At 40.1% G+C, this 134,128-nt stretch overlaps 1 protein-coding gene across 3 annotated transcripts; it reads right to left on the minus strand.

The window, feature by feature from the left end:
- Positions 1-547: 547 nt before the first annotated feature.
- On the minus strand, positions 548-119,679 carry tmem245 (transmembrane protein 245). Of its 3 annotated transcripts, none has more exons than XM_060824822.1 (18): positions 119,085-119,679; positions 96,974-97,091; positions 92,632-92,727; positions 90,893-91,009; positions 88,178-88,387; positions 82,832-83,001; positions 77,524-77,547; positions 73,068-73,172; positions 69,565-69,647; positions 62,399-62,489; positions 59,510-59,608; positions 58,864-58,995; positions 48,393-48,515; positions 46,882-47,027; positions 28,312-28,412; positions 26,686-26,860; positions 17,659-17,853; positions 548-2,503 (listed from the first exon to the last, which is right to left on the minus strand). In XM_060824822.1, the coding sequence occupies exons 1-18, from the start codon at positions 119,670-119,672 to the stop codon at positions 2,458-2,460; spliced, it is 2,619 nt and encodes an 872-aa protein (XP_060680805.1). In that variant the 5' UTR covers positions 119,673-119,679; the 3' UTR covers positions 548-2,457. The 3 variants fall into 3 exon arrangements, with proteins under 3 accessions (XP_060680805.1, XP_060680806.1, XP_060680807.1); XM_060824823.1 differs by having other exon boundaries at positions 17,659-17,869; XM_060824824.1 differs by lacking the exon at positions 77,524-77,547.
- Positions 119,680-134,128: the final 14,449 nt, after the last annotated feature.

The raw sequence follows: 134,128 nt of genomic DNA on the forward strand, positions 1-134,128 counted from the left end.
TGTGTATTCTCCATTGCAAAGCTTTGGCAACAAGTATTGCTGAGAATGTACATAAGTTCTGGACTACCAAATGATTATATTTTCTAAGGTTTAAGGCCATGAATAATTTTCCAAGTATAATCCCTGAAGATTAAAGATGAGGAAGAAACAAATAAGCACACTGATATACTGTACATTGCACAAATATTCATCTGTTAGTATTTGAAAACAAAAAGAAATTAAAAAGTCACCAATCTTTGCCATTTGATTTTTCATCTCAACCTTAGATCACCTCTTTGAAATAAGGCACTCTTCAGTCCTCTGAAAAAGATTTTTCTCTACAAACATTTTGTGGTCGGTCTCTACTAAAATGTGGCATTGTGGTAAAAAGATTTAGAATTTACCTATGTATAATCACAGTACTTTTTGTTTTAAAAATGGACTGTAATGTGTTTGTTGGTACTTCACAATATTTATGGAAGAAATCTTTTATAGACTTTTACAGAAGGATCAAAGTTTCAATGTACATCTTTCCAAACGTTTAATAAAACTTAAAATTAGTAACCGTTTCAAGGCAGATCTAGAACTAACAATTTTTTTCATATTTTTACAATAGAATTGGGTTTCAGTTTAATATATTTGATCAGCTTTAAAAAATATGTATTAATGCTACATGTCTTGTAATTTACTCAAGGGTATGCACCCAAATATTTCACACTGGTTTTACATGAAATCAATGCCAGTGACCTTTTGCGAAGCGAAGAATTTCAGGCAAATCTGCTTTCCAACAGTAGTCTCTCCTCTTAGAATTTCTACAAGGGTAGATGCCAAATGGTTATTCTACCATATGCTAACACCTGCCCCTCCATTACTGCAATGCCAATCTTAGAAAAAACATTGGTGGAATTCTGGGCTTGCCTAGGAAGCTTGGAGGTGCTGTCCAGTGTACAGGATGTAGGACAGATTATGAACAATGCATACTTGTAAACAAATGCTCGATGGAGATGTTATGTATCACATCCAAGTGGTTGTAGATTTAACAGACTGATTGTTGTTATTTAGAAAGTAGCAGAATGAAGAAAATGCCAGAATATTTTTTGTATTGATTGGCATTAATGGCTGGGTCCCAGCCTCTCCCTATACCTTACCCCCCTTCAGCAGCAAAGAAAACATGCTGAAATCCTCCTGGCTCTGTAGAGTCAGGACCCAAGTAGTTCCTACTGTTCACATGAGCCCTCCTGGAATTTGGGTTACATTTTAGGAACCTGTCCTAACATACTTCTGGAGGTGGACAACTTCTAGAATTTCTAATCTCAGTCTCTATTGACTAATTCAGTTTTTTTTTGAGAGTTTACTTTATGGTGCTGCCACTGCCTGAAGTCTTCGCTTTGAACACAAAAGCTGGCACCAGACTGTTAAATTCACAATCCTGCTTTGAAAAGTCTGGACATAGTCCAATTTATTATAGACATCTGCATGAATTTGCTTTTCTGCCAAACACAGAAATAAGAAAGCAAAGACTCTCTATGCTATACAATTTTAACAACATTCAATTAGCATATATAATAGTAGTTTTAATTGAGCCACAAGCCTGAAATGTATGGCAATATTATGCAATAATAAAAATAAGATTTACATCCATATTGAATTGATCATAAATACAGTGATTTCAAATATATAGTAAGTGACCTCAGATAAAATTGAAAAAGATAATGCATGTTCAGGTGTAGATCTGGTTGATTTTCTGCTACCAAGTCAAGAACAGCATCCTATGGCACCTACAAAAACCTCACAATGACAGGACACTTGGGACTCAGGAGGGAATACCAAGGTGAGAAAACTATAACCTCAAAAAAAAACAAAAAAGCTTTTGTAAATTCCATGCTCAAAGGGGTAGTTAGGGTTACAGTTGCATCTCAAATGCACCTAGCCCAATATGGGAATTTTCTGATTTCCAAATGGGGACAGGGGAGATTAAAGAGTTTAACTGTGCAATTTTAAAGACCCAGTTAGATCATCTGGAAATACACTAACTCCTTCTTGTGCCTCACAATTTAAAACTGCAAAAACAAAGCCATACAACTTTTTATTTTACTATTTTAGCAGCTGCACAATTCTGTTTCAGATCAGCCCATGAGAATGAAAGTCATCTGAAATATCCTTAGAACATACATTAAAAGATTAGAAAAACATCACTTCAAACTTTATTGCAGTCAAATGTGGAACTGCAGTTGTTGATCATTTATAATTTATCTTACGTCCAGGAATAATGAATCTTCTACCTCCCAAAAGCTAGGCTGTATCCTTGGGAGTTACATTAACCGCCCAAATAAGTGAGGAGTAATTTTCCAACATAGTATGAGCTAATGCAATATTCATCTTTGGAGTGTACAGGAAGGCCACAACTGTGAAATTCAGTGCAGGAAGCAGCAGATTCATCAGCCAACAAGCTCTGACTAATGTGGGAAGTGTATTTAGTCATTCAGTACCAGGTTTCGCTTCCTCAGGATTATCCTCAAAAGGCCTGAAACAAAAAAACAAGAAACAATAGCTATCAACAGGTCAACTGCATTAACAAATATTTTTCAGCTATTATTTTGCACACAGTTTCTTTAAGATTCCTGTGGAAAGAGAAACCTTTTAAGAAAAAAAATTGTTTATGTACTTCAATCTCTTTTATAGAACAGTGTGCGCAAAACGTGGGATCAGTGTGTTACAGGAACTCTATATACGAAGTTACTCTGGCAAGTAACTCATCTCCTGGCTCCCCAAAGCCTGTCCACCATCTACAAGGCACAATGTGATGGAATAACCTCACTTGCCTGGATGAATGCAGCTCCAACAACACTCAAGCAGATTGACACTGTCCTAGACAAAGCAGCTCACTTAATTGGCACTACACCCACTCCCTCCATCATGGATGCTCAGTAGCAGCAGGTGCACTGCAGAAATACACTGAAATTCTTACACAGCATCTTCCAAACCCACAACCATTTCCATCTAGACGGACAAGAACAACTAATATTTGGGAGCTCCTCCAATCCACTCATCATCTTGACTTGGAAATATATTGCTGTTCCTTCACCGAAGCTGGGTCAAAATCCCCAAGGTTCAACCCACATAATATGGTCTGCAGTGGTTCAGGAAGGCAGCTCACCACCACCTTCAAGGGCAATTAGGGACAGTCAAGAAATGCAGACCAACCAGTAATGCTCACATTCCACAAGTGAATTTTTCAAAAAGTCTAATAACTGCAACCATCATTGGATCAAGTCAGTTACAATGGAATCACAAATGGACTCTGGAAATGTTCTATTTGGTGCAATTAGTGGTTTTTGAAATGTTCTAAAACATAATGGAATCATTGTATAACCCCTACATTGTGGAAACAGGCCATTTGGCCCAATAAGTCCACACTGACCCATTCACCTACCCTACTGCACTGCATTTCCCCTGACTAATGCATCTAGCTTACACATCCCTGAACACCATGGGCAATTTAACATGGCCAATTCACCTAACCTGCACATCTTTGGACTGTGGGAGGAAATCCATGCAGACACTGGAAGAGTGTGCAAACTCCACATAGTCGCCTGAGGCTGGAATCAAACTCAGATCCATGGTACTGTGAGGCAGCAGTGCTAATCACTGAGCCATCATGCTGCTCTCATTAACTCAGGCTAGCTCAATTTTACGTCTTGCCTAGATTTAATTATTTAACTCTGAGCACTTGTTTGGAGACAATGCAAAAAATGGAATTGAATGAAGGAACTGCGTGAAAAGCAGGTTATCAGTAGGAGCACTTCTGGAAAACAAAGTATTTAATCAAGAGTACAGTCAACCATGAACCAATATCTGATGATCCAGGAGTCCAGCAAAGGAGAGTGGTAGCATCAAGATTAGCAATATACAGAAGCAGGTTCAACATCTGCACACAGGATAGAAATAGCGTGAAACACAAGGACCAGGACAAGTGAAGTGCAGGAGTCTAGGCAATGGTTAAACACGTCAAAAAATGTGGTGCTGGAAAAGTAAAGCAGGTCAGGCAGCATCTCTGAGGTGGGTCAATATTTCGGGCATAAGCTCTTCATTAGGAATGGGGGGTTAATTGGGACTGACAGATAAATAGGAGGGGCTGGGGAGGAGGAAGGTAACTTGGAAAGCAATAGGTGGATGAAGGTGGTGGGTGATGGTGATAGATTGGAGGGTGGAGCAGATTGATGGGAAGGAAGATGGACAGGTAGGACAGTTCAAGACGGCGGTATTGAGTTGGAGGGTTGGATCTGTGGATAAGGTTGCGGGGGTGGGAGGGGAGATAAGGAAGATGACGAAATCAAAATAGATCCGTGTGGTTGGAGGGTCCCAAGGCAGAAGATGAGACGTTCTTCCCCCAGGCAATGTCACCAGTTTCATCATCTCCCCTCCCAGACCACCAAATTCAAGCCACCTGACGCCTGGAGGAAGAACACCTCATCTTCTGCCTTGGGACCCTCCAACCACACAGCATCAATAACAATTGCACCAGTTTCCTCATCTCTCCTCCCCCTACCTCATCCCAGATCCAACACTCCAACTCAGCACTGCCAATTTGAATTGCCTTATCTGTCCATCTTCCTTCCCACCTATCTGCTCCATAATTATAAGCATCCTTTCCTATTTTCATTCATCCCTATTATTCAAATAAAACTTTAAAATTATTTGTGCATCTTTATTTTACCCAAAATGAAAAAGGTAACAACTTTCTTGCTTTGGCCAAATTCAGTAATTATGATCAGATGATTGAGGCTTACAGTACACTGAAAATCTCTGTTTAATTCAATAGAACAATTCCTTCCTTTTTATTACTGTAAACAAGTCTTATCCTGGAACTGTAAATATCAAACAAACTGTTTCTTTTTCAGGACAGAAGTTTCTGTATAATCCTCATATCTGGCAAATACCATGACTGACAGCATGACATGCTCAACATATTTGGAGAACAGGTTTATAGTATTTACGAAGTGATTTGTTACAGACTCTCAGAATTGTCCTGATGCAGCAAGAGGTCATTTGACCCATCACATCTGCACCAACTCTCTAACCAGCATTATGAAGTAATGCCATTAAACTGCATTTTCTCTCATACTGTTGCACATTGTTTCTATCTAAATAATTATATATTCTCTTGAATGCAGTAATTTAACCTGCTTCCATCATACTTCCAGGCAGTGCATTTCAGACTCAAACCATTTTATCAATACGCTTCTTCCCACATCACATTTGAAATCACTTAAAAGTTTGTGTCCTGGTGTTCTTGGTCCCTTTACAAGTAGAAACAGTTCCTCTCTATTTACTCTATCCAAATCTCTCAATTTTAAAAGTTTTCTTCAGATCTCTTCACCTCCAAGAAGAACCAAAAAGGTAATAATCTCTGGATTACTACCTGAGCCAAGAGTTAATTGACACAGAGTCAATAAGATTTAACAGGTAAATGCACCGCTCAGAGATTGGTGCAGGAGAAATGGGTTTGAATTCGTGGGAATTTGGCACCAGTACTGGGAAAGAAGGGACCTGTTCCAATGAGAATGTCTTCATCTGAACTGTGCTGGGACTAAAGTCCTAGCAAATTGCATAATAGGTTTCTGGACAGGGCTTTAAACTAAATAAGGTTTGGGGGGGTGGAGAGGAGAGGGGAGAAGGGTGCAGAAAAGAGAGGGCTCATTTAACAGTACATGCCCTTCGGCCTTTGATGTTGTGCCGACCTTTCATCCTACTCTAAGATCAGACTAACCTACATACTTTTCATTGTACCTACCATCTTCCATGCACCTATCCAAGAGTCACTAAATGTCCCTAATGTATTTTATTTTACCATCACTATTGGCATTGCATTCCATCCACCCACTACTCGCTGGGTAAAGAATCTACCTCTGACATCTCTAAACCTTCCTCCAATCATCTTAAAATTATGCTCTCTCGTGATAGCCATTTCTGCCCTGGGAAAAACTCTCTGGCTATTCACTCTATCTATGCCTCTCATCATCTTATACACCTCAAGCAAGTCACCTCTCATCTTTCTTTGCTCCAAAGAGACAAGTCTGAGCTCCCTCAACCTTTCTTCATGAGACATGGGCTCCAGTCCAGGCAGAATCCTGGTAAATCTCCTCTGCACCCTCTCTAAAGCTTCCACATCCTCCTTATAATGAGGCACACAGAACAGAACACAATAATCCAAGTGTGATCCATCCCGGGCTCTATAGAGCTACAGCATAACCTAACAGCTCTTAATCTTAATCTCCTGCTAACAAAAACCAATACACCATATGCCTTCTTGACAACTCTATCAACTTGGATGCAACTTTGAAGGATCTATGGACATGGGAACCAAGATCCCTCTGTTCCTTCCCACTGCCAAGAATCCTGCCTTTAACCCTGTATTCTGCATTCAAATTAAATCTTCCAAAGTAGATGACATCACACTTTTCCACTTATTAGCTCAGTTCTGCATCCTGTCAATGGCCCATTGCAACCTGCAACAGGCCTCCACACTATCTACCACTCCACCAACCTTTGTGTCATCGGCAAACTTACCAACCCACCCTTCCACTTCCTCATTCAAGCCATTTATAAAAGTTGTAACAGCAGAGGTCCCAGAACAGATCCCTGCGGAACACCACGGGTCACCAAGTTCCAGGCTGAATACTTTTCATCTACCACCATCCACTGTCTTCTATGGGCTCGTCAATTCTGTATCCAGACAGCCACATTTCCTTGTATCCCATACCTCTTACTTTGAATGAGCCTACCATGAGGAACCTTATCAAATGCCTTGCTAAAAGCCATGTACACCTTATCCATTACTCTACCTTCAATGTGTTTTGTCACATCCTCAAATAATTCAATAATGTTTGTGAGGCATAGCCTGTTCATTAAAAAGCCATGCTGACTATCTCTAGTCAAACTATGGCTTTCCAAGCAATCATAACTCCTGTCTCTCAGAATCCTCTCCAAATGTTAACCACCACAGATGTGAGACTGACTGGTCTGTAATTCCCAGGATTATCACTATTCCCTTTCTTGAACAAGAAAATAACATTTGCCATCCTCCAATCATCTGGTACTACTCTGGTGGACAATGAGATGTAAAAATAATCACCAAAGGCGCAGCAATCTCTCCCCTCGCTTCCTGAAGTAATATAGGCTATATCCTGTCTGGCCCAGAAGATTTATCTACCCTTACGATTTTCAAAATTTTCAGCATATCCTCCTTCTTAACATCAACCTGTCCAAGCATACCATCTTGTTTCACGCTGTCCTCAAAAGTTAAGGTCCTTCTTGGTAGTGAATACTGAAGAAAAGTATTCATTAAGGACCTCGCCAATCTCCTCAGACTCCTGGTGAGAGTTCCCTCCACTATCTCTGATAGGCCCTATCTTCACTCTGGCCATCCTCTTGTTCTTTACATAAGTGCAGAACACCTTAGGGTTTTCCTTAACCCAACCTGCTAAAGCTTTTTCATGCCCTCTTCTAACTCTCCTAAGTCATTCTTCAGTTGCTTACTGGCTGCCTTGTAACTCTCTAGAGCCCTGTCCCATCCTTGCCTCCTCAACCTTAAGCAAGCTTCATTCTTCCTCTGGACTGGATATTCCACATCACTTGTCACACCTTTCAACTTACCATCCCTTCCTTGCCTCAGTGGGACAAACCTGTCCAGCATTATCAGGAAGTGCTTCCAAAATAACCTCCACATCTCCCTTATAACTTTATGAAAGAAATCAGAAAACCCGAAATACAGGAGGTAAGAGTACAGAGCTCAGGTGGTTATTACAATTTTTTAGATTAGATTACTTACTGTGTGGAAACAGGCCCTTCGGCCCAACAAGTCCACACTGACCCGCTGAAGCGCAACCCACCCAGACCTAGTCCCCTACATTTACCCCTGCCCCTAATACTATGGGCAATTTAGCATGGCCAATTCACCTAACCTGCACATCTTTTGGATTGTGGGAGGAAACCAGAGCACCCGGAGGAAACCCATGCAGACACAGGGAAAATGTGCAAACTCCACACAGTCAGTCACCTGAGGCGGGAATTGAACTCAGGTCTCTGGCACTGTGAGGCAGCAGTGCTAACCACTGTGCCACCCTGCTGCAAATCTCTAGCACAGACTCAAATAGGGCAGAGTGTATGGAAAGGGCCAAGCGCACTGGACAAATGAGTGACAATGAGAAGAGGGATGATTAATAAAGGACTGAAGGTATTATATCTGAATGCACACAGTATGAGGAATTAAGTAAATGAGCTTGTGGTACAGATCAAAATTGGCAGGTATGACATGGTGGGCATTATGGAGACATGGCTGAAGGCGATCAGGATTCAGAGCTGAATATTCAAGGATATATATCCTATTGAAAAGATTGGCAGGTGGTCAGAGGGGTTCAGGTCACCTTATTAGTACGAAATGAAATTAAATCAATAGTAAGAAACTAAGTAGGGTTAAATGGTATAGAATCTGTGTGTAGAATTGAGGAACTGCAAAGACTGAAAAATAACAGTTGGAGTTATGCACAGGCCTCCAAACATAGTCAAGAGCCGGGGCACAAGATACATCAGGAGACAGAAAAGGTGTGTAGGAAAGGCAAAGTTACAGTTATCATGGGTGATTTCAATATGCCGGTGGATCAGGAAAATCAGGTTGGTAGTAGACTGCAAGAAAATGAATTTGTGCAATGTCTATGAGATGGCTTTTTGGAGCAGTTTGTGGTGGAGCCCACTAGGGAACAGGCAATACTGGATTGAGTGTTGTATAATGAGGCAGACTTGATAAGATGAAGGAATCCTTCGGAGGCAGTGATCATAATATGATTAAATTTACTCTGCAATTTGAGAGGGACAAGATAGAATCAGAGGTAATGGTATTACAGCTGAATAAGGCAACCACAGAGGCATGAGGGACGAGCTGGGTAGAATTGATTGGGAGATGAGCCTCTCAGGAAAGACACTAGAACAGCAATGGCAGAACTTTCTGGGAGTAATTTGGGAGACACAGCAGAGAATCATCCTAAGGAAAAAGCAATATGGTACAGGGAAGATAAGGCAACCATGGCTGACGAGGGAAATCAGGGATAGCATAAAAGCAAAACAGAAAGCATATCATGTGGCAGTGGGAACCGGAGAATTGAGAAGCTCACAAAGACCAACAGAGGGCAACAAAAAAGAAATAAGAAGGGAAAAGATTAAATATGAAGGTGAGCTAGCTAGTAATATAAAAGAAGACTGTAAGACTTTCTTTAGATATAAAGGACAAAGATAAAAAAAAGGTAAAATTGGACATTGGGATGCTGGAAAATGTTACTGGAAAAGTAGTTGTGGGGAACAAAGAGATAGCTGAGGAACTGCATAATTACTTTGCATCAGTCTTCATGGTGGAAGACATGAGTAATAGGCCAAAAATTCAAGAGAGTGAGGGGGGCAGAACTAACTATGGTGGCCATCACTAAGGAGCTGGTGCTGGAAAACTGAATGGCCTGAAGGTGGATAAATTAGCCGGACCAGATGAACTACGCCCCAGAGTTCTAAGGGAGAGAACTGAAGAAGTAGAAGGGTTAATGGTGACCTTTCAGGAATCGCTAGAATGAGGAAAGGGTCTAGAGGACTGGGAAAAAAAAAAATCGCTAAAATGACATCTCTGCTTAAAAAGGGTGCAAGGGAAAAGACAAAAATTACAGACTAATTAGCATGACCTCAGTCTTGGGGAAGATCCTAGAATCCATTGTGAAGGATGAGATTTCTGAAAACTTGGAAGTGTTTGGTAAAATAGAGCAAAGTCAGCATGGTTTCACAAAGACAGAGTCATGCCTGATGCATCTGCTAGAATTCTTTGAAGAATTAATGGGCAAGTTAGACCAAGGAGAGCCAATGCATGTTATCTACTTGGACTTCAAGAAGGCCTTTGACAATGTGCCACACAGGAGGCTACTGAGTAAGATGAGAGGCCGTGGTGTTAGAGGCAAGGTGCGAGCATAGATAGAAGCTTGGCTGTCTGGCAGAAAGCAGAGTGTGGGGCTAAAAGGGTTCTTTTCAGGATGGCAGCTGGCGGCCAGTATTATTCTACAAGGATCCATGTTGGGATCACAAATTTTCACTTTATACATTAAATATCTAGATGAAGGAACTGAGGGCATTCTGGTTAAGTTTGCAGATGAGCTGGATAAGCACAGCAGGTCAGGCAGCATCCAAGGAGCAGGAGAATCGACATTTCGGGCATAAGCCCTTCTTCAGGAAGTTTGCAGATGATACAAAGATAGGAAGAGGGACAGGTAGCAGAGAGGAGACGGGGAGGCTGCAGAATGATCTGGACAGGTTAGAAGAGTGGGCAAAGAAATGGCAAATGGAGTACAACGTGGAAAAGTGCGAGTCATGCACATTGGTAGGAGAAATAGAGGCATGGACTATTTTCTAAATGGGGAGAAAAATCAGAAGTCTGAAGTGTAAAGATACTTGAGAGTTTCAGTCCAGGATTCTCTCAAGTTGAGGTCGAGTCAACAGGTAGGAAGGCAAATACAACACTGTCATTCATCTCAATAGTCTTAAATATACTTCTGAGAGTCTATGAGGCTCTGGTGAGACCACATTTTGAGTAATGAGTGCAGTTTTGGGCCCCATATCTCAGGAAGGATGTACTGGCCCTGGAGTGTGTTCAGAGGAGGTTCACAGGTCCCAGGAATGAAAAGCTTAACATATATGAGGAACATTTGAGGACTCTGCCTTTACACTCAATGCAGTTTAGAAGAATGTGGGGGAGGGAAGGAGAGATCTAATTGAAACATACAGAATACTGAATGACCTGGGCAGAGTTGACGTTAGTAGCCATTTGTAGCACAGACTAGGACCTGAGGGCACAGCCTTACAATAAAGGGCAGACGTTTTAGAATGAGGTAAAGAGAAACTTATTCAGCCAGAGCCTGGTAAGTCTATAGAATTCATTGCCACAGGAGGCTGTGGAGGCCAGGTCGTTCAGTATATTTAAGATTGAGATAGATAGATTCCTGAGTATCAAGGTAATCAAGGGTTACGGGGAGAAAGCGGGAGAATGAGGTTGAGAAACATATCAGTCATGATTGAATGGCAGAGCAAACTCGGTAGGCCTGGCCTAATTTCTTCTCCTACGCCTTATGGTCTTAAGAAGAACAGTCTCCACTTCTCCAATTTATCCTCATAACTGAAGTTTCTAATTTATGGTCTTGTGAGCAGGTTTAGGGAGGATAGGAGAAAGTGAGGATGGAGATGCTGGAGATCAGAGTCGAAGAGGACTCTCTGCTAGAAAAGCATAGCCGGTGCATTTCATACACATCAAACACTTCTTCAGCCTCCTTCATGCTTACTTTCTCCATCAGGACTCTTGTCCACCATCTGAAGACCCCTTCTCCCAACCTCCAACACACCCCATCCACCCAGACACCCTGTGCTGATCTCTTCATTTCCAACTGTCACTGTGACACTGACCACCTCAACGTGCCCACCCCCTTCATCCACTCCAACCTTTCACCCTTCACTCCAACCCCAAACTCACCATCAAATTGCAGACAAAAGGGGGTGCAATGGTATTTGGCACACCAACCTCTACACTCATGGACATCTCTTCCTCCTGTCCCCTCGACTATGGGACCATCACCAAATTATCATCTCCTAGACCATCCACAACCTCATCACTTCAGGAGATCTCCCATCCACAGTCTGTATCTGGGAACCCTGAGCTGGTCCAGTTCTACCAAATCGCTAAGCATGCGAGAGGTAGTTAGAGGGGAATAAGCTCAAAATGTTAGAGCACTTGTTTAGCATTCGACAAGTAGTGGGATTAGGGAAAATCCAAAGATATTTTATAAATATATTAAAATGAAGAGGTTAACCAGGGAAAAGGGTAGGGACCAAGACCCAACCTGTGTGTGAAGCTGCGGGACATTGGAAGGGGGGTTGAATGAATATATCTCTTTGGTCTTCACTTTGGAAAAGGGGAACATTGCTATGGAATTCAGGAAAAGGGACTGTGAGGAACTTGTACATTTTGTCAGAGGAAATGGGGAGATACTGGGGACTCTAGCAGGCTTAAAAACAGACAAATCCCATGGCCCGGATAATCCCAGACTACACTGAATGGCAGGGACTCTAACATAAATTTTTGATTCTTGTCTGACGACAGGGGACTGGAGGATGGCTAATGCGTTTCCACTTTTCTAAAAGAGGTGATAGAGATGAACCAGGAAATTACAGACCGGCAAATCTCACATCAGTGGTAGAAAAATTACTGGATAAAATTCTGAAGGAGCAAATTAATACCCACTTGGAATGGCACGTGTTAATTAAGGACAGTCAGCATCGCTTTATCAGAGGGAGGTCATGCCGAATAAATTTGTTAGAATTTTTTTGAAAATGTGATCAAATGCGGCAATCAGGAAAGTTCAGTTGATGTAGTTTATGTGGAATTGATGTAGTTTATGTGGAATTTAGCAAAGCTTTTGACAAGGTTCCATATGGGAGACTGATTGAGAAGATTAAAGCACATGGAATTGAGGGAAACATGGCGTGATGAATCAGAAACTTGCCTAGTGATAGGATACAAATGATCATGGTGGTGCCCAGCAGTGTACCACAAAGATCTGTAAAGGGGGACCCTTATTATTTGTTATATAACCAGTACATAACAATTGAAAACATAGGGGAATTTTAAACAAATATTCTAACAACACCAAGGTTGTTTGAGTGAAGATGAATCGTGAAGATGACTACCAGTGCGCTAAAGTGGTGGTAGTTCGGTACACTGACCACAACACTGCTGAAACCAGGCACCAACTTGAAGACACCTCCTCCTACCGCACCTCGAACATGACCTTACCACCGCATCACCAAACCATCATCTCCCAGACCATATACAACCTCATCATCGCAGGGGATCTCCTACCCACAGCTTCCAACCTCAGTTCAAGAACCCCGCACCGCCCAATTCTACCTTCTACCTAAGATCCACTAGCGTGACTACACCCTTCCACTGACACACATTCGTTTGGCTGAACTGGTTCTCACCCTCAACAATTTCTCCTATCAATCCTCCCATATCCTCCAGCTGAAAGGGGTAGTCATGGGCACCTGCATGGGCCCCAGCTATGCCTGTCTCTTTGTCAGCAACGTGGAATAGTCCATCTTCTATAGTTACACCGACACCACTCCCTACCTTTTCCTCCACTACATTGATGAGTGCATCAGCACCACCCCATGCTCCCACGAGGAGGCTGAACAGTTCATCAACTTCACCACCACAATCCACCCTGACCTTAAATTCACCTGGACCGTCTCTGACATCTCCACTTCCTGGGCCTCTCCATCAGTAACAATGATGATCGACTCAACACTGACATTTTTTTAGAAACCCACCTACTCCCACAGATATGATTACACCTCCTCCCACCTTACCTCTTGCAAAAAATGCTATCCTGTATTCCCAACTCATCTGCCTCCATTGCATCTGCTCCCAGGAGGACCAGTTCCACCACAAAATGCACTAGATGTCCTCCTTCTTTAAAGACTGAAATTTCCCCCTCTCACGTGGTTGATGATGCCCTCCAACGCATCTCTTTCACGTCCTGCACCTCTGCTCTCGAACCCTACCCTTCCAACCACAAGGACAGAACCCCCAATACTCACCTTCCATCTCACCAATCTCTGCATAAATTGCGCCATCCGCCAATATTTCCACCACCTTCAAACGGACCCCACCACCAAGATGATATTTCCCTCCCCACCCCATCCGCTTTCCACAGAGACTGTTCCCTCTGTGACTATCTGGTCAGGTCCACATCCCCCAACAACCCACCTTCCCATCCTGGCACCTCCCCTGCCACTGCAGGAATTGCAAAACCTGCGCCCATTCCTACCCCCTCCCTTTACCTCCGCCTAAGACCCGAAAGGAGTCTTTCACATCCATCAAAGTTTCACCACACTTCCAGAAATGTCATTTATTGTATCCATTGCTCCTGATGTGGTCTCCTGCACATTGGGGAGACTGGATGCCTTCTCGCAGAGCACTTCAGAGATTACTCTGGGACACCTGCACCAATCAACCCCACCGCTCGGTGGCTGAACATTTCAACACCCCCTCCCACTCTGTCAAGGACATGTAGGTCCTGGATCTCCTCCATCACCACTCCATCACTACCTGATGCCTGGAGGAAGAACACCTCACCTTCTGCCTTGGGACCCTCCAACACCATGGCATCAATGTGGAGTTCACCAGTTTCTCATTTCCCCTCCCCCCACCTTACCACAGTTCCAACCTTCCAGCTCAGCACCATCCTCATGACTTGTCCCACCTGTCAATCTTCTTTCCCACCTATCCACTCCACCCTCCTTTCTGACCTTTCACCTTTACCCCCAACTCTATCCACCTCTTGCACTCAACTGCCTTCTCCCCAACCCCTCCCATTTATCTCTCCACCCCCGAGGCTCCCAGCCTCATTCCTGATGAAGCGCTTTTGCCCGAAACATTTATTTCCTGCTCCCCGGATGCTGCCTGGCCTGCTGTGCTTTTCCAGCACCACTCTAATCTTGACAATACTGTGCACATTCTTCCTACCAAAACAGATTAGATCACTTCTCCACACTGAATTCATCTTATTGCCAAGTCCACTAACTTGCTTATGTCCTTTTGGAGCTTTACACTGTCCTTCTCAGGTTACAATGCTTCAAATTTTCATATTATCCAAATCTTAGAAATTGTCCCCTGCAAACCAAAGTTTGGATCGTTAATGTACGTTAGCAAGGTTCTGAATAATGACCATTGGGCAACTCCATGGCAAATCCTCAAGGTTGAAAAACATACATTTATCATGACTTTGTTTCTCATTACTGAGCCAATTTTGTATACACATTGCTACTGTCCCTTTTATTTCATGAGCTTTTTCTTGTGGCGTTTTATACAGTGCCAGACAAATTATTGAGAATTGACTGCAAAGGGGTTATGAAACTGCAGTGGTACCTATTTAAACCCTGAAATTTTAATCTGATCAATGTACCTGGTAAGACCTAATTCACTTTATTCAGTGCTGTTCTTTTGTTATCTAGCAAAAAGTCAGCTTTCAACAAAGGGTGGAATTCAACGTTCACTTTTCTTCCATTGAATTAATTCCTCATCATACCCATCTTGAATTTGCTCTCTCCTGATGCAATTTCACTTTCAATTTAAAACACACATTGAACATTTATAGAAATACTTCAGATTTTTCAGTCAGCAACCAAGTGAAACTGCATGCCACTTACAATGATTGAACAAACCCCACCTCTCATTAGTGCTGGAGCCTTTGTACTTTTCAGTCCTGGGTCAAGCTTCAATCTAGCTATGAACAGACTCGGCAGGCCTAGTATCAAAGCTCCGAGTGTTAAAGCACAGTTACGGTGAGGCCATGTACTTTATTTGCTGTGAAGTTAAGACACACCCTGAGGCATGGTTTCAATTTGCTGACTTTTGTTTTTAAGTGACCCATCACCTCAACACTGCTTAGCTTCCCCGTCAACAATGTTCAGTCACAGCCTGCAATCCCACACAACTCACAATTCCATCATTGTTAAGAGTTAGGTGTGAAAGGTCAGCCTTATTGGGGTGCAGGAGGGAGGATGCTCTGTTAGGGAGAGGATGAGTACCATTACGGGTGCAGAGGAGAAACAAAGATGCTGGTGGTATGCAGAAAGGACATGAGCAATGTGAGGGTACAGATGTATGGAAAGAGATCAGTATCTTCCTAGTGCTTACATAGAATTGATAACTATTTAACAATGTAAGTACCGAAAACTGCAGGCGAAGGGGGAAGATACTAAATGGTTATTTTGTATCACTGTTTACAGTTGAGAAGGAGGATATAGAAAATAGAAGACATGAGGAAATTAATAGTGACATCTTGAAAAATGGCCATAATACAGAGGTGATGGTGCTGGACATCTTAAAAAGCATAAAGGTGAAAAAATCCTTGGGACCTGATCAGGTTTATTCTAGAACTTCGTATAAAGCGGGTAAGTCATCGATGGACAACTTGCTGAGAGATTTGTATCTTTGATAGCCACAGGTGAGGTGTCGAAAGACTGGAGGTTGACTAACATGGTGCCATTATTTTAAGAAAAGTGTTGAGAAAAAGCCAGGGAACTACACATCAGTGAGCCTGACATCAGCGGTGGGCAAGTTGTTGAAGGGAATCCTGAGGGACAGGATTGACACGTATTGGGAAAGGCAAGGACTCATTAGGGATAGTCAACATGACTTTGTGCGTGGGAAATCATGTCTCACTAACTTGACAAGAGTTTTTTGAAGGAGTGACAAAGAGGACTGATGAAGGCAAAGCGGTGGACATGATCTATATGGACTTCAGTCAGGCGTTTAAGAAGTTCCTCATGGTAAACTGGTTAGCAAGGTTAGACCACATGGAATAAAGGAAGAACTAGCCATTTGGACACAGAGCTGGCTCAAAGGTTGCCCTTCAGACTGGAGTCATGTGTTCAGCAGGGTGTCACAAGGTGCTGGGTCCACTGTTTTTTGTCATTTATATAAATAATTTGGATGGGAATACAGAAGGTATGGTTGGGAAGTTTCCATATAACACCAAAACTGAGGGGCAGCGGACAGTGAAGAAGATTACCTCGGAGTACAAAGGGACCTTGATCAGATGGGCCAATGGGCTGAGAAGGGGCAGATGGAGTTTAATTTAGATAAATATGAGGTGCTGCATTTTGGGAAGGCAAATCAAGTCAGGATTTATACACTTAATGGTAAGCTCTTGGGTAATGTTGCTGAACAAAAGAGACATTAGAGTGCAGGTTCATAGTTCCTTGAAAGTGGAGTCGCAGATAGATTGGATACTAAAGGCAGCATTTGATATGCTTGCCTTGATTGGTCAGTGGATTGAGTATAGGAGTTGGGAGGTCATGTTGCAGCTCTACAGGATATTGGTTAGGTGACTACTGGAATGCTGCATGCAATTCTGGTCTCCCTGCCCTTATGATGCTATGAAACTTGAAAGGATTCAGAAAAGATTTACAAGCATGTTGCCAGGGTTAAAAGGTTTGAGCTACAGTGAGCGGCTGAATAGACTGGACACTGATCTTAGAGGTTTATAAAATTATGAGGGGCATGGATAGGGTGAATAGCCAAGGTCTTTTCCCTGGAATAGGGGAGTCGAAAACTAAAGGTCATAGGTTTAAGGTGAGTGGGGTAAGATTTAAAGGGGACTTAAGGGGCAACATTTTAATTCAGAGGGTGGAACATGTATGGAATGAGCTGCCAGAGGAAGTAGTTGAGTCTGGTACAATTAGAACATTTAAAAACATGCCTTTTAAATGATTTGGAAGGGATTAGAGGGAATTGGGTCATATTCTGGCAAATAGGACTAGATCAATTTAGTACATCAGCATGGACGAGTTAGACCGAAGAGTGTGTTTCCATGCTGTATAGCTCTATGACTAAGTTGAAATCTCACAGATGCTGCCAGACCTGCTGAGTTTCTCCAGCAATTTGATTTTTTGTTTCAGATTTCTATCATATGCAGTTTTATCTTATATCAATTTGAAGTAATATACTTCAATAAACATTTCTATATTGTCCAAGTTCTACCAATGCAGGAAAATTAACAGACTGATTTGGTGAAAATTTTTGCAAAAACTTACCGACGTATTTGCAAAGGCCAAGGAGACTGTGAAGGAGTTGGCAATGCAGTTGAAGGACTCATCAACATAGCACTGTATATGTTCGAGGCAACTACAAGTATGCATAATAGGATGGGTCCAATGATTGCACCTTCTAGCCCAAGGTAGTAAGCTCCTCCAGCCACTGCTAAACCAGTGAGATATGGATGACCACCCCTGTGAAAAGAAAAAGCTGCCTTAGGATACTTAATATGTTTGAAAAAGAAAATCAATGCCAATTATTGCATTCATTTAGTTGACTAATTGGGGCAGTGCTTTTATAATGTCATGGACCTTTGTTTTTTGTGAAGGCAAACATCATCTATTTAGGACTATATACCTGCATTACACTGACTTACAAAAGGTCTGCAGCACAGAAATGAGCCATTCTGTCCGACTAGCCTATGTTAGGTTTGTCTGGAGAATGAATGCTATCAGATTTTAAGCTCCTCCTCAGTCCACATCTCAACATTATTCATTCAACTTTTCATCTTGCTGTATACACTCAGTTTCTCCTTCAATTATTGCCAGGAAAAAACAGTCAGGTTTTCATTTCTACTGTCTATATTAGGCTATTTTTTTTCTCTAACTATATGTAACAATGCATCTATTTATGGAGCCAGTGTCCAAGCAGATTGAGGTTTCAATGCCTGCAGATACTCTGTAGGCATGAACCTCTCCATACACTAACTGCAAAAGAGGACTTGGGAACAGGGTTTAGCCCCTTACATTACAATTGTAGATCTCAGTATGCAATTCAACATCAGAAAAGCAATGTTTTACAAGACACTGGGTGATAACATGCATTGCACTCTACAGTCTTATAATTCAAATTCTCTCAGTTTCAGTATGAATAAAGTATTGAAAAAGGGCGGTGTCATAGCCCCTAATATTTGGTATCTTTACGGAGGACATAGATCAAGAACATACAGAAATAAACGAGTTTACTTGCATGCTAGTTGGTACAGCTCATATTCTGACCTATCAAAACTGAAAGAGAAGACAAAAACACATTGCATCTCGATCAGGGAACTCCTTGCTCTTGCCCACCCCTGTGAGAGTGTTAGGTACCCACATGGAAACTTGGATACCAAGACTCCAGAACTGGTTCTTCCACACTTTAACTTGTTTTCCCTCATTCTAAGCCCCAACATATCTCACAGATGAAATGGATACAAGCTTATGTGAAATGTTCCCCAAATTTAACGAATAAAACTAAATGTAGTCTGCATGCATTTGGTAATAGCCGTAACGTCAGCAGCAACAAATTAACTACCATCAGGGCACTGCATTTGTTTGGTTGAGTAATCCAAAGATGAAGATCATAACCCAGAGATGAAGAATATGAATTCCAGCATTCAGTTGAGAATCTTATTCTAGTAGAAAAGATCTGGTTTCAGTGAAAGTAAATGCAAATCTGTTAATTACTATAAAATTCTAATTAGATCATGAGTAACCTTTTGGTGAAGGAAATCTGTCATTCTTACCTGGTCTGGTTTAAATGTTTGTCCATTCTCAAAGCAATGTCACTGACAGGCTATAATGGTACTGAATCGCTGCACACAGAAATTTAAGTGGGCAGCCCATCAACACCACCTTCAGAAAACTAATGATGCAATATAAGAAACAGCCTTCTTCAAAAGCTTCCATAATCTCAAGACAAATAGAAAATATTAAAGGCGCCCAAAGGATGGAATAAAGATTTTTCACAAGTTGTACAACAGAGTTCCACTTATGAGAATTCAATAAGGCATTCATTAATTATTTGTTACTCATGGCACTGAGAAACGATCTTAGTGGATTTGAAAGCTGCTTTACCTTATCTAAAATTTTGAGAAGCATTCACTGCTATTTCACCAGGTAGCAAAGAGAAACTGGACAGCTTCTTCTCTGGGCCACCATCTTAGCCAGCATTCCTCAACATCTCAGGACATGCTTCATTGGCGGTGAACACCAGCAACTCTGCACAGAGGTTGACATCTGACAAGTGCCAGCCTCACTACATCATCACAGCCCACATTTCAGACTCACCTATTATAAAGTTCATCACTTCAACACTGCAATTTGGAACTCACTGCCACCAGTGTTGCAATGCTGCTTTGCACAGCTGTGTGTGCAAGGACAGGAACCAATTTCACACAATGGAACAAAGTATATTTTTGATTCCTAGATTGCTTTCTTAGCCTTCACTCATTTTGCACCTACTTGGATGTTTCCAGCATCTATCTTGCCTTTTACTGTACTGCTGCTTCATTCAGAACTTACTTTTTAGTGTAGACAAAGTCAGGCTGTTTGTTATGTTTGCCAGCAATAAACAGTCAAGGAGATTAATTTAGTGGTGTATAATGTTGTGCTACAATGTCACACCAACAACACATGGCAGCAGCTTACATAGCAAACAAACCACATGTGCTTCATTCAAATGGCTATGCCTCAAAACCTAAGGGGAGTAAGTCCTTAGTTCAGTCAAGGTGGGTGGCGGGGGGAAGACGATCCGTCAGGATACTCTGCCACAGTCAGTCAAGGACAGCACCTGTAGTGATTAGAACCTGGTGGATCTCGACTACAAAAGGTCCTTAGTTGGGGAGGTTAACCTGGGCCAAATTAGGAAAGCCCTGGCTGACCAATATAACCAAAAGGTCACTTGGTGACAGGATACTGGCCTCTGTGCAGTTATTTCAGTGGTGACGGGAGTGAGAAAATATGTGCCTGAAGAGCATTTGCTTGTAACAGCCATCATGCAATTGGGGGGTAAGTATTTTTGGCACCATGCCTTTATTTGGAAAGCATGACTCATTTGGACCCAATATGTGGAAAGAATGGGATTTTTTTCCCAGGCAAATGACATTGACCCACTAATTTTCCCAGAAGCACCAGACACTAAAACCTTCCAAGAGTGGACACAGCTGATTAAGGAATATTACAACCCCAAACCTCCTAACTCTGAGACATAATCAGTTTTATTCAGCTATTAGAGAACCAGGGTGTGAAGGGGCCGGTATTGGACTGGGGTGGATAAAGTCAGAAGTCACATGACACCAGGCTACAGTCCAACAGGTTCACTCGAAATCACAAGCCTTGGGAGCGCTATTCCTTCATCAGATGAAGGACACTGACAAAGGAGCACCGCTCCAAAGGATTATGATCTCAAACAACTCTGCTGGACTACAACCTGACATCACATGACCTCTGACCTGGTGGAATCCATACTGGGATTTTTAACAAGGTTGAGACAACTGGCAGAGGCATGTGATTTTGGGTCAACCCTGAATGAGATGCTAAGACACCATTTAGTGTGTGGGATTAATGACATAACCATGCAAAAGCACTCAGGAGCTGAAGTCCAACTGGACTTCAATCAGGCACTACAATTGGCTTCATCATTAGAGAATGTGGCAAGTTGAACACAGGAGCTACAGGGCATCCCGGGGAAGTGGACTTCCTCACTTGCCCGACTGAGCTTGGAGAACACCATTTGAGTGTAGGCAATCACAGAGCCTCACACAGGGCATACCCTGAGCAGTGGGGCCCTTGGCCAGCCCACAGCAGAACGCCACAACAAAGCAGAGCCTTGGCCAAGTAACTAAACAGCTCTTCAGGATCTGGGCAAACAAGCCAAAGTATCTGCTGCCGGTATGCGGACTTGAGACAGCAAAGGAGTCCTATAAGGTCTGACTCGAATAAGAAAACTCATTGGCTGGTACTCAGGAGAGTTCACAACCTGGAAAGTCCCTCTACATGTAGATTGGGACAATTAAATTGCTTAGCGAAATCCAAATCAGAACTGATTAAAATTAATTTGTTATATGGCCACCCAATTCCCTTGGAGCTCAATACTGATGCAGCTGTATCTGCATTTTCAGAATTGGTCTTTAACAAGATCCACTCAGGACTCTAACCCTTGGTTTGCTCAAGGCCTCAACCAGACTGAGAACACACACTGGAGAACTGTTGCAGATTAAGGATATGACTTTGGTTCTGGTCTCCTACAAGGAGCAGTTGGTGCCATTAACACTGATGATAGTAAAAGGCTCTGGCTCACATTTAATGGGGTGGAATTGGTTGAGAAAGATTCACCAAGATTGGCTCAACACTTTTCAATTTGAAGATGGCCGACTCAGTGAAGTCCTTGTGAAATACTCAGGTGGTTTTCCAGGAAGGGCTAGGGATTATCAAAGGGGCCAAAGCCACTTCACTTGTTGACCAGGAAGCAATTTTGCAAGGCCTGCCTGGTGCCGTTTCCCTTGCAGGCAAAAGTAGATGTGGAAATCAGGAGACTGGAGAGCAAAGGAATCAAGCCAGTTTGCAGAACGGGCAGCACCGGTCGTACCGATTATGGAGCCTGACAACTGTTTGCCTTTGTGGGGATTTTAAGCAAACGGTAAACCGCTTCTCGCAGCTGGATAAATACGCAATTCCTTGCATAGAGGACTTGTATGCAATGTTGGTAGTGAGGAGAGCTGTCCTTTACAAAGCTGGGCATGACCCAAGTCTACCTGTAATTACGACTGGATGAGGAGTCCCAGACATATGATATATGTAAGACTCATAAGGCTTTACAGAGGAACCTCGATTATCTGTAGGACATGGGCAAAGGGTATTTCGCTTGGCTAATTGAATGCTGGATAACATAGTTATCTTGTTCGGATAATCTGGAATTTGGTTAATCGAATGCCAGATAATCGACGTTTCTCTGTATATCAATATCTGTATCATCAGCCTGCGCCCTTTTCAGCAGACCAAGGAGAACATTTTACAAAGGGCTACCCCAAGTTGTCATTTATCTAGATGATGTGCTGATAACAGAGAAAACCATAGTGCTTAAACATTTCTCCCAGGCAGGTGTATGCCTTAGAATGGAAAAATGTGTAGCCCATGTATCCAAGTTACCTCCTTGTGTTACAGAGGAGACAAAAATCAGGTTACACTTGTTGGAAGAGCAAGTGAGGGTGATCAAAGGAGCCCTGGTTCCCAGACCTGCACCAGAGCTTAGGTCGTTCTTTGAGATAATGAATTATTACAGAAAATTCATACATAACCTGGCCTCCAACTTGGCACCCTTACACTGGCTACTGAAAAAGGGACAGCCTTGGAAATGGTCGTGTAGCCAAGAACTACCCTTTAGGAAAATGAAAGAGCATCGCGTCATTTAAGGTGTTAGCTCACTACAATCTGGAGTGAGTAGTAGTGCTGACACGCGATGTCTTCCTGTACAGTATTGGAGTATTGTTGACTCACTGGTGATCCAATGGAGAGGGTATAGTGTATGCTTCCCAGACTTTGGCTGATGCCGAACGCAAACATGCCCAGATAGAGAAGGAAGGTTTGGCAGTCATCTTTGGTGTGAGGAGGTTCCACCAGCACATTTGTAGATGGGAATTTGTGATAATCATAGATCACAAACTCTTGCTAGGGCTACTGAAAAAAAGACAAGGCGGTGCCACCCACAGCTTCCAGTGCAATTGCACACTGAGCCCTTATTCTCAGTTTGAACATGTTAGAACATTGTCCAGGAAGCCAAGTGGCTAATGTGAATGTCTTGATTCACCTCCCATTGGCACATACTCCACTGGTGATGCCAACCTCAGAAGAGAGCATTTTGGTTTTAAACTTCCTGGATGCCACTGCAGTCACTAGAAACAAAACCTGTCCTAGCTAAACTAAAAAAGCTTGTGGTAATTGGTAGGCAGGGTGAAAGAGAACAGAAAGGCCATCACAACCAGGAATGGAACATTTCTAGAGCCAGTGACACCAGATCACCTTAAAAGATGGCATATTACTATGAGGGAGCAAGGATGATTATCCCAAGTAAAGGATGCCGCCACATACTGGCTGACCTCCACCAGGGTCATCCAGAGGTTTCCATGAAGAAGATGCTAGCAAAAAGATATGTCTGGTGGCCAGAATTTAATGTTGACATAGCTGTGTTGGTGGGGCAGTACTCAGTGCCAACAAGGACAAAAACTGCTACCCCCCCCGCCCCCCAAACCATACACACAATTGCTGAAATGGCTAGAAAAATCCTGGATTCAGCCATGTTGACTATGCCAGTCCTCTCATGGACTGAATGGTCCTGGTCATTGTGGAAGCCCATTTAAACTGGTTGGACATGTTTCAAGTTCATTCGATAACATTGCTCATGATACAGAGATTCTACTCAGACCCCTTGGCATCATGGTAGCCCAAACACACCAACACACTAAAACAGCACTGCTGCCTCACAGCATCAGGGTCCCAGGTTCAATTCCAGCCTCGGGCGACTGTGTGCGCGGAGTTTGCACATTCTCCCCACGTCTGTGTGGGTTTCCTCCGAGTGCTCTGGTTTCCTCCCATAGTCCAAAGATGTGCATGTCAGGTGAATTGGCCATGCTAAATCGCTCATAGTATTAGGTGCATTAGTCATAGGGAAAATGAGTCTGGGTGGGTTACTCTTCAGAGGGTCAGTTTGAACTGGTTGGGCTGACGGGCCTGTTTCCACACTGTAGTGAATCTAATCTAATCTAATCATAAACTAATGACCTTGAAAGCCCTATCCAGACAACAAGCAAAACCAAATGTCATTTACAAAATACCTTGCAAGAACTGCAACAAACATTACATTGGACAAATAGGCAGAAAACTAGCCACCATGATAAATGAACATCGACTAGCCACAAAAAGACATGACCCACTCTCACTAGTATCTTTACATACAGATGAGGAAAGACACCACTTCGACTGTGACAAACATCCATCTTAGGACAAGCCAAACAGAGACACGCATGAAAATTCCTAGAAACATGGCATTCCAACTGGAACTTTAACAACAAACACGTCATCTTGGATCCAGTTTACCACACCCTGAAAAAAAAGAATAGTAAACTACTTCACCACAGAAAATCACATTGCCAGCCCTAGGAAACCTAAACCCGTAAATAAAAAGCAGGCCATACCACCAATTCTTCACCAGAGGGTCACTGGTGATGCTACCTAGTATGGTGACAAAATTTCTGAAAACAAATCTTCCAGCTCAGCAAGCAGACTTTCTTCCAGCATCTAGTCTTGATACAATTTTATAGGTTTCTTTGAGATCACTCTTCAAACTTTAGTGTCTACAATTCTAACCAATCTAGGCTCCCTTTCTAAGTCAGTCCTACCATCCCATGAACTGGTCTGATAAACCTTTGCTGTACTCTCCTTCCCATAGCCAGAATATCCTTCCTTAAACAAGAGGCCAAAACTGTATGAACACCCCAGGTGTGGTTTCACCAAGGGCCTGTACAATTGCAGTACGACACCCCTGCTTCTGCATGCAAATCCTCTTGCTCTGAAGGTCAACATACTATTTGCCTTTCTCACTACCTGCAGCACCTTCATGCTTATTCATGTAAAAGGACACCCAGCTCTCATTTCACCTCCCTCTTTGCCATTCTATCACCATTCAGTCTACTTTCCTGGTTTTTTTGCCACCAATCTAATTATAAACAATATGATTACTTTAGATTTAGAAAATAATTGCCTATTTAGAAACATAGAAACTAGGAACAGGATTGGGCCATTCGTACATGTGAATAACCTCACATTTAGCCACATTGCATTTCATCTGCCATGCACTTGCTCACTCACTCAATTTGCGCAAATCACACTGAAGCAACTCTACACCCTCTTCACAGTTCATCCAGCTTTGTGTTCTTTGAAAATGAGATTTGTTTGGACAGAACTAAAAATGAATGAATGAAGAGGAAGTAATATTTGACAAACCTGATAGTTTTTTTTGAGTTGTCACTAGCAGTGTTAGTAAAGGGATCAGGTGGATGCTGAGTATTTGGATTTGCAGAAGGCTTTTGATATGTCTCACACAGGAAATTAGTAAACAAAATTGAAGCACATGGATTTCAGGGTATTTTACTAATATGGATTGATGTTTGGTTTGCAGGCAGAAACAAAGTGCGGGACTAAATGGGGTATCCCAGGTTGGCAGGCTACGACCAGTGTGGCACTGCAAGGATCAACGCGAGAGTACCAGCTGTTCAAATTCCAGATCAACTGTTTGAATGTGGGAGTCAATTTTATATTGCCAAGTTTGCAGATAATACAAAACTTGGTGGGAAAGAGTTTTAATGAGTATTCAAGGAGGCTCAGGCTGAGAGATTAAAAAGAGATTCGTAGATTGAATATAATGTGGATAAGTATGATGTTATCCACTTTGGTAGGAGAAAAAAAGCAGTGAAGGGTATTTCTTAAATAGTGAGAGACTGGAAAGTGTTCATATCCAAAAGACCCTAGGTCTCCCTGTTCAGAAGTCACTGAAAGTTAACACACAGGTGCAGCAAGCAATTCAGTAGGCAAACCCAGTATGGTAGCTTATATCACAAGAGGAGTTCAGTACAGGAGTCTTGCTTCATATGTGTACAACATCGGTGGGAAGACATCTCGAGCATTATGAGCCTTAGTCTGGTTCTGGCCCCTAACAAATGATAATCTATCCATTTCAAACCCATTGACTCCCACAGCTATCTCGACTACACCTTCTCTCACCCACCTTTCTTCAAAAATACTATTCCATACTCCCAATTCCTCCCCCTCTACTGCATCTGGTCCCAGGAGGAGTCATTTGACTTCAGGACATCCCAGATAACCCCCTATCTTAGGGACCATAGTTTCCCCTCCTCAGTAAATTAAGGATGTCCTCAATTGCAACTCCTCCATCTCCTGCACTTCTGCCATCAAATCCCCCCTCCTCCCAATAAGGATAGAGTCCCCTTAGTCCTCACATACCACCTCAACCTCAGAATCCAATGCATCACCCTCCGACATTTCTGCCATCTACAATCGGACCCCACCATCAAAAAGATATTTCCTTCCCAACCCGTCCGCTTCACTTTGTGATGCCCTAGTCAACCAACTTGGTACCTTTCTGCAAGAGGTGCAACACCAGCCCCACACCTCCCCTCTCACCTCTGATAAAGGGTTTAAAGTCAATTTCAAAAGTTCAAAGATAAAAACAGTCAAAATTACTGTGACACTCACCCAGAAATATCAGAATAAATAGCAGTATCCACAAAGTAGGTTGGTAGTAAATGGCAAACTAGGAGGAGGATTGCCATAAAGTTCTCTCCTTGTGTCAACCAGAGGTCTATCACTGCTGGCATAGCAGCCCAATAGGTTCCCAGAAAAGGGACAGCTCCAAGTGTGGCTGCTAGAGCTGAGAAAGAAAACGACAAATAATGTTTACAGCAAGGATCACTATACCACTTCTAAGTTGTAACCTAAATGAATGTTCATCTTTCGTTTAGCCGTGACAGCTGGTTGTTTTAAGTCAATTTCTTGCCCCTAAACACATGCTCCTTTTGAAAAAGCCAAACCAAATCTTAGTTTTGCCTTTAGCAAGACTTAAGACTACCTCATGATCTTAAAACTTTTTCTAGGTTTAACATCAGATATCAGGTCCTCACTGAGTGTCTCACTAAAATTTGGGGTTAGTTAGACCTCCATCAGGTGCAATCAACATCCCTAAGCCCACCTTCATAATGTTATCATTCTTGACAGTGGTTCGGCTATTTGTATAGCTATACAAGTCGCCAATAGGCGGACCATCAGTTTCAGTTTCAAAGCAACAGTTCAGTTATTTTCAATTTTGACATCATATCAGTGCTGACCTGAAGAGACAAATTAAAACCGTTAAAAGATCTTTCTTTGGATCAATGTTCCATCCTCCCCATCTATAAAATCTCATCTTAAATGGAAACCAAATGAACATTATTTGCCTAATTGGTCAAGATACTTTCGACTTGCAACAAATGATATCACAAAGCTGCACCAGCCATACAGCAGCCAGGATTGGGTTCATAAAGGCTTGGTTCTGTGATAAAACATTGCATACGTACTGCTATATCAAAAAAAAGGGATCATAAAAGGAAAACAAACAAGTGGTGTAAACAGGCAAGATTTAAAGTGAACACTGCTGGGAACACAAAAATAATGAGACAGTCAGAAATTAAATTTAATAAATCTGGTAATATGCAAGTTGGTACCAAGGAAAATAACTGTGACAACTGCTGCAAAGTATAAAAACCCAACTGATTTACTCATGGGGGCAGAGCACTCCAATCTAGTCAGAAGTACAAAGACTTAGGCCAGAATCCTTGCTGCAAATGTGTTGCTGGTCAAAGCACAGCAGGTTAGGCAGCATCTCAGGAATAGAGAATTCAACGTTTCGAGCATAAGCCCTTCATCAGGAATAATCCTTGCTGCTGATTTAGGAGTGCAGAGTCAGAATAAATCCCAGCACTACAGAGCCAACCTCAGGGAATGTGCCGTGAAGGTCAAAGTTTGTTTATCAGGGAGTGGGGTGAAAATGTGACTTGTACTAGGCAACTCTAGAAATAGTGAGGAGGCAGAGTCAGATGTACAGATGGCCTGCCTTGGCTGTTCGTCAAATATTTTCGTTAAAATGCAGAATAACAAAAAGCAGCTATTAAAAAGGCTGGGTACACTGAAAAGTCTCTTAATGATGCTGGGTTGTTAAATTCTAAAACAATGCATTGCTAAAGTCTGTACCAGATGGAAAAAAATATAATGGCTGAATTACAACATAACTAGTAATCTGTATTTGAAATTGTACCTTATATATGAAAAAATGTCTATAACCAGTACCTGAAGGAATGAAGACAATATTGATTCCAAATATAGTGTGTGTCAACCAGGTGTAAAGCCCATAGAAAGCAGCCATCTTCAGGGATGCATCAAACACACCACTTGAATGGAAACAGATAAATTGCAAGTCATTCTTTTTGAAGCAATTTACTTGTGTGTTAAGATATGCCACAACTGAAGCTAGACATACTAGTAATAGAATACAAGAGCCCCTAGGCAAAAATAATTGAAAGCTGTATTTCATATTTCTAAACCATTCTTGCAAACTAACTAAACTGCACAAAGTTTAAATTAACCAAACACAAATTATAACTTTCCCACTACGTAACCAAAATAAAGTGTTTCTTGGTTGAGTCACCCGAGTCAATAAATTTTCCATTTTCCTCATAGAAAGTGCAAAATACAGCCACAGCCAAAATGGCTTATATTTTTATTTGTATGTGAGATGTGAGCATCACTGGTTAGGTCAGCAATTATTACTCATTCCAAATTGCACTGGAAATGTTGTTAGGTAGCTCTAACATCGTGACCAAATAAAAATTGCAATATATTTCCAAGTCAGGATGGTGTGGGTTTTGGAAGAGAACTTGCAGGTGGTGGTGTTCCCATTTATCTGCAGTCCTTATCTTTCTTGATTAGGAGGATTTGAAAGGTACTGTCAAAGCAGACTTGGTGAGTTACTGCAGTGCATTTTGTCGAAGGTAGTCACTACCAGCACCGTGTATCAGTGATGAAAAGAGTAAATGTTGAAGGGTACCAAACAAGCAGGCTGCTTTGTTGTAGTTGGTACCAAGCTTAAGTATTGTTAGAGCTGCACTCACCCAGGCCAGAGAGAGTACTCTATCATACTTTGCCTTTTAGATTGTGGAAACACTTTTTAGAAGCAGGTGATGAGTTACATGCCACATAATTCATAGCCTCTGATCTGCTCTTGTAACCACAGTATTTTTACATCTGGTTCAGTTCAGTTTCTGGTCAATAGTAACCCCCAGAGTGTTCATAATGTGGCAGAATCAGTGGTGGTAATGTAGTTGAATTATCAAGGGATGATGATAAAATTCTCTTTTGGAGATGATCATTGTTTGATACTTGTGTGGTGTGAACATTGCTTGGCATTTATAAGCCTAAACCTAAATAGTGTTCAGGTCTTGCTGTGTATGGATAGGGATTGCTTCAGTATCTGAGGAGCTGCAAGTGATGTTGAACATTGTGCAATCATCAGCAAACGTCCTCACTTCAATTCTCATTATGGAGCAGCTGAAGATGGCTGGATGGAGGTAACTACCGCAAGGAACTCTTGCAGTGATTTCCTTGAATTTGGATGGTTGACCTCCAAGAAGCACATACCTTTCTTAGTGTTGGGTATAACTCCATCCAGTGGAATATGTTCCCCGGATCTCCATTGACTCCATTTCTGCTCAACTATCTACAGTCAATTAATTGTCAAATCATATTGAAGTATCGACAACTCTTTTCACATCTCTCTGCTTTATCCTCAGATATGCTCATTTTCATGGCAAAGCAAATGCTGGTAAGTGTATGATTATATCCTTCTGTTTTCAATGGATTATGCACATGTAGGCATGTCATAACTGACAATGCTTGATTTGAAATTTTGCACAATGGGCACTTAAAGGTGCTCTCTGAATCCTACAGAAGCTTTATTCACATCTATGTCAGCTATGTTTCCAGAAAAAGTTTCAAGATCTTGACAACACCCATGCAAAATCAAATGGTAAATGATTCAAATGAGCTAAACATTGAAAAAGCTAGAGTGTAATGTCAGTTAGTTCTTGTATTTTTTCATTAGCTGCAATTGAAATCAGTTTGTCTGGGCAGTATGTTTAAGTTATGTAAAACTTTTCCTACTCCAAAAGACAAATATGTAATAGGTTATTTGATTTTGTTTAGGGCAGTTAACATTAATGATAAATGAGTGGTTGCTCAACCAACATGCTGCAAGTGCTCAAAAGCTTTTTCAAAAAAAAGTATTTTCATATAGTTGTGTGATATCCAATATATTCACACATTTATTGGTAAAATCTGTATGAACCAAATGTTTGTCAGATACCAGAATCAACAAACTATTTTATATTTGTTTTTGAATTTTTCTAGATTAAAAACAAGGTCCAAAATTAGGTATGTTTTGATATACAAATTGTTTTCTGATTAGCTTTTCATGGTGTATTCAGCTGGGCCTCCAGTCAAGTCAATGTATATTTTCAACGCCTGCAGAAAAGTTTGGAGTCTCAATCAGCTTAGAAAAGATAGCAATGATGACTCAATATAGTCCATCTGAAAGAAGCACTACAATTAAGTAAAACAACTGAAAAATGTTGAGATTTGTTTGGTTCCGAGATCAACAGTTCTGAGATTCTCAAGAAGTGGAAGTTGTTAAAAAGCTGAAGTTGCCATCGTCCCAGATGATAACAGGCAGCTCCTCTCATTAGAGAAAGACATGTGATGGTAAGTTTAACCAATGGGTCGTCAGGCCTCGTGAGATTGAGTGGCCTGAGCCAAAAGAAGAACTAGCACTGTTGGCATCGCAGTGCCACCAGCCATCTAGCCAATTGAGCTAACAGAGATGACTGCTTTCAAATCAAGGCCTTGCTTATCCACAAGTCCTTGTAGGTAGGCTAGTACAACAGTGATGGGATGTTCATTTGGACAAAAAAAGTGATTTGATAGAGGTGTATAAAGTTATTAGAAGCCACTGTGAGTGATTGAGGTAGCTAGGCCCAAGGGTCATAAATGCCAATTTATAAGCAAATGATTTAAGACCAAGAATAAAACATACTTCTCAAAGAATTAAATTAATTCCAGCAGCTAATGGTTGAAGTAGAACCATGTCAACATTTAAAAACATACTGGATAGGTTATTGTCATACTTTTTAATGTCATATTCTATGTATCATTAAAATAAATCCAAACACCTAAGACACAGCAAACAGTCTGACAACAACTGTTGAAACCCTGCATACTTAACTAGCTGTCGAGTCACCCTCACCACTAGCCCAATATATAGCTATGACAAATGTACATATGGAAAGACATGAAAAATCTCATGTTCTTTAAGCAAAACTATGAATTAATCAGGCCAATTACCAGCCTATTCTCTTTCCTGAAGCATCAGAAAAGTGGTGAAGGAGACATCAACGTAAGTATGCAATTATATAACTATTATCCTTGATCCAGATCTAGTTATGAATTGCAAAAACAGTTCTGAATACCACACTAAAAGACCAAAAAATCTCTTTTTTCAGAAAGTTTTTATTTATACTGGCATTTTTGTGAAATTCAAAATCCCAAGTCATAATTCTATTCAATACCTGATTCTGTAATGTCCAAATTTAATTCTGCACTCTTCTAGCATATTTCCAGTACTATAAGTGGCGCCATCCCCAAACTCAATCCTCTGGTATTGTGAATTAAGAATTTCTCAGAGTAAAGGCTATGGCAGTATGATATGGCCTGCAGTTAATGCAAAGTTTCATACATAGAAACATTTAATTGCCAGACCTACCCAACTGCAGCCACATTTCAGCTTGTAATTATACCTAACTTTAAAATAAATTAGCCTGATTTTGTTTTCATTCTGTTCATTAATATTCCAATTTGTATTGCCTTATTTTGTGAATTTTCCTTTTCACATTGGATTTCTTCTTTACTTGTTTATCCAGTATAACTTTACAACTTTTCTCTCCTGTTATTCATTTCATACAAAGTTTAGTTGAGTTTCCAAACATCTAATCAACTGGGATTGCTTTACCTTAAGTGTAACCCTCTCCCACAACTCTCGTGATCAATTTCAAGGGGATACCAGTCTCAAGTAAAAAGAGTAATATTTGCATTCACATGGTAGTTCTCATGTTCTAGAACATTGCAAAATGTTTTTTTTAAGCCAAAGTGGCATATTTGAGGTGTAATTGTATTATAGAAAATATTGCTTATTTCCTATGATTTGATTATGAGGTGTGCTTGAAGTTTCTACCTTTCGTCGGGCTACTTAAAGACCTCATCACCCGACGCCTGGAGGAAGAACGCCTCATCTTGTGTCTCGGAACACTTCAGCCCCAGGGCATCAATGTGGATTTCACCAGTTTCCTCATTTCCCCTTCGCCCACCTCACCCCAGCTGCAGCCTTCCAGCTCAGCACTGCCCTCATGACCTGTCCTATCTTCCTTTACGCCTATCCACTCCACCCTCTTTTCTGACCTATCACCTTCATCCCCACCCCATTCACCTGTTGTACTCTATGCTACTTTCTCCCCACCCTCAATCCCCTCTCATTTATCTCTCCACTCTGCAGACACCTTGCCTCTATTCTTGATGAAGGGCTTTTGCCCGAAACGTCAATTTTCCTGCTCCTTGGATGCTGCCTGACCTGCTGTACTCTTCCAACACCACTCTAATCTAGACTCTGGTTTCCAGCATTTGCAGTCCTTGCTTTTACCTACTTTAAGACTGAGACATTGCAAGAATCGAAAACACAAGAGAAAAAAGATCAATGTCATGGTGCTGGATGAACATGAAGCACTGATTGATCTACTTGATAAGCAATCCAGTCAGCTTAATATTCCTGCAGAAGTTGAGTCATACAGCCATCACTTGGAACTTCGACTCAAATAATTCCATAATCCAGGAGGACCTAACAATTTGATATAGAACGCTCCATGCTTTTGTGTTCTGATGGAAGGGGATGCTAACTATGTGTGTGTCATTGCTGAGAAGACTTTATCATCAGGAGATTACTGTTTGCATTGATTTTTCCAATAGATCTTCTCCACACATTAAATTTCATGGCTGTAATCTTGATGTTTGGAGAGGGATGATCGTACCTCCTTTAGGAATGGCAGTGAGCATTTCAGCAAAGTCAGAAGAGAATGTTTCTTCAACATCATCATCAGAATCCAGGGTTGAGGCATAAAATAAGACGACTGTTGCATATTGATTATGGCTGACCTATTAATGAAATGTCATGAACGTTTCAATTATACAACTGGGAATTCTGCAGTGCATTCAAAATTCTTAGGTGAATGCTAAACCAACTTCCTAGACACGTGGCTGACCATCAGCCTTTACTTTCCATCGGAAGAGGTGTATAGAACATAGAACAGTACAACACAGAACAGGCCCTTCAGCCACGATGTTGTGCTGACCATTGATCCTCATGTAAGGTAAACCTAATGTACAAATCCTCAAATTTCTGTGACGTTATCAGTGTCCAGCAGTCTCTTAAATATCCCCAATGACCTCACTTCCACAACTGCTGCTTGCAACGCTTTCATGCTCTCTCAACTTTCTGCGTAAAGAACCCGCCTCTGACATCCCCTCTATACTTTCCGCCAAACAGCCTAAAACTATGACCCCTCGTGTTAACAATTTCTGCCCTGGGAAGAAGTCTCTGGCTATCAACGCCTCTCATCATCTTGTACACCTCAATTAGGTCCCCTCTCTTCCTTCTTTTTTCCCAATGAAAAAGTCCACGCTCAGTCAACCTCTCTTCGTAAGATAAACCCTCCAGTCCAGGCAGCATACTAGTAAACCTCCTCTGAACTCTCTCCAAAGCATCCACATCTTTCCTATAATAGGGCGACCAGAACTGGATACAGTATTCCAAGTGCGGTCTAACCAAAGTTTTATAGAGCTGCAACAAGATCTCACGGCTCTTGAACTCAATCGCCCTGTTAATGAGAGCCAAAACACCATATGCTTTCTTCACAACCCTGTCCACTTGGATGGCAATTTTAAGAGATCTATGTACCTGCACACCAAGTTCCCACTGTTCCTCCACACTGCCAAGAATCCTATCTTTAATCCTGTACTCAACTTTCAAGTTCAACCTTCCAAAATACATCACTTCGCACTTATCCAGGTTGAACTCCATCTGCCACCTCTCAGCCCATCTCTGCATCCTGTCAATGTCACGCTGCAGCCTACAACAGTCCTCTATACTGTCAACTACACCTCCAACCTTTGTGTCGTCTGCAAACTTGCTAACCCATCGTTCATCACCTCAACCAAGTCATTAATAAAAATTACAAAGAGTAGAGGCTCAAGAACAGAGCCCTGTGGAACACTACTCTCCACCGACTTCCAGGCAGAATACTTTCCTTCCACTACCACTCGCTGTCTTCCGATGGCCAGCCAATTCTGTATCCAGACAGCTAAATTTCCCTGTATCCCATTCCTCATGACCTTCTGAAGGAGCCTACCATGGGAAACCTTATCAAATGCCTTGCTGAAGTCCATAAACACCACATTCACTGCTCGACCCTCATCAACTTGTCTAGTTACATCCTCAAAGAACTCAATAAGATTTGTGAGGCATGACCTGCCCCTCACAAAGCTGTGCTGACTGCATTTAATCAAGTCATGCTCTTCCAGATGATCATAAACCCTACCTTCAGAATCCTTTCTAACACCTTGCAGACGACAGACGTGAGACTGATTGGTCTGTAATTGCCGGGGATTTCCCTATTTCCTTTCTTGAATAGAGGAATTACATTTTCCTCCCTCCAGTCCTCAGGTACTACTCCGGTGGAGAGCGAGGATGCAAAGATCTTCACAAGCGGCAAAGCAATCACATTTCTCGCTTCCCAAAGGAGCCGAGGACAAATCTGGTCTGGCCCTGGCGCCTTGTCAATCTTGATGTTTGTCAAAACTTTCAACACATCAGCTTCCTCAATCTCTACCTGTTCCAGCATGCTTACCTGCTCCTCAATGGTTTCATTCACTACAAAGGTCCTTTTCTCTGGTAAAGACAGAAGCAAAAAACTCATTTAGGGCTTCCCCTACCTCCTCAGACTCTATACACAAGTTCCTTATGCTATCCCTGATCGGCCCTACTCTTTCTATGATCATTCTCTTATTCCTCACATACGTGTAAAATGCCTTTGGATTCTCCCTAATTTTTCCTGCCAAGTCTTTTTCATGCCCCTTCCTGGCTCTCCTTAGACCATTTTCAGCTCCTTCCTCACCTGCCTGTAATCCTCTAGAGCTGAGCAAGACCCTTGCTTCCTCCACCTTACGTAAGCTGGCCTTCTTTCTTTTGACGAGAAGCTCATCCGCTCTCATTATCCAAGGTTCCTTTTATCTTACCCTTTCTTGCCTGTTTCAGAGGAATACATTTACGCATCACTTGCAACAACTGTTCCTTAAACACAGTCTCCATATGTCTATAGTGCCCTTTCCATGGAACAATTGCTCCCAGTCCATGCTTCCCAACTCACATCTGATAGTATCATAGTTTCCTTTTCCCCAATTAAATATCCTCCCATTGTGCCTGCTTCTCTCCATCTCCATAGCTACGTAGAACGTGAGGCAGTTGTCGTCACTATCACCAAAATGCTCTCCCACCGCAATTTCCGACACCTGCCCCGGCTCATTGCCGAGCACCAAGTCCCCTCGTCGGCCTGTCAATGAACCGAGTTAGGAAACCCGCCTGAACACACCATACAAAAACAGCTCCTTCCAAACCATCTGCTCGAAGGAGGTTCCAATCAATATTGGGAAAGTTAAAGTCACCCATTACAACAATCCTACTACATTCACACTTTTCCAAAATCTGCAATCTATGCTTTCTTCAAATCTCCCTGCTGCTGTTGGAGGGCCTGTAGTAAACCCCTAATGAGGTGACTGCTCCCTTATTGTTCCTAATTTCCACCAATACTGACTCAGTAGGCAGACTCTCCCGACAATGGTAACTTCTGAAGTGGTGATATCCTCTCTGATTAGCAGTGCTACACCCCCTCCTCTTTTTTTCCCCCCTCCCTATTCTTTTTAAATGTTCTAAACCCTGGAACATCCAGCAACCATTCCTGCCCCTGAGAAACCCACGTCTGTGTTATGCCCACAACATCATAGCACCAGGTACTGATCCATGCTCTAAGCTCATCACTTTTATTCCTGATACTCCTTGCATTAAAGCCAACACATTTTAACCGATCCCTTGGTTCTTTCCCAGGAAATTCCTTCCCATTGGCTGCGCTACCTCTTGCTATTGCCTCATCTCCATCAACTCTCACCACCGGTATATAGCTCAGGTTCCCATCCCCCCCTGCCATATATGGCTGCAGCTACCCATCCTCAGGAGGGCAGTGATGTCAATTTGGAGTCTTGACAGTTCACGTAATAAAATTGCCGTTTTTCTTTCCAGATGGTCACTAAACATGAGATTATACATACATGTTCTAACATTCCAAGCTGCAAAATCTAGGAGATTTCTCTTTCACCACAAAGATGGTGATTCTGCAGCATGTGGCTTCCGTACCAAGAGGAACAGCCTGTTTTTAGGACATCTTTTCTAGCACCTTGCTGATCTGGTATGAAGCAGAGCATATTGTGAAGAGGACTGGTGCTCTTGATGCTGCTGACTAAAGACATCTTTGTCCCAAGCAAAGTGTCCATTGATCTTCAGGCATCTGTTGCCTGTGTACAGTCTTGACTAGAGACAATCAGATCCAGAGCCCTGTTTTTGTCATCAATTTTCCATCACTTCAGGGCATGAAAAATGGGCCCTGAAAAGCAGCCCTTGCTGAAGTTTGGATAACATGGTATCATTATTTATGTACTTTTGATGGGTTGCTCTTCAGATTTCAGTGATATGTCAAACCACAATGACTGGAAACGCTTGCCACTACAGCTATTTGCTGCTTTTGCAGCTGTTGAGACTGTCTTGCTTCATCTATTTTGCCGCTGAAAACTATTTGGATTTCATTTTTGCTTAGGAGTAGCTTACCCAGCCTGTCACCATGGATAGTGCTACCAGAAGCAAGGAGCATTGGTTATGGGGTCATTGGAGCACACAAGACTCTCCTCTGCATTGAGGTGTGATCCACAGAAAATAGTTGGCTGTAATCTTGACGTGTGGAGAGCAGCTATTGGGAAAAAAATCAATGCAAACAGTAATCTCCGGATGACAAAAGTTTGCTCAGAAATAGCACAAACATAGCTAACATCCCCTTCCATCAGGAGGCCAGAAAACAAAAACATGGAGTATTCTATATCAAAGTGCTGGATCCTCCTGGATTACGGTATTATTTGAGTCAAGATTCCAAGTGATGGCTGTATGACTCGACCTTTGTGCAGGATCTTCCTAGGTTATCAGTTACAATACAAATTTATCTCCAGATGATCTTCCTCCTTATCTAAAAACTCTTCACTTTTACACCCTTTATACACTATGGACAGCACATCATCAATATTAACATTACCTACTTCAACTAATTTCTCACTGGTATGGAACTGCTGTACAATATTCTTCCCATTAATAGCTTCAGGATGCTGTGGACATAGGCGGCACGGTGGCACAGTGGTTAGCACTGTTGCCTCACAGTGTCAGAGACCTAGGTTCAATTCCTGCCTCAGGTAACTGTCTGTGTGGAGTTTGCACATTCACCCAGTGTCTGCGTGGGTTTCTTCCGGGTGCTCCAGTTTCCTCCCACAGTCCTAAAATTTGCAGGTTAGGTGAATTGGCCATGCTAAATTGCCTGTAGTGTTAAGTGAAGGGGTAAATGTAGGGGAATGGGTCTGGGTGGGTCACACTTTGGCAGGTCGGTGTGGACTTGTTGGGCCACAGGGCCTGTTTCCACACTAAGTCATCAAAGTATTCCTAACATCTGACTTGCTCTTGGAACCACTGAGTTTATGTGGCAAGTTCAGTTGAGTTTATGGTCAACAGTTACCCTCAATGTTGACAGTGGGGGATTGAATGTCAAGGGACAGTGGTTAGATTGTCTCTTATTGGAGATGGTGATTGCCAAACATTTTTGTGGTGCAATTATTACTTGCAATTCGTCAACCCAAGCCTGGGTATTGCCCAGATACTGTTTCATTTGAACAGTCTGAGGAGTTGCAAATAGTGCTAAACATTGTGCAGTGAACATTCCTACTTCTATTCTTATGATGGAGGGAAGGTCAGTAATGATATAACTGAAAATGCATGGACCACTGACACTACCCTGAGGAATTCCTGCAGAGATGTCCTGCAGCTGAGATGACTGACCTCCAATAATCATAACCATCTTCCTGTGCCAAATATGACTCTCTTCCCTCTTGTATGGTCTCCTGATGCCTGATACTCTGTATTTCTTGTTCAGATTGCTGTTTCTCATCTTCAAAGATAGATGCAGCATCGTTTTCAGCCTCAGCCTTCTGGGTGCTCAGGGGGATCCCAAACAGCCACATCTACTGATCAATGCCACTGTGATACAAGGATTGTGACAACCTAATGAACTGACAATTTTTAAAATTCTGGCCCTTCCCTTGACTAGTAAAGGGTTAAGTTCAAGAAACCCTAAAAGAAATTTTACTAGCCTTTTAAGAATCTTCTTACTTCCATGTAGCTTGTCTAATAGCAGAAAGTTAAGCTGCAGCTGTATCACTCAATATTAAATGACATATTGGACAGAAGTTTTTTAAGAATCCACAATGACAATTAGCTCCTTAGTTGCAGCAGGCTGATTCCAGGGCCTGCTCACTTCCCTATCCTCAGGAAAATGGGCCAGGATATAAATGGCATTGGAATTTCCAGTCATGTACCTTAAATGGTCATTTTTTTTCTCTGCTCAGTTTCTACTGCTGTTCAGTTGAGAATGGGAAACTTCAACAGCAAATTTCCAGAAATTCCTACAACATGGAAGTCTGCTCGCTTACAAGTTTTCAGAGTCCTGCCAAACCAGACTGTAACACAAATAATAAACTAAATCAAATATGCTTCTGAATCCTATTCCAATTCAGGCTAAAGTCACTATTCACACTATGCTGACTTCTCACTTTTAAAAACAGTGAGTGATAATCTATTTAAATTCTTTCAATCAACATTGGCAGTTTGTACACAATATACTTAACTGGTTTGCAGGTTCATGATCAGGTCTCAAACTAAAACTTCTGCACAGTCCAAACCAATTTCACTATCAACACTCAGCAAAAACACAATAAAACGTCAAAATAGAAATGTCAGCGCACCAAATGCTTGCTAACAGAGCCTAATGAGATCTCTACAAGAGCCTTTCTAATACCTCCTCCCAGGAATTCATTTGGATCTCAGAAATGAGCACATTCCAGTAAACTGAGTAAGTTTGCAGTTTAAACTACTTACTGCAAATAACAACTTAGCATAATCAGACAGCCTCAGTTACATCACCATACTTGCAGCATAATCACCCGCTCCCTGTGAACTTAAATTTGCTTTCATGCCTCCTATTAGCAAAGACTCAACTTTATACTTCATTCAAACAAATCTCTCAAAAGGCATATTTCTTTTTATTCCCCACATATACATGACTGTCACTAGCAAGACTAGTATTTGTTTGCCAGCTCCAAACGTCCTTCAGAATGCAGTGCTGAGTTGCCTTCTTGAACTGCTGCAGTACATTTGAAGTAGGTATATTCACCATTGTGTTACAGAATTATCGGATTTTTGATCCAGAGGCAGTGGGGGAGTGACAATATAATTTCAGGTCAGCATGAACTTGGGCAGAAAAACTTGCAGGTGGCAACACTCCCATACGTCAACTACCTCATCTGTCTAGATTATGCAAGTCTCAGATTCTGAAGGCATTGTCAAAGGAGGGTTGCCAACTTGCTGCAATGCATCTTATAGATGATATACACTGCTGTTGCTGTGGATAAGTGACACTTGCAACCATCTTAGGGCAGAAGTGCCAATTGGATAATCAAATGTTGCCTTCTCCTGAGCATTACAAGTAACAGTATACAGCCAATTTGATTCACTCCATGTTATATCATGATATAGATAAAGGCACAAAATACTGTATGGCTCTGGGCCCTGTTAACATCCTAGCAACTGTTTCAAAATGAGCTGTGATGCAAGCCAAGCCATTCCAGCACAGCTATACCACGAACATTCCCCTGGGCAACGTGGAAAATTGTCTAGATATATACTTGTCGCAATAAGCTGGCCAAGTCCAATCAGGTCAATTATCACTCCATCAATCTACTCCTAATCACAAGCAAAACAGCAGATGGGTGTTGGCAGTGCTATTGAGTGAGCTTGCACAGCAATAAACTGACAACTGACACTCATGTAGGGATCTGCTCAAGTGCCGCTCAGCTCCTGACTTCACGATGGCCTTAGTCCAAGCATGGACAATAAAGCTTAACTTCAGAGGTAAAGAAAGAGACTAATGCAGCACATGACCCAGTATAGCATCACGAATTAGGGCAGAAAATTCTTCACAGGTTGGAGAGCTAGCTAGAACAAAGATGGCTGTGGCTATTGGAGGTCAATCATTCAGTTCTGTAATATCATTGCAGGAGATTCTCAGGTGAATACCTTCTTTCTGTTCGGAGATGCTATTATATACAGCAGGTGAGACCCAAACCTGAATACCCTGTCTCAGAGGTAAGGACACTATCACTGCACCACAAGAAGTCCATTATTCTCAGGGTAGTGCCTTAGACTCAACAATTTTCAGCTGTGATGATCTTCTCTCCATAACATCAGAAATAGGATTTTTCACTGATTATTGCATCATGCTCATTGCCATTTGTGATTCCTCAGAATCTACGGTTATATGTTCAAAAGCAGCAAGACATGGACAATATCCAGATATTGACTGATACACGAGAAGTGACATTCACATCATTCAAGTACCAGGCAATGACCACATGAGAGAATCTAAACAGCTTCCTTCAGCATTCAATGATGTTACAATCACAGAATCCTCCACTGTCAACATCCTGAGGCTATGACTGACAAGAAACTGAACTGGACCAGCAATATAAACAACTATAAGAGCAGATCAGAGGCTGGGAATTCTGCAGCAAGTAGCTCACCTCCTAACTTCCTAAAGCCTGTCCACCATCTACAAGGTACAAATTAGAAGTGTGATATAACACTCTCCACTTGTCTGGCTGAATGTAGTGTCAATAATGCTGGCAACTCAAAGACCAAGAAGCCTACTTGACTAGCATGTCTCCCACCTAATTAAAGACAAATTCCTTCCACCACTGGCAGCAATGCATACCATGTACAAGATGCATGCAGCAACTCACCATAGCTTCTTCAACAGTACCTTCCAAACTCATGACTTTTACCAACTAGAAGGACAAGAGCAATGTGATAACACATTCAGTGACCCGAGAAACAGGAGGCTCCAGTTATGTCTTTTAAAAAAATTCCAGTGCCAAGAATAACAAATGTAAATATTCAAATGTAGAGTTCATATACTTAAGAATGCATTAAAAATCTTTGTTCATTATCATTAAAAGGAAAAATCCTCCCAAAATTTATTGTAAGTTGTTGAGTCTGTAGTGCTGTTATTCCCACCAGTCCTTCTATCTCAAGTGGAACTGCCTGCCACAGCAGTAGGCAAACTAAAATATCTGGATTTCAACTTGCTAATGGTTCACAATCTTAAACTTTTGTTCCATTAAAAAAGATTACCAGTCAAGGACTTCTTAAAGCTCTTTCTTCTATGAAAAGGAATCTGTTCAAAGGATAAAAATTAGTTTTTGAGGATAGAAGGATTGTGGGCATCTGCAGGATTGTACATTTCACAAACTGTAATGAAAATGTGTTTTGAGCTCTGGCAAATGCTTAAACTGATTTTGTTTACCATGTTTGAATATGTTAGCAAGCTTAATATCACATTGACTATTTTCCACAGAATAATTTTCTTGAACTGGGGCATGTGGCCAATATGCTTTATTTTTGGTCTCTTTTGGTTTGATACCTGACCATGTCTACACCTTCAAGAGAATCTTCTTGTATGTACTGCGTGCACAATACATTTCTGATTGTTGCACAGTTGTGCATTTATGCGGCTTAGCAGAGTGTTTGTTAGGGCATTAAAATGACAAGAACTTACCGGCTATCACGGTGAAAATTGTTTTATTTTGTGTGGTATGTATTTGTCTTGCTCCCACTGGGGGACCGAAATTCTACACTGTATTTAGCAACAAAATTGTCAGAAGATAACTGTCACAATGGGATTTATGTTCTCGATGGTCATTTCGGAGGTTTAAAATGCCAACCTGTACGGGGAGACAGAAAAGGTGGCTAACTTCAAATTTTACTGTGAATTCTGAATGCAAGGGTGCTCCAAGCTGCATTAAAGCCCAAAATTTGGAGAGTTTTGCTCATTTCAATTTCAAGACTGATGTTGCATGCTCCTAGCTATCCAAAGCTCCAAACAAATCTTGAGGTGAAGCACTGATTTATTTGCATTCCTTTCAATCTACTCAATTGTACTCAATGCTCCAAATGTGGTCTCCTCTACACTGGCAAGATTAAACACAGACTGACTGATCACTTTACAGACCACTTCCCCTCTGTCCACAGAAATGACCCTGACCTTCCAGTTGCTTGCCATGTCAGTTCACCATCTTTCTCTCCAGGTAATACCTCTGTTCTTGGTCTGCTGTTGTATTCTAACAAAGTCGAAGATAAACTGGAGGAATTGCAACTCATTCCCCATTTAGGCACTTTAAAGCCTTCAGGACAACATTCAGTTCAATAACTTCAAACCATATACTTTGTCTTCCAATTTGATTGCATTCTCTCCCCAAACCCCCAATTTATCATTTAAATGGGTTTACTCTCAGAAAATCCGACCTATTTTCTGCTATTGATACTTATTCTTAATTGATTATACTTCTGCATTACCAACAACACTCCCGTTGCCTTTTGCTTAGAGCACACTCACCATTTGTACCACTTTTTTGTCTTTCACTCTTTATTGACGGCATAAAAACAATTCTTCTTGTCTTCGTCGGTATCAAAGAAAGTTCATGTTGGACATGAAATGTTGACTCTGTTTCAGCCTCCACAGATGCTTGCCATGATGTGGAGGTGTCAGAGTTGGACTGGGGTGGACAATGAAGAAAATCACATGACTGAGTTATAGTCCAACAGGTTTATTTGAAACTGCAAGCTTTCAGAGCCCACGCTCCTTCCTCAGGCAGCTGAATTCAAAATTCAGGAAGAATAGATTGCACTGAAGGGGGAGCAGAGAGGATTCACCAAGACGGTGCCTAGGTTGCAGTATTTTAGCATGAAGTGTGTCAATAGGCTCAGGTTGTTTTCTTTAGAGCAGAGCAGGCTGAGGGGACAACCTGACTGAAGTACATAAGATTATGAGTAGCATGGACAAGGTGGATAGGAAGTAGATGTTCCCCTTACTTTAATTGAAGATTAATAACAAGGGGACATAATATTAAGGTGAAGTCAGTTTGAGGAAAGTTGTTGTTCACTCAAAGGGAGGTAGGAATTGGGAATGCACTGCCTGGGAAGACGGTAGAGGTAGGAAATTTCAATCTTTAAAACATGTACTTAGATGAGCACTTGAAATGCTCAATCTATGGGCCAAGTACTGAAAAATGGGATTAGTGTAGATAAGGGAAAGTGAAGTCTGCAGATGCTGGAGATCAGAGTCGAGAATGTGTTGCTGGTAAAGCATAGGTCAGGCAGTATCTGAGGAGCAGGATAATCAATGTTTCGGGCCGGAGCTCTTCCTGATGAAGGGCTCCAGCCTGAAACGTCGATTCTCCATTAGCGTAGATAGGTCAGTATCAATCAGCCTCTTCTGTGCCCTAGGCCAACGACCTCACACCCACTCCATCTCTGCTACTGCTCTATCTCCAACAATGCTCATGCTCTACCATCCTGACAACTCTTGAAAAAGCACAGCAGGTCAGGCAGCATCTGCAGGAGTAGGAGAATCGACATTTCAGGCTAAGCCCTTCATCAGTGGCATTCTTACCACTGCCTATGATATCTTCTCCACACACCTTCAGTTATCCCAATCCTCGTCAGTAATTATCTGCATGCATTCTGAGCTGCTGACTCACTTCCTTGGGAGACTTGCCCATCTGCACCAACAGTCATAGCTGTGCCACCCACTTCCATCTCCCATGATGCATGCCACTCCCTCATTCCACAAGAAAACACCACAATAGGGCAGAAAATGTCAAGACAGATGTTAGACACTGGAGCCCAGTTTCCAACATGGAGGTTGTTCACAGCACAAAGTGAGTTGAATCTGTCAGGTAGCCACTCTAGTTTCCTTGTCACGTTTCCCGATATCAAACTTATCTGGCAAGTTTGGCCAAATGGGAGGCTTAATAATTATGAGCTGAGTTGGGATTTTAATACGATGTTTAACAGACAATAATCCCTGTGTATTAGCAACTCATCGCTGCCTAACAAGAATCTTGTGAAAAGCATGGAAGATGAAGTGAGCTGATTTCAACATTGACAGACCTTGCCACACTCATTGCCCAATCCTTCCACAGCCCACGTTGCTCAAATCAAACAAAGATTCTGCCCATTGTCTCACCAACACTTTGGGTAACAAAAGCATAATAGCCTGATTGTATTGTTGAATCCTATTGGCCCTCCTGATTATGTACTGGACATCAATATTTTGAGTGTTATTTTTTAAAACACTTAACTACCTTTGCACTTCACATTTCCTGTCAGTTTCCCATTAGGCAATGTTCTACTTTCTCATTAGAGACTTAATAAAAAGAATCAGGGTCAGAAAGTGTGACTGGAAGTCTGATTTAAAACTATCAGCATCAGCTAAGTTTGAGGATTTGGTCTTCAGCAAGTAAGTACTTTTTAAGAACACTCCATGCAAACAGAGAGAAACATGGCCCTTTCAAGCAAACCATTGGTGGTCCTTCTGAATGGCAGCTCTCCATAGTGTAATAATTAACCCAACATGTCCTCCTGTACCACCCTTGCAAATAATATTGGTCAAACCTACCATCAAATTAACTATGATTTACATGATCAAGTTCAAAAACAGTAAATAAATTTGTTAAAATAGGAAATAATATCAAAAATACGTGCTGTAAAAAAAATGCTGCCAGTTTAATAAATATATTCCAATAATGGTTTGATAGACCAATGAATTTCTATTAACTTCTGCCTTCTACATCAAATATGCATATTTCTTGACCTTGTAGCTCTGAATTTGCATTTTAAAATGATAATTTAATAACCTTTCAATGACATTCAAATGGAATGTGTGGTCCATCTTGAATGCAACCATTTTTGAAAAGAAAATTATGCATTTCCACAAGGCGAGAACACTTTGTGGAAATTTGATGAGAATGAGTACTTGCTTCAAATTCAAATTGCTGAGATCATTTGCATTTTAACAGGTCTACAGACTTCAAATCCCTCAAATGAACAACAGCAGTTTACCCATCTCCACAAGATGCAGTCATACCAGTGCACATGCACTCACATGAAAGTATCACACACACCAAGCTGCACTGAGGCTCTCACAACATGCAACTTGGTAGTGTGCAATGCCTCCACCAGAGCAAGCAGAATGGGAAGTGAAGAATGGTAAGTATGATCTACTCAGTGACTCTGATACAAAACTGCATGCTACTTAAGGAAGAAGGATGGTCAAATGGAACTTCATGCTCATGCAGTGTTTCTAAGTCTAGATGTTAGTTCTATTACTAGGAACATTTCAGCACAGTACACATGCACAAAAGCATATCTAACATAATGTAACCAAATGCCATTTTGCAGTTTTGCGAACGGTTTGAAAATAAAGAAGCCTTAATTGATATTTAATTCAAAGTCAGAAAAAAACATATAGAGCGTAGAAAAGTACAGCACAGAACAGACCCCTAGGATTAAACCTCGGCACAACATTGTGAGCCTAAGGTAAAATATAATAACTTACCTTACACATTCCTCAACTCACTGCTATCCATGTTCATGTCCAACAGTCGCTTAAATGTCCCTAATGACTATGCTTCCACCACTGGCAATGCATTCCATGCATTCACAACTCTCTACGTAAAGAACCTACCTCTGATGTCTCCTCTATACCTTTCTCCTAATATCTTAAAACTATGACCTCTTGTACCAGTCAATCCTGCACTGGGGAAATGTCTCTGGCTATTGACTCTATCAATTCCACTCATCATCTTGTATACCTCCTCTCTTCCTCTTCCTCTCCAGAGAGGAAAGTCCGAGCTTATTCAACCTTTCTTCATAAAGCAAGCCCTCCTCGTAAACTTTCTCTGCACCCTCTCCAAAGCCTTTGTATCTTTCCTATGGTAGGGCGACCAGAACCGGACACAATATTCCAAGTGTGGTCTCACCAGGGACTTGTAGAGCTGTAGAAAAACCTCACGGCTCTAAAACTTGATCCCCCTGTTATTGAAAGCCATAACACCATATACTTTCTTAACAACCCTATCCATTTGGGTGACAACTTTGAGGGATCTATGCACTTGCACACCCAGATCCCTCTGTTCCTTCACACTGCCAAGAATCCTGTCTTTAATCTTATATTCAGCATTCGAGTTCGACCTTCCAAAATGAATCACTTCGCATTTATCCAGGTTGAACTCCATCTGCCATTTCTCAGCCCAGCTCTGCATCCTGCCTATGTTGTGCTGCAGTCTGCGATTAGCCCTCGATACAATCAATGGCAGCTCTAACCTTTGTGTCATCTAAGTAATGACTGCTGATGAACCAAGTAGTTAGAGTTTTTTTTGAGCGAATAGACAAATTTAAGTCTGTCTAATCCAAGTTTAATAACATAAAATTGCTGATTGGTGTGAGCCTACCGTATCGCTTCTTCGACAGACTGACCCACAATATTGGAGGAAGGTCCTGGCTGGGAAAGGGGTGTCAGACTGATTACCCATTTCACAGGTTTGTAATATTCATCATTGGAACTTAGGAGATAGAAGAGTGTAGTTAAGAAAATGACCTACAGGAAATAAAAAACAGAATTAAGCCACATCAGAGCATTAGATAAAACAATTCTTGAACTAGCTCAGTATTAAAGTTGTAGTTTGTATTGAACAATTAAAACAATGTAAGAAGAGGAGAAATTACTACAAATCATTCCTCATGTATTTTTGGATCATTAGCTCAATTAGTGTTTAAGAAATGAGGAATTATTTTGAGATTCAACTATAATAGATTTCTCCTATTGCTACTTTCAACGAAGTATAAATTAAAAAAAGAACAGTTTTGTGGTTCCTTATATTTGTGATTTCCTTTTTAAGGCAGTAAAAATATGGACAAATTACCCAAATCATACTTGCATCCAAAAAAATTAAATTATTCCCAAACCTCCTGAAAACTTGCATTTCCCTGGATTTGGGAGTTTCTCTAGATCCTTTACATTGAAAGTACTGATGCAGACATGGCAAACTGCAAAGAATAGAGGGACTAGAAAAAAAAAGTACAAGAATGAAGGATTTGATGGCATTTGTGGCTGTAACAATGTGGCAGAGTTGAAGTTAAATTTAAAATCTGAAAGCATTGCAATGCATCAGGTTGGGCAAGTCACAGCTCAATCTACACAAAAAATGGTCAGAATTGCCTATTACATAAGCCGTCTGCTAGTTTATTGAATTCTACAATCTATTCAAAACATTAGTGGATAGATATCCTAAGTTAGAGGTTTGCATCTCCTGAGCAATAAAAGGGGTAAAATCTGAGTTCAAGGCATTGAACATCCACCTCTAGAATATTCCATACTGTCATTCTTCTCTATCATTTATTCCTTAATGGGCATAATCAGCAAGGCCAGCATTTGCGGCCATCCCTAACTGCTCGAGAACAGTTAAGAGTCAACCACATTGCTGAGAGCATGATGTCTTTCTGATACTGAAATCCTCATATGTGCCCGAGTAACCTTCAGACTGGATTATTTTAATGCCCTCTGATTGAGTTGCTCATTCTCCATTTGCAATGGTAAAAGCAGCTCAGGAGCTACATTACTTATTTTAAGTTGAGTTCCTTAGATTCCTTTCTCTGCGATACACTAAATCCTCATTAAAGCAGGGGACAGGGGTACAGACCTGCTGCAAATAACAAAAAACATGTGATACCACTATAACTAACTATAACAAAGGCCTGTACAATCTGTCAGGACTGGGCAGTTGGGAAATTCAGGTCTGGGGCTGATCTTGCAAGTAGGCAGATCCATGGATAGCAAATCTGCGTATAAACAGGAAGTATTTAGGATATAATTACCACTGGAATTTTTATATTAATACTGAAATTATCCTACAACATTGAATAAAGTACATCTTATAATGTAGTTCAACATTAAACTCCTTACCAATGAAAGAGCAAAGTTGAGAAGTGCTGTACCACTATGGAACAGAACTGTCAATAAGGTGGTTGCAGTGGTGAACAGCAAACTCACATTTCGGCTCATCACAATCCACAGAGACTCCAATATCTAAGAAAATATGCATACAAAAGATCAGAAGTATTCTGCAGTCATGCCTTTGCCAAAGGGGTAGTTACCAAGGACCCAACCACTGAGGACAATAAAATCAGACATGTACGGCAGTCAGAGGATATTACTCTCAATATATGGAGAATGGATTAAAACAAATTTTGCTCAGCATAATCAATAGGCATTGGAAAATCTCAAACATCAGCAAATATTTCGGACAATATTCAAATCAGCAGTCCTATCAATCACATAAAGTTTCTTCTTCCTTCTAGATAACCACCTTTATTCATGAAGAATTCAAGAAAGACAAAGGCTAAAACCTGTTAGAAGCAAAAATGTGGACCCAAAGCAGGAACTGAATTAATATCCAGGTCAAACATGCAAGTTTTTAGGTTTATGAAATTAGGGAACAAACTTACAGAATGGGAGGAGTGGTCCATTAAGCCTGTTCCACCATTCAATAAAATTATGGCTAAACCTTCCTGTCAGTTCTCCATACCTCTTAATTTCCTCATACACCAAACATCTGTTCATCCCAGCCTTAAACGTATTCAAAGTGGTCTCCACAAACCTCAGGGACAGACAATTCAGAAGTTTTACAACCCTTTTATATGAAGAAACTTCACTTTGGGCCATCATTCTGGGATTGCCGCCATATTTTAGATTCCATGACTAGTAGAAACATGTCTCAGCATCCAACATAAAAGCACCTTCAGAATCTTATTTCAAAGCGATCATCCTTCGTTCTATTAAACTCCAGCGCTCAATACCCTACGTACCCAACCTCTTACCGTATGACAACTCTCAGCCTTAGGACTAATTTAGGCAAGTTTTGTTGTACAACCTCCAAGGCAAAAATATATTTTCTTAAAACGTGGAGACCAAAACTGACCATACTACTTCAAGTCTCACCAAAACTCTTTACAATTGTAAGACTTCTTTATTCCCCTGTTCCAAGTCCCTTGCAAGGAGGGTAACAGGCTATTTGCTTTCCTGATTGCTTGTTACTTGGCATGTTAATTTACTGCATACCTTGCACAAGCACACAAGTAATTTTGAACATAATACTTGCAAGTTTTACATCTTTTCCATTAAATGTTTTTATATCCTTAGAACCAAAGTGAGCAATTCTACACTTACCCATCTGCGTCTTTTTGCCCATTCACTTAAACCATTGAGATTATTGTCCTCCCCACAGTTTACCATGCCACCGAAGTTTGTAGCATCAACAAACATGGATACATGACCGGTTCTTCATTTCAATCATTCATTTAGTCTCTGGAGTTTATTAGAACGAAAGACAATCACTTTGAAATAAGATCCTGGAAGTGCTTTTATGTTGGATGCTGAGACATGTTTCTACTAGTCATGGAATCTAAAATATGGGGGCAATCCCAGGATGATGGGCCGATCATTTAAGACTCAAACAAAGTGAAATTTCTTCACACAAAAGGGTTGTGAAACTTCTGAATTCTCTGTCCCTGAGGTTTGTGGAGACCACTTTGAATACATTTAAGACTGGGATGAACAGATGTTTGGTGTAAGTCTCCCAAGGATCCATCCTAGGTCCACAAGTGCCTCAGGGCCAGTAAAACTCTCAGCATGGCTTTGTCACCTCCAGATTTGACTAGGTCAATATTCTGCTGGCTGGCTGTCTATTGTCCATGTGCTATAAAACTTTGGGAGTTTATTTCAACTAGCTGCTAGAATCTAGCTAGCACCAATATCTTGGCTTCAGTCTTCACAATGCCAAGCTGATAAAAAGTTCATACTCAACCAGGGCTATTTGTCGTACAAGCAGCATACCAACAGGAAAGAATTCAAAGGTGATGTATTGCAAGGTACCACGTCAATCACGTAGAAGCTGATCTTATGCTTGAAGGTAACCTTATTGAGATAATCTCTCTTCCAGCAAGGATGTGAACAATAGACAGAAGCTTTTGCAGCTATGACTATTAAATCCACCTAAAGACACTTTTCATTCAAAGTATATAATGATCAAGGGGAATATTGTATGTCTACCTCAGCTTGCTGTTTTAATCTACAATATGCACCTTATCGCACAATCAACAGAATTATCTGGAAGTCCCATGTTCTGAGGAAGTGTCACCGGACACAAAACATTAACTCTTTCTCATCACAGCTGCTGCCAGACCTGCTGAGCTTTTCCAGCAACTTCTGTTTTTGTTTCAGTACGAGGAGTTATGAATAGTGCTGAACATTGTGCAGTCATTGGCGAATATCCCCATTTCCGACCTTATGATGGAGGGAAGGTCAGTGATGACGCACCTGATGTTTGGACCATGGACACTTCCTGGAAGAACTGTTGCAGAAATGTCTTGCAGCCGAGATGATTGACTACTATTCACTAAAACTATCCCACCTAGCTTACCATTGACTCCAGTTTTGCTGGAGTCCCCTGATGCCACACAGTCACATGTGGCCTTGATGTCAACAGTAATCACTCTCACCTCACCTCGAATTCAACTCTCCAAGCCTGTTATGAGGTTAGGAGCTGAGTAGCCTAATGGACCCAAACTGAGCAATGTGCAGGTTATTGTTAAGCAAGTACTGATTGATAGCATTGTTGATGACACCTTCCATGAATATGCAATTCCTTCATTTTGCACAGTCACTGTCTCTGTTCAGCACAGCATTAACAACTATTTCATTGTATTTCTGGCTTTCCACCACAGCTTGTTCAGAGTGCAACTAATCAAGTATAAATATTACAGAGGTAATAACGCAGGAAGTCAGCATAACTTTGAGCACTTTGGCTAGAAGAAAAGTCAGGTAGAGGGGAAATTCCTTCTATTTTAAAATTATCCCACAATCCAACTTCGGGGTACTTCTACAGCAGTATTCTTTTCATACTACAAACATATAATTGAACAAAAACTCAACCATAAGCAAAAATGATTTCATTTCAGCAGTTAGGCTAGAGAGAAAACTAAGTCACAGAAGTGAAACTACAAAGTGCAGATGACTTAAAGAGTCATAGAGACGTACAGCATGGAAACAGACCCTTCAGTCCAACCTGTCCATGCCAACCAGATATCCCAACCCAATCTAGTCCCAGCATACGGCCCAAATCCCTCCAAACCCTTCCTATTCATTTATTGATCCTGGTGCCTTTTAAATGTTGCAGTTGTACCAGCCTCCCCCACTTCCTCTGGCAGCTCATTCCATACACATACCACCCTCTGCATGAAAAAGCTGCCCCTTAGCTCTCTTTTAGATCTTTCCCCTCTCATCCTAAACCTATGCCCTCTAGTTCCCGATAGGAAGGAGACCAGAACTGCACGCAATATTCCAACAGTGGCTTAACTAATATCCTGGACAGCCGCAACATGACCTCCCAACTCCTGCACTCAATACTCGAATCAATAAAGGAAAGCATACCAAACGCCTTCTTCACTATCCTATCTACCTGGGACTCTACTTTCAAGGAGCTATGAACCTGCACTCCAAGGTCTCTTTGTTCAGCAACACTCCCAAGGACCTTACCATTAAGTGCTAAGATTTGCTTTCGCAAAATGCAGTACACCTCACATTTATCTGAATTAAACTCCATCTGCCACTTCTCAGCCCATTGGCCCATCTGGTCAAGATCCTATTGTAATCTGAGGTAACCTTCTTTGCTGTTCACTACGCCTCCAATTTTGGTGCCATCTGCAAACTTACTAATTGCACCTCTTATGCTCACATCCAAATCATTTATGTAAATAACAAAAATATTTTCCTGTGCCTACAGCGCTAGAGTTGATCGGAGGGCTGATAGACTCCTGATGGGTTGTTAATCTGATTAAGTTTACTACGTAGTTCATTCTGCTCAACATGACGCAAACTCATCTTTCCTTTCAGGATTAATTTCAATTATCAGATTTTTCACTGCAAGTCTGATTCTAATTGTGGCTTGTGGCCAGAAATAAGTGAAGATATGAAAAACAAACTGCTGACTCAGGACTGTGATGTGTGATAATGCAAGTCAATTACAGCCAGAAATTTTCCAGTGCTGGACATTCACCTTTAACTCCAAAAAGTTGCCTTGTTGAGGAATATATGCCTTGGCTGTCTGCTTCAGACTCCTAATCTCAGTTTAGCTAGGTGTAAGCCCTAATGCTCAGTAATTATGGGCACTCCTCAGGATGATTACTCTGTCAGTTGATAGAGAAGGAAATGAGGTAAGCAGTGCTTTGACATCAGTCCCATCTCACTTGCATCAGTTTTGCACTTTGAGATTGCTCATAAGAATATCCTTCTGCATTATCTTTCTGCTTTAGTCCTTCCCTCACTCAGCAACACCAAGAAATCCTTGTGCAAGACGTGGGGACAGAGGCTTCACATTGCTTTTCCCTCGCTTTGCAGTGAAACTTCCCTTCTCAAATAGAAGTGAGGGGGTGGCATTGAAAACAAATATGTTGTTGGTTCAACAAAGTTATTTTTTGTATGTATAATTTTCTATTCACATTTCACAAAACCGTACTGCACTCTGTGCCTGGATTGCACTTTTGATCAGAAAGTACAAATGAAGCTGGTCAGGTTAAATCATGTCTAGTTTTTTTTCTCCTAGACAGAACACACTTGAATGCAGTCTGATTGTTTTATAAACTGCCAAAAACAGAAAAGCTATTTAGCCACAGCTAGTACATTTTGAAAAAAAGAAAACCTACCAAAGGATTCAAACTCAAGTTTAGAGTCAAATACATTAATATGAAGCTAAATAAAGTCAATTTATTAAATATTTAGCCAGAAATGTAACAAAAATGTTTCATCACAGGAAAACTTCACACAACTACTTCGAATTCCAACAAACATCAATAGCAACTTTAAAATATTCAGAGGATCACAAATAGATTCAACTCAAGTTGGCACTACGCAACTGCAAAGAATTGTATATCACCCTTCAGGGGAGGAGATGTAACATATTCCAGGCTAATAATATTCACTGCTCCTAGGAAAATGGCTCACAGAAAAGTTTGGTTCTCAGTTTGAGGCGCCAAAGCTTTTACTAATAAAATGTGGTTGTTAAATGCAAATTAGTTACTTCATCTGCATGCTTTACTAGAATGTTAAGGCATTTTAGACCCTTAATTCACAGTCCAGGTAATGGGCAATCTGATCTGTGCTTTATAGGAACCTGTTGCTTTGCCATTTAAGCATATTATTACAATATATTTTATAAATTGAAAGGCATGTTATTCTTATGTAGCGCTCATGGATAGATAGAATGTTCAGAAATAAAACTAGACAAGACTTTGATTGTCCAGAGTATTGTAAATAATTGTGGCCCCAGCACTGAACTCTGACATTCCACTAGTTATATGTCCCCATCTTTTATTAGCTAGTCAATTCTCTATACATGGTAACTACTATCTCCAATATTATGGGGTCTTTGAACTACGTAGCCTTACAAATGGCACCTTAGTGAACTAATCTCTTCCTCAAAGTTACTTACTCTCTTAGAAAGTAACTTCTCCACTTAATTTTTAATCTTCTGTATTTTATGAAGAGGAACTAGGTGGATCTAATTTATTATGAGATCCTTGATTGGGGTTAACCTGGGTCAATTAGGGAGCCCTGGCTGATCAATATAAACAAGATATTCAGAATCTCTTCACTTCAGGGATTGGCTCTGAGCTGTAGATAAAGGGTGAAAGTGATGGGATAAAGGGTGACAGTGATGGGATACCAGCCTCTGTGCAGCTATTCATGTATTTATATTTTTTACTTGCTCAGATATAATAATTCACTTGTAGAGTAACATTATTACTAACCAAACATAATAAAGCATTAGAATAAATGTTTTAATTCCAAAGTGAAATTGGAGATCAACAAGAAGCAGTTCCTTAAGAGTTGATGCTAATCACAACAAGAAAACATTACCGTCCATCTCCGTTATGTGCTGCACCCTACTGGTGTGAGTGAAACCAAATGTGGTACAAGGCAATTTTTAAGAGCTACACAAGCAGGGACCAAAGGTTTCCAAGGACCGTGAAAAATCATGCTTTGTTGAAAATTTTAGAGTTTTAAGTCTGGACTTTTAGTCTCTTAGACTGGGGATAAAAGGGAGGGAAAAATTAAACATAAAAGAAGATAGTTAATCTTATTGACAATCCAAAATTGCAACTTGCATGAAAACATACTTTTATAACATACTTTCTCCCACCTCGAGTATGAAACTAACTGCAATAACCCAGATCAATAACAGTAACAGCAGTGAATGCTCAAATGTTCACTGCTATTACATAATGGAATCCGGAGAAGGTCCCAACCTCCCTAAATGTGGTATTTACCTAGAAGAATTGAACTCTTGAATGAGCAGAATTAAGCTTACAGGCCTCTAGGGGAAAAAAACCTCCCCAAAACTGACGCTGATTGTGGTTATTTACGACTCGATGCTCTACACTTGCAAAGATTTTTACTGAATCTTCCAGCTGCCATTAAACACAGATGTAGGACCTTGATTAGCAGTCGTAGCTGGATTGGGAAGTACTTAAAAACCCTGCCACCCAGGTTAAAAGATTTAAAAAACGTAACCCTAGTCCCTTCAGCCCTGATACTGTTCCATCCTTCTTAATCTAATTATATCTTTCTTGCTCATGTTTATGTAATTTCATCTTAAATACTACAATATTGATTACTTCATTTAGAGTCCTGCATTTTAAGCACTCTTTGAATACAGACATTTTTCTTAAACTCCCTACTGGGTATATTAATGATTTGATTTGACTTATTACTGTCACGTGTACTGAGGTACTGTTAACAAGTTGTCTTAGGTACTTTGCAGCTAAAATATGTTGCTGGAAAAGCACAGCAGGTCAGGCAGTATCCAAGGAGCAGGAGAATTGACGTTTCAGGCATGAGCCCTTCTTCAGGAGGCAGATTGCAGTATTCAAATGCATCAGGGTAACAGAACACAGCGCAGGATACAAATGTTACAACTACAAAGGTACAGAGAGACAGAGAGAGAGACAGAGAGAGAGAGACAGACAGAGAGAGAGACAGAGAGAGAGAGAAACATTAACGTTTAAGAGGTCCATTCAAAAGTCTAGTAACAGCGAGGCAGAAGCTGTTCTTCAACCCGTGTTCATATATATACACAAACGTATATATCTTGTGCCCAACAAGAGAGGGATGAAGACAGTATAACTGGGGGAGGAATAGAAATTGATACGAGAATACATTGAGTTCTGCTATAACACGTTAGTTCAATTCTCATGCAGTCGTGTTTTATATATAAAAAAATCACAGATTTCACATAATCACATAAATAGAAGCACCATTTAAACTAATGGGACCAGAATTGCATTATAACCAATACAAGCATTAAATGTACGTGCTTTAGAAACAGTATACCCCACTCATCAATCTCGTTATAATGAATTCACATTAACAAAACGTGCATTATAGCAGAATGACCTGTAAAAGCAGATCATGCAAAGGCAGGAGAAATGTGGAAACTGGAACCAAAGTCAGTTAATTTTTCTAGTTCAGGGCAAAAACAAGAAGTGGCATTAACACAGCCTTCAATATACAGTACATGAAAAAGAAAGGAACAATAGGGCCCCAAGAGCACTTTAATTGGTGTTATATAATTAAAGCTAAGGAGAATACCATGAATTTTGTGCAAACTCACGTTATAGAAAAATCACACTTTAGAAAAGCACTTGACGTGAAGGCAAGGTTAACTGCATTACAGCCAACACATTTTAAAAGTATGAGCTTTAGAAACCGTGTCCTCAATTCTGCCATAATTCGTCATTATAGCAGAAACACCTGTATTTGGAAACTTTGTGCAGAGGGAAAAAGAGATGTTTCAATTGAAGTTTGCTACGAGTTATAAAGACTCCACAGCAAGATATAAATGGGAGAGGATAAAAGGTGCAGGTGCCGAGATCTACCTGCAGCGAGACCAGCAGCTGACGTCACTAACTACAACATGATGAAAGTGCATGGAAATCAGCTGATAAGTGAATATCTCTGGTTTTTAAAGTAATAGTAAGGTCTCCAGTTAGTGTTTAGGTCTCCAATTGTTTTCTTGTCCCTTTTTTTAAAAAAGGATAGTTTACATATAAGATGGATATTAGTGTAAAAACAATCAACTGCCAGGGTACCATAATTGCATAACCTACAGAAATACAGGGACTAGAATTTCTCCTGCTTTAAGTGGTTTTAGAACTGTAGACCTAGCAGTGGGTTTAGAACAAAAACAGTCAAAAAATAATCTTCTCCCAACTTTAAACTTCACTCCCTTGACACTCATTTACTTCATGGGTAATATTGTTAGTGAAAAGGACGTGCAGTCTACAACCCAATGCATTTGTCATGGCATTGATACTTCCAAAAATCTAACAAGAGGGAAGCAGTAATGTCACCTGACTAGTAATCCAAAAACCCAGTCTAATGGTCTGGGGACGTGGGTTCAAATAACACCATGGCAGAAATTCAAAAGCTTGTCTTCACCCAAAAAACAAATTTGCGATCCTTACATGATCTGCAACCCTAGACCTACAGCATTCTGGTTGATTCTTAACCACGCTCTGAGAGGTCCTATCTAGCAATTCAGTTCAAAGTCCCCAGCCAGCAGGCCCATATCCCATGAAAAAAAACGATAATAAAAATCAGTAAATATCAATCTGGGAAAACTAAATAAATCAACAGTAACATTCACAGGAGACCATCTTTAATTGCATATCTGTAGTCTTATTGTTATTTTATAACTATAACTCTACTACAACAAAAATGTATCTATACATATCTATAACAGTGATGAAATGTCCCAAAGCATTGCACAGTAATATTATTAAACTAAGCTTGACACTAAGCCACTTCGGGAGGTAAAATTGAAATACCAAAAGCTTACCTCTTCTATCAAGCTTTAAGAAATGCCTCTGTGTGGAAAGAAAGGTAGAGCGCTGAAAAGGTTCAGGGAGGGAATTCCACAGCTTAAAGCTTAGGCAACTGGAGGCACAGGTACTAATGGCACAGAAATTATAATTGGCAATACACAAGAGGCTAGAATTCAAGGAACACAGCTATCTTGGAGGGCTGTGGATTTAGGGAATATTACAGAGATGGAGAGAAGCAAACCTATGGAAAGATTTGAAAATAAGGATGGGGATTTAACTTGCCTAAGATCCAACGTAGGATAACAAACACAAGAGGTGATCAGGTTTTGGAACTTGCTGCAAGTCAAGGCATTAAACTTTGCATGTCCTCAAGTATGGAGAGAGCAGTGTGTGGGGAGCCAGCTAGGAGCGCACTGGCATACTTGAATCTAGAGGAAACTATGATACAAATAAGGGTTTTAATAGTAGTTGAGTCGAACTTCCAAGGATGCAGAATTGTTTTTTTGCCAATCTGGGCAATAAATAACAAATTGCCACTCAGCATGACTATTTGTTGCCTAATAGGTTACATTTGTTGAACATTTCCCATATTTTTAAACCTTGGAAGAAAATATTCACTACAGATTTTTATTTGATAACCTAAAGTGGTTTATGGAATTCTGCCCTCCTTCCTCTGACAAATATGGTACATGATTTAAGATATGATGCTCTTCTAAGTAGCTCTTCATGGGATGGCTTAATTCTATTTCATACACTTAAGGTTACAATCATGGAGACCAAACGACAAATGTACTTGTTGAAACAGTGGCAAAAATAAATTTTATAGGGATATAATTTTTTGAAAGCCTTCTCTAGAATGTGGTCTATCTTAGCAATGCAAAACTGAAGCAGCTTAGATTAGTTACTCATCTCATATTAGAGAACTGCAATATTGTCTAAATTTTTTAAAACATTTGTTGGCTCAAAATCCAGGCAGTACCAAACAGCACTGTGGGAGACTTTCACTGCAATGACTCCAGTGGTTCAAGAAGTGGTCTACTTTCTTAATACACTTCAGATGTGGATGCGAAAATAAAAATTGACATTTAGATACATTTTTATTTAAAAGCCAGAAATATTGTATTTTGAATTTCATTAAACAATTATCTTGAGAACTTATTGTTTTATGATACTGAGTTGTGAATCTACTCTCTGGTTTAAGCAATTTCCTTCCATAAACCCTGTTCTGTTCGGTCCTACCAATTTATTAACGGAACAATACATATATCATGAGGGGGACAAAGGAAGGAATAATCAGAAAAAGGACAGCATTCAAAACAAATGCATAAAGTAGCTTAAATAGAACAATAAAAAATTACTAAACATTCTAAATAAGTTACTTTCTACATATCTTAAAAGAACATATGGTAGATTTTGAACTATGCTGCTAAGGCTTTAGTCTCAGGACCTTATTACAAAAATAACATCTCTATTTTTCACTAATTTAAGATACTCACAGAAAGAAAAGTTTCAATGTTCTCATGAATAAAAGAGGCAACATCCTGCCAGTCCAAAATGTCTCCAAGCCAACTATTTTGGCGATGGATAGTGAATTTGTGACCTTTGTGTCTTCCAGAATGAGTTACATTCTAAGGAATGAAATAGAAATAAAATGTAAAAGCAAATAATCAAAATGTGCATTCTAGTGAACTGTTCACTATTTTCATTAACTTCAATTACAAAAGGTTAGTGGAAAAGATATGTGATATTGAGCTCTGAATGAAACCTTCAAAATAGATGAGAGGTTGGTCAAAGGATAATTTGTTATGGTAAAGATGTCCTGTTTGGCTACTGCTTATTGGAGAATCTAGGAGGAGGAAGTGATCACATGAGGCTAAGAGGTACAGGAAGTAGGACAGAGTGGACATTAAGAGATAATGAGACAGAAAATGGGAGATAATGGTAGGGAAAATGAAAGAGAGCAGAAAAGGGAACATGTTGGATGGGGCACTACAGATAAAGTCCTGTGAAGTGTACTGCACTTTTATTTTGTGGCCCATCTACAGAAAAACAAATTCTGTTTTTCAGCTATTTTCAATGGTTTTACATGTTAAGAATAGTTATGATTCAATTTAGGAACATTTCTTTCTTTTCAACACTCACCTTCACAAACCAATTATGATACAACCTGTCCCATAACTCCAGAACTTGTTTCTCGATAACTGCTGTATTGTTCATCTTGTCTCCCAACATCTTATGAAGCTGAACATTCAAAAATAATAAACAATTGAATAAAAAGTTAAATATGAAGTAAAACTTAGTATCAAAGTACTTTTAAATACATTATCTTAGAAAACATTCCCAGGAACTTTGGTGGTGATCAGAGGGTGACGACATCACGAATAGGAAGCAATCAAAAATATATTCAAAGAGAACAGTTTCAGAAGGTTTGTTAAGAGGAGGAAGAATCTCTTTTGAATTACCTCCAATGCCAGGATATTGTTTCTGAAATGTGGGATCAAAACTGTATGCAATGTTTCAGGTGCAGCCTCACCAGGACTTCCTTATTTTTAAACTCAACTTGCAGCAACAACGGTCAAAATTCCATTTGTAACGTTAATTACTTACTGCACCCCCATGCAAATATTTTATATCTCTTGCATGAGAACATCCAGAGCCCTCTGTGTTCCATACTTTTTTTTGTTGTATGACTTTCTCCATTTAAATAATAGTCTGCCTTCTGATTCTTCCTGCCAAAGTTCATGATAACACTTTGCTACATTAAACTTCTTCAGCCAAGCTTCCACTCATTCATCCTAACTATGCTCCCTGTATAACCTCACCACAACATTCGCCACCTACTTCTGTACCATCAAACTTTGTCCCCTCCTAAGTCACTAATATAGTAAATAATGCAGGACCTAGGAGTGATCGTTGTGGCACTCCACCAGTTGAAAAAGATCCATTAATCTGACAATTGTCTTTTGTGTTAACCAATCCTCAAACCATTCTAGCATATTACCCTTATACTGTGAGCTCCTGTCTTGTGCAATAACCTTTTACATGACACTATACTGAATGCCTCCTGGAAATCCAAATGCTCAACGTCTACCAGATCCACTTTAACTCTTTAGTATCCTCAAAAAAACCTCTAGAAAAGTTGGTAAAAATGATTTGCTCTTTCATAAAATCATGTCGACACTGTCTGATTGCATTAAATGTCCGTTTTCTTCCTTCATAATGGGCTTGAGCATTTTCTCCATGAAGAAGTTAGAGTAACTGGCCTATTGTTTCCTGCTTTCTGACTCACTCTTTTCTTGGGCAATTGGTATAATGTTAGCATTTTTCCAATCTTCTAGAACCCTCCCAGAATCCAGTGAGTTCTCAAATATTTTGACTTGCATTATCCTATGTAATGCTCATACAAGATGTAAGTGATTCAAACAATGATGGGGGCAGGGAGGATAACAACCTTAGATTACAGTAGGATATAGATGGGCTGGTCAGGTGGGCTGATCAGTGGCAAATGGATATTCAATACGGATAAGTGAAAAGGTGATACATTTGGACAGGACAGACAAGGCAAAGGATTACATGAACAGTGGAACCCTGGGGATAAAAGGGTGTTTGACAATTGGTTCCTTAAGGTAGAATATCAGATAGCTGAAGTGGTTCAGGCAGATGGGATACTTAACTTTATTAGCTGAGACATATAGAGTCTAAGAGAAGGTAGATTATGCTTTATCTGTAGAAAACATTGGTTAGGCCACAGCTACAGCACTGTGCATGGTTCTGGAACAAATATTAAAGGAGGGAAGAGATTGCACTCAAAAGAGCACAGAGGAGATTTACCAATATGTTGGCTGGGCCGGTGCATTTTAGTTATGAAGAGAAATTGGACAGATGCTGCTTGTGTTCCTGGAGCAGAGGAGACTAAGGTGGACATGATTGAGATATATAAAATTTGGCGGGGGGGGGGGGCATAGATAGAATGATCAGGAAGAAACTTTGCCTCGATGAGAGGATCACTGCCCAGTGTCATTGATTTAAGCTAAGGGGTAGGCAGTTTAGAGGGAATAAAGAGGAAAAATAAATTCATCCAGAGGGTGATGGGAATCTGGAATCTGGAACTGACTGCCTGAATGGGTCACAGAGGCAGAAATCCTTATAACATTCAAGAAGAATTTAGATATGCACTTGAGTCAAGTGCTAGAAAATGGGATTAGAATCATATTATGGACCAGACCACTCCAAACTCCCTCAAAATATATTAAGATAGCCTAGACCCCAACTTCTTATTTTTAAAGGCAAGTGTGAGGCAGCGTGTTCTGGATGCAATTTGATTGGCCAAATCGGCTTTAAGTAAAACACACTTTAGCCTTATGCTATAGGTAAAATACAAACAAAAGAAACAATTAACTCTAACGGAAAACTTAACAGAATAATAAACTTCCCAGTGTCCTTATTGCCAATACCTCCAACTCATGTCTTCTCTGACATCGGCAGGACTAAGGAACCAGGAGCTCTAGGATTGCATGAGTGTTTTGGAGCATCTGCTGATTTAAACAGTGCAGTCCAGTGTAAATGCTGGAGTGATGGCAGTGCAATCAGCTCAGTGGAATCCATTTTCGTGAATCACAACTGCTTAAGTTACAGTAAACCTTCAGCATTCACCACTATTAGGACAAGACCGAGGCCATTTTGAAATGGTGATTTGAGCTATTTCACTCACCTTTTCTTTCATTTTTTTTTGTGGAAATTTGGAAGTGTTGAGAACAGAATGGTGTTACAGAATGGTGTTGCAGAATGAGACATGGGGAAAGTAGAAAATGCTCCAATACGAATCGATGAGGTCTATGATACTATTTGTGAGATTAAGTGCCACATTTTACTTCATACCAGATGAATCCTAATTGCAATTCTGCTTTTGAACCGTTCACTAGCCTCTTATATGCCAACTGAACAAAATTAAATGTTCATGATGAGACTTAAGGTTATTCCTGTCCTCAAATTAAACTATCAAATATTAAATATTAAAATTCTAGCCTTTACCTTGTGGGTTATCCACTCTCTTCCATACTGGTACACATTGTTAGCAGCAGAATTTAATGCTTTCTGGATGACCTGTGCCTCTGGAAGCCAGCTGAAACAAATTAAGGCAGTTAAACAGTGAGATGATAGTTGGAGCAGAGATAAAGGAAAAGGAAAAAAAAAATCACACTTCATTCAGAACCACAAAAATTTAAGTTGCACTCACAGGGTAAGGCAATTGTTCACTCTCAAATTTTGTACCCTGAAAATCATACATTCTTGTGGGTTGCAATTTAAGAGCTAACATTTAAAATTGCTTTAAATTGACTTTAAATTTGAATTGTTACATGAATTTTCTTACTTTAGTTATGGAATATGCTCCAAAAGATCCAGCTTTTTTTTAAAAAAAATCTATTATTTATTCTCTTCCTCCTGAACTCTCTATATAAAGATATACACACAGAATATGGAATCAAATTATTTAATGCAATATCGGATTCTTTAGAACAATGTTCCACACAGCAAATAGTCCTAACCTTATATCCTACCAACACCTTTCCTTAAACAAACTATTCAATTGATCTTAAATGTTTACTTCTTACTTCAAACATAAATTTTATAGCTCAATTCTGTATTAACAAATTTATCCTACTCTCTATCCCAACTTGGATTTTAATTTGGTATCGATGTACTGTTTTTCTCAATTCCTGAGCTATTGAAAGTAAGCTTTTATTAATCCTGTCATATCCATCAATATTATACTGTGCTACATTTTATTACACAGTTTCAACAAAAATACCACCATTTTTCTTGTTTTCTTCCTTCCTATATTTTCTTATATTATTCTAAAAATCAAAAATTTACCCTTTCCGAAGGTGTAAAATATTTCCTATCGCAAACAGCACAATATTGGAAAATAACAGAGATATAGTAAACCTTCATAAAATATTGATGTTATGGACATGGCCAGGCACCCTCCCCACCCCCACCACCCCCCTGACCAAATAACATTTCAAGAAAGTAACCTAGGCCCCTACTTTGCTCGTTGTTTTAAGCAGGTGTAAGTGCATATTCTAGGAGTGATGCAGCTGGCCCAACCACTTAGTTTCAAACAAAACAACTTATTTGCAAGATTACCAAATGAAACACAAACAAAAGAGAACAGAATACCGAATAACTTTACTTATTCCAAAACTCAACAGATTATCCCAACTTAATGATTAGATTAGATTCCCTACAGTGCGGAAACAGGCTCTATGGCCCAACATGTACACACTGACCCACCGAACAGTAACTCATCCCGATCCACCGAAGAGTTCCCTACACTATATTTACCCCTGACTAACGCACCTAACACTATGGGCAATTTAGCATGGCTAATTCACATGACCTGCACATCTTTGGATTGTGGGAAGAAACCGTAGCACCCATAGGAAACCACACAGACGCGGGGAGAACATGTAAACTCCACAGAGTCACTCAAGGCGGGAATTGAACCTGGATCCCTGGTACTGTGAGCAGCAGTACTAACCACTGAACCATCGTGGTTCCCTAATGATACTGTTCCAAATATTTGCTACAGTCACCATAAACACCCCTTGTCAAAAACAAAACAAAAATCAAACACAAGGTCTTACAGAAGAGAGATGTCGGTGGTGGGGGAAATCAGCATGGACCTGGTTCTTCGGGTCCATTAGCTTCACAGTGACTAGCAGCCCTGAACAGCCAGACTGCTGGAAACCAAGGAAAGGTGAGATGGGAGAACTGGCCACACCCTTTTTCACTGTACAAATGTTTCTTAAAACTTGAAAGCCTTTTGCCTGAAGCAGTATCTGTTAGAAAAAAATCAAACTGGCCCTAAAATCTTTCAAGCCTAGATTTTTCAGAATTGCTGCTTTTCCAACCTCTCTGAAAAAAACCAAGGAAACCATAACCTTGTTAAAGGAGCAGCATCAGCACACCTCCCCACTTTAAAAAAAATCAATATTCAAAGATGGCTTCATTTTAAAATCCTCTTATTCTTAAATTGTTAGTACACCTCAGCACATACAATGTCTACAATCATGCAAACATGCACCACCATATTTCTGTCTCAGTCTGTTTTACTCCTGCCACCAAATGCCTCTGTTGTTCATTCAAGTCTCGACTAAGTGTCTGCAATCACGCGGTCTCGTCCTGCCACACCACAATTTTCAAACTGAATGGCTATAACAAGAGGCTCCATTTAACTGGTTTGGCATTTTTGTCTTTAAATTTCACCACAAACTTCAATGGGTTATGATCAGTGTATATAATTGTCTGAGATACATTAATGGTAACAAACATTGAAATGTTGTAGCGTCAACACCAAGCTCAAAATCTCCTTCTCAACTGTCCAATATTTCTGGTGATCAATGAGCAATTTCCTGGAGATCTGATAGATCTTTCTACGTTCTCATTATCTTCCTGCAAGACACAGGTCCAACACCAACATCACTTGCATTAATTACCATCTTGAATGGCTTTGCATAATTAGGTGTGGCTAATACTAGGGCAGTGGTTAATACAGCTTTCAGGCTGTCAAATGCCTTCTGACAGTCTGCTGTCCACTGAAATTTCTTGCCTTTCTTTGGCAATTCAGTGACAGGAGTGGCCATACTAAAAAAAAACTTGGAATGAATTTTCAATAAAATCCACTCAATCCCTGCTCTTTTCGTCAATGGTATGGGAATCTCCCCAATTACCTTTGTTTTTGCAATCCGTGGAGCCACTCGCCTATGTCCAACTATATGGCCCAGGAAGGTGACTTGGGCTTTGGCAAATTAACTCTTAAGCAGATTTATCACCAAGCCTGTCTCTTGAAGTTGAGTGAAATATTCTGATAAATTTTGCAAATGTTCCTTCCCTATAAGACTAAAAATCATCAGGTCATCTATATATACGACACAATTAGGTAATCCAGCAATGACCTTATTGATTAGTCTCTGAAACATGGCTGGTGCATTTCTCATATCAAACAGCACGACTTTAAACTGATAGTGTCCATTTGGTGTTACAAAAGCCGAAATTTTCTTTGCTCTTTCGGACAAAGACATCTGCAGTATCCTCTGAGTAAGTCCAACTTAGAAATAAGTTGCTTGTCCCATCTTTCCAACACAGTCTTCCAAACGCAGCATCAGATATGCATTAAACTTTAACTGCACTGACTTTGCAATGGTCCACAGAACCATTGGGTACCATCTAGTATTGGCACCATTACTATGGGTGAGCTCCAGTTGCTGTAATTCACTTCAACTGTGTCATCTTGGAGCACGAGTTTAAATCTCCTTCTGAACCTGTGTCAACTTCAGAGCCTTATGCCTATAAGCATGTTGATTAATCAGAAGGCATCTCCTATATCTACATTATGCATAGTTAGGTTTGTATTTTCTAGCTTAGTTCAACATATCGCCCCATGTGAGAGTAATAACTCTTTCAAGTCATTTTGATTTTGCTCTGGAAGGTAACTCAACTTATCACAGTTTTTGGCAACTTCATTGGCCAATTTAATATGAGGAACCTGGTTACAACACAAAGGGAAGAACCAATGATAGTCTCCACTGGCTTTCCTTCCCTGTCAAAGTACTTCTTGAGCATATTCACATGACACACTCAGATTTCCTCCTGTCTTAAGCCTTTATCAAATAGTTCATCTCACTCAATTTCCTTTTAACTTGATAAGCTTACTAAACTCTACTTTTAAAGGTTCATCTATCACTGGAAGTAACACCTTAAATTTGATAATAAAATTGCAAGTTTTTGACTTCTTGTCTGCTTCCTGTTTCAATATATGCTGTCGCGCCAACTCTCCTGCTCTAGTTAATCGTTCCTGAAAATTTGACACATAGTCCAAGTACATTGTCTCTGAATTCTGACTTACCAATTTCTCCTTAATCATTTTTAGTTGTCCTCTCACTTCATGCTCAAAAACTAATTCAAATGGACTGAATTTGGTCAATTCATTTGGTGCATCTCTGCTCCCAAAAAGTACAAACAGAATTCCCTCATCCCAATCATCTGGATAGTCTTGACTATAAGTCCTCAACATGGTCTTTAATGTCTGATACCACCTTTCTAGTGCTCCCTGCGACTCTGGATGGTACGCAGTAGATTTGAACTGTTTTGTTCCTAAGATGTCCATGACTTCCTTGAATAATTTTGATGTGAAGTTGACCCTTGATTTGATTATATCTCTGTGGCCAGCCCATATCTAGTGAAAATTTTGAATAATTCCTCTACAATCATTTCAGGGGTAATACTGTATAATGGAATTGCCTCTGGAAATCTAGTGGACACATCCATTATTGTTAACAAGTACTGATTCCCACGTTTTGTTTAGGTAGATGTCCTGTGCAATTGGTTCAGACTCTTGCAAAAGGTTCCTCAAATGCAGGAATAGGTATTAAAAAGGTGAGATTTCTTACTGCCTGTTTTTTCCAATTACCTGACATATATGACATGTCTGGCAAAATTCAACTACATCCTTGTGCAGTCCAAGCCAGTAAAAGTTTTTTTGTATTTTAGTGTTTTTCCCACTCGTAAGTAACCCACTATGGTTGCTCATGCGCCATTTGCAATACCTCCTATCTATAAACCCAGTGGCAATACAACTTGATAAACTTTTGCCTATTTCTCATTTGCCTGATTATGTGATGGTCTCCATTTCCTCATTAAGACAGCTTTATAAAAATAGAATAGCATTCAGGGATACATTCAGATTCTTTTTGATACAATTTTGACACAATTGCTTTAATTTCTACCTTTCTGCTGTAACTATGTTAATTTATTGGAGCTAAAACGTCTTCTTTGTCATCTATCTGCTTCTGGTTTGTCAACCATCTGATCAAACACGGTCTCTGCTAATGGCACTTCAACCTTCTTACCTATACTCTTTGATCTCTTCTGTTTGAACTGGCGACTTTGTGACCTTGTTACCACACAGTCAGGAAAAATCCCAGAGTACGGATCCTGTAATAGTTCAGTTGCCCAAGTTTCCACTGGCTTTTCAACCACAGTAGGCAGCACTCCTTCCTGTGAACCAGCTATATTGTTAGCAAGGACAAATTGTATTTCTGGAGCTGAGAGTTTGTCCACTACTTCCCTACCCTTCACTGGTCTTTCTAACATTATTTTTTACATAACTGAGTACTTCTTGTCTCACAATGAGTTCACATTACTAGTACATTTTCTGACAACAGCCCTTCAGAGGCACATATCTCCCCATCTTTCAACATCAAAGATTGAGAGGATACTGTTGTATCTCTTAATATTGTGACCGCTTAACTTGCTGCTCATGGCCCATGCAAGTAAATTTTACCTTTGCAAGTATATGGCATTTCCTCCTTAATCAAGCTCCAACCAGTTTTGGTGCAGTTTTCTAGCTTCCACTCTGCTTTCCATTACCACTCCAACAAAAGTCACTGGCTTATCCCGTTTTCCTACATCTGGATTCCCAGTGCTTTTCCTAGCCCACCAATACTTATTTCATGTGGCCTACTTTATTGCAGTGAAAACATTAGACCTTGTTAACTTCTCTTTCCCCTTCAAGGGTTGCCTTTTTACCCTGTGGCAAGTTATCCTTATGATCTTCACAGAAATCTACTTTTTCCTTGCCATCTGAGAATTTCTCTTTTCCCCAATTTGTATCCCTCATGGATTGAAATTGATTTTGGAAGCCAAAAACTTTTATTTTCGTATGTGATCACTCTGTTTAAGGCTGTACCAAAAATCATCGATTGTGTTGAACAGAATTAGTCCAAGTGTTCCATGAGATGTGACAAATTATTTCTAATCACACCAAAGGACTGCATTTCAATTTATACTGCCACTAATAAACTTTGTTTTCAGTTACCATCCTGTTCCTGCCTCCATACTCCATCATCTAAGGTCGTAATCTAAGTAGTAACTTCCCAAGATTCATGAGAACTGAAGTGATGCAGCAAGAAATGTCCAATCCATTATGGCAGTTCTCAAAAAAAATTAGTAATTCAGTTCACTCTCTAGCTATTCCTCTACCATGCTGAAAACTTCAACTATTTAGTTTTCAAGCAGATCTTCAGTTCTCTTTTGAAAATTAGCACTAAACCATATCTGCGGAGGAACTCCCAATTCTGACTTATGCTTATTGTTTGAAATCTTCCCACTCTAGGCACTGATTTCTCTACGGTTGATGTCTATGTATGCTACCTTTCAATAATTTTAAATACTTGGATTAACTCCAGAGGCTATTCTGTGATAGATGAAGATTTAAGACCTCCTTACTTTCACACTCCATACCTTGACTTATCAAGCTAAGGATCCATATTAATTTTTGAATCGTCTCTGTGCACCCACATTAAAATTATACAATTTAGTTTACACTCACTTTAATCACTTAACCTTCCAAACTATATCTCTACACCTACTGTAGACCCCTGCTGACTAATTCTATTGCCCACTCAATAAGTTTGATGAGATTTATCATAATCATGCCTTATAAATTCCACGCCAGCTAGGTTAACTATTTTCTCCTTTGTCTAGATATGTGACAATATCATCGCTTACTAGTGGCATTATAATTTTTTGTCACATATGATAAGCTAACTTATCTGTAACTGCAGAGATCAGGTATTTTCACTATAGTGACTACTCAACAGCACCTTTCAGTGACCTCTAACATTTCGAACGACAAAACCAGAAGATGAGCATCTCCATTATATCACTGTTCTTTCACTTTTACCGAGTCAACATCGTGGAACTCCCTCCTGAATTTTACTGTGGGTATGTTTTCACCACAAGGAGTAAAGTAATTCAAGGCAGCAACTCACTAGCACCTCTGTCAACGTAATTAGGCAATAAGTCTCAACCTTACCAGTGATATAAATGTAAACAATGAATAAAAGACATGCTCTTTCTCATCCTTCATCATGAGCTCCAAAGCATAATTTTATAATTTCTAGGAGCACAACAACTTTCTCACTGACTTCCTCAGAATCTCAAACAATCAATCAATTAGCTTCTGGCACTTTGCTTTCCTTTAACTCAATTAACTTAACCAACATTTTGCTTTTCGCAAAAATGAGAAAGCAGAAACGTTATCAATTGTTGGGTTAAGCAGATTCAATGGGAAAGAAGAAAAATTCAGGACAGAGAGAAAAGATAAAACACATATCTTTAGTCTTGCAGCTTACTTTGCCCACTCAGGATGGTTAGCAACAGTCTCATTAATCAGGCTACTAGTGACTTTGATCATGTGCACACTTTCCTCGTGGACCTGCAAACATAATGCACATTTCAGGACCACTGAAGTGGAAGCAGAAACAAATGTTTAGTTCAAGTGTTTTTAACAAAGTAATTTCTTGTCAGAATTTATCAAATTTTTTTCTTGATTTAATACCATAAAGAGCAAAAATTTTGGATGAAGACACGAGCATCTGTTGAACAAGATGACTCATTCACGTCACACAGTCGGCACTTTGTGCTTTGCTTTATAATGGGGTGATATGCAACAGCCCTGTCATACCCTTTATAATTCTGGTCCCACTCTGTCACTGTTCTTTTTATAAAAACATCCAAAGTAGTTCCACAACCCACATCAGTAAAGAGGCATTGAGCATTCAACAACAACTTACATTTGGGAGGGAGTAAGGACTGCAGATGCTGGAGATCAGAGTCCAAAAGTGTGGCACTGGAAAAGCACGGCCAGTCAGGCAGCACCGGAGGAGAGTTGACGTTTCAAGCATAAGCTCTTCATCAGGAATGTGGTGGGGCACAAGGGGGCTGAGAGATAAATAGGAGGGGGCATGGGGTGGGGAGTAGGAAGGTAGCAAGGAATGTTATAGGTAGATGAACTTGGGGGGGGTGATGGTGATAGGTTGGAGTGGAGGGTGGGGCAGATAGTTAGAAAGGAAGATGGACAGGTAGAACAGTTCAAGAGGGCAATTGTAGGGTTAGATCTGCGATAAGGTGGGGGAAAGGAGATGAGGAAACTGATGAAATCAATATTAATCCCGTGTGGTTGGAGAGTCCCAAACCAGAAGATGAGGCATGCTTCCTCCAGGCATCAGGTGGCTTGGTTTTGGCAGAGGGGGCATGTCCTTGGCTGAACTGGTCCTCACCCTCAATTTCTCTTTCAAATCCCCTCATTTCCTTCAGACCAAAGGGGTAGCCATGCACACCCGCAAGGGCCCCAGCAATGCCTGCCTATTCGTCGAGTATGCAGAAGAGTCCATCCTCCACAGTTACACGGGCACCATTCCCCACCTTTTCCTCCGCTACATCGATGACTCCATCAGCGCCACCTCATGTTTGCATTGGGAGGTTGAACAGTTCATCAACTTCACTAACACCTTCCACTCTGACCTCAAATTCACCTGGGCTATGTCAGACACCTCCCCACCCCACCCTCCCCTCTCCATCTCCATTTCAGCCAACCAACCCAACATGGACATCGACTACAAATCCACCAACTCCCACAGCTACCTGGACTACACCACCTCCCACACCCCTTCCTGTAAAAATACCATCCCTTACTCCAAATTCCTCTATCTCCACTGTATCTGCTCCCAGGAGGACCAATTCCAATCCAGAACATCCCAGATTGCCTCCTACTTTAAAGGACCGCAATCTCTCCTTCCACGTGGTCAACAATGCCCTTCAACATATCTTCTCCACCTCCCCAACCCTCCAACCATGACAAGGACAGAACCCCCACGCCACCAACCTCCAAATATAACGCATTATCCTCCGCCATTTCTGCCACCTACAGTCTGACCCCACCACCTGAGATATTTCCCTCCCCACCCCTTTTACATTGCACAGAGACCATTCCCTCCATGACTCCCTCATTAGGTCCTTCCTCCACCAACCCCCTACCCCCAAAATCCTCCATTGCTAGCACCTTCCCTTACCACCGCAAGAGGTGTGAACCTGCTTCCACACCTTCCCCCTGACTTCTATTCAAGGCCCCAAAAGATCCTTTCATATCCAGCAGAGATTCTCCTGCACCTCCAAACAGCTCATCTACTCTGCCTGTTACTCTCGATGTGGTGTCCTCTGCATTGGGGAGGCAGGATGCCAACTTGCGGAACGCTTCAGAGAACATCCCCACCGTCCTGCGGTCGAACATTTGAACTCAATTTCACCAGTTTCCTCATCTCCCCACCCCAACTTCATCGATCGCATTCCTAGCTATCTTCCCTCCAACCCTCCCATTTATCTCTTAGCCTCCTTGCCCCACCCTCCCCCACATTCCTGATGACTCGTCGACTCTCCTGCTCCTCGGATGCTGCCTAACCGGCTGTGCTTTTCCAGAACAATTTGAATTTAACAGACCAAAATTGGCGTGACATACTGTATAGGAACAAGACAAAATTTCACACTAAGCCAATGCAAGGGAATATTAGGATAGGTTATTAACAGTTAGTCAAACATGTGCACATTAAGAAACATTTCAAGAGGAAAAGGGAATGAGATCATTTAGGGGTGGAATTCCAGCAATTAAAGTCTAAACAATTGATGGCATGGTTGAACAAAGAAGGAATAAAGAAATTTGGGATGTACAAGAGGTCAACTCTGGAGGAACATACAACAACCAAAAGGATTTGATTCGAGTTTTTAATGATTGGGAGGGCCAGGGTCTTTCACAAACTAAGAAGACATGCACTTGAAAGTTAGAATCCTGGAAGTCTCATTTGAGAGTATGAAAATTATTTCTGGGACTTTATCTCTGAGCATTTCAACATTTATTGTGTTTATAAAGTCAAGTTTTATTTCTCATTTTAGTCAGAGCAGTTCACCGAGGCAGAGTGTATAAGCTGTATATAGCCACTGAACTGACAAAGGATACATAATTACTACATGGCTTAAGAACAAGTTTTTTTTAAATAGCCTTTTATTCATCCTCATTAAAAGATTAAGTTAACTCCATTTCCCCAACATACTAAGGACTTTGGGTTAGGATGCACCTTTCATACCCATCCGATTCCTACCATTTTGCATTTGCTTATGTAATGGCAGTCCATCAAATGCATAATACACAACCCAGAGAATGCTGGTGAAACTCAGATTTGGCAGCATTCATTAACCCACAAAAGTCTATTTCTAATTTCCATTTAGAACATTTGAACATCTCCAATTTGATATCAAACCAGTCCCAGCATTTATGATTATGCTAACAGACGGAATAAAGGCATAGGAGCAGAATAAAATTTTAAAACAACCAATTTTCTGCCAAATAAATTCTCACGTGATTTAGTGCTCGTCCAACCAAAGATTGTTATGTAATTACAGGAAGTTTTACATTATAAAAAATTGGATTTTCAATTAAGAGAATGAGATAGGTATTAGAACGTGACCTAGTGGACAAGCTCTCCTTGTCAAGTTCTGAGGAAGGATCACTGGACCTGAAACATTAGCTCGGATTTCTCTCCACAGATGCCACCAGACTTGAGCTTTCCCAGCAATTTTTGTTTTAGTTTCTGATTTCCAGCATCTGCAGTTTGTTTTTATTTGTCAATGCTGCTTTTAAACAGCTCACCTTAGATCAGAGAAGATACAAAATGTAGGTATGATAGTCAGTGTGAACTAAAACAAAGTTATATTAAGGAAACATGGAAGTAAAAAAAAATACATTCAGCATACCCTGTATCAAGAGAATATGCAATCTTTCCAATCATTCGTTTGCAAACTGTACCTTTGCAGTAAGTAAAAGAGCCAGCAGTAACGTTCCCATAACCAGTAAAAAGATGATAAAAATGCTGATCAATTTATCCAGTGATTTCTCCAGACAAAAAATAATCTGCAGAATACAAGCAAAACATTGATCTCTTGGATGGAGAATGTACCATTTCAAAGACAGAATTTAAAATATCTATGCTACATTAACAGCAGGAAGAAACTTGTGCTACAGGAACGCGAGACTAGGAAGGGACTTGATAGGGTGAATGCTGATAGTCAATGTTTTCCCTTTTAGGAGAGATTGCTTTTGAACTCCACACTCGTTCCACAGTTTCTCATTTCAAACAGAGGGAAGATTTTTGCTTCCTCTCAAAAGGACCATTACTCTATGAAACTCTCTTTCCCAGCAATGAGTGGATGCAAGATCATTGAATATTTTTGAGACTAAGATACAGTAATTCTCTTAGATTCTGGACTTAATGTAAACAGGAAAGTGGAGGCCACAATTAAATCAGCAATGACTTTATCAAATGGCAAATCAGACTCAAAAGTCCAAATGACTTACTCCTACTCCTAATTCATATAAATGTGCATATCTGTCAGTTAATCAGGCAAGATAACCTATTAAAATATTTTAAACAAAGCCCATTATGATCAGGTATTCCATCTTGGCTTTGATAAATGTCCAATAAAATCAGAGTAACAGCATATCCTCTATTACTCTCGAGCTGGTTTGTGGTTTTTTGGCATTTGCCTTAATGCAGTTTCACTGTAATCAATCTTGAAATGAAATATGATTAATAAAAACAAAAATTGTTGTGTGAATATTAAAGTAAATTTCTCTATGGCATACCAACTTACTTTTTTGCATTCAATTTCATCTGTACTCCCAGCAGACATGCATTGAAGCTCACAGCTCTCCATAGGTAATTTTAACAAACACCCTCAACTTGTCTACTTTTCAGAAACGTTAACCAATGATAAATTTCAGCAACGCATCAAATTGGACACAAGAAATATTCAGTCGTAATTAGGTATAGCATGTTAGTTTTGACAAAGGTTAAACATCTGAAGCGAAAACCCCATTTTCTCTGATTTACTTCTTAAGCATTTCCAGCATTTGTTATTGTTCTTTATTTGTCTACACAAATAAACTGCAGTGATTCAAAAATGTGGCACATCACCACCATCTCATGTGCAATAAATGTGTGCTGACCCAGTCAGTGATGGTCACAACTGGAAATTAAATAAAGAAAAATATAGATAGACTGAGTGAGTGGGCAGGCGGAATATAATGTGGGAAATTGTAAAGTTATTTACTTTGGCAGGAAGAATTAAAAAAAAGCAGAGTATTACTCAAATGGAGAACAACTGGAATTCTGAGCTGCAGAACCATCTAGGTGTGCATGAGTCACAAAAAGATAGTATTTAGACGTAACTCATAATCAAGACACATGATGGAATGTTATCCTTTATGATGAGAGGAAGTGAACAGTAAAGTAAGGATATTATGCTTCAATTATACAGGGCATTGGAGAGACCATTTCTTGAATATTGTATACAGTTTTGGCCTTTTGTCTTGCTTAAAGTTGAATGTTAATGTGTTGAAGGTGATTTGGAGTGATTTACTAGATTGATACCTGGAATGGCTGGGCACTCTTAACAGTCTAGGTTGGACATGCTGGGATTGGAATACGGAAGAGCGAGAGGTGACTTGATTGAAGTGTAAAAGATCTTGAATTGTCTTCGCAAATTGGATGTGAAAAGGATATTTCTCCTTGCCAGTCAGTCCTGACTAAGGAGCACTGTTTTAAAATTAGAAACATTTTAACAAGAAAATGTTTTCTGAGGGTTGTTTAACTTAAAAATTTTCTGTCTCAGAAGATGGCATAAGCGGGGTTATTTTATTGATATTTGTAAGGCAGAATTATTTTTAAATGAAACTGAATCAAATGTCATTTGGAGTTGATGGGGATGTGGAATTCAATACGCAATGATCTTATTGAATAGTAACATCGACTTGAGCCAAATGACCAATCTCTGCTCCTTTCATGTTCATAAATGCACTTCAGCTCAGGAACCGAAATCTCTGGCCAGGAACACACTGTAACTTAAGTTAAAATGACAGTGGAACCATTCTTGTGTTTGTCCTGATGGGCTTCAACAACTTTCCTCTCTTTTCAACTATATCAATTTCTGCATTAACAAGCAACTGTTACATGAACTACTTTTATAGTCTATCCTTCTTTCCTGTCTTGAACAGAGATGTTAAATGGGCTAACTTTCCTTCCAAAGCAGAACATGGATAACTAAGAATTGTTCACAATGGTCTGTGCCTCTGCTGTGTCCTGACCTCTTTCGAAATGTTAACGAGCAGCCATCAAGAACATCATTAATTAAAATTCGTTATGCTTCTGCTCATCATAACAAAATAAGGCATTGTCAAATAAAACTGAAACCTCATGCTTCATCATTGATGAAAATGCATTGTTAGGCATGCAACTTGACAATCAAGAAAATTAGCATTTTGGTTAATAGTCCACAATGCATTTATATTTACATGAAACAAGCTTTTAGTTTCTCTTACTCTTAACACTGAATTTCACGAAATAGCTATAATACTGTGCATTATGAACAAAAATGTTTGCCTCAAATGATCTATTGCCAAATGCATCAAATTAAATGAAGTTAGATTTCTTTTTTTAAAATAGCCATAGTCATTAGCACCCCATGCCCTCTGGATTCTCTTCTTTAGAATTTGTTAATTGATCTCTATCGGGCTTGCTCAATGGCCAGTTAAGAGATACACTGTTTACACTTCCTTCAAAGCAATTTTGGAACTCAAAAACAGTATGGTTCTAGGCATAATGTGCTACTACAGAGTGCAGGGGACAGGAACAGAAGCAGACCATTCAACTCTAAGTCTACTCTGCAATTCACGGACCACAAATGACTTGTACCTCAGTTCAGTACAATCACTTTTGCTTCATATTTCTATGTTGTACCCTCCATATCTTTATGAACACAATATAATATTGCTAAATTACTTTTAATTCATGCAATGTTTTCAGAAAATACCCATCAATAAAGTAAACTTTTCATAACTGATAATGATTGCTTTATAAAAATAAATCGATGTTAAAAGGAGAATTTTCTGGCAGATTTAAAAGGAGCTCAAACATAAAATGGTGTCCTGCTCAGTTTGGTTGCATGTTTGCAACTTTTACCCATCTGCTTCCCTTCTTAATTTTCCAAATAGAAAGAAACACATCGGAAAAACACAGAAAAATTACTGCCTCCGTCTCCACATCCAAAATAGATGAATTTAACAAGTTAAAGAATGAGGAAAAGCAGGAGAACCTAAAAATAAAGTACAAAAAAGTACCTCTCCAGCTAATGAAGGAAATAACAGTTCACTATTTGAATTGCTGTTAACTCCATTCAAACTTGTTAAAAGTGTATGATTGTAAACAATTAATTTAGTTCTTGTGAAGAGATGTCAAGATAAAGAGCATCACTATCCATTGAAATCATATTTTACTATTAATGGCATGATCGTTAATTCCATTCAACGTATGCAATATTAAATAAAATTCTTCTTTGGTATTTCATAATAAATATCAAATCATAAACAAACAACAGTTTTAATTGATTCTCAAATAGCACAAGTTTCTTCATGTCCATCCACAGCCTCAGCACCAGATGAATAAAACAACCCAAAACCGTTTTGGGCTGCTAGAATGCAAAGAAAAAGTCTGAAAAACTAACAGTCCAAAAAGGCAGCAAAATTCATGCAATTAGCAATGCAAGCAGAAAGCAAAATCAAAATTGACATAAGCTGTAGAAGATCAAAATTACTGACCCAATTTGCTGAGCAAAACAACTGTTATTTCCTTGCAACTAAATTACTAACTCAGGATTAGATTCAATTACATAGGCAACTGAAACTAAAAAAAATTCAGGGGACTTGGTGAATTTGATGAAGTATTACAAATTAGTTCTGTTAATAGTTCTCAATTAGGAGCAACACACCCTTGCAACTAATAGAAAGTGAAGTGTTAACAGTATACATCTGATCTTAAACAGTAAACAAAATTCCAACAAATAACCAAGATAGACTATCATGGGCTTTACAGAATCTCAAGCATAATACATTAAATGATTAAATAATAAAATAGATAAATGAAAACAAGTGTGTCAGTCAACCAAGTACTGAAGTAATTCGTGACATTAATACTTAGTAGTAAAATTAATGCTGTTATCCCCAATTGTTTTTGATTCAAAGACATACATTCAAATCTGAACTCCCACAGCTTAAATAAACAATGCTTTGAAATATACCCAGAATCCTTGCTGAAAGAATGAAACTAAGTTTAGTCCAATAAATGTTGAAAATTACAAAATCCATGCTTAATCAATGAGCACACAAATTAAAGCAAGTGTAGGATCTGAAATATCAACCTGCTAGTTACCTGCTTATTAAGCCAATGCCATAGCTTTCAAGAAAAGACAAGAATTGGAGAGTTACTAAAATAAATCAACATATGTAATGAAGACAGTTTAGCTAAAAAGCCAATGAAAATATTACCTGCACCAAAAGTCGCTGTTTGTTTTAACAGAGTGATTAGAAAACAGAATAACATCTGAGGATTAGAAAGTACACAATCAAACTGAAATGGAGTATTGAGATAAATTTGGGAAATTACAGACTGCTGTGTATAAATTATTAGACTCTCACAGGGCATAAAATGTGTATATAGAAGCATAGTAACTGTTACATGATAAAATAAGACCAATGTAGTTCTCTTCCATGAGCCTAATCATTTAATGTAATAATGCATATATATGTTAATTATGTCAATTAATTAGTCAAAAACAGACCTATACAAGAAGAGAGAAAAAAAAGAGAATAGCGATGGAAAGCTTTGGGAACTAGAGGTCCAAAGTCAGCTCTTCAAGTATGCTATATGTCATAAATCTATGGTACCACAAAGTCAACTCAAACTTATGTGAAATCAATTTCATCTAACAAATTTAAGGCAGTTCAAAAAGATAGTTCTATTGTCAAAAAAGTATCTTTGCATTATGCATTTAGATTTCAGTAAGGCTTTTGATACCATCACACACAAGCACAAAAAGCACATGGATCAAAAGACAAGTTCTGAGATGTACTGACAGGAATTCAGACAATGGGTTATCAATCTTGAATGTTCCCTCTCTCGCCACAGATGCTGTCTAACCAGAGTAATTTTAGCATTTTCTGTTTTTAATTGCCATTACTGTCACTAATAAAGATTAAGGAAAGGTTTGGGAACTGAAACAGACACCAAGAAAAATACATTCAGAAAATACTAAGTATAAAGAGGAATCAATTTAAGGTAATATGACAAAAAAGGAAAGAAAATTTAGAAAGGAGCAAACAGCATTTAATGTGAACATTTACAAGATAATCGAATTCCAGAAAGGAAAAAGGTGGCAAGATATTCTAAATGGCATCAGGCTACAGGACATATCCGGATGATCCAAAAAAAATTGGCAGTCAGTAGTTTGAGCACAAATCTCACAGATATTTACACCTGAACCTGAGGGGCACCAGTATCCTTGGGGGGAGGTTTGCTAGTGCTCTTTGGGAGGGTTTAAACTAACTCCGCCGGGGCATGGGAACCTGGACTGTAGCTTTAGGGTACAGGACCTTGAGTGTAGGGAGGTTAGGAATAATGCAGCGATCTCTAAGGAGGGTGCCTGTAACCAGAAAGGTGGATTGAAGTGTGTATACTTCAATGCCAGAAGTATAAGGAATAAGGTAGGTGAACTTGCAGCGTGGGTTGGTACCTGGGACTTCGATGTTGTGGCCATTACAGAGACGTGGGTAGAACAGGGACAAGAATGGCTGTTGCACGTTCCAGGGTTCAAATGTTTTAGTAGGATCAGACATGGGGGTAAAAAAGGGGGAGGCGTGGCATTACTTGTCAAAGACATTATCACAGCAGTGGAATGGACGATGGAAGAGGACTTGCCATCTGAGGTAGTTTGGGCTGAGGTTAGAAATAGGAAAGGTGAGGTCACCCTGTTAGGTGTTTTCTACAGGCCTCCTAATAGTCCTAGAGAAGTAGAGGATAATATTGCGAGGATGATTCAGGAAAAGAGTGAAGGTAGCAGGGTGGTTGTTATGGGGGACTTTAACTTCCCAGATATTGACTGGGAGAGCTATAGCTCGAGTTCATTAGATGGGTCGGTGTTTGTACAATGTGTGCAGGAGGGTTTCCTGACACAATATGTCGACAGGCCAACAAGAGGGGAGGCTATATTGGATTTGGTTCTAGGTAATGAACCAGGCCAGGTGTTAGACTTGGAGGTAGGTGAGCACTTCGGGGACAGTGACCACAACTCGGTGACTTTTACTTTAGTGATGGAGAGGGATAATCGTGCGCCGCAGGGCAAGAGCTATAGCTGGGGGCAGGGAAATTATGATGCAGTGAGGCATGACTTAGGATGTGTGGATTGGAAAAACAGGCTTCAAGAGAAGAACACTAATGAGATGTGGGGATTGTTCAAGGAGCAGCTACTGCGTGTCCTCGATAGGTATGTACCAGTCAGGCATGGTGTAAAGGGCCTTGTGAGGCAGCCGTGGTTTAGTAAGGAATTGGAGTCCCTTGTGAAAGGGAAGAAGGCGGCATATGTAAAGATGAGGCGTGAAGGTTCAGTAGGGGCGATTGAGAGTTATAAGGTAGCCAGGAAGGAGCTAAAGAGGGAGCTAAGAGAAGCGAGAAGGGGACATGAAAAGTCTTTAGCTGGTAGGATTAGGGAGAACCCAAAGGCTTTCTATAGGTATGTCAAGAATAAAAGGATGACTAGGGTAGGTATCGGTCCAGTCAAGGATAGTAGTGGGAAGTTGTGTGTGGAGGCGGAGGAGATTGGAGAGACATTAAATCAGTACTTTTCATCAGTATTCACTCAGGAACAGGACACTGTTGCTGATGTGAATATGGAATCACAAATAATTAGAATGGATGCCCTGGAAATATGCAGGGAAGAGGTTTTGGGAATATTGGAAAGGATGAATATAGATAAGTCTCCTGGGCCTGATGGCATTTACCCCAGGATCCTATGGGAAGCTAGGGAGGAGATAGCAGAGCCATTGGCCTGGATTTTTATGTCGTCATTGTCTACGGGAATAGTACCAGAGGACTGGAGGATAGCGAATGTGGTCCCATTGTTCAAGAAAGGGAGTAGGGATAGCCCTAGTAACTATAGGCCAGTGAGTCTGACTTCAGTGGTGGGCAAAGTCTTAGAGAGAATGGTAAGGGATAAGATTTATGAACATCTGGGTAGGAATAACGTGATCAGGGATAGCCAGCATGGTTTTGTGAAGGGCAGGTCGTGCCTCACAAACCTTATTGAGTTCTTTGAGAAGGTGACTAAGGAAGTGGATGAGGGTAAAGCAGTAGATGTTGTGTATATGGATTTTAGTAAGGCGTTCGATAAGGTTCCCCATGGTAGGCTAATGCTAAAACTTCGGAGGTATGGCATTGAGGATACATTAGAGGTTTGGATTAGGAATTGGCTGGCTGGAAGGAGACAGAGGGTAGTAGTTGATGGATTATGTTCATCTTGGAGTGCAGTTACTAGCGGTGTACCACAAGGATCTGTTTTGGGACCATTGCTTTTTGTTATCTTTATAAATGATCTAGAGGAAGGACTTGAAAGCTGGGTAAGCAAGTTTGCGGATGACACAAAAGTCGGTGGAGTTGTGGATAGTGAGGAAGGAAGTGGTAGGTTACAGCGGGATATAGATAAGTTGCAGAGCTGGGCGGAAATGTGGCAAATGGAATTCAATGTAGCTAAGTGCGAAGTCGTTCACTTTGGTAGGAATAACAAGATGATGGATTACTGGGCTAATGGTAGGCTACTTGGTAGTGTGGATGAGCAGAGGGATCTTGGTGTCTATGTACACAGATCTCTGAAAGTTGCCACCCAGGTAAATAGTGCTGTGAGGAAGGCATATGGTGTACTGGGCTTTATTGGCAGAGGAATTGAGTTCCGGAGTCCTGAGGTCATGTTGCAGTTGTATAAGACTCTGGTGAGGCCTCATCTGGAGTATTGTGTGCAGTTTTGGTCGCCATACTATAGGAAGGATGTGGAAGCTTTAGAACGAGTGCAGAGGAGGTTTACCAGGATGCTGCCTGGAATGGTAGGAAAATCTTATGAGGAAAGGCTGAGGCACTTGGGGCTGTTCTCATTGGAGAAGAGAAGGTTTAGGGGAGATCTGATAGAAGTGTATAAGATGATTAGGGGTTTAGATAGGGTAGATACTAAGAACCTTTTACCGCTAATGGAGTCAGGTGTTACTAGGGGACATAGCTTTAAATTAAGGGGTGGTAGGTATAGGACAGATGTTAGGGGTAGATTCTTCACACAGCGGGTTGTGAGTTCATGGAATGCCCTGCCCGTATCAGTGGTGAACTCTCCTTCTTTATGGTCATTTAAGCGGGCATTGGATAGGCATTTGGAAGTTATTGGGCTAGTATAGGTTAGGTAGGATTCGGTCGGCGCAACATCGAGGGCCGAAGGGCCTGTACTGCGCTGTATCCTTCTATGTTCTATGTTCTATGTTCTATGTCAAGTTTGTACAAAGCACAGACTCATTCAGGTGGATTAGTGTGTCGATACAGAGGGCTGTATTATAGTAAGAATATCCAAGCACAGACAGACAAGAGCAACTAAGATAATACTTAGCTTATGGCATTCAAGATGTGTGGAGAGATTAAAACTCAAAGATTGTTTACCTTAAAGCAGAAGTTTAGGTAAATTGAGCCTAGCTACATTGCCATAAACCTAAAACTTGGGAGAAGACCCTAGTTCAATCGAAGGAAATGACATAATTAGTTTAGATGTAATTGTTTTATAGAATATTGAAAATGCAGGATGGGGTATTTATGGAGAATGAGAGGCAAACATTAGATTTTAGGACCAACAACTTGAATGCCGATTATTGTCCATTCTGACACACCTGAATATTTGTGTTAACATTATAAAGAATCAAAATAAACTTTAATATTTAATGTAAATAAAACTAAATACTTAGAACACACAACTACAAAACATCTGACAAAATTATATATCAACTCAATTTATTCTCTATTCCTCATGACTATTATGCAAGAAGACTAATTTTAGATGAATTGAAAAGAAAAATTGGTGACAATTTTTTTTAGTCAGAAGTTATTCACAGTACCATTTTTGGATTGAATTCAAGGCCTTTTCCACAGATGTCCCACATTCTATGAATGCAACAGTAATTATTTTGTAAAATGCAAAAATCTGCATAAGAAGTGCAAATGATCAAAGCTAATTTTGAAATCTTAATTTTCAAGTAAAATTTACTAAGAACAATTTCCACATGAGCATGGAAGAGAGAAGAGGATGAGAAGATGAAGACAATTTTAAGCCAATTTTCCAAAACATTACTGACAATTGGTGGATAAGAGCAATTCATGCATCAATTCATTACTGCTCAAACTGTACTTAAATGTGATCTAAAAAAAAACTAAATTTTCAGCTGTTTAAAATGTTTTAATATAGTTTGCCAATATAGATAGCATCAATCAAGTGCCAGGAAAGTGAGGACAAAAGAAAGCATGTTAACTGTCAGCCTTTATGAGCATCTCTAAACAGTATATAACAGAAGAATCTTCCCTATCCAATCAGGAGAAGAAAGAGGTAGAAAGAAAGGGCAATCTTGATTAGTTTAGTCAGAAGATAATTATTGATAAATCATACCTTGCTGTCAGCCTTAACAATGATTTTTCCTAGTCCTCGGATTGGTCTTGGAGCCAAAGCATCCTGTCTTTCTTTAACAAAGGTTGACAGTATCTTCCAGTGTTTACTAATATGCCTCTCTGCAAAGTTCATTAATCCAAAACGTAGAACCAATTTCTTAAGACCCCAGACTGTTTTCAAAAAGAAAGGATTTAAGAATACTTCATGAAGATAGCAGTTAACAGTCAAAACCAAATGTATTTTTGCTACTTAATTAGATTAATATCATTAATGTTTCAGGATGTTCGCCGATGATTGCCCAATGTTCAGCAATAATTGGGACGACTCAGATACTAAAGCAGTCCATGGTCAAATGCACCACCATCTGAACAATAATGGGCTGACAAGTAGCAAGTAACAAATGCCAAACTATGACTGTCACAAATGAGGCACAATCTAACCACTGCCTCTTGACATTCAATTGTGGTACTATCATTGAATCCTCTACTATCAACATCCTCGATGTTATCATTGACCAGAAACTCAACTGACTCACCACATGTACACAGTGGCTACAAGAGCAGGGTAGAGGTTAAGAATGCTGAGGCCAGTAACTCACCTCCCGACTCCCCACAGCCTGTCCACCAGCTACAAAGGCACAAGTCAGGAGTGTGCTGGAATATTCCCCACTTGCCTGGACGAGTGCAGACGCAACAACACTCAAGACAAGGCAGCCTGCTTGACTAGTACTACATCCATTCCCTCTACCACCAATGCTCAGTAGCAACACTGTATTACCTACAAGATGCACTGTAAAAATTCACCAAAGATCCTCAGGGACCACCTTTCAAGGACACGACCACTTCTATTTAGAAGAACAAGGGCAGCACATATACGGGAAAACCACCATCTGCGAGTTCCACTCCAAGCTACTCACCATCTTGATTTGGAAATACACTGCCCTTCCTTAACTGTCATCAGATCTACACCCTGGAATTTCCTCCCTAATGGCATTGTAGTCAATGTCAGATGGACTGTAGCAGTTCAAGGCGGCATCTCACCACCACCTTCGCATGGACAATGAGGGATGGACAACATATGCTGGCCAGTTTTACAAGGCTGTGTAAGAGTACTCATGAAGTGGAAGGTAGGAAGCTAGAGTTTGCTTAAATGATAGAAGGACAGAGTACATGGTCCCTTTAAGAGAAAAATATGCTTTTTAAAGCTTGAAGATTTTTAAAAAATGTCTGCGAGCAGCTGTAATTGACTGTGAGATTGAAAAGCCTTAAGCTTGTTTTACAGTTTTGATAACTAGCTTGAATCAGCCAATTAAGTTAAAACAAGCAGTTAGATACTGAAACCCTATCACATTTAAAGCTGATGGTTTTGACTACCAAGAATCAAACTGATTGTAAAAAAAGGTCATCAAGGATATAAATGATGTGGGCATTTTGAAAATTAAGAGGGAGCCAACTGCCATCTGTAGTGAGAGCACACCCACCATCTGAGAAAAACATCTTGCACTCACAGAAATCTCCAGCTCTCTAAAAAAAAACACCATCTATTATTAAAGGTACATGGCACTCTTAAATAATATTCCTGACACCAGAATTCAGTGGAGAGAGGCATTCAGAATAAAATAAATTAGAGGAAACATCCCTGACAGCAGAATCAGCAGAAGACTGGAGAGACAGCAGAGCATTTCAGGAGACACATTGTGTGCGAATTTTGAGAGTCTAAGTTTTAGTTTTCTTAATTCTTGTATTTATTCGAACAGCTTCCTATTAGGATCTTGTTTTGTTCAGAAATAGGTAGTTAGAGACAAATCACTCAGCTCATGAGATGCTGTCTTAATTTGTTCACTGTTGGACTTAGATAAATAGTTACTTGTTGATTGTACAATGAGTGAAAGGATTTCATTTCATTTCGCTACTCCTTTATAACAGACTGGGGGGTGGGAAGTAGGGTTATGCTTTTATCAGATTACAAGGTGAGGCGACCTTCTCTGGGTGTTTCAGTTTTAATTGTCAGAGGGGTATTGGCCTTCATTCTGTAACACCAGCGAGTGACGCACACATTCCACAAATGAATACTTAAAAAGAAAATGTTACTATTTCTAATGAGACAGCAGATTTATCATATCTTAACAATAACTTACATATCTATAACACATTTTCATAGGAAAGCCATAAAACCATAAGGTATAGAAGCAAATTTTAAGAGTTCAAAAGAGTTGTGCGAGGCGGGATTTTCATGCAGAGGATGCCGAGTGCCTGCAGTACACTGCAAGAGGTGGTGGTGGAAACAGACAATAGCTGCATTCAAGAAGCACCTGGACATAAACATAAATTGGAAGGGAAGAGGATTACGGATCATGTAAGTGAAGATAATTTTAGTATGGAAGGGAAAAATGTGTTGGTGAAGCTTTGAGGACTGAGGTACCTGTTCCTGTGCAGTATCATTCTTCGTTCTTGCTCTAGGCCTTTCAATCCGCTGAATTGTCTGTGCCATTGGATCATGGCTGATATGTTTCTCAACTACATTCTCCTGCCAACTGTCTGTATTCCTTGATTGCCTCACTAATCAAAAGCATCCCAATACATTTCACTTATAGGTAATCAGATAAAAATATTCAAAATATAAAATTATCAGTGATTTGCAGAAGAGGGAGCTTGAGAATCAGGGAAGATTGAGGAGGGAATTCAAAGTACTAAGCAAACACAAAAAGGCACAGCCAAATGTTAGCAAAGTCAGGAGGGATCTGCGTTAGAGACTCAAGTTGGAGGAACTCAGTTCTCAGAACTGAAGAACTGCATTAGAAACAAAGATGGGTCAAGAATACATACCTCTGGCAGTCTATTCCAGGCACTCAGCACCCTCTGCATGAAAATCCCATCTCGCACATCCCTTTTGAACTTTTAAAATTTGCCCCTATGTCTTATGGTTTTATGGCTTTCCTATGAAAATGTGTTATAGATCTGTAAGTTATTGTTAAGATATGATAAATCTACTGTCCCATTAGAAATAGTAACATTTTGTTTCTAAGTATTCATTTGTGGAATGTGCATGTCACTCGCTGGTGTTACAGAATGAAATGCTAAAGAATGTCACCAGTATGCATGCGAAGCTGATCTTTTTATTCTGAAAGTGATTCTCAAACAGAATTGTGATGAAAAATAAGAGGGGAATGGAAGAAGTGTTTATCCCTGCAGACTCCACAGACAATAGTTAGACCGTAAGATATAGGAATGGAAGTAAGGCCATTCGGCCCATCGGGTCCACTCCGCCTTTCAATCATGGCTGATGGGCATTTCAACTCCACTTACCAGCGTTCTCCCCGTAGCCCTTAATTACTTGTGACATCAAGAATTTATCAATCATTAGTGAAACAAATCTGAAGATATTCAGACTAGTACGGACACTACAATAATTCAGGAAGCCCAACTAGAAAGGAACATTATTCATTGTTGAACGATTCGCACAGCCACTTCTCGTGGCATACACAGGCTAGTCACAACCCAAGACAGAGTTTCTGGATACTTTCCAATCAATCTGCTCAGAGATGCCATTTCATATCAGGAGCAGGTGGGATTTGAACCCAGGTTCATAGATCAGAGGCACAGACACTACCACCACATCACAAAGGCATTCTGGATCTTTTGGTTTTTAAAATAGCAATGTGATCAACTCATTGAATCAGAACTCTAACAAGGACCATCTTGATGTTTGGAACATCTTGTTCTATCTTGTAGATATTTTTAAAGCAACCTGTTCAGGCCTATTATGAAACTTGTGGAGCAGGTCTGATCTCTAGCTAGATTTTCTGGTCCAAAGATAGGACATTATCACTGCACCAGAACAGCCCTCTGTCTTTTTTTTTTAAGCAAGAGCAACCTGCTCAGGGATGTTTTAGACAGCTCTGAAGCACATGGAATTTGAACTTTGTTCTCCTGGCTCAGATGTAGGAACACTGTTCCACAACGGGTCAGAGTCTGTTGTATGATATTTTGAATTTTCTAAACAACCTGTTCAAAAATATCATAACATACTTTGGGAACAGGTGGGACTTGAGCCCAGGCCTCCACAGTCCAAAGACAGGGACACTACCACTGCACCACAAGGGTCTCTGGGTCTGCTATGAGTGCCCCACCACCCCCATCACCAGGACATGGGTCTGCTTTATAAAGGATTTGGGTGATAGTTCCAGTTGGGGAGGCCACTGCCTGTTACCCAGGGAACTCATAGTTAACAAGTTCCAGGGGAAGATTAATTAGTGATTCCCCATGAATCTTGTAGGGGTTATCACACGGCTTCCCCTTCCAATTCAGAAAGATCCCTTTTGCTCCTGCAACATTGGGGCCTCTGGCATAGTTTTGTTCATGGCCCCATTCCTGGTAGTTTCCACATCTGGTCAAGAGGCTTATAATAAGCAGATGAACATCTCTTCCGTGAAGACCAAAGAATCACTGCAGAGGGATCGTGCTCACTGGTACGTCTATCGAAACAGTCACCTCACTGGAGGTGGTATAAAATAGAAAGATTTCAGGGATCATATGCAAGTATATCATTGTACCCAAGTTTGCCAAAAGTTCTTCGACAGCACGTTCCAGACCCATGACCATTTTCATCTTGAAGGACAAGGGCAACAGATACATGGGAACACCATCACGTGCAAGATCGCCTCCAAACCACTCACCATCCTGACTTAGAAACATCTTCGTTCCTTCATTGTCGTTGACTCAAAATCCTGAAATTCCCTACCTAACACAATATTGTAGTTCTACCTACAATACATGTACTGCAGCAGTTCAAGACGACAGCTCAGTATCACCTTCTCAATGGCAACTAGAGACGAGCAATAAATGACGGCCAGGCAGCAATGCCCATGCCGCACAAATGAACAAACAAAAACTTAGCAATGGAGAACTGAGTAACTACCTAAATATTGTCTCAGTGTCCACATGATTGGGGAAAGTAGAAACAACTCAAGAAAGAGAACAATAACATGCTTATTGAATTCATTTTTAGACATTTTAAGCATTAAGAGCCATGTCTAGACAAAACCTACTTTCAGTTGCCCAATAAATCAGAACAAATTTTAAATTTCTAAACACCAAATGATTGTTATCAAGATAGGCTTTATGATCAATCTTCATTTATATAGTACCAATAATGAGGAAAATAGAAGAAAGAAAAAAAAGTGGCAGTTTTAAAGTGAGACAACAGAAGAGGGAAAAAGACATGGAAGGATATATAAGAGTAAGGGCCTGTAGGACCAACACCATAGTCAACAATGGCACAGTGAAGGAGAGATGAACAAAGGAAGAATCAAATTAACATTGAAGTGTAACAAGATCAAAATATTACCAGCCACTGGCACAGGGAGCAATTCAAGAATCCAAAGGTTCAGCCAGATCTGTACAACAGCAATGGCCCAGACAAGCATCACAAAATAGATGTCACTTGTTTTCTTCTTCTTCATAAAAGACACAATTTCAGGTCTTGGTATTCCTAATGGAGCGTATGAGGCAGACGATGACGAGGAGGGAGGACTGGTGTCTCTAGTTTCAACTGAATCTAATGAAAAAAAGGAAATATTACTACACATTTAATCGAGCAATGAGACCTTTACAAGTGTCTATAAATGAAGTTGGCACATTGATACTAATAAATCTAGTCCTCAGAACGTCCTCAATTTCATTATATCAACTGAACGGGCAAACCTCAACTAACAAAAACGTGAATTACCCAGTTGTTAAATCCAAGATTTTTCAGAAACAGGACAAAAGGTTTTGTTAAACATGTCACCTGAAAAAAATGGAACAAATGAAGATAAGGTTTAAGAGGGAAAAAGAAGCCATGGTGTAGGAATAAGCCAACAGGAAGCATTGGGTGCTTGTGATAAAAGGATGGCAATGTTATGGGTGATTTTAATCTATGTATAAACTGGAAAACAAATCATACTGGCAACAGTGGCCTCATTGAGAAGTTCAGAGAATGCTTTTGAGATAGTGTCTTAATGCTGAATATGATGGAGAGTAGGTTCTACTAAACTTGCCATTGTAGAACGTGACAGGATTAATTAATGACTTGAGAGTAAAAGGTATCACTGGATAGCAGAAATTACAATAGGAGAGAATTTTATATTTGGTTTGAAAGGAAGAGCGAGTCTAAGACTTGTGTTTTAAACTTAAATTGTAAGCGGTTGGAAAAGTGTGTATGTACAAAAGAAATTATGCCTGTGTCAATGAAGCATTGAAGGCTAACATGCAGGTGCAAGAAAGTTAATGGAATGTTAGCCTCTATCTAGAAGGATTTGAGCATAGGAGTAGTGAAGTCTTTCTTCAATTGCGCAAGAGCTTGGTTAGACCTCAGCTAGAGTACTGCACAGTCTCAGTCATCATCATTTCAGGAAAGATATTGTTGCCATAGAGGGAGTATAACAAAGGCCCACCAGACTAAAAACAAAGAACCCTGGAAATTTGGAACAAAAACAGATGTTGCTGCAGAATCTCAGCAGGCCTGGCAGCATCTGTAGACAGAAAGCAGAGTCAATGTTTTGGGTCCAGTGGCCTTTCTTTAGGGCCTTATGTGGCTCTCCAGCAATTTCTGTTTTTGTTTTAGATGTTCACCAGACTTGAGTGAAATACTGGCAATGTCCTGTGAAAGAGGCTTGTATTCTCTAGGGTTTTGAAGAATGAGAGGTGATCTCATTAAAACCTACAAAACACTTAAAGGAATAGACTGGACAGATGCAAGCAAGATGTTTCCAGCTGGTTGGGGAATCTAAAACCAGGAGAACAATTTAAAAATGGAAAGGCTACTAAGGTCCAACATGAAGAGGAATTATTTTACTCTGAGGGTTGAAGGCAGCTGTCAAGGAGATTGAAAGAAAGGAACATCCTGAAATTGCAATTAATAAGGAAGCAGGACTGCGCAAAATGATGGTGATGAAGGTTGATGAGTATCCAAATCCTCATGGACTTCATGCTAGCATTTAAAAGAGATTAAGTAATGTAGTAGATTCACCAGGAAGTTTTCAAAGGATTGGAGAATATGAAATATAACCTCTCCATTCAAAAAGGGAACATGGCAGAAAACAGGAAACCATAGGCTATTTAGTTTTATGTCTGTCATAGGGAAGGTTTATAATCAATTATTAAGGAAGTTAGAACTGGACACATGAAAAAAAACTCAGGGTAATCAAGAAGATTCAGAATGATTTTGTGAAACAGAAGTAACAGTTCATCAATTAGAATTCTTTGAAGGAGTAACATGCTGTGGATTTAGGGAAACACGGATATATATTGTACTTGGATTCTCAAAGATATTTGACAAAATGACACAAAGGGTCATTGTGCAGAATAGAAGTTCATGATGTAGCGTCAGAAGACTGTCTCACTGGCAAACAACAGTAGTGCAGATAAATGGGTCTTTCAGTTGAGTAGGACATGACAAGTAGGGTCCCACAAGGGTCAGTGTTATGCCTAAACATTTTTGAAATGTATATCAATGACATAGATGGAAGGAACAAAAGGCATGGTGGCTAATTTTATAATGACAAGAATGGAGACATGTTGAGTCACCGCTTCATTCAAGAGATAGGATGGTCACTTGATATCTCTGGCTACAATATATGGAGGAAAGATGGTGAAGAGTTTTAAAAAATAGGCTGGTAATAATGATACACTATACTGCTAAAGCACTAACCAGAGTCATGCACATGCCTCAAAAGAAAAAAAAAATCTATTTGGTTACAATATAACCATGGAAATATACTATATATTGAAAAATCTGCAATTATCCTGATACAGACGGAAAAAGGACATTATAAAGGATAAAGAGAAAGAGGGTACAATTTTGGTATTCTGCCCTGGACAGCTCCAGCACGTGGTTAAGCTTTAAGTATTTGGTAGGAAAGACAGAATGGCATTATTTAAATAGTGAAACATTAAGAAATGCTGATTACAAAGGGGCCTGGGTGTATAATACTTCGCAACCAAGGTTGCTATTAACAAAGTTAGAGAACAATGTTGCAAATTATTAATTTCCCAAATTACTTCAAACATGAAAATGTGTCACCTGATAATCCTTTTGACTGATGGGGAGCCTCTTGGGCACGGCTGAATCCAGTCATGGATACTGCCATATTAATAGTGCGTACAATAATTTGTATCACATGAGCAGGCAGCTCTAAACCTGTAGGGAAGAAGAACAAGTCAAAAAAAAAAAGCCAAACATTCTGAATAGAACAGCAGATGTCAAACAGAACAAAGCACATTCTACAAGATAGGAAAGTTTAGCAACAAAGCAATGCAACTGGGGTTCTAGAGTTTTTGTTGTTTTAAAAACTGCAATTTTAATAATGTACAGTACACTGACTACACGTTTTAGTGTTCCAAAAAAAACTCTAGCTTCAGAAAGATTATTAAGAGGAAATATACTTTACTATAGCCTAAATGTTCTTCAATAAAAACAAGGGGAAAGGGAAAAGGGACGGCAGCAGCAGTGGAAAGGGCAAAGGCTAAAAGGGCACAGCAGAAAAACGAGTTCAGTATGAAAAACAAAAACTTTCTATATCTCACTCTAATTACTAAAAATGCTGACAGACCTGTTGAGCTTCTCCAGCAATTTCTCTTTTTTTTGTTTGAAGTCATACGACATCAGGTTATAGTCCAACAGGCTTATTTGAAATCACAAGGTTTTGGAGCGCTGCTCTGTCACCTGACAAAGGAGCAGCAGTCCAATGGCTTGTGATTTCAAATAAATTTGTTGGACTATAACCTGATGTCATGTGACTTCTGACCTTGTCCACCCCAGTCCAACACCTGCACCTCCATTTGATTTTTGTTTGTTTCAGACCCACCACCTGCAGTTCTTGGTTTCATGATAATTATCATTTATATTTTGTTAATAATAACTAAAATAGGTTCATTTCCAACGAACTGATTGGCATGTTCAGAAATGGAGCAAACATGGAGTTAACCTTCAGAACCCTAATCAGAGAGAGCAAATTTATTGTTTATTTGGTTATCTGGAAAGTTATAACCAATGCTCCCAGTCATTTGATGCCATAAATGTCATCAGGTCCATGCTCTCCTTTGAACGCTCAAAAAAAAACACAAGAATGAACTGCTCAGTCAAATATCACTTGTTAAATCCTTTTTGACTAAGTTGAGGCTTCCTGTCAACAGGTTAGACAGATCAAAAGAAGTTCCTACACTACCAAGTTTCATTGCTCCATTGCTGAACTTCAGGACCTAGATCTCAGTTCTGCTCAAGCAGAAAGATGAACTTCCCGTGCCAAGGAGGATTATCCTTCACTTCAGTTAAAAAGCACAGACATTTCTCAGACTCAAATATCCAATGGTCGGTCGGTCGGAAGATGTATTATGTATTCTCAGCTTTAAAGCTGGTAAGGAATTAAACTTAACTACAGAAATATATACTCATTGCTTTCACAGCATAATAGAAAGAATTGTGGCACATAATTCTCAAAACACTAGTAAATGCTATAGAATATTATCTAATACATTTGCAATTTATTAGCTCACGGTAAACCAATGACTCAGATGTCCAGTGCTGCACTGTAAAACGTCCATACTGTTACAGATCAGAGGTGAAACTTGGTGAGATAAATGCATGTACATATAGGAATAGAAAATAAGCTTTTCAAACCGAAGGGAATAAAAGAAAAACTCACTGTGGGTGCTATTTGATGTTCTGAATGCAAAGTTTCAATACAAATAAATGGAGCATCTGTTAGAGATTTAAATTTTAAAAAATGCCGTATATCATATGAAATTATAGCATCAACTTACCAGTATCATTTCCTTTCTCCTCCTGAATTGCTCCCATAACCAGAAGAATGACAATCATTACAAAAACTGGAATACGCCAATTGCCAGCAATCGATGCTACATAAAAAAGATTTTAAGAATTGAATCTGAACATCCATCGTAATTTCCTTTATTATACTACAACAAATGTCATGCATTTCAAGATCAATGAGGAGCATCATTTTGAAAAATTGAAATAAATGAAGATGATCACAACTCTTTGATTAGGTGATTTATAACCTAGAGTGTTGGAGGTGGCTAGGAAGGAAAATGAAAGCACACGGCCTATAACTTTGAGAAGCACAACAGTAATAACTTCACCAACAAATAGCACTGACATACATTATACATCTAAGTGAAATGTTACAAGTGAAAGGTTTGCTGGAACTCTCCCATATCCTCTCCTGGAGTCTCAATGATTTTAATGTTCTTAGACATTAACAAAAGGTCCTTTTTGATGAAGTCTTATTTGAAAGACTAAAGCAGAATGAGTGGAAATCCAGGATGGTAAGTAATTACATGAGAGGTGAGTCAACATTTATAACGTATAACTATATCAGTACAAGAGAACTTCACTGCTGAGTGGATTACAGCCATGATCTGGGTTCCAGCTCATGTTTGAATCGACAAAAAAAGTTGGAATCAGAAACCAAATTATGAGTTGGTTAATGTTCCAGATAGTGTAATAAGAATAGTTAATGCTTTCTAGAAGCATGTCAATCAAAATTATATATATTGAATGACTGATTAAAGAAATGACAATATATATTTTGCACGTTTGCAGAGGTCTTTGAAAGCATAATCACATTTTCAACACCAAGCCGCTGACCATTACAAAAGTCTCTTATGAAAGATTTTGAAACTATCCCTTGAGCTATTCAATAAATTTTGAGCAGAAATTGCTAAAAGATCTCATAGTAAAGTTGATAGGTTGGTATTAGGTATTTTGTAATCAACCTATTCAGAAATGCAATATTTCTGGAGCAGGTGGGACTTGAACCTGGGCCTCTTGGCTCAGAGGTAAGGACATCACTCCACAGCACAAAAACCCTTGTCGGTTTATTTTCTAATCAATTTGTGCAGAGATGCTACTACACACCTCTTGAACCTGAGCCTATGTTTTAGTAAATTAGACAAATTGCACAATCCAAATTAGCTAAAAGTAGCAGTTCAAAAGCTTCTGAAGACACCAAGGTCTTCAAGGAAAAAACTCCAATGATATTAAGACTCCAAAAGCATTTAAAGACAAAAAGGGAATTCTTGGAAAAGTGCTGCAAAATAATTTTCTAATTTTATGCTGTTTCAAACTTTACACATCAGAATTGGAGTTAAGAAAATTAATATTTTGAGATACAGTAAAGAAGTAAATTATGACATAGCTAGTGCATGGGAGGTGGTGATTTCTGATCTCTAGTTCCCAAAACTTTCCATATTTCTCATCTGCATCTTCTAGAAGAAAAATCAGATATTGATTGTTATGATTAATTAACAATTCTGTTATTTGTGCATCATGCACTACCAGGATAGTCAGAAAACAAAACTTGAGCTACTTTCATCTCATAATTTCTTGTCCTTTTGATACAAGTTCAAGCATGAAAAATAACAAATGAAGTAGTACTTAAAGTCAAACTTCTAAACCTTTTTCAATTGTTCCAATCTGCATTTTAAAAAAAAAACTGGGTACCTCAGTATTGCTAGCTGTATTTATAATGTTCAGTCTGCCATCAACTCCATTCAGAGTCAGTCCTTATTCACTAGTTAGCTCAACCAGATTTTTAAATTTGTTTCTTTAAACACTTAAAAAAAAGTATACTCAAACAAAGATGAAATTTTTAAGGTTCTAAGGCAATGTTAGTTTATTGCTCATTTGAAACCTAAGAGTGTAACTCAGAGTTTACATTATCTAAACAGTCTCAGCCATTTTTTATTTAACTTAAAGGAAGACATTAATAGGTACAATTTTTAAGAGTCTGAATTTTAAATTTTAGACTGGAGTTGCAAAGTGTTTTGCTCTCCATAAATGCTGACTTGCTGAGTTTCTCCAGCATTTTCTTTCATTATAAACTTTTTAATTCTTTTTAATACTTAGAGAATCATTTTATAGTTTATCCTGAAAATACTTTGGTTTTAGCTTGCATTTATGAGAAAGAAAACTTTTCCTTTAATCACCAGAGCTGAGAGAACACTAGTAGAATTGCACCACTGCCATCCAGCACCAAAATATATTGAAGCAGTAGGAAAATCTGTGTGCAACATTCCCCAAAACACTGGGACAAATTCAAATACTGAGGCAACCAGAGGACAGTACCCTGGAGTACAACGAATAGAATTTGTCAGGATCTGTTCCTACAATCACAGACCAAATAAAAATGAAAATAATTGTGAGTGCTGTAAATCTGTAACAAAAACAGAAGTTGCTGGAAAAGCTCAGCAGGTCTGGCAGCATCTGTGAAGAAAAATTAGAGTTAATGTATCAGGTCCAGTGACTATTCCTCAGAATAGTGCTCCCATGCGTGGGAGAGAAAAACGTAATCAGCAAATTGTTACGGACACTGCCAAATCCCCTCAAAACATTTCAAAAAAGTAGCCCAGACACTAACTTTGCCAGTTATTTTAAGCAGGTATAGAGCAGATATTCTAAGAGTACTGCAGGTGGCCCAAACACTTAGATTTAAACAAAACAGAATTTATTTGGAAGATTACTGAATGAAACACAAACAAAAGTGAACACAATATAGAATAACTTAGCCTCTCCAAAAACCCAACAGATTTCCCAACTTAGTGCTGTTCCAAATACTTGCACCAATCCTGATAAGCACTCCTTGGCACTAAAGGTAATAGGGTCTTACAGAAAAAGGTGGGGGGGGGGTGCAGAAAGAGCGAGCGGTGGGGGTTCGGGGAGGGATGAGTGAGAGTGACAACAAGGCAGATAGCAGCATAGAACACCCTCTTTCATGTAGCTGTTTCTTCGACCAGCAGTCTCAATCTGCCGGACTACTTTCAGTGAATAGCCAGACTGCCAAAATCAAAAACAAACCAGAGAAAAGCTGAGCTGGAAGAACGAACCACTCCCCTTTCATTGTACAAGTTTTCTTTCTAAAAACTTGAAAGCCTTTTTCCTAAGGCAGTATCTGTTAGCTATAAGCAAACTGGCCCTATATCCCATCCAAAGCCAGACTTTTCAGAATCGCTGCTTTTATGACCTCTCCAAAAAAAAAGCCAGAGATAGCATAACCTTGTTAAACAAACAGCATTGCCACTGAGTGGACTAGCAGCAAGCAGAGTAGGAAGGGAAGGAAAGAGGTAAATGAGTTGCTAGGAGTGTTCAAAGCCAGGGTATGCTGATATGGGAGAGATGTTCAGTCTATCATATCCAAAAAAATATAGTTAGTGAGAATGAGAAAAGAGTTCTTTCTAAACAAAAAGTAGTCCCCAAAAATCAAAAGGTAGCCCTTGAGAAAATTTCAGAGAACCCTTGAAAAATACGTATTGTTCCCTACTATCTCAAGGCACTACAGATCACTCATGTAAGTTCTCCCACTCATCTTTCCTTTGGTTTCCAATTTTTAAAGAGATATTCAAGTTGCTGCTTGACAAAGATTAAATCAATACTAACATGGGTCTGAAACAAAACCAAAAAGAGTGCAAGAAAAACACAGGTCTTGCAGCAACTGTTGAGAGAAAAACAGAATTAATAAAGGACAGCATGGTGGCTTAATGGTTAGATTGGAGTGGTGCTCATTCCTGATGAATGGCTTTTGTTTGAAACGTTGATTTTCCAGCTCCTTGGATGCTGCCTGACCTGCTGTGCTTTTCCAGCATCACTCTAACCTAGACTCTGATCTCTAGCATCTGTAGTACTCACTTTCACCAATGGTTAGCACTGCTGCCTCACAGCGCCAGGGACCTGGGTTTGAATCCAGCCTCGGGTGATTGTGCAGAATTTGCACATTCTCCCAGCGTCTGGGTAGGTTTCCTCCATGTGCTCTGGTTTCGTCCCACAATCCAAGGATGTGCAGGTCAGGTGGATCATCCATGCAAAATCACCCATTGTGTTAGGTGCATCAGTCAGAGGGAGATGGGTCTGGGTTGGTTGCTCTTCGAAGGGTCAGTGTGCCTTGTTGGGCCGAAGGGCCTGTTTCCACACTGTAGGGAATCTAATGTAATCTAAGAAATTTTTCAAGTCCAATCACTCTTTCAGGGTATGTTTCTCCACCACTCTTCGGTTTTATTTCAGATTTCCAGCATCCACGGTTCAGTGTTTATATAAGACTAAAAAGGGTCTTGTACCTGGTATATACTAATCAAAATAAATGGTTCCTACCTAAATAAAAGAGAAGCACTGTCCAAACTGGAACAGAGATAGTTTTCAGAAAACGTTCAGTTTTTGTATTCCACTTAAATGAAACTGCCAACACATAGCCAACAACAAGAGTCCATACCTGTAACAGGACAAGAATAACAGTTAAATGAAATGGGTGACGTAATGAATTGTGTCTTACTCGTACCTAAAGTTTAATTCAATGATATTTGTCTTTAAGATAAACAAAACTTGTTTTAACTTATAGTACCAAGGAACATTGATTAATTATTTAATTGAGTCTTGAACATTTGAAGCAAAAGTTCCTTTGCAGAGAATAGTCTTAGAAACATTAAGAATATAGAAAACAGGAGGAGGAAGAGCAGGCGTTTGGTCACGAGGCTGCTCTGCCATTCAATATGATCATGGTTGATCATCCAACTCAGTACCCTGTCCCCGCTTTCTCCCCATACCCTTCCATCCTTTTTATCCCCAAGATCCATGCCTAATTCTCTCTCAAAAACGTTCAATATTTTGGCCTCAACTGCTTTCTGTGGCAGTAATTCCACATGCTAATCATTCTGGGTAAAGAAATTTCTCATCTCAGTCCAAATGGCCTTCTCCATATCCTGAAACTGTTAGCCCTGGTTCTTCACACCCCAATCACTGAGTGCATCCATTCAGAGTTTACGTTGTCTAGTCCAGTTAGAGTTCTATAGGATTCAATGAGATCACCCCTCAGTCTTTTATACACCAATGAATACCAGTCCTAACTGATCTAGTCTCTCTTCATATGTCAGTCGTACCATCCCAGGAATCAGTCCGGTAAACCTTAGTTATACTTGCTCTGCAGCTAGAATATCCTTGCTCTGATAAAAGAAACAAAAACACAATTCTTCAGGCTTGGCCTCATCAAGGCCCTGTACAATTGTAGCAAGAGATCCCTGCTCCTATACTAAAATTGTATTGTAATGAAGACCAATAATCCATTTATGGCCTACTGCACCTACATGCTGACTTTCAGCAACTAGTATGCAATGACACCCAAGTCTCACTGCAGCTCCCCGTTATCATTCTATTACGATTCAGAAAATAATCTGCCTTACTGTTTTTGCTCGCAGAATTAATAACCTCATAATCATCCACATTACACCACGTCAGCTGTGGATTTTTCCATTCAGCTTGTGCAAATTAAACTGCAAAATCTCTGCATCCTCCTGACAGCTCACCTTCCCACTCAGCTTTGTGTCATATGCAAACTTGAAGATATTATATTTTATCTGCTTATCTAAATCATTCATTTATAGTAAATGGCTGGGGTCAAGGCACAGATCCCTACAGTACTCCACTAGTCAGCCTTCCATCAGAAAAATACCTGTTTATTCCAACTGTTTCCTGTCTGCCAAACAGTTCTCTATACATGTCAATACACTAAGCCCAATTCCGTGCACTTTGATTTTACATGCCAATTTTCTTTGTTGGATCCTATCAAAAGCATTCACAAAGTCCAAGTAAAAATCATGCACTGGCTCTCCCACCTTAACTCTAATCAATAAAAATTCCAGCAAATTTGTCAAGCATGAGTTCTCTTCCAAACATCCATGCTGACACTGTCTTACCCTGTCACTGTTTTTCAAGTACTCTGATATTAAATCTTTCATAATAAACACAACCACTTTTACCGCTATTGCAGTCACGTTAACGGACTTATAATTCCTGGTTCTCTCTCCACCTCTTTTCTTTAGGGTAGCAATGTTATCTTTGTTATTCTCTAATCCATAGAAAATGTCCAGAGTATCTATGGAAACTCAAAAGATGACCACCAATGCATCCACTATTTCTGGGCATCTTATTAAGTACATTGGGATGTATGTTTTCAGGCCTTGGGGATTTAACCGGCCTTTGATTATCCCGCCACTATTTTCTTATTGATGCCAATTTCCTTCAGTTCCTTCCTCACTTTATGTCTTGGGTTCCCCAACAGTTTTATTAGCGTTTACATCTTCCTTTGTGAAGATAGGACCAATGCATGTATTTAAATTGGTCTGTCATTGCTTTGTTCCACATTACTGACTATCAGGGACCTACATTTGTCTTCACTAATCTTTAGTGAAGATTACCCACTGCAGCTTTTACAACTTTTTTTTATTTCTCCAAAAACTTAATCTTATATGGTGTAATTTCCCCATCTGCTAAATTCTAAACTGCTCACAACTCTTGGGTCTGCTGTTTATTTGGCTTAACATATCCACTCAAAAGTTCATTATATATGCTGAAGGAAACAGCATTTTGAATAATTAGGCAGAATTGAAAATATCAATAATTTGTTAGTCTGCCAAACACTATCCTGTTGAGATATTTGTCCAAAAGACAAAATGTTTTTCTACGTTCAAGTGAATTACATTCAGTACGTTTGTCTCCAACTTTAAAGACAGAAGCAGAAATAGCATAATTCATCAAATACTAGTATGAAAAGAAAGAATTCTCGTGAGAGAATTCCTTCAGTACTTACGTCAGAGGCAATGATCACAGTATATCACAGCCCAGATCTTCTGGTCTTCAGATAGTAAGAGTACCCTGATATTTTCACAGAAATTCTCAAGTCCTAATGCACTGACAATGCAGTAACTTTGAGAAGTTCTGCTTCTGATGGACAATTATACAGCATCTAGAACTCAGAAAAAGTAGGAGACTGGAGAGTTATAATTTATTTAAATAGTTACCAAGGAAAGGTTAGAGGAATTAAAACTTACTATGAAACTGACTAAACATTCATATGGACCATCTACTCCTCGTCAGTAGTGTATCCACTACCACACTTTGCATCTGCCATTCTACTCCCTCACCCATCCACCTAGCATACACATCATCTAACTTTGTCAAAATAGTTTTGGCCCTTCAAACCTCAAATGTGGGAGTTACTCCTGTATAAAAGGGTGTGGTTTAACGTCCTGCACCGAGTGGAAAGGCTTCTTTAACAGGTACACTGTGCATTTCTGAAGGTACCAAAATTATAAATTTAAGCCAGAAACGCAGAGCTTTGGGGAAGAGCAAGTCATAAAATTCTTGAAGTGACAAAGTGTGAATATCTCCCCTTAGAAAATTTGGCCCAATGTTAGGTCAATGAATAGCATTTTGAATAATCAGCAAAGTTTATCAACTTTCACTTAGTCACGTTTTAACTATTTGCATTGGCTGCTCATGTGCAATCTTGAAGCTGCTTGCAAAGGAGCTGAAAGTTCCACATAAGTCACATGCAGGAGACTGGAACATATATCAAACAAATCCCCAGCAAAATGGACCTGATTTACTGACAATTAACTGTGTGGCATAATTAGAAAAATTCTATTTAAAAATCAATGGAATAGCAGTGGGCATATGCATAATGTCATTACGACAAAACCAAGACAGGAGGGCATATTAACAACTTGATAAAATCTCAAAGGCTCAAATACTGAAATTATTTTAAGGGATGGCTAGTTATTCAGAACTTTTCACCTGTAGATTAATTTGTGTGCAGTGTTCATAGTATAGCAGACTATATTGTCTGTGCCAGAAATATTTCCTGTTGGTGATTTCTTATTTTGACAAGCTTTTCTAAAAGAGCATTAATATTTTACAACTGAAGTGATGGTGCATGCCAAATCTATTCCTCTGTTTACCACAACTGTAAAGTAATCTTTTAAAAAGAGGAGGAATGTGGGAGAAAGGCACTGAAAGAGAATGTGTGTGCGCGTGCGTGTGTGTACGTGCGTGTGCGTGGAGGGTTAAGGAGATGGAGCAAGGATGTGTGTGTAATATGTATTTTAAAAATGGAATACAAAATTACAACTAAGGGAAGACACAGTATTGATTAAGTCAAAACAAATCTGCAATTAAAACAAGGATTTTATCCAATAACTTACAAATAAGTCATTTTTGTTTTTCATTTTAACCTGCAGTAAACCTTTAAGAGCTCAAACAAGCCATTTCAAAAACATCAAATAACAAACATTTTAATTGAGAAGGGATACGTACAAACATTAAATTATTTTCTTTTCTTAGCTGTTTTGCTTTAAGAATAAATATTGAAGACCAACTGATATGATCCAAAGATACCTTCATGTCTAATATAATAAATTCTGTCCACTCTCTCAAACTTAGGTGTTCATATTGTCTAAATGTCTACTGAGTGAAGCCAACATTTTGAGATATGCTGAATTGTGGCACATTTGTTACAGTACTGAATTCATTACTTGTCAGAAGCCTGGATCAATGATCTGAAGATAAGAGTTTAAATCTCACCATGCCTGAGGAATTTAAATTCAGTTAATTAATTAATTAATTAATTAAATAAATAAATAAATAAATAAATAAATACATCTAGAATATTAACTGATAATTTTTTCCATGTCATAAAACCCATTTGGTTCACTAATGCATTTGGGGAAGGAGATCTGCTGCCTGGAACCTGTCCCGCCCACATGTAACTTGAGGCTCATTGTAATTTGTCTAACTTCTGAAGTGGCCCCAAGTCAACTCAATTAAGGATAATGAGAGATTGATACCAGCAAATCCCACATCCAATGAATAAAGTTAAAAAATAAGGTGGTAACCAAGCAGTGGTTTCATTGCAGGAATTACGAAACAGCTGGGTCTCCATTAAAGGAAATGAGAATATAGAAACAGTGAAGTTCTATCAAACAGCATAAACCTCAAAATTACATGGAATATGGTCACTGTAAATTATGTAATAAAGGAACAATGTAATAACATTTGCATATCAGCATGTTAAAGTTAAAATGAATAAAGCCACTAATTTAGTGCATCAGAGTTTCTCACAACAAAAACAATGAAAACAAACAGAAGTTTTTTATCATCTCTGGAGAGAATCAGAGGCTGTAAGTAAGTAAAACAAGTCTGTCTATAGACAATGCGCTTTAGGAAATAAATTCAACAGGACATATTCAGTTTCAGAAATGTCAAGAAGTTTCTGTGCAGTACTACTTGATAACTAAAACAGCATCTTCTTCAATTTTTGAACAACTTGCTTTCAATCAGTAGATCAGTTGATTCCAGACTACCAATAATGTCACAGCCATCCATTAGGCGGTGTGAGACAGTAGACAATGAAGAGCTTGGCCAATGTCCTTACTTCCCTCAAAATTTGGATTTCACTTGGCAAACTACAGGAAGGGAAATTGCCACTTCAACCCAGTGTACAAGACTAAATATCAGACAGTTCCAACTCTTCAATTCCAAAAAAATCAACCATTTCCTAGATCATGAAGTCAATTTCTATTAAAAATTTAATTTTGCCCAGAGGGAAAGAAAATACAATATATTAACAACAAAGAACACAGAACAATACAGCACAGAACAAGCCCTTCGGCCCTCGATGTTGCGCCGACCGATGAACTATTCTCAGCTTGTTCCCCTACACTATCCCATCATCACCCATGTGTTTATCCAAGGATTGTTTAAATCTCCCTAATGTGGCTGTGTTAACTACATTGGCAGGCAGGGTATTCCATGCCCTTACCACTCTGAGTAAAGAACCTGCCTCTGACATCTGTCTTAAATCAATCACCCCTCAATTTGTAGTTATGTCCCCTCATACAAGCGGACGTCATCATCCTAGGAAAAAGACTTTCACTGTCTACGCTATTTAATCCTCTGATCATCTTGTACGTCTCTATCAAATCCCCTCTTAGTCGTCTTCTTTCCTATGAAAACAGATCCAAGTCTCTCAGCCTTTCCTTATAAGGCCTTCCCTCTAGACCAGGCAACATCCTGGTAAATCTCCAATGCTTCCACATCCTTCCCGAAATATGGCGACCATAACTTTACGCAATATTTCAAGTACAGCCACACTAGCGTTTTATATAGTTGCAGCATGATATTGCAGCTCCGGAACTCAAACCCTCTACCAATGAAACCTAACACACTGGATGCCTTCTTAACAGCACTATGAACCTAGGTGGCAACTTCTGCACATCTACACCAGCAAGAATCTTTCTATTGACCCAGTACTCTGCCTTCATGTTATTCTTCCCAAAGTGCATCATCTCATTTAGCTGCATTGAACCCATTTACCACACCTCAGCTCAATTCTGCAGTTTATCCAAGTTCCTCTGCAACTTGTAACATTCTTCCAAACTGTACACTACTCCACTGACTTTAATGTCATCTGCAAATTTACTAATCCATCCACCTATGCCTGTGGCTAAGTAATTTATAAAAACAACAAAAAGATGTGGTCCCAAAACAGATCCTTACGGCACACCATTAGTAACCACACTCCAGGCTAAATATTTCTGTTCTGGTTCAGATTTCCAGCACCTGTAGTTCTTGTTTATTTCAATTTACCTGAATCAGGAACATGAGTTTTTAAAAAGAATTACATGTGTGCTAAATAATTAAATTTTGATTAATTTTGTTTTGCTATTAGTAGCATCTATGGGCGACTGTCTGTGTGGAGTTTGCACATTCTCCCTGTGTCTGCGTGGGTTTCCTCCGGGTGCTCCGGTTTCCTCCCACAGTCCAAAGATGTGCGGGTCAAGTGAATTGGCCATGCTAAATTGCCCGTAGTGTTAGGTGAATTAGTCAGGGGGAAATGGGTCGGGGTGGGTTACTCTTCGGAGGGTCAGTGTGGACTGGTTGGGCCTGTTTCCACACAGTAGGGAATCTAATCTAAAATCTAATAATGGACTGAGGAAAAAAAAAGCTGGATTTTTTAAAAATAAAATTTTATTTAAATCTCATTTCCTTTTTTGGGCACAGCCAAACTCTCAAAGTGATTTATTTTCTTTACATGGAAATGTTTATTGAAGGCACCAGAACAAACTAAATTTAGGAATTAAAATACTGAAAGTATTTCTCCTCCCCAAGAAGAGGAGAGCTCTGGCTTGCCATCATGCAATACAAATGGTGTACATTATTAAAATATTTGAAAACAGAGTCAAGCCCAAGTATTTATATCTTCTATTGCTGCTTGTCTTGACATGTAAAATATGTGGCATGTAGCTTGACCCCCAGTTTTGGAAGATTTTTCAAAAGCTTCAAAGAAGCTTGATATATATGTTGCAATCTATAGTAATCACTTGTGTTGCTCTGAAACATGTGGTCCCTTCCCTTGTGGACTACAGCTAATTATTTCATTTTAATTATCTATGGAACAGCTAAGAGGCTCTCAGGAATGCGTGGAAGACTACTTCTACATAAAGAGCAGGATATTCCTATTTCAGTTTATAATTTTCAATTTGTTTCCTGCTTCCTTTCTCATTTTGCTTCAAATTGAAATTTTAATCATTTATTTTCTTTCTGCTTCATGCAATTTGACTTCAATTTCTAGTCATTCCACAATGTTTAGATTTACACTACCATATTACTAATAACTGTTTCTCAAAACAAGCCAAAAAGAATGTCGTGAATATCTGATCCATGATTCATGCATTTTTATATATAAGCTTACTTCTTAAAATGAGGAAACTGAAGGTAAGTAAAGCAATCTCAGAGGCTACTGACCTTAACTTTTCAAGTAATTCAAAGTAAGTTAACAGCTAGAAAGATCATAAAGCAAGTGAGCTTACTTGGTTAAAGAGATGGTAACATGATGTCTCAAATGCTTTTGATTAAGGACATACATAAAGAGGTGCTTTTGATTTGGGAGTTTAGCCAGTTCAAAGAAATTCAGTAAACCCTGAGAGACTGAAGTAAATGAGTTTTACAATCAGGCCAAAAAGAAATTGCAAATGAGGAATGAATAATCTAAGGATAAGCCAATAGCATGCTACACTGTCATGGAGATGAGTGGAACCTAGAGAGCTCTTATTTCAATTTATCCAAATGAATGCTGGAAAAGTTAGTTGTAGTTTGAACATTTGCTGCTCTCAGACAGAAGGTAGCCAAAATAAATTACAGCTACAGTTAGAGAAATCTACACTGGAAGCAGACTGAAAAAAGAACTAACTTGTGGAAGGCAATTGAGGCTTCATTTCAGTTTGATTTGATTTGATTTGATTTGATTTGATTGAGAGGGAACAGAAGAAACTAGAAGCTTGCCTAGTTTGAAGCTAATGGGAGAACCTAGGGTGGGCTTCTCAGGCTTGAGGCAGAAGGAAGTAAAGGACTAAGATAGCCATTGCAAAAAGGGAGGGGACATGAAAATCTTACCTCTTGAAAATAATCAAACAGAATTCATCAGAGGACTGTGATATAAATATGGTATCACAAGCAGAAACAGGTACCCTTAAGTATCATGTGTCTTAAGACAATTCTTGGAGGAAGTAAACAAACATGACTGCATAACATCTGTATAAATAAGCTATACTGTTAACTTACTCATATTTAACTTTTATTCACTTGTGGGATGTGGACATCGCTGGCTTGCCAGAACTTATTGCCCATCCCTAGTTGCCCTCGAGAAGGGGTGGGCTGCCATCTTGAACCTTTGCTGTTCATGTGTTGTAGATTGGCCTACAATGCCAAGGAGTTCCAGGATTTTGATCCAGTGACAGTGAAGAAGTGGTGATAAATGTCCAAGTCAGAATGGTGATGCCCCTGCATATCTACTGCCCTTGTCCTTCTAGATGAAAGTGGTCATGGCTTGGAATGTACTGTCAAAGGATCTTTGGTGAATATCTGCAGTGCATCTTGTAGATAGAACACTGCTGCTACTAAGCATGGATAGTGGAAGGACTGGATGCTTGTGGATATGGTGCCAATCAGCAGTCTGTCTTGTCCTGGATGGTATCAAGTTTCTTGAGTGTTGTTAGAGTTGCATCCATCCAAGCAAGTGGGATCATTTTCAAGATTTGTGCCTTGTAAATGATGGGCAGGTTTTGGAGAGTTAGGACACTAGTTGCTCACCATGGTATTCCTAGCCTCTGACCTGCTCGCGAGCTATGTTATCTGATGAGTCCAGTTGAGTTTCTGGTCAATGGTAACCCAAGGATGTTGATAGACCATAAGACCATAAGACATAGGAGTGAAAGTAAGGCCATTCGGCCCTTCGAGTCCACTCCGCCATTCAATTACAGCTGATGGGCATTTCAACTCCACTTACCAGCATTCTCCCATAGCCCTTAATTCCTTGTGACATCAAGAATTTATCAATCTCTGCCTTGAAGACATTTAGCGTCCCAGCCTCCACTGCACTCTGCGGCAATGAATTCCACAGGCCCACCACTCTCTGGCTGAAGAAATGTCTCCGCATTTCTGTTCTGAATTGACCCCTTCTAATTCTAAGGCTATGTCCACGGGTCCTAGTCTCCTCGCCTAACGGAAACAATTTTCTAGCATCCACCCTTTCCAAGCCATGGATTATCTTGTAAGTTTCTATTAAATCTCCCCTTAATCTTCTGAACTCCAATGAATACAATTCCAGGATCCTCAGCCATTCCTCGTATGTTAGACCTACCATTCCAGGGATCAACCATGTGAATCTCTGCTGGACACGCTCCAGTGCCAGTATAGTGGGGGATTCAGTGATGGTAACACCATCGAATGTCAAGGCCCAATGGTGTGATTGTTTCTTATTGGTGATGGATATTGCCTTACATTTGTGTGATGTGATTATTACTTGCCACTCATCAGCCCAAAGCTGGATGTTGTCCAGACCCTGTTGCATTTGAACATGGGCTGGTTCAGTAACTGAAGAGCCATGAATAATGTTGAACATTGTGCAATCATCCCCAAACATCCCATTTCTGACCTTATGATGGAGGAAACGTCAGTGATGAAGCAGCTGACACTACCTTGAGGAACACTTGCAGAGGAATCCTGGAGCTGATATGATTGACATCCAAAACCAACCTCTTAACGTGCCACCTATGATCCTAACCAATGAAGAGTTTGCCCCACGGTACCCATCAATTCCAGTTTTGCTAGGGTTCCTTGATGCCACACTATCAAATGCAACCTTGATATCAAGGATTGTCACTCTCCCATCTCCTCTGGAATTCAACTCTTGTCTAGATTTGAACCAAGGCTGTAATGAGGTCAGGAGCTGAGTGGCCCTGGTGAAACGAAAACTGAATATCACTGAGCAGGTTATGGCTGAGCCAGTGCTACAAAATAGTACTTAGTAGCACTATTAAGCAAACCTTTCATCAATTTACTGATGATTGAGATTAGACTGATGGGACAGTAATTGTCAGGGTTGGATTTGGCTTGCTTTATGCATAGAGGACATATTTGGGCAATTTTCCACATTGTCAGGTAGATGCCAGTGTTGTAAGTGGACTGGAAGAGCTTGGCTAGGGGAGCAGCAGGTTCTGGAATCCAAGTTTTCAGTACTATTGCCTTAATGTTGCCAGGGACAAAACAACTGGATGCTGGAATCCAAAGTAGACAAGCAGGAGGCTAGAAGAACATCAGGTAGTACAGAAGTCAACGTTTCGGGTATAACGCTTCTTCAGGAATGCAGATGGCTCAAACTGCTTCGCCCGCCTGTATCTGCAGCTCCAACACCTCCCCACTTCCATTCCTGAAAAAGGGTTACACCCAAATCGATGACTTCTCCACCTTCTGATGCTGCCTGACTTGCTGTGTTCTTCTAGCCTCCTGCTTGTAATGTTGTCAGTGCCCATGGCTTTTGCAGTATTCAGTACCTCCAACTGTTTTCTGATTTCACATGGAGTGAATCAAATCAAATTCACAGAAGACTGGTATTGGTGATCCTCGGCAATACTGGAGTAAACTGAAATGGATCATCCACTTGACAATTCTGGTTGAGGATTGGTGCAGATGCTACAGCCTTATTTTTTGCACTGATGTGTTGGGCTCGTCCATCAATGAAGATGGGGATATTTGTGGAGACACCTCCATGGAGTTGTTTAATTGTCCACCACCATTCATGACTAGATGTGGCAGGACTGCAAAGCTTAGATTTGACCCATTGGTTGTGGGATTGCTTAACGCTGTGTATTATTTGCTGTTTGACATGAAGTTAGTCCTGTTGGCAGGTTCATTTCTTTGTTGAGACTTCACAGCAATTGATACAAATGAGTGGCTGCTAAGCCATTTTCAGACAACAGGTGAGAGTTAATCATATTGCTGTGGATCTGGAGTTACATGTAAACCAGACTATGTGAGAATGGCAGATATCCTTCTTTAAAGGACACAAGTTTACTTTGTTCAATTTGTTCTCTATATTATTAGATATATATTTTGTTTAAAGAAAGCAATGTCTCATTGTTTAATTCTGTTAATTATTCCATTTCTCTTCAAAACATTGTAGTCCCTAAGTGGATTGTGAAAAGATACTGCCATGGAAGGATGCATCATATAGTGTTTTTCACTGAAACGGTCTCTCTACCTCTGCTGATTTAACTAACTCCACCTCTCTTCACACAGTTGTTACCTGCATTCAGCCTTCTGTGTCAGTCAGTCAGTCTTTGCTACATTGACATGGAACACCCTAACAGTTTCAATGACGACCCTCAGGCAAGCAGTGACTGTAGGCTCCTGGGAATATTTTGGAGATGGTTGGGGCATCAATTAGTGTCAGCTCGTCCCTCCATACAGTGGAGCCTGGTCTTGATTCATGTCTATCCTTGCCATTGGACAAAGAATTGGATCTGTCTCCCCACATTAAAACACATACACACCTACCACCCATCAAAATGGGATTTGGAATCTATAACACAATGACCCTCATTGACATGACAGGCAGGATAACACTAGCTCAAAGAACAAGATAGCAGATGGACCTTATTCTGGAAATGTAAACAAAAAGAAGAATGTTGACTCCATCAGCCACACAACACACTGGCTGTGATCCTCACATCCCTGATCCAATACAAATGCAAACATGGGTCAAGCAAGGTCGTGTTATTGTTCAGGAACAAAAGTAGAAACACAAAAATCAAAGGAGTAAGCCATTTAACTCCTCGAGCCTGCCCTGCCATTCAGCATGATTGCGGATGATCGTCGAGCTTTCTACCCTAATCCCACCTTTCCTCCCATATCCCTCGATCCTTTTAGCCACAGCAGTTGCATCTATCACCTCAAAAACAAAATGGTTCGGCCTCAATATCTTTCTGTGGTTGTGAATTCCAAAGACTCACCATTCTCAGGGTGAAGAAATTTCTCAAATCACTCATTTCAAATTTTCAACTTGACCACTGGTTCTGCATTCTCCCACCATCAGGAACATCTTTCCTTCATCTGACCTGTCCAGTGCTGTTAGAATCTTATATGTTTCGATGAGATCCCCCCCACCCCGCACATTCTTCTAAACTCCAGGGAATACAATCCTAACAAACTCAATCTCTCCTCATACGTCAATGCTGCCATCCCAGAAAAATTTGGTAAACATTCACTGCACTCCCTCTAATAGCAACAGCATCCCTCCTTGGAGGAGATAACCAAAACTGCACACAATCCTCCAGGTGTGGTCCTACCCAGGCCCTGTATCACTGCAACAAGACATCCCAGTTCTTGTACTTGAATCCCTATGCTATGAAAAATAACATACAGTTTGCCTCCTTTACTGTCTGCTGCATCTGAACACAAACTTACAGCAACTGCTGCACAAGGACACCCAGGTCTCATTTAACATGCCCCTCTCTCAATTTACGTCAAATAATAATCTGCCTTCCTATTTTCACTACCAAAAAATGAATAACCTCATTTATTCACCTAATATTGCATCTGCCATGCATTTGCCTACTCACTCAGCCAGTCCAAATCACACTACAATATCTCTGAATCCACTTTGCAGCTCCCTGTTCCACCCTGCTTTGTGCCATATGCAAGACTGAACTAATGGAATATCTCACTCACTTAAATCATTAACATATACTGTGAATAACTGGGATCCTAGAACCAATCTCTGTGGTACCCCACTACTTACTGCCTGCTATTCAGTAAAAGACCTATTTATTCCTACTCCATTTCCCATCTAACAAAGTTTCTATCCATCTCAATACACTGAGCAAAATCCTGCGTGCTTGAATTTTACACAATAATCTTTTATGTCGGACTTTGTCAAAAGCCTTTTGAAAGTCCAAATAAACGACAGCCATTGGCTCCATCAATTCTACTTGTTCAAACTATTGGATTTTTTTCAAGGATGTATCAAGCATGACTTCCATTTTATAAATCCATGTTGACTATGTCTGATTCTACCACTGTTTTCTGCTTTGAAATCCCCGATAATGGACTTTAGCATCTTCCCAATACTGACATCAGACTCACTGGTTTTCATTCTATCTTGCTTTGTAAACATTGGGGTTACATTAGTTACCCTCCAACCTGTAGGAACTGTTCCAGGGTCTATAGAATCTTGGAAGATGATCAATACAAACACTATTTCTAGGGCCACTTCTTTAAGTATTTGAACTGTAGAACAGACCTTGTGGATTTATTAGCCTTCAATCGCAACAATTTCTCGAACACCATTTTTCTACTCAGAATTGCTTCAGTTCTCCTTTAAACTCCTGGGTTCCCCATTATTTCTGGTACAATGTTTCTCTCTTTCTTTGTGAAGACAGAAACAGAGTATACATTTAGTTCCCCAGCCATTTCTTTGTTCCCATAACAACTTGCCTTGTTTTTAACGGTAAAGGGACCTATATTAGTTTTCAACATCTTAATAAGCATTACATAAGTGCAGAAATTTTTTCTAGTCAATTCTTATGTTCCCTGGTCCTCCTTTGCTGACTGTCAAATGGTTCCAAATCCTCAAGTAAAGAATATGGATGAGTTTTTTTTTGCATTTAATACTAGCTCTAACTTCCCTCCTAAACCAATGATTTGGCCATGGTTTTCTTTGCAATCTTGTGCCAGATAGGAATAAACGATTTTTATAGATCACCCATTCACTCTTTGAACATTTGTCATTGCCTATCCACTGTCATTCTTTTTCGTAAGATTTCCCAATCCATCATAACTAACTCACACCTCATGTCATGGTAGTTTCCTGTAGTGGGATTCAGGACCGTAATCTCAGAATCAACTACCTCATTCCCCAATTTAGTGATGAATTCTATCATATTATGGTCACTCATTCACCCAATGGATCTCTCACAACATTATTCCTTTCTCATTGTAAACTACCCAGTCTAAAATGGTCTATTTTCCATTTTGTTTCTCAGTGTATTGGCCCAGAAAACGATCTGTATACACTCCAGGAATTCCTGCTCTGTGGTATTGCGACTAATTTGATTCACCCATATGCAAATTAAAGTAATCTATAATTACAGATGTTCCTTTACCACATACATCTGATTTTCTGTTTAATGCCACTTCCAATCTTACCACTACACTTTGATGGTCTTTAGACCACATCCACAAATACGTTTGCCCCCTGGCATTTCTCACTTCTACTCACACAGATTCTAAATTTTCTGAGCTAATATATTGCCTCTATTGTGTTTTGGTCTTCATTGCAAGAGGTTGAGTACAGGAGCAAGGATGTGTCGCAGTTATACAGGGATTTGGTGAGGTCACACTGAGAATATTGTGTGCAGTTTTGATCCCCTCTTCTGAGGAAGAATGCCTTGCTCTCGAGGGAGTACAGCGAAGGCTTATCAGGTTGATCCTGAGGATGGCGGGACAGATGCATGAGGAGAGATTGACTAGGTTAGGATTGTTTTTGCTAGAGTTCAGACAAATGAGGGGGGGGGAATCAGAGACTTATAAAATTCTAACAGGACTGGACAGGGGAAGTGCAGGAAGGATGTTCCTAATAGTGGGTGCGTCCAGAACCAAGAGTCACTGTCTGAGGATTCAGGGTAGACCGTTTAGGACAGAGATGAAGAGTCATTTCTTCACCCAAACAGTTGTGTAGTTGTGGAATTCATTACCACAGGAAGTAGTTGATGTCAAAACATTGAATATATTAAAGACGTGACTAGATATAACAATTGGGGTGAAGGGGAACAAAGGTTATGGGGAGAAAGTAGGATTAGGCTATTGAGTTGGATGATCAGCCATGATGGCGATGTATGGTGGAACAGGCTTTAAGGGCTGAATGGCTTCCTCCTGCTCCTATCTTATGTTTACATGCTCATGAATCAGTAATGAAACTCCACTGCCTTATCCTTTTTGTCTGTCCTTCCTAAATACAGAAATCTCTCCTGGATGTTCAGATCCTAGCCTGGTCACTCTGCAACCATGTCTCAATAATCCCAACTATATCACACCTGTTTATATGTATATATCTGCATGATGAATTCATCCTCTTTATTTTAAATGGGATATAAGGGTAGGGTGGAAAGTGGAATAGAAGCCCAAGATAATCCTCGATTGTACTGAAAGGCAAAGGAAGGGACAGGGCACATAGTCTACTCTTGCTTCTATGCTTTGTATTCTTTGTTCTCACAGAAGCAGGCATTTGAATTTCATGATTAGTTTTGTAAATCAGACTAAGTTTTTCAGAAACAGGAAGAGGTGCACATAATCCTTAGATATTCAAAGAGTTAGAGGGTCACTTAACTGACTGCTCATGGAAAGATCTCAAGAAATCACATAGCTTGGAGAATAGTGGAATGCCAAAGATAATCAAAATGAATTCCTGAAATCTAGTTCCTCGGTTTGGTTCCAGAAAGGATTCTGGGTAATCCAAGATGGAGGACAGGAAACATTTCTGGCTGTAACAGCTGCTCCTTTTTTGAGGTATTTTACGTGCTTGAGGTGATTTCCTCGAATTTCAGGAGCAGTAATTACTGTTTTATATACTGTTGCGTTGTTTTGAAACTTTGGGAAAAATGTCAAAACAACAGCAGTTTTAAAAGGGAGAAAAACAGACAAAGGAAGCACATGATGAGGTAATTGCAAGCGAGAGGGAGCGAGAACCTGCACAGTTACTGCCTTTGCTTTTTGAATTCATGTATCGCTGGACATCGGAGTGCACCTGGGAAAGTTACTAAACAGTGAAATTCACAACTGATCTTGGAGGAACTGTTGGGTGAAGTTCACAGCACAGACTTTGATAAGTTAACTGTTGTTTTAAGTGTAGCCTACAGAGAATCTGCAGTAGTGAGTAGAGTAGGTTCTTTCTTGGGAATATGTTTTTGGAGATATGTCTCTTGATTAAACTTAAAATATAAGCCATAACTATTAATTTAACCTGGGGCAGTGTTTGTAGAGGAATAAGACAGTGTTATTTTCTGGGTCTGTAGATTGTAAAGGAGCAAAAATGGCCTTTAATAGAGCGATATGTACTTCTTGTCAGATGTGGGAGTTTAAAGAGAGTTTAAGGGGCTATTGCGGATTATATCTGCCATAAATGCTGCTGGCTGCGAATCTTATCAGATCGAACGGATTGGTTGGAGACACAGTTAGAAGCAATGAGGAATTTGCAACAGCATGTGATGGATGGCAGTTATAGAAAGGGGGGGGGGTGGAAGTCTCAGATATAGTCACATAGATGGGTTAACTGCAGGAAAGGTAAGAGAGGTAGGCAGCTAGTGCAGGAGTCTTTTGTGGAACTAGCTCAAAGGTAGAAGACAGAGGGTGCTGTTGGAGGGTTGTTTTTCAGACTGGAGGCCTGTGACCAGTGGAGTGCTACAAGGATTGGTGCTAGGTCCTCTACTTTTTGTCATTTACATAAATGATTTGGATGTGAGCAGAAGAGGTACAGTTAGTAAGTCTGCAGATGACACCAAAATTGGAAGGGTAGTGGACAGCAAGGAGGGTTATCTCAGACTACAACAGGATCTTGACCAGATGGGCCAGTTTAATTCAGATAAATGCGAGGTGGTGCATTTTAGGAAAGCAAGTCTTAGCAGGACTTATACACTTAATGGTAAGGTCCTAGGGAGTGTTGCTGAACAAAGAGACCTTAGAGTGCAAGTTCACAGTTCCTTGAAAGTGGAGTCACAGATAGATAGGACAGTGAAGGTGGTGTTTGGTATGCTTTCCTTTATTGGTCAAAGTATGGAGTACAGGAGTTGGGAGGGCATGTTGCGGCTGTACAGGACATTGGTTAGGTCATGTTGGAATATTGCGTGCAATTCTGGTCTCCTTCCTATCGGAAAGATCTTGTGAAGCTTGAAAGGGTTCAGAAAAGATTTACAAGGATGTTGCCAGGGTTGGAGGATTTGAGCTATAGGGAGAGGCTGAACAGGCTAGGGTTGTTTTCCCTCGAGCGTCAGAGGCTGAGGGGCGACTTATAGAGGTTTACAAAATTATGGGGGGCATGGATAGGGTAAATAGACAAAGTCTTTTCCCTGGGATCGGGGTGAGAGCGGAAAAGCTATAAAGAGACCTACGGGGCAACTTTTTAACACAGAGGGTGGTACGTGTATGGAATGAGATGCCAGAAGAAGTGATGGTGGAGGCTGGTACAATTACAACATTTAAGAGGCATCTGGATGGGTATATGAATAGAAAGCGTCTGGAGGGATATGGGCTGGGTGCTCGCAGGTGGGACTAGATTGGGTTGGGATATCTGGTTGGCAAGGATGGGTTGGACCGAAGGGTCTGTTTCCATGCTGTACATCTCTATGACTCTAAGTGAAGGAACTCAAACTCCTGCAAACAATAGAGGGATGCTTTGGTACAATTTCTTTTTAAAAACTGCCATATTGAGTGTTTCAGGCTTAAAGGATACCTATTGATTAAACACATTGCAAGTACTACCAACTGAGCATTGGTTAAATCTTCCATCATAAAATAAGCTTTCTTTAAAATATTAAACCTGGAAACTATTAACTGAAAGTACTGTTAAAGAGGCATCTGGATGGGTATATGAATAGAAAGGGTTTGGAGGGATATGGGCTGGGTGCTAGCAGGTGGGACTAGACTGGGTTGGGATATCTGCCTTAAAATAATAAGATTATATTTATCCTTCAATTAACAACACTAATGTAGATTATCTTGTAATATTGACCTTTGTGACAACTTACTGGTAATATTGTCTGCCACTTTTTCTATATTACAATAGTGACAACACATTGAAAAATAACTTTTCAGTCTGTAAAACACAAACATCCCCATGGTTGTGAAAGGCATTATATAAATGCAAGTTTTCCCAAAAAAAATCATGTTTATGAAATGCCTCAGGATGCTTTGCAATGTTCAAGATTCTATACAAATACCAGTTTGCTTTTGAACTTGCTTTGCAGTATACTCCACAAAATGACTGATACACATGCAACTGATTCAATTAGCTACCAAAAAGAGCTAAAAAAAATTCCAATACAGATAGATTACAATGTACTACTTTAAACATATGGTATTGATGTGAGTTTTGAGCAATATGCCCTCTATTTTACGCAGAATGAAAAATGACATTTGATTGTTCTACTAACAATTCATCTCTCTACTCCTATTGTGGCTTTACTTCTTCAACATTCTTTTTAATTAGCCTAAACTGTTTTTTAAAAGTATGGTTCAAAACCAATATTTGTCATCCTTTGCATTTGTTGAAGTAAACCCTCTTAGCATTTAGGCTTCCATACCAAATGTAGATTCCTTTACTCTCAGAAAAAGAGTTTTGTTCCATAGTCTATAAAATATTCATGATTAAAACCTTTTTCTTCATTGGATTCTACTGCAGATGAAGCAGCTACATACTACTTATGTAAAAATTGCTTGGGGTATTATTTCTTCCAGTGATTCTTAGCAAATCATAGCAAAATAATTAAACAAACTACCTAGTATTAGAGTATTGCATCTCAAAAGGCCTGTGACATCTTAGAGACACTGGTTATTGAGAAAGCTCCTCGCAATGTAAAAACAAAAACAGACAACTGGTAAGGAAAGCATTTTTCGTCATAAGACAATAGTAAAGAGAAGTCATGCCTAAAATATGGCATTAAATCAACATTATTGTTCATCCATATCTCCCTAAATTCAGAGTCCCAAAGCAACAAAAAAAGATGCAGCACAAAAGCAGGGCTGTAAAAAGACAGCAAGATTTACAACAGAATCTGCAAATATTCTTCCTACCAAATCCTCCTGCTATATATTTAAAGAAATAGTGTTAATTTACACAAAAAAAGTCTATGTAGTGAGGCAATAGGAAAATATTGAGTAAAGTTTGGACTGAGAGATCTGAACTCTGAGTAAAAGTGAAAATATGTATTTGACTGGCGCTACATGTTCCGTGAATGAAGGTTAGGTCAACAGTTATAGGTGTTCACATTTCTTAAAAATGTAATCTAATCAGATCAACTACTTTTCAACAAGAATGATGTATCTACCCTAGAGAATACACTATGCCACTTACTCACCAGAGATGTGTTTGCAGCTTTCATGCTTATCAGACTGAAATGTCCCAATATGTTCCACTCTGTTCTGGATGGTATTAATTGACAAGTGCTTTTGTCATCAATTCACCAAGTCTAGCCCCTGGGATCTATGACAGCTACCAAAACTTTCACAAAAACCAGAGTCTAAATGGATGGATGAAGAATGTTAAACTCAGCTACGACAACCTGGATTCTGGGATAATCCCAGACATTTAGTGCTATTCTAAAAGATGTCTGTACGCCATAGCTAGGAAAACCAGTCCACAGTCCCAAATGTCACTACTCCATCACCCTCTATCTACAGCAATTCAAAGAAGAATCACTAGGTTGATCTGTGGTATGGAGGGATTGTCTTAAGAGCAAAGGTTAAACAGCTTAGGACTCTACTCATTTAGGTTTAGAAGAATGAGAGGTTATTGAGACATATAGAATTCTTAAGGGGCTTGACAGGGTAAATGCTGAGAGAATGTTTCCCCTCATTGGAGGGTCAAGAAGCTGAGAGAATAGCCTCAGAATAAACTGGTGCCAAGTTGAAGACTGAGATAAGCAGGAATTTCTTCATTCAGAAAGTTGAGTGTATTTGGAACTTCTTGCCATAGACATATGTGGCAACAGAGTCCTTGTGTATAATTAAGGCTGAGATAGATAGATTCTTGATTAGTGTGGGAGTCAAGGGCTATGAGCAAAGGGCAGGAAAGTTGAAGTCTGGAATGTTGAAATAGTTATCCAATCAAATGGCGGAGCAGGCTTGAAGGGCTGAACAGTCTGCTCCTATTCCTATTTCTTATGATCTTACAATGTGGTTGAACCGCTTATCCTTAAGGTGAACAGAAGTGACTTTAGAAATTGCCCTGTGAACAATGACCAGGTCTTTGCAATTACTCCAAATTTGAGCCAAGGTTCCATGAGTAGCTGATGAATGGTGTTATCTTCGTAACCTTGTCATCATCTTACATATTCCAGCTTGACAACCCACTTCAGAAGTTTTAAACTATCTATCATGCCGTAAAACTCTGGTTATCAACATCATAATGAACAACCACGAATCCCACATTTGTCTTGAGGAGACCTGCTGAATTGTAGCAGTAAAAATCATCTCTTACAGGGGTAGATGCTCATGTAGACCTTTCTCAATATTCAAAGGGTGAACATGCCTGGCATCAAATTCTCGAGATTTATCTCTGCTGATAACATGGCGGTACTGATGTGACTTAGCGCTGTAGAAAACAAATTGAATTCTCATAGGCATCCTGAACATACTGAAACAATTCCAGACCAGGCACCAACCAAAAAACACTAGACTGCATGTTATCAAATCTGCACAACGTGGATACGATGGAGCCATCTGTTCCACAAGTGGAAGGTAAAGATGGACCAAATAAGAGTATGGCTGAGAGTCCTAGCCAATGGCATACATCACATCAATCTCTCCACAGAGTTTAGTGGTCACAATTTCTCTAACCACTTCAGGAAGCTAAAGAAATAAGCATCTCAATTAGCGATTCATAAGCTCTTTCAAATCACACAAAAACAACTTTTGAGGGCTAATTTCACATGAAATTGAACCTAAAACTAAACAAAGCTCCAGAAACAAAAACAGAATGTTCTGAAAAAGGGTCACTGAACCTGAAACTCGAATGCTACCTCTCTCCACAACCTGTAGAGCATCAAAGGTCCATTAGTGCAGTAAAATCTGAGGAATTCTGCAAAGCCTTGAAGAGACACTATCAACTGCTAGCCCATGTTTTTGTTTAATGTCCTCTGCATCATTACTGCATTCAGTCCCCTCAAAACGCTCAAACCCAGTGTTCAGCATTGAAAAACAGAGCTTTTAACCATCTAGGTTTTACTTTTTGAAACGGTCTACAAAATTCTTTGCCATCTTCCTTTTATTTCCCCTTTTCTGAACTTATAGAGTCATAGAGATGTACAGCATGGAAACAGACCCTTCGGTCCAACCTGTCCACGCCGACCAGATACCCCATCCCAATTGAGTCCCACCTGCCAGCACCCGGCCCATATCCCTCCAACCTCTTCCTATGCTTCTTAAATTGCAATTGTACCACAACTTTTACACTTAATGGTAAGGTCCTAGGGGGTGTTGCTGAACAAAGGGACTTTGGAGTGCAGGTTCATAGCTTCTTGAAAGTGGAGTTGCAGGTAGATAGGATAGTGAAGGTGGCGTTTGGTATGCTTTCCTTTATTGGTCAGAATATTGAGTACAGGAGTTGGGAGGTCATGTTGCAGCTGTACAGGACATTGGTTAGGCCATTGTTGTGAATATTGTATGCAATTCTGGTCTCCTTCCTATCGGAAAGATGTTGTGAAACTTGAAAGGATTCAGAAAAGATTTACAAGGGTGTTGCCAGGGTTGGAGGATCTGAGCTACAGGGAGGGGTTGAACAGGCTGGGGCTGTTTTCCCTGGAGTGTTGGAGGCGGAGGGGTGACTTTATAGAGGTTTACAAAATTATGAGGGGCATGGATAGGATAAATAGGCAAAGTCATTTCCCTGGGGCCAAGGAGTCCAGAACTAGATGGCATAGGTTTTGGGTGAGTTGGGAAAGATATAAAAGAGGCCTAAGGGGCAACTTTTTCACGCAGAGTGTGGTACGTGTATGGAATGAGCTGCCAGAGGATGTGGTGGAGGCTGATGATTTGGACCAAACGGTCCGTTCTGTACTGTCTCACTTTATGAGATACTGCCAGACCTAATTTTTTCCAGCAATTTCTGTTTTTGTTACTGATTTCCAGCATGCACAGTTCTTTGAGGTATGTTTTTGTTCAGTGAAACAAAGCTCCGGGACTCAAATCCTTGCGAACACTGTTCACGGATGACAATTCATGAATACGAGTCCTCATTATCCCAGGTGGCAGCTTGAATGCAACAACTTGCATTAATTTACATACTACGATTATTCATAAGTATTGCTAAAAAGCGTTTTCAACCTACCCACAACGTGTTCAAATACTCGAGCGCAAAGGAGATGAACTGCCCTGTGTGAGTGAGTAAGAGCTGCAGTCCCACCCAGGTGCTGAAGCAGTACAGGAGGTAGAGGACGGGCACGCCCATGGCCAACACCAGCAGCACTCTGCGTTTCAGCAGCACCTGGTTACCCAGCATTTCAACGCCGTGATTGATGAACGAAATGGGCAACATGAGGGTGGCCAAGACGATGGGCGTGCCGGACTCCTGGAGGCCGCCCAGCCATTTCCTCACCAGATTAGTCAGGGTAGTCTTGAAAGGATGCAGGAAGGTGCCACAGAGCACAGCCCACAACAGCGGCCGCAGGAACGCCTCCAGGATAAAGTAAACGAGCACGGCGGCACCGCACGAGATAGCTACGAATATCAACGCTCCCGTGTTGTAAAAGGCCTGCTTGATGTTCTTGTCGAACTTGAGCGGCAGTAGCTGCTGGACCCCTTGCTGGACGCAGTCACTGAAGAGACTGACACTCGAGGACCTCACGAGCAGCGGAGGAGGAGATTTACTCTCCGGCACCGCGGCTACTGCCGCTGGCTGCTGCTGCTCCTCCGCCATGTTTGCCTTTGCCCTGGTAACGGTGCGACGGGGCATGTCGGGATTTGTAGTTCCCTACCCTCACCTCCGGAGCCAGCAGCAACGGCCGGTGGAGCAGAAAGAACTACAAATCCCAGCGCCTTTCATGGGTGGGGTTGCCTTCAGCTGGTAGAAACTTTGAAAAGGTCTGTCAGATGATGAAGCAGCTGGTGGAGTGACAGTCGGTTGGCAGCACTTTGTGATGGAGAAGTTTATTTTAGGTAAATCCAGGTTACTGGAACTTGTTGTGGAGAGGCTCAGCAAGTTACGTTTGCACGTCATAACTACCAGGAAATGATTATTTCTTAAAGGAGAGAATCTAGCCATCTCCTTTTTACATTCATTGGTCAATCTCCCACCATCCTGAGGGTTACTAGTGATGAGAAACTTAATTGGACTAGTCGTCTAAAACCTGTAGCTACATGAATAGGCCAGTGACTTGCCTCCTAATCTTTCCAACGCCGCTCCCCCAAGTCCCTCCTCTCTACCTTTTATCTTAGCCTGTTGGACACACTTTCCTCATTCCTGAAGAAGGGCTCATGTCCGAAAAATCGATTCTCCTGCTCCTTGGATGCTGCCTGACCTGCTGCGCCTTTCCAGCAACACATTTTCAGCTCTTGCCTCCTAATCTGACTTCCCAAGTAAAAGTTTACTATTTACAACAAGGAAAAATTCAGGAGTGTAATGAAATGCTTTTCAGAATTGCTCAAAGCTAAGCACCATCCAGGATAAAGTAGCTTGCTTGTTTGGAGTCTGAGCCATCTTTGATGTTCTGCACGGACAATGCACATTGGCAGCAGTGTATGCCATCTACAGGATGCACTGTAATAAGTCGCCAAGGCTGCTTTGATAATACCTTCTAAATCCACTATCTCTACCGCCTAGAAGGATATCAGAAGCAGATATAACATCACCTGAGGTTCCCTCAAAGTTTTGCATCTTGCTGACTTCCTTCACTATCGCCAGTTACTTCTTCCATGGAATACCACTGCTTCACTGTGGACTTGACTCAGAACTTGATTCTAGTTGGATTATTGATTTTTCAGTTGCTGCAGAGTGGAGGTGGTCTTTTTCAATCAAAATTTTTCTCATCCTGTTTGAAGTATTTTGATTAGGAGTGCATTGGTCCCACTAATATCATGTATTTGGGCTAAAACATTGTTCCGATGAGAAGTCACTGACCTGAAAGGTGCATTTCAATCTTTCTCAGACTTGTTGGGTACTTTCAGCATTTTGTATTCTTTTATATATATGAGAGAGAGAGAGAAAATCTATTTCACTATCCTTAATGGTCAATGACTTTACCAGTGTTGAATTCCACTACGTTCAAGAAGTTACCATTGACTAAAAACTTGACTGGCCACATAAGTAAGGTACACAAGAACAGGTACAAGACTGCAAATTTTGTGCAAAGTCAGTCACCACCTGATTCCCCAAAGCCCTTACACCTTCTATAAAACACAAGCCAGGAGTCTGATGAGATACCTCACTTAACTATATGGGTACAGCTAAAGCAAACGAAATATCTAGCAGTACACGCTTCGTGCAGTGTTGAAATAGAGCTTTAAAAAACCTCAAAACATTTTAGAACATGCTGACTTTGTTTCTAAAATGTATTTTCTGTGAGAACAAAAACAATCACCATGTAACATATGGTTTGTTCATCCAGCCCACTCCTTCTCCACTGGCTTGTAAACCCTTACATTTTCTATTTCTCTTCAGTTCTGGATGAATGGTCTCGACCTAAAATATTAGCTTTATTTCTGTCTGAAGATGCTGCCTGATCTCCTGAGTTTATCCAGTTTTTGTTATTGTTATTTTCTGAGAGTCTCATTTTTTGAATTAGGAGGATATAATATTAACTGATTATATTCATATAATTAAATTTGTGTAATTGCCAAAGATTAGCAACAAAACAGGCAGTTGGGTTGGAATTGTGGATGTACAATTTGTCTACATGCTGGGGCAGCAAGGTGGCTCAGTGGTTAGCACTGCAGCCTTACAGTACCAGGGACCCAGGTTCAATTCCAACCTTGGGCGACTGTCTGACTGGAGTTTGGACATTCTCCTTGTGTCTGCATGAGTTTCCTCTGTGTGCTCCAGTTTCCTCCCACATTCCAAAGATGTGCATGTCAGGTGAATTGGCCGTGCTAAATTGCTCATAGTGTTAGATGCATTAGTCAGAGGGATATGGGTCTAGGTAGGTTAATCTTCGGAGAGTTGGTGTGCACTTGTTGGGCCAAATGGCCTGTTTCCACACTGTAGGGAATCTAATCTAATCTGCATTTAGTTCAAAATATTGCACTGAAACTTCCATATCTAGGCTTTTGTTATCATACTTAATTGTAACAGACTTATAATACATAACCTTGGCTTGTTTGTGGATATGTTGTAACATTTGGTTACATGTACACTATTTTATTTTACACATTTGAAGTAGTTTGTAATGGTGGCTCCTTTGTTGCCATATAGCAACCAAGCAGGAAGCCTGAACAATTAGTGTTAAAGAGATCAACATTCACCATAAGTAAATCCAATTTACAGAGATTAGCAAGGTTAGATCTCATTGAATACAGGGAGAAATAGCCATGGTGGCTCAGTGGTTAGCACTGCTGCTTCACAGCACCAGGGACCCGAGTTCAATTCCCTCCTCAGGCAACTGTCCGTGTGGTGTTTGCACATTCTCCCCGTGTCTGCATGGATTTCCTCCGGGTGCTCCAGTTTCCTCTCACAGTCACAAAGATGTGCAGGTTAGGTGAATTGGCCATGCTAAATTGCCCATAGTGTTAGGTGCAGGGGTAAATGTAGGGGAAATGTTGCTCTTCGGATGGTCGGTGTGGACTTGTTGGGCCAAAGGGACTGTTTCCATACTGTAGGGAATCTAATCTAATCAAATAACTGGCTCACAGGTAGAACACAGAGGGTGGTGGTGGTGCAGGGTTGTTTTTCAGACTGGAGGCCTGTGACCAGTGGAGCGCTACAAGGATAGGTGCTGGGTCCACTACTTTTCATCATTTATATAAATGATTTGGATGTGGACATAAGAGGTATAGTTGGAAGTTTGCAGATGACACCAAAATTTGGAGGTGCAGTGGACAGCGAAGAAGTTTAGCTCAGGTTACAATGGGATCTTAATCAGATGGGCCAATGGGCTAAGGAGTGGTGAATGGAGTTTAATTTAGACAAATGTGATTGCTGCATCTTGGAAAAGCAAATCTTAGCAGGACTTATACAGTTAAAGGTGAGGTTTGAGGAAGTGTGCTGAACAAAGAAACCTTGGAGTGTAGGTTCATAGCTCCTTGAAAGTAGAGTCGTAGGTAGATAGGATAGTGAAGAAGGTGTTTTGTATGCTTTCCTTTACTGGTCAGAGTATTGAGTACAGGAGTTGGGAGGACATGTTGCGGCTGTACAGGACATTGGTTAGGCCACTTTTGGAATATTGTGTGCAATTCTGGTCTCCTTCCTATTGGAAGGATGTTGTGAAACTTGTAAGATTCACAAGGACGTTGCCAGGTTTGGAGGATTTGCATATAGGGAGAGGTTGGATAGGCTGAGGCTGTTTTCCCTGGAGCGTCAGAGGCTGAGGTTGACCCTATGGAAGTTTCTCAAATCACGAGGGGCATGGATCGGATAAATAGACGAGGTCTTTTTGCTGGTGTGGGGGAACTAGAGGGCATAGGTTTAGAGTGAGAGGAGAAAGATATAAAAGGGATCTAAGGGGCAAATTTTTCACACAGAGCATGGTATATGTATGAAATGAGCTATCAGAGGAAGTGGTGGAGGCTGGTACAATTACAACATTTGAAAGGCATCTGGATAGGTATGTGAATAGGAAGGGTTCAGAGGGATATGGGCCAGGTGCTGGAATGTGGGCCTAGATTGGCTTATGTGGTCGGCATGGATGAGTTGGACCGAAGGATCTGGTTCCATGCTGTACATCTCTATGACTCTATATTAATCAGAATGACAAAGTTTCACAAATCCAGCACCACTTCCCCTACTCCACCACAATTTCTCCTGCAAATTTGAGATAATTGATGATTTAGAGAGGTTTAGAAGAGTATTGAGTACAGGTGTTTGAATGTCATGTTGCAGCAGTACAAGACCTCATTTGAAGTACTACATACAATTCTGGTCGCTCTGCTAAGGGAAGAATGTTATTAAACTAGAAAGGGTGCGAAAATGATTTACAAGGATGTTACCGAGACTGGAGGGTTTGAATTATAAGGAGAGGCTGGGACCTTTTCCCTTGAGCATAGGAAGCTAAGGGATGACTTTATAGACATTTATAAAATCATGAGGGGCATAGATAAGATGAATCATCAAGGTCTTTTCCCCAGGGTAGGGGAGTACTAAACCAGAAGGCATAGCTTTAAAGTGAGAAGGGAAAGATTTAAAAGGGACCTGAGGAGCAACTTTTCACACCATGGGTTGTACACATGAACGACCTAATAGAGAAAGTGGGTACAATTACAACATTTAAAAGACATTTGGACAGGTATGTGGATAGGGGAAAGGTTGAGAGAGACATGGACCAAATGCAAGTAAATGGGACTAGTTCAGTTTAGAATACCTGATTGGCATGGACAAGTTGGGCTGAAGGGCCTGTTTCTGTAAATGAACAGTATGTAAATAGTCCAACTCGCGAAGGGGCTATACTGGACCTGGTATTAGGAAATGAGCCCAGCCAGGTGGTTGATGTTTCAGTAGGGGATTACTTTGGGAATGGTGATCACGATTACATAATGTTTTAAAATACTCATGGACAAAGACGAGAATAGTCCAGAGAAGAGCGCTAAATTGGGGCAAGGCCAACTATACGCAAATTCAACAGGAGCTGGGAAATGTAGTTTATGAGCAGCTATTTGAAGGGAAATCCACATTCCATATGTCAGAGGCTTTTAAAGAGAGGTTGATTAGAGTTCAGGAGAGATATGTTCTTGTGAAAATGAAGGATCAAAATGGCAAGGTTAGGGAACCATGGAGACCATGAAATTATGAGACTAGCTAAGAGGAAAAAGAATGCGTACATAAGGTCTAGGCGACTGAACGCAGACAAAGCTTTGGAAGGATATCAGAAATGTAGGACCAATCTGAAATGAGGAATTAAGAGGGCTAAAATGGCTCATGAGATATCTTTAGCAAACAGAGTTAAGGAAAATCCTAAAGCCTTTTTTTCATAAATGAGGAGCAAGAGGGTAATTACAGAAAGGGTTGGCCCACTCAAGGATGAAGGAAGAAAGTTATGTGTGAAGTCAGAGCAAAATGGGTGAGATTCTTAACAAGTACTTTGCACTGGTATTCACCGAAGAGAGGGACAAGATGGATGTTCAGGTTAGGGATAGATCTTTGTGTATTCTAGATCAAGTCAGCATAAGGATGGAGGAGGTTTTCGGTATTCTAAAAGGCATTAAGGTAAAAAAAGGCTCCCAGGTCCGGATGGGATCCACCCCAGGTTACTGAGGGAAGTGAGAGAGGAAATTATTGGGGTTTTAACAGATATCTTTGCAGCAACCTTGAACATAGGTGAGGTCCCTGAGGACTGGAGAATTGCTGATGTCCCGTTGTTTGAGAAGGGTAGCAGGAATACTCCAGGTAATTATAGACAGGTGAGCCTGATGTCAGTGGTAGGGAAGCTGCTGAAGAAGATACTGAGGGATAGGAGCTATTCCCATTTGGAAGAAAATTGGTTTATCAGTAATGGGCAGCATGGTTATATGCGGGGAAGGTCATGTCTTAAAGCCTAATAGAATACTTTGAGGAGGTGACAAAGTTGATTGATGGGGGAAGGGCTGTAGTTGTCATATGCATGGACTTGAGTAAGGAGTTTGATATGGCTTCCCATGGTAGGCTGATGGAGAAGGTGAAGTCGCAGGGGTCCAGGGTGTTCTAGCTAGATGGATAGAGAACTGGCTAGGCAACAGGAGACAGAGAGTAGTATTGGAAGGGAGTTTCTCAAAATGGAGACCTGTGACACAATGATCAATGCTAGGACTACTGTTGTTTTTGAAATATATAAATGATTTGAAGGAAGGTATCAGTTTCCTGATTAGCAACTTTGCAAATCACACCAAGATAGGTGGAGTATCAGATAGTGAAGGGACTGTCAGAAAAGACAGCAGATTATAGATTGGAGAGTTGGGCAGAGAAATGGCAGATGGTGTTCAATCTGGGCAAATGCAGGGTGATGCATTTTGGAAGATCCAAATCAAGAGTGAACTATACAGTAAATGGAAAAGTCTGGGAAAAATTGATGTACAGATAGATCTAGGTGTTCAGGTCCATTGCTCTCTGAAGGTGGCAATGCAGGTCAGTAAAGTAGTTAAGAAGGCACATGGCATGCTTTCCTTCATTGGACGGGGTATTGAGTACAAGAGTTGGCAGGTCAGGTGACAGTTGTATAGGTCTTTGGATCAGCCACATTTAGAATACTGCAGACAGTTCTGGTTGCCACATTACCAAAAGGATGTGGATGCTTTGAAGAGGGTACAGAGGAGGTTCATCAGGATGTTTCCTGGTATGGAGGGCGCTAGCTATGAAGAGAGGTTGAATAGATTAGAATTATTTTCTTTAGAAAGACGGAGGTTGCGGGGGTCCTGATTGAGGTCTACAAAGTCTTGAGAGGTATAGACAGGGTGGATAGCAAGAAGGTTTTTTTTTAACCAGAGTGCAGAACTCAATTACTAGGGTTCACGAGTTCAAATTGAGAGGGGAAATGTTTGGGTGAGATATGTGTGGAAAGTTCTTTACACAGAGGGTGGTGGTATCCTGGAATGCGTTGCCAGCAGAGGTGGTAGAGGTGGGAACGATAGCATCATTTAAGATGTACCTAGACAGATACATGAATGGGCAGGGAGCAAAGGGATACAGATCTTTAGAAAGTAGGCAGCAGGTTTAGAAAAAGAATCGGGATCAGTGCAGGCTTGATGGGCCGAAGGCCCTGTTCCTGTGCTGTAAGTTCCTTTGTTCTTTTGTTCCTTCTTCTGTACAGTATGGCTCTATGACTATCTTTTAGAAATAATTATAATGCATTCAAATGACATTTATTCCCTTTACTGAAAAACAGTGAAGGGAACTTGTTTAAATAAAGGAATATTTTGAACAAATCAAACTACCAGAAGTTCATGTGCTCTTTTCAACAACAATAACGTTTAGCATCGTGTTTGTAATGCACAAAATGTTGATCAACAGATAGATGATGAAGAACCAGATTCATCATTTAGTATTGCCCTTCATCAGGACTCTGGTTTTGTTTCATTGATCCTGACCTACCCTCTCCAGTTAGTTAACTTAAAAATTGTGCACTTAAAATTTTGTGGCTTTATCCCCTTCAAGAAAGAGATGGATAGAACCCTTAAAGATAGTGGAATCATGGGTTGTGGGGATAAGACAGGAACAAGATACTGATTGTGGATGATCAGCCATGATCATAATGAATTATGGTGCTGGATCGAAGGGCTGAATGGCCTACTCCTGCACCTATTGTCTATTGTCTTAGGAAGTAGCTCAGATTTGAAGCTTGGTCTACTTTAAACAAAAATATTACTGGTCCTTAACTAGATTATTAACACAATGTGCAGTTTTGACTGGTGTGTTACCAATGCTTACACCAATGTCAATGCTGGTCTTTGAGCATATGCAACTTATTTGCGAGGTTCAGGACAGATATTGTTAATTATTGTTGATGCAGGAAAGGGATGGTCAGCTGAGCTATTCAGCAACTATTAAATCTCTGTAGTTACACAAGCCCTCTGTGCTATCAATGTCCTCTCTCATGACATTAAAGACCCTTCTGCACTACTGACATCATGTAATGAAGATTTAACAAGTCCATATTTACTTAGTCATGAAACTCTTTCCCTGAATAAAAGTTATCATCAGAGATAAAATAATTAGAAACCCTTTAAAGATATAATTGAAGTGAAACCAATGGTTTTCATGTTATTGATTTTTAACATACAGGACTCTAAAAGGAGAAGTTGAAGGGACACATCTTGCACTAAACAGAGTTAGGATGCAAGAAACAGACTTGGAAAAAAAAAGAAACACCATTTTTACAGCACAAGATGAAGGCACGGCCACCAATGGCATGAACAGTTAACTAAGCACTTTACAGAGAATCAAGTATGCTCGACAATAGGCGAAATAAAGTTCTTTAATATCGCTAAAATATTTTTCTTTCTGTAAATATAAAATGTTAATCAGGAATGTAATCATATTAACAGACATATGTTTAAATATGAGCAACTAGCGGAGATCAACAATACCTTTATGGTAAAATTATAATCTTTATTGCAAGAACACTTCTTTAAATTCCTCTTCCTTGGCATTCCAACCTTCTTGTGCTATCCCGATCATCTATACCTATTCCTTCTCATCATCTCCATCTAATATACTCTTCTATACCTTCCTCCAAAGGTATTCCCATCCTCTATAACTCCATGCATTCCCCTGCCTCCCCGATGCTGGTTTCTCTCATCACTCCAGCTCAACAACCCTTTGCTTTTTGACTCTGCGCCAGCCGTTGACAGCCACCTATTTTCCTTGTGCCTCTATGACCATCAGATTCCATCTACCAATGTAAGCCACTGACTTTCAGAAAATTGCACACATCATTCAATTCAATCATGGCTGACTCTTCTGTATATGAGTCTTGCCAGCTTCTACATATCCTTCAATTTACAGGGAGATGACAAAGCTATCTCAGCCATCAATAAGTTCAGTAATGGAGCATCCACAATGCTCAGCCAGAGAATTCCAAAGATTCACATTCCTGTGAAGGAAGAAGTTTTTCTTCATCTCTATTCTAAATGATTGGTGCCCTATCCTAAGGTTATGTCCCTTTGATACAGATATCTCTAGCCAAGCAGAACATATTGAATCCCTTCAGAATCTTGTGTTTGAATAAAATCACCTCTCATTCTTTTAAACAGAGAAAAGTGACTCCATAATGCTACGCTTTTTAAAAATACTTACATCTATGCCACTTTCACAATTCAATTCTTTAGTAAACCTTTGAACAGGTAATGTATTAGAAATTGTTTTTGCATTGTTCAAAAAAGAATATCTTCTCATTAAAATATGTTTTACATAGTAAAATCAAATGGTATTAAAATCCAATAACATTTAATATACACAAAATTTGTTTACAGAATGTAAACACATTTCTTTCCACTGTTAGGTGTATACTTTATGGATGTGTATTTATACTTTGTACATGTCTGTAAGTATATTCAGCTCATGGGCAAAATTTTATGCTTCAAAGTGGTATGGGCATTGACATGAAAATTGAGAAAATCTGGCAAGAATATAGAAATTGGAATATCAATATATACAGAAGAAGCATTTCCCAATTTTCCCCTTAAGGATCAACTTTAGAACTTTGTTATTAATCTTTCTATTTCATCATAAGTATAACTTGCCTCATTTCTATGTTATTCTATTCTCTTCCTCGTTCCTGAAAAACTAGACGGTGCCATGAAAGTCAGAGTGCTTGTTTGTCCAGGTTTCCATCCAACTCTGTAATCACCATAATGTTCCTGCCATGTTCTGTGGACACTGTACTCCTCCCTCTTCATCTTAGCAAGTCGATATCAGGAAATCACCAGCCTTAACATTATCATTCCTATTCTTGGTCCAACTCTAACGCCACTTCAGACCTTCAGGACTTCACTTTGGAGCTCAGGAATGCCTACAGTTTGCATGCTTCTGCTAGGTTATTATGTTCACAGGACAGACATGCAGCTCATGCATCTAAATAAGGAGCATCTTCTGGCTCTTAGTTTCATTTCTTAGGACTCACTTTGTGCCTATTTGGAGTCTGTCAGTCCCTATAGCTTGCAATGCTGCTTAATGCAGAGTGAGAACCAAGCAATTTGTCATGATGGAGAGTGCTGAATAGTCAAGAGGTGGACAATTTGCTGTATGGCATCTTGCTTTGTCAATGTCACACCTATAGCACGTGAATGCAGTTTATGCGACAAATATACAGCACAAGCTTCAACCAAATGGCCAGGCCTGGAAGTCAACAGGGAGAGTCCTTTATGGGATCAAGGGTTCTACAATCACTCAGGGAATACCACCACAGTCTGTCAAGTGGCTCAGTAGATTTTAGGAGGTTGGCATAGTCACTCTAATGTTTGGTCCTTCTAGAGTCTGGGCATCAGTGTCTTTGTATGTAGGAGCTTGGACAATAGTCAGTCCTGCTGGTCAATTGCAACTGGTTCAGAAATTAAAGGTATGTCAGTTAAGGTGTAGAGGGGACAGGGAAAACTGGTCATTTGGATACAGAATTGGCTCACAGGTACAAGATAGAAGGTGGTGGTGGAAGGGTAGTTTTTCAGACTAGAGGCCTGTAACTAGTGGAGTGCCACAAGGATCGGTGCTGAGTCCACTACTTTTTATCATTTATATAAATGAGTTGGATGTGAGCATAAGAGGTATAGTTAATAAGTTTGGAGATGACACCAAATTGGAGGTGTAGTGGACAGCGAAGAAACTTACCTCAGATTACAATGGGATCTTGATCAGATGGACCAATGGGCTGATAAGTGGCAGATGGAGTTTAATTTAAATAAATGTGAGGTGCTGCGTTTTGGAAAAGCAAATCTTAATTGTAAGGTCCTGGGGAGTGTTGCTGAACAAAGAGAACTTGGAGTGCAGGTTTATAGCTCCTTGAAAGTAGAGTCGCAAGTAGATAGGATAGTGAAGAAGGCGTTTGGTATGCTTTCCTTTATTGGTCAGAGTATTGAGTACAGGAGTTGGGAGGCCATGTTGCAGCTGTACAGGACATTGGTTAGGCCACTGTTGGAATATTGCCTGCAATTCTGGTCTCCTTCCTATTGGAAGGATGTTGTGAAACTTGAAAGGGTTCAGAAAATATTTACAAGGATGTTGCCAGGGATGGAGGATTTGAGCTATAGGGAGAGGCTGAACAGGCTGGGGCAGTTTTCCCTGGAGTGTCAAAGGCTGAGGGGTGACCTTATAGAGGTTTATAAAATCATGAGGAGCATGGATAGGATAAATAGACAAAGTCGCTTCCCATGGGGTGGGGAATTCCAGAACTAGAGGCTAATGGTTTAAGGTGAGAGGGGAAAGATATAAAAGAGACCTAAAGGGTAACTTTTTTATTTAGAGGGTGATATGTATATGGAGTGAGCTGCCACAGGAAGTAGTGGAGTCTAGTACGATTGCAACATTTAAAAGGCATCTGGATAGGTATATGAATAGGAAGAGTTCGGAGGGATATGGGTCGATTGCTGGCAGGTGGGACTAGATTGCATTGGGATATCTGGTCGGCAAGGACGCGTTGGACCGAAGGGTGTGTTCCCGTGCTGTACATCTCTATGACTCTATAACTCTAAATATAGCGGTTGGGTCATTCTCGGGGAAGGCTGTCCTCACAAGTTGGTCTCATGGTTTTGAGTCTCATGTGACTCATCTCAAGAATTTTCATATTGCGCTTGAAATGCTAACTTACTTTATTCACAGGCACTGTTGGGTTTGTCCAGCATTTTCTGCTTTTATTAAGGAATATAGATAGGTTGAGTGAGTGGACAAAACTTGGCAGATGGAATATAATGTGGGAAAATATGAAGTTATGCACATTGGAGAGAACAATAGAAGAGTTTACTATCGCTTAAACAGGGAAAGACTGCAGAAAACGGTATATCAGAGTGATTTGGTGGGCTCTGCGAATAAATTTAAGAGCGAGCATCTACATTCAGTGGGTAGTTGAGAAAACGAATGGACTATTGGACTTTATTTCAATGAAAATTGAATATAAAAATAGGGTGGTCTTGTTCCAATTGTAAAAGGCAGTAGTCAGGCCACACCTGAAATATTGTGAGCTGTTTTGCTCCCTTTTTCTAAAGAAAAATATACTGGCATTGGAGTCCAGAGATGGTTCACTAGGCTACAAGAGTAAGTCAAACATGAGGAATGCTGCAACAGTAACCAGGTATGGAGGGACTGTCTTGTGAGGAGAGTTTGAGTAGGTTCACTTGTACACATTGGGGTTTAGAAATGTATAAGGGAATGTTATTGAATCGTATAAAACTCTGAAAGAATTTTATAAAAGTATATGCTAAGTGTGGTTTTCCTTTGTGGAACAGCATAAATTAAATTGAATTTATTGTCACGTGTACTGAGGCACAGTGAAAAGTTTTGTCTTGTGAGCAATAAGGTTAGATCACATAGTTAAGTAGCATAGATAGCAAATAATAGGTAAACAGCAGCAAAAACGAAAAATCAAGTCCAGTTGAATGTTAAGAGTTTGAGAGTCCATTCAGTATTCTAACAACATTAGGGTAGAAACTGTTGCAAAGCCGGCTGGTGCGTGTGTTCAGGCTTCTGTACCTTCTCCCTGATGGTAGAGGCTGTAGAAAAACATTGCCAGGGTGCTAGCAGCCTTTCCTTGACAGTGGGCTTAGTAATTGGATTCTATAGATGGGAGTTGGCCTTTGTGATTGTACGAGCCAAGTTCACCACTCTCTGTATCCGTCTCCAATCTTGAATGGTACAGTTGCCGTACGAGGTAGCGATACATCTAGACAGAAAGCTCTCGATGGCGCAACTATAAAAGTTGGCAGGGATTTTGTCATCATGCCAAATTTCCTCAGCTTCTGGAGGAAGAAGAGACGTTATTGGGCCTTTGTGGAGTCACCCATTTTAGATAGAGATGGGGAATTATTTTTCTCTCAGAAGGTAGTCAACCTGTGCAATACATTACTGCAGAATGATGCAGAGATTGTGTCATTCAGTATATTCAAGGCTGAGATTGGCAGAGTTTTAAATAGTAAGGGAATTATGGGTTATGTAGAAAGGCAGACAAGTGGTATTGAGGGTTATCAAATCATCTATGATGTAATTGAACAGCAGAGAAGACTTGGTAGGCTGAATGGCCTATTTCTGCTTCTATGACTTAGGGTCCTTTAGTCTTCCCTGGGTTCAGGGATTGTGATGGAGGATTAAAGAATTGCAAATGATAACCATTTGTTCTAAGTAATTACAAACCAATCCGTTTAACTCCAGTGGTGGGGAAACTTCTAGAAACAGTTACTTGGATTAAAGTTAATATTCAAATGAAAAATAGGGTTGATTTGGAAGAGTCATCATGGATTTGTTCAGGGAAAATTGTATCTACCTAACTTGATGGAATTTTTTTTGAAGAATTAACAGAAGGACTTCTAAAAGATGTTTGACACAATGCCACATAAGAGACTTGAGAGGAAAATTATAGGACTTGGAATAAAACAGATGGTAGCAACACAAATACAAAATTGGCCAATCGGTAGGAAATGGAGAGTAATGGTTAATGGGTATTTTTTAGGCTGGAGTCGATAAAATGTGGAGCTGGAAAAAGCACAGCAGGTCAAGAAGCATCAGAAGAGCAAGAGAGTTAACATTGCAGGCAAGACCCTTCATCGTTGACCTGCTATGCTTTTTCCAGCTCTACATTTTATTAACTCTGACTTTCCAGCATCTGCAGTCCTCACTATCTTTTTTTTTAGCTGGAAGAAGATTTGTGGTGGAGTTGCCTAGGGGTTGGTTTTGTATTCATTGTTTTTTAAATCTGTGCTGTGCAAGGAATAATTTCAGACATGAAATTTGGAAGAATTGTAAACTGTGAAGAGAGCAGTGTGGAACTTACAAAGATCTTTGACAAGTTGAAGAGTGGGTTGTTAGGTGGCAGATGAAGTTCATTGTGAAGAAGAAGAACATGGTGAGATAATACAAAATGTACAGTTTTAAATGGTCTGCAGGAGTAGAGAGACCTGGATATACATGTTCATAAGTCATTAAAATTGTAGAACAGATAAAGAGAACTATTAATAAAGCATGCAGTATTCTCGGCTTCATTAAAATTAGCATAGAGTACAAGGATGGTGAGGTTATGATGAACTTCTCTAGGACACTGGTTAGATCTCAGTTGAGTATTACGAACAATCTGGGCACCACAGTATAGGAAGGATGTGAATTTACTTGGGGATAGTGTAGAAAACATTTAAGAAACTGGTTCTGGGATGAGATGTTTCTGTTATGAGGAAAATATTGGAAAACTTGGAACTGTTTTCCTTGGAGAAGAAGTTGTCAAATCATGAGAGGTCTCAAAAGAGTACACAGGGAGAAACTGATCCCACATGTAACACATTGAGAATCAGAGGACATAGTTGCAAAGTGTTTTGCTTTGGACAAAAAGCAAATATGAGATGGGAAAAAGTTTGAGACGTACATAGTTACAGCATGGAATGCATTGCCTGAGATATGGCCAAAGCAGGTTCAAATGAGGCATTCATGGGGACATTGGAAGATATTTATATAATATACAGGGTTATGGGAAAAAAGGCAGCAGGCTCATATTAAGTTAAAATGCTCAGAGCCGGGGAGTCAAGATGGTGGCGACCCAGCAAGTCTGAGTCTGTAGTTCTCTGCCCAAG

Source organism: Hemiscyllium ocellatum, chromosome 5 (assembly GCF_020745735.1).
Source record: "Hemiscyllium ocellatum isolate sHemOce1 chromosome 5, sHemOce1.pat.X.cur, whole genome shotgun sequence".
Taxonomy (NCBI): Eukaryota; Metazoa; Chordata; class Chondrichthyes; order Orectolobiformes; family Hemiscylliidae; genus Hemiscyllium; species Hemiscyllium ocellatum.

Coding starts and splice junctions, on each gene's coding strand:
- tmem245 (XM_060824822.1), bottom strand. CDS start 119,672: ATGGCGGAGGAGCAGCAGCAGCCAGCGGCAGTAGCCGCGGTGCCGGAG. Junction 91,010..92,631: donor GGAGAAAGGAAATGATACTG/GTAAGTTGATGC, acceptor TCTTCCCTACAG/GTTTAGAGCTGCCTGCTCAT. Junction 2,504..17,658: donor TGGCCTTTGCAAATACGTCG/GTAAGTTTTTGC, acceptor TTTTTGTTTCAG/GCCTTTTGAGGATAATCCTG.